This window comes from Quercus robur, chromosome 4, assembly GCF_932294415.1.
Source record: "Quercus robur chromosome 4, dhQueRobu3.1, whole genome shotgun sequence".
Classification (NCBI taxonomy): Eukaryota; Viridiplantae; Streptophyta; class Magnoliopsida; order Fagales; family Fagaceae; genus Quercus; species Quercus robur.
Window position 1 is genome coordinate 4,227,106 of NC_065537.1, and position 144,179 is coordinate 4,371,284.

Sequence of the window (144,179 nt, forward strand, 5' to 3'; positions counted from 1 at the left end):
GGCGGTGGAATCTTAGAGAAGAAGTAATGAAATATAACGAAGGTTTTGTGATAAATAAATGACATCTTATGACTTCTAGAATCTAGAGCATTCCTTCCTTTATGAGTTTATGTGAGATTTTATTTTGTTTGGGATGAAATCCTTTTTCACTTTAGATAAGCACTTAGGTTTAGGCTTGTTTGCCTTGCGTTTTCAAAAAAGGTACAGTGTGTTGGTTCATTTTAGATAGGCAAGCTTGTTTATCTATGAGTGATGCTATAGACATAATACTTTTAAAATATTTTTTATAACAGTAGAGTTGATAAATTTTTACCAATTTTTTTTAAGTCCACAATTAACACCAGTTTTTTCTTTTCACCTATCAATATCGATTTGTTCCATAGTTATGATTTATGATTTTTTTTGTGCCTCTAGACTTGTTGCTTTATAAAATTTGTAAAACATCATATACTATGCAATAAAAATGAAGTTATAGAAATCATGGTTATGTAAAGTGACTATGTTAAAAGTAGGGTTCTAGAAGCTATGGTTACACCAAGTAACTACCTTCTCTCTATTTGTGAGAGACCATGCTCTTGGCCCAAACCTTTTAGAGTAGGTTTTGGCATAACTCACATGAATGTGTAGAGTTATATTGGTGCCTCTCAAGAGTGAAGGTTCTACTGACATTTTCTACCCTCCTAGGTTAAGGGTTTTACAATGAAGTTGTCGCTTAATTAATTTGAAAAATAAGAAAATAAAAAGTTGAAAAGTGTATTTTCTTATTGATGAATTTAAATTACATCTCTTGATAATAACAAAAAAACTACAAATCTTTGGCCCTAGATACAATAAAAAACAAAAATACATAGCTTTGGTTCATCTAAATTCGGAGGTTCCAAGATTGGGAAAGTGTTAGACACTCAACTTGCTTGGTAAAACCAGTTTTTTAGATTTGAGTGACCAATGATCATATCACATCAAACAATTAGTTTATTTTATCCAAGAACATGTGATTGCATAGATTAAAACAACATTCATGAGTATGATGAAACCCTATTCTAGGCATGCAAAGGTAGATTGGAAGAATTGAAAGACATAGTGAATATGTGTGTGATCTGATAAACCCTAATCTATGAACATGATTTTTGAATAGAAAAACCCTAAAACATGCAAAGGCTAAAATGAACTTAGATTTAGGGGTGGCAATTTAAACCCGCACCCGTTGGTACCTGCCTCACCCACCCTTAATGGATAGGCTTTACCCGCCCCACATAACAAATGGGGCGGGGATGGGGGTTAATATTTTCCCCCACTCTTGCCCCGTTTATATTTAAATAATTAAAAAAATATTTTTATAGGTTTTTATAAGACATATATATATGTGTGTGTGTGTGTGTGTTTTTAGCTTTCTAATTTTAAATTTATGATGTTTTTTATATTGTATTATTGTATTATTGAATTTATACTTTTATGTTTTAATAATTACATTATTTATATTTTTTAATTATTGTATTGCTATGTTTGAATTATTTTTGTATTTCTTATTACTTGAATTGTTGTATTGTTATACTTTGATAAGGTTTTGTAATGTTAGATCTTTTTTATTTTTTATTTATTTATTTTAATGTTCTTTAGTTTTAATTTAATGCATTCAAAATAAAATTTTAATAAATTATATATATAAAATTTGAGTGTGGCGGGAAAGGTACCCATGAGCACCCGCGGGTACCTACTAGAATGAGGCAAGGGGGGGGGGGGGGGGTCGAGAAACCCGCCTTGAAGCGGAAGTGGAGTGGAGGTGGGGAATGGGAAACCCACCCCAAACTTGCCTGTTGCCATGACTACCTAGAATTAACATGCTAGTAACCAAGAACATATGAAGAACAACAAAAGTAAAGCATGCTTGAATCTAAAAGTTGAGCATAATCAAAAAGAGGAGGTTAGAAACATTACTTGCATGCATTGACACTCCTTAGCAGTCCAAGCAAAAAAAATTCATGAATAGGAAGTTGGTAGCTTAAGACCAGAAGGACCAAACTATCCTTTCTAGTGAATTGAGATTAGGAGGTCCAAGACACCAAATGAACCTTCCTACTATTAACTCTAGAGAGAGAGAGAGAGAGAGAGAGAGAGCAATTTTCATTTTTCTCTGAAATTTTGGGGTATGGATTTGAAATCTGGTGTGCTTTGGTTTGATATTGGATAGGGGTATTTATATTGAAGGCTAAGGGTTACCGATGAGTTTCTAGGAAGTGTGGGACTTAGGAAAATTAGATTTTTTGAATGAAAAATGTAGGTCTCAAAGTCAAACTGAGAGGGAGCAAGCCTGAGCAGAGAAGGAAGGAAATCTAGGAGATCTGGCCCAAGTGCTGATCGGATCTTGGTCCAAATCTTTCTCGTATATTTTCTTTTTTGGTTCGTCATCTTTTGTTTTAGTGGTGTTTTGATTTCCTCCAAATTTCTACAATTTTTTTTCCGGACTTTCTTGGTTCTCAAGTTCAGAATATTAATTCCAAATATATTCAATTAATTAATCAATTTTTACCAACTTAGCAAGGAATCAATTAATGCTTTGTCTCTAGATTAAATCAAAAGTTGGAATGGAGAAAATCAAAAGTTGGGCGGGAGTAGCACCATCGAGAATAAGGAGAAGACAAGAATGAAAAGACAAGAGGGGGGGTCAGAAGCACTAGCAGCAAGTTATCAGAGTAGATGAGACAGCTTAGAAAAGGTGGAGCACGTGAGGCATGAATTACTGAACAATATAGGAGCATGTGAGGGACAGATGCAAGATAGAGAAGGGTTAGCCAGGGAGTTATTCAAAAGTAACGGGGAAGTTGTAAGAGAAATGGGCCAGACCAAAAAGCTCAATAGTGAAGATCATGTAGTTACAAGCCCATTAAAGCCAAAAACAACAGATGAATGTAGAGGAAATGGAGAAGTGGTGTTTGGCCCAAACAAAGAAAATTTAGAGCCAGGAAAGGGTAAGTTAAAAAAGATTGAGAATGAGAGGCCAGTACAGAATAGAGAGGCCAGTACAGTCAAAGATGGTGTGATTTTTCAGGCCAAAGCTAATGAGAAAGGAAAACAGATTATGGGTAAAGGTAGCCTGAAAAAAGTTGCTCGTGTGAAAGGAAAAACAAGCGATGAACAAACTCTCGCCTAGATGAAGGAGATAGGAACAAAGCGCTTGAGAGGGAAAGAAGTTTCAGAGGAAGAGAATACTCGGACCCAAAAGCATCTCTGTGAAACAGTCCTTTCGGGTTTAGTTGACTCTGTTATAGAGTCGGTTTAATAGGCTGCACATTTCTGTGTTTATTTGGGATCCTTGGGCTTTTTCTATTTGTGGTTGTTGTGCACTTGAAAAGGGAGTTCAATAGGGTAGTACATAAGCTTTCTTAGCTGGCTGGTGCGTGTAGGGTAAATCTTTTTTTGGTTTGGGAGGGACTATCCTTGTTTGCTGTTCCTGCGCTGGCAGGTTTGTAGCTAGGTGTCTCTTTCCTTTGCTTTTGTCCTTCCTGTTGTACTTCAATTTCTTGTGGCAATGAATCTTTGTTCCCCATAAAAAAAAAAAAAAAACGGTGCATGCAACTTTACTGTAGAATCTATACTCAACCAAGAGCATTATGACATATCATGTAATTTAAATTAAACTAAAAATAGGTCTGTTAGAATTAAAAATTCATATCATGCAATGAAATTAGAAATCAAATGGTCTAAAATTAAAGTTTTTCCCTGTGATATGATATGCAATGTGGTGCATGATGCAATGCAAGTGAGGTAAAATGATAGTTGCAAAAATGGGTGTCTACACAACTACAAGCGACTCATTACATTCTCATTTATTTGTAAATTAGTTTATCTTATTTATTGTTATTATAGTTTAATATAATGAAAACTCTGTTACCTAAGTTTTAAGAAATAACTTTATTTACTCCAATTAAAATTATATTTATCTAATTAATTGTTAGGATAATTTAATTTAGCTAAGAATCTATTACTCAATTTTCAAAAAATTAAAATTCTATTCCAAAAAATTATAAGTTTTAAAATCTATTATTTAAAATTTTTTAAGAAATTTAAACTTCTATTCCGGCCAACTCAAATTATATATATTACAAATTTTTTTCGAGAAGTTCTAAATAAAAATTTTTATTTTAATAATTTATCATAATTTTGTATTTTTATATGCTTTCACACTACATATCGTCTTGGCGTGACTCAATATATGTATTTATGATGATAGTTAATTTAGAGTATCAAGTAGCTCATTAATTATTATCATATTTTCAATAATATTTGTAAAATATTATTTTATTTTTTAACAAAAATTTTAATTAATCAGCTCATTACACAAGCATATTACTTGTATAAAATAAAGTTAGAGTTACAACAAATGGTCATCACAATTTCACAATAACACTCAATTTGCTTAACATCTCACATATGAGCCATTGGTGGACTTTAAGAACATAATGAAAGAATCTTTGAATAGATTTTTCCTAATTTGTGTCACATTAGTTTGTAAGTTTTATGGAGTAAAATTTGTAGTATCCATAACAACACTTTAAATATAAAGTTTTAGATAGAGGTGTCAACAGGTCAGTAGAGGTGTTCACAGGTCAGTATGGGTTAGGTTTGTATTCAACCAACGCTTGACTAGATTTGATTAGGTGCATGGAAATCAACTCTTCGTTGACTTGGGAGGAGCAGCATATCGGGCAGTTTGGTCTCTTCATAGGTAGTGGGTGGTTCAATCAGGATCAACAATGGTGGAGAAAGGGAATGGACAAGCTTAATACATGGAAAATTTGGTGAGATCTTACTAGATCTAGCAGAGATCTTGTTAGATCTAGCAGATCTCCATTAGAGTTGATTGAGTTCTGAATTAGAGTTGGTGGATCTCGCCAAATTTTTTTTTCCATGGTTAGATTAGGTCAAGTTGGTTCTTGGAGAGGGAGACCCGCCATAAATCGGTTATAAAGGGGCATAGCCGTTTTTGACCATTGGATTAGGTGCGGGTCGAGTTTGTACTAGTTGGGTGGCTTAGGTTAGGTGGGTCAATAGACACCTATAGTTATAGTTATAGATTTTGGTAGGCCTTGGTGTGAGATGGTAGATGAATTAAGTGTCATGTAATTATTATGATGTTTAGTTGTAACCCTCGTCTTATTGAAAAATGTATGTATGTGTGCAAAATGAGTTGTGTGGGGATTAGATATAGGGTGGTAAATGAGATGAGCCTTGTTGTGTAGTGAATGTTCAAATTTGGCTTGACACCAAAAGTAACATGTTCAAGTTTGGCTTGAGCTTGAATCAAGCCCACAAATAATGTTCAAGTTTGAGCTCATCAAAAAGTCTAAATGCTTAAGCTTAGCTTGGCTTAGGTTAAATAATTTTTCAAGCCAAACTCGAGCTCTATATCAAGCTTAAACTTGAGCTTAATAATATCAAACATTTGAACTTGAGATCTAACACAAGTACATTATCAAGCACATATCAAATTTATTATCTAGCTTATCTGGTTTGGACGAATGGGTCCCAACTCCTAATTAATTAAAGTTTTAGAAAGATATGAGTTTATTTGTTAAGCTCATATCAAACTTATTACTAAGCCCATAAATGAGCCTAGGCTCAACTTATATTGTATTGAGCTCTAATGTTCATGAAAGTTTTTTTTTTTTTTTTTTTTTAATTATAATTTTTTTGCTTGGCTTGGTTTGTTTATTAAACAAGTCTAAAACTAAAACTCAAACTTGAATTTTTTATAAACAAACAAACATGAACGCTTTGTTTGTTTTGGCGATAACGTTTTCTAGAAAATGATTGAGTCATTTTCCAAAAAGTATTTTTTATAAAATGATTTCATTTTCCTATGTTTGGTAACAACCTAAAATAAGTTGAAAAAAAATCTCATAACTTCTCTTATTTAGCTTGTTGTGAGATGGAGTTGTTTTCCAAAAATATTTAGAGGAAAATAATCTCTAAAAATAAGCCATACTTTTTGTGTATACTTTTTTTGTTGACCAAAGTAGTTTTCCATTAACTCAGTTTTTCTGATTCTACCAAACGCTAGAAAACATAAAAAACTATTTTTATACAAAGTTTTCTATTGAAACAAACAGAGTAGAAGTTTTTATTGAGCTAAGGCCGAGTGATTTTGAATGGCTTGGATCATTTAGAGCCCTAGAATTACACTATAAACCAAGTGGTAAGGTTGTACCCCAAACAAAAAGTAAAGTGGTAAGAAACAAAATATATATGGATGAACAAAATTTGATTACAAACTTGGTTAGAGTTTTGGGCTTCAACCCATAATTGGAAGATGATATGTGTGTTTATCATGTGCAATACAATATTGCATATGATAGGGACACATATCATCTTTTATTGTGTGTTGTAGCCCAAGGTTGCAACTAAGCTTGTAGCCAAATTGTATATTTTTTTAAGAGATGTTCAATCTATGGCGTTTACTCCTGATAATAGCCAAACTGTATATAAAAAAAGAAGAAGATGGAGGGGCATGAAGATAAAAGAGGATTTGACATTTTTTTTTTCAATGAAAGGGTTTGACAAATTTATGATGGCTTGGTTGGATCAGTGCATGCATTCAACTAACAAAATTTTTGGGACTCTTCCGTGTAATTTATATTTGGACATATAAGGAAACAAATGAATGTGTTTTTGATTACGATCCTTCTATGATGCTTTCAAGTTTTTGAAGGTATGATGTCTATTTTGGAGTTAATGTTCATTGTTACATGTGTTAACATTGTCAATAACATTTGTCAACATGTTATTGTATTTTGGGAAAAAAAAATAATTTTAGAATATTCTTCCATTCCCTTGTTTGGGAGTTTTAATGGAGGAAATGGAAAGTCCATTCCCTCGTTTGGGAGTTTAAGTGGGAGGGAATGGAATGGGTTGGAGGGAACACTCATTCCTCTCTATTCCCTTAAAACCTCAAATTTTCATTCCCCTCGAAATTGGGAGGAATGAGAGGGAATTGAATTAGATTTAATGAATTTTTTACTAAAACTCCCAAAATACCCCTATATATTCAACCATTTATTTTAAAATAGGGGTCTAATTGTAATATTGTCATAAAATGATTCCATTCCATTCCCTCCATGTTACTCCCAAACAAGATTACTTACATTCCATTCATTTTCATTCATTTATTTTAAAACTTCCAATCAACGTTACTTAATTCCATTTCATTCCATTCTTTTCCATTCCTTTCCCTTACTTAAATACATTTCATTTCATTCCATTTCTTTCCATTCTCTTATGATCGTTCCATTCCATTCTATTCCATTCCCTTATGAACTCCCAAACGAAGCCTAAATGTCAAAAATGTTAAAAAAAAAAAGTAAAAAATGTTAAATTAAAAAAGAAAACATGGAATATAATGTTACATGTCAAAACTTAACTGGTAAAAAATCATTAAATAAAAACCAAAAAAGAAAAGAAAAGAAAAGAAAAGAAACTTAACTTTTTTTGGCAGTTGTGGATTTCTAGTCAGCTGGTAACCTAGTTTAACTGGTAAGTGGTAACACATCATTAACTAAAAACAAAAACAATATAAAAAGTAGCTTATTTGTTTATTTTGCTCATTAGATAATATAAAAAGACCATTTTTTGATTTCATTTTAAACAAATAAAACATTGAAAACTTAACTTAGACAAACCAAAAACTAGAATTTCCCTTGTGTTGGGAAAAACTTCTCAGACATACATTGGAAGTGTTGAGAAAAACATTCCATGTCTAGAGAAAAGTTGCAAGAGCTAAGAAAAACTTTCAAAGATACATCATACATAAAATGTTTTGTCAGTCTCAGGTCTTTTATAGTGAAACAATGCGTTTTATTTAACAATCCACAACATTTTTATGTCTTTCTATCTCTCTCTAAGGCCTTATCTGGTTAGTTATTACTATTAGTCTTTAATTATTACTTTTTCGCTTTTTAAAAAATATTAAAATGGTGGGTATGCTAAAAGACATGAAAAAGAGAGAAATGTGTGATGTAAGCTTAGGCAATTAATGAGAGACTAATGAGATAACAATAAAATAAGTTAATGTAAACTTTTGGGTAACAGTAAAAAAAACTTAATGAAAGAGGTAAAAAAAATGCTTTATGCAAAATTAGAGCATCACTTGACAAGACCTCACGCACTCCTGCATGAGATCTCTGCTTATATATATATTGATGATTATTCCTTTATAACTTTTAATCACTAATCAACATGAGTCTCAAAAAACTTTGTGATAGGACTTTATTATACGTACAAAATAAGTATAGATTTTTTTTTATCTTTATTTATTTTTAAAAGGATATTGCTATTGTGTTCATCCTCATAAGAATTTAAGCATAGATTAAATTTTCATAATTTTTGACAATTTTTCTTTGATTCATTTATAATTTATATATTGTGTTGGTTTAAATGCATTCTTTCTCAAGCTTTCAGAGGATGGACTTTAGATAAGATGTTCAACTTTTATACGCCAAGCATTGACTATAAGTCTTGTACATGGAACAAATAGAGATAAGAAATTAAGAATATGGTCCATTTTGTCGGCCTTAGCTTGATTTGTCTAGACATCAATTTTCTCTCTTGCCAAAAGTCCAACTTATTTTAGGTGGAAATTTCCTTGATTATTACTTGTATACAAAATTCCAGGATCATTAAATTGGAATGGGTCCCTTACTAACCTAACCAATTGGAATAGGATGAAATTTCTTTCCATGCACACTAAATGTTGTGTACACTCCAAATTTTTTCTGCATCTCATAATGATACGTTGTTGATAGGTGTCATCCAAGTCCAACATGATTGAGAGTTGTAATTGAGACTATGGCCTAGAAGCTTTCCTATTCAATACTTTGCGAGAAAAATTAAATACTCATTTGATGTTACAGGAGGCTATGGAATTTGACATTGTATACACTGGGGTTTGTTCTTGATGTTGTGAAATTGCTGTAGGTACTAAAAACTCTAGTTTGATTAGTTGGCAAGTCATGTTCTTTAATCGTGAAAAGTCTATAATGGAAAACTTTTGTGTTCCTATAATAAATGTTTTGGAGAGAAAATTGTTAGCCTCCTCATCCCATTGGGACCCCCCTATTTATACAAAGGAAAAAAGGGTCCAATATTCCTAAGTGTGACTTAGTTACATGGAATTTTTGTGCAAATGTGCCTAGATTTCTTTTAAAAATTTAATTATAATTTCAAACTCTAATTTGGTGATTTTTATATGATTTTTGTGGTTTGATTTTGATTCAGTAAAGACATATCAGCCAAAAAAAACAAAGGTAGAGCTATTAAAGAAATCTGTACTTTTAGATTAGCAATTACAGATGGCTAATGCTGCATTGTCATTTGTGGTTGTGGTATGAATAAGCAGTATGTTGTTTGGGCGACTAATTGAGGCAAAACAATTAACCATATTAAAAGGATTAGCAACTTTTTCTTTTTCCTTTACCATTTGTGGTATGTATATGCATTTTTCACATATGCTCAACTGAAGTATCCATTAGGATTTCCCTTAATTATGATAAACATATTTTTTTTTTAAAGAAGTTTTATATTTATTAAATGAGATATATATATGTCGAGGGCCATGTAACTGAATTGGAACCTCCCCATACACAAAATGTCTTCGGTTTAAGGGAGAAAATGTTCAAGTTGTGGGAGTTAGGGAAAAAAGGTTCAAGTTGCAGGGTTAGCAGTATAGTATAATTATTTCTAAATAAAAAAAAGAAAGATATAGAGATATATATTGTTTTCCTTGAGCTAAAGTATTTGCGATGGAAGTATGGAGTGGATGCTTTTTTTTTTTTTTAGTCCTTGAGTATTTTGGATTGTTTCAAATGAGTAATGGCTCCTCTTAGGCTCCTAAATTTTTTGGTTTATTTATTTTGCTATCTATAACTTTGATTCTTCTTTATGAAATAAAGTTTGGAATTTTCTGTAAGTAAATTTTTTCTTCAAGAAAATGAATAGAAATCTCCCTTCATGTTCATGCTCATGTTGATGTTCATATTTGTATCTTTTGCAATGCTCAATAAGTTGTTTACTCATTTTGTGAATTATCAATTGTATTTTTTTAAAAAAAGTATAAACACAATACTATTCAATTAAACTAATGTGAAAAATTAAATCTATTAGATTAAAAAAATGGACATGAAAATGAAAATTTCACAAAAAATTTCTTAAATAGAATTAAAATAATTTTTACTCAATATTGTTTATTAAGCAATCATGTACTAACTAACAACATTCCAATCATTATGTGTATAACGGGGTGATGAAATGGTTGTTTAGTTTATTTAAGAAATCTGATCTAGCTAATAGAAATTAAAAAAATACAATAACATTCATGCGTAGTCATGAATTATACCTTTGCGTATATCTTATGCATTTTATGAGTTTTATTTTATATAAATGTATTTCATAAAATTAACAAAACTTATCGTATTTTTTAAAATCACTACATAAAAATAAAAGAAGTTTTTTCCCAAAAAAATGTTCTCCAGTCATAATATTTACCAAAAAAGATCATACCAAAAAAAATCGTGCAACGCACAGGCCAATAACCAGTCTATATATATAATTAAAGCCAAAACTGAGAAAAATCCAATTAGATTTTAAATTAGATTCTAATTGTTGTCTAATTTTGTGTCATGTGTCCAATTTAAGGCTTAAAAAAAAAATTGATTCCAAATACTGATGGACTCACCATTCCAAATACATTGCAATATACTAACTTTTTATTAGATAGTTTTTTTGATGAGATAGTGGCTCCTAAAAAAGGGCCATATATGGGACTGTGATTTCATGAACAACATGTAATTTTAAAAAGACTGATGGTAGGTTGCTACACACACACACGCACACACACATATAGCCAAAACTGAGAGAAAATTTAACTAAATTCTAAATTGGAGTCTAATTTTGCACTACGTGTCTCATCTAATTTTTAAATGTGTGTGTCAAGTGAATTATTAAGTTCAAAAATCAAAGAGTCTAAATTCAATTAGATTCTAAATTGAATTTTAATTGGAGTTTAATTTTACGCCATGTATCCCATCTAATATTTTAATTTTTGTAGCAAGTGAATTATTTCGTACAAAAACCGAAGAGTCTAGATCAAATTAGATTCTAAATCATATATATATATATATATATATATATATATATAATTGTGATTATTTTTAAGTGTACATGTGCATATGCATAGGGTTACATACTACTTTTATTAAATGAATGTATCAATTTTTAAACACAAAATAGAAAAATAATTAGGAAATTGATTTCTTACCTTGTTGACATGACACTAATTATATTCATTACCATGTTAGTTTACAAGATTTTTATAATATAATTGGTAATAACTTTAATTTCTTAAAAAAATGATAATGTAAAAAATTGACATTTGGCTTTTGTTTTTTTTTTTAAATTTTCATTTTAAAATTAGGTAAATAGTATGTTTTTTAGATGATGGTCATGAGCACTTTAACTAAAAAGTCAAGACTTAGACCCCATTTGGTTACCGAGAAAGCAAAGGAAAAGAAAAGAAAAGAAATTTTCAATTTCTGCTAATAAAATGACATCTCATTTACTTATGGAGATGCAATTAATATATTTTCAAATATTTTATTTTATTTTCTAATTAAGGACACATGATAATTCAAAGGATAGCTTAGATGGCATAAAAATATTATTTTGATATTAATGTTAGATACATCAATTCTTTTCATGTACCGCTTAATAATAAAGATTATTTTGACACAATACCAAAAGTTTAGAAACAAAATTGACACGTTTAAGATGTTATAAACCATTTTGATACATAGTAAAAGTGTAAAAGACTAAAACGGTAATTAAACATGTTTTTTTACATATTTTTATTAAAGATTAAATTCTATAAGGATGTGGTTTAAAACCCAAGTTTTACACCCTCTAATTCTAACATGCCACATCATCTTATCACGTATTAAAGAATAAAAACAACCACACTCAATCAATTATAATGCTCATCTAAAAATTCAACCAAATTGGGAGTTTATTAAGATGTTATTAATTGTGGTATGATGTACTAAGTTTTAAGTAAAAAGTTGATGTAACATCTCTTATTGGATAGTGTAAAACATGAATTTTACACCCTATTCTTACCAAATTCAAACTCTTTTTATTAATATCCTCAAAACACTTTTTTTTATTAGCTGAATTTGGAAACTAATATCCTGTTTGGTTGTAAGGGAGATGAAAAGGAAAGAAGGGAGAAAAAAGTAAGGGAAGGGAAAGGGAAGAAGAGAGAGTTGTACATAGAATGATTGCATTAAACAATTTCTTCAAAAGAAAGGTCTTTTTTCAAAAAATAATGGGACTGTCTGAAGGATTGTGCTAAGAAAATTTCTAGAACACAAACTTTTCTCAAAATTATGGGTTGTGAGAAAAGTATGAAACTTCATCAAAAAAGAAAAAAATGTATGAAATATTGGTGAATCGATCAAATTGTGTATTCTCACTTTTTAGTAGAAAACTGAAAAGTGAAAATGCTTGGGACTATCACAGCACGTATTAATATAGAAAAACTTAATGAAAGAGGTAAAAAAAGGCTAAATGCAAAGTTAGAGCGTCACTTGACAAAACCTCATACACTCCCGCATAAGGTCTCTGCTATTATATATATATTGATTGGCTTCCACCGATTTCAAAGTCTCTTTAATAGTACATTGTGCATGAGTCACTTTCTACTTTATTTCTTCTCATCTTCAAAGAAATTGCTCGTTTGGCAGACTTCTTTGAAGACTGAATGCCATTCTTCGGAACAATATTTCACCTTTTAAACATTTTTAAATGGAAAATATTTATGAATTCTCTAAAAATATTGATTTTGGAAATATTTTTAAAACTTTGATTAATTTCTCTTTAATGTTTAAGATTAAAAAAAACTATGGGTTAATGTTCATCTAAACTAAACTCCTGTCATACGTGTTTAAAAGTAGTAACTCCTTTTTATTGAGGTTTATTTATTTATTTATTTTAGTTTTAATTCAATCCAATCTTAACGCCAATCAATTTTAGGTGAAACACAAATTCAATCATGTGAGAAGAAAAAAAAAAAACCAAATCTTACCGGTTCTCTAAATTTTGGTCATCTTCAAGTTTTAGGGGCAATTTGGTAATTTTAGTTATTGGGTCTTTTTTTTGAGAATAATTATTGGGTAATTTGGTGGGTTTGGGTTTACCCATAATAATTGGGTTGAGTTGGGTTTAAGTTAGAAGTAATTAGTTAAATTAGCTTGTAACCTATGCATATGCATGGATATACTTAAAAGATATACGTTAAAATGTATAATATAATTTTTAAATATATAAATTAAATATTATTGATAAACATTCTTATATATTTTTTAACTCTTTAAAAAGTCTTGTAAGAATATTATTAAATAGAAAATGTAATTTTTCCATTTAAAATTTTTTTTTTCTATTAACTAATTCTAGATTATTTGGTTTTTATACCCAATAACCCACTTAGATAGATATTTATGATGTGGTCTCATATTTGACTTCAAAATGCTAACATAGAAAATTAACCACTTTTTTCCTAGAAAATGGGAAATGTTTGATAGATACTTCATTATTTTAGTCCCACGTTTGAATACGAAATTACCCTTCCGTTTGACCAGTACATAGTGACTGGTGTAGTGCTTACAATGTTCATAGACTTATTTTAGGTTTCACACGGAAACTTGCATGATATTGAAATGAAAAATGCATCAATATGGTTCTTGAAAAATTCAAAGAGTAACTAGTCACACCCTAAGCAAGCTACCTTTTATTCATCCTCTTCCTAATTTGTCATTCACTTAATTTCTTGTCTTATATTTGCAACTCCTTCATAGTTTTCTTTCTCCTCCTTTCAGATCTTTACAACAATCTGCTCAAAAATCCTCCAATGGCTCTTGTGACTAGCAAAGGAGGCTTATCTTCATCTTCATCTTCCTCTTTCACCCACCAACTCAAGAACTTTGATGTCTTCTTGAATTTCAGAGGTGAAGATACCCGTCTTGGTTTTACAGGCCATTTGTATAATGCTTTGTGTCAACAGGGTATCAACACCTTTATTGATGATAACTTTCAAAGGGGAGAAGAAATTTCTGCAGGACTTCTCAAAATCATTGAAAGTTCAAGGATTTCAATAATTGTATTCTCTGAAAACTATGCGTCCTCCACATGGTGCTTGGATGAACTTATCAAGATTGTTGAGTGTAAGAAGAATGACCAATTAGTGCGACCAATTTTTTACAACATAGATCCATCAGAAGTTCGTAACCAAAAGGGAAAGTTTGGAGAAGCATTATCTAAACATGAAGAAAAAATAAAGGATAACAAGAAGCTGCACAGTTGGAGGGAAGCTTTACATGAAGCTGCCAATATATCTGGTTGGCATTACAAGCACGAGTATGTTCCTATACTTAATGACTACTTTTATGCCTTACAAGTTCTAATGATTTTTCTAATTAAAAAAAGGGTTCTAATGGTTTTTCTCGTAAAAAGAAAAGTTTTAATAGTTTTGTAATGACTAGTAGATGTTATTGTTAAACAACTACTACTATGTGATGGCTGTCCTTTTAAATTTATTTATTTATGTTTTTCAAATTATGGATATTTTTTGGGTCATATCTTCTATTAAGGCTGTTAGCTATGGCTCAATAGTAAAAATAAAATAACAAAATATTAGATTATCTTACCAAATAATTAAGATTTTTTCTAACATGTGGTTTTAAATTTATTTTAGAAGAAATTCTTATCAATTTTGTTCAAGTATTAAGTGGGTTTTCAATAATTTTGTGCCCCTCCTCTAATTGGATTTCCCATGCAATTTTTTTGCAAAAACCTAAAACTAATTTCCTAGAAAATGATAATTAGAAAAAATCCTAACCAAATTATAGTTCTTAGACCTATAAATTACATTAGGTATACTTTAAAAAATAAAAATCCTAATCAAACTAATTTTTTTCGTAATGCTCAAACTCTGAACATATTGAATTTATTTCAGGTTCATATTTCAATTTTATAGTCTAACTATTTACATGTCTTGTATTGAATGACAGCTATATTGAATTTGAATTTATCCAAGAAATCGTTGAAGAGATCTCAAATTATAAATTAAATCGGATGCCATTATTTGTTGCTAAATACCCAGTTGGAATAAATTCTCGCATAGAGGCCATAATATTGCAATTAGATATTGGGTCAAATGATGTTCGTATGTTAGGTATGTATGGCCTCAGTGGAGTGGGTAAAACAACCATTGCAAAAGCTGTTTATAACAAAATTTTTTACAATTTCGAAAGAAGCTTCTTTTTGGAAAATGTTAGAGAAAAGTCAAGGACATTTGATGGCATTATTCAACTACAAGAGATACTTCTTTGTGAGGCCCTAGGGAATAGACAACTGAAGGTGTGCAATGAATCAAAAAGAACCATTGCGATAGAGAACATACTTCGCAATAAAAGAATTCTTTTAATTCTTGATGATGTGGATAAATCAGACCAAATAGAAAGATTGATTGGAGGATGTGATTGGTTTGCTTCTGGAAGTCGAATCATTATAACAACAAGAGATAAACATTTGTTACATACTTTTAGAATTTGTCATTCATCTTACATGGTTAACGAATTAGGTGATCATGAAGCTCTTGAACTATTTAGTATGCACTCCTTTCAAAAAAACAAACCTGAGGAAGATTATTTAGAACTTACTAATCAAGTTATATGTTATGCCAAGGGCATTCCATTAGCTCTATCAATAATTGGTGCCAATTTGCATGGAAGAAGTGAAATGGAATGGAAAAGTGCATTAGACAAGTATGAAAGGATTCCTGACAAAGATATACAAAAAGTACTCCAAGTAAGTTATCAAGGATTGGATGATACGGAACAAAATATTTTTCTCGATCTTGCATGTTTCTTCAAGGGTCATTTCAAGGATTATGTTGTGGATATACTAAATTCTTGCGATCTATACCCAGTTATTGGTATTCAAAAACTTATTGATAAGTGTCTTATAAATGTTGATCGATTTAACAAATTATGGATGCATGACTTGCTACAGCAAATGGGTAGAGAGATTGTCCGACAGGAATCACCCCAAAAACCCGAACTACGTAGTAGATTATGGTATTATGAGGATGCTTTTGAAGTACTAATGGAAAATAAGGTATAACTTGGTCTCATTCACCTTTACACTTTTCTTATAGGGAAAATTTAATGGCTTTTTATTTTTGTTTATTTTTTTTTCCTTCATATAATTTTTTTCTTTAGTTATGGAAGAAAATTCAAGTCTGTCAACAAAGTTAAAATTTAATAGTTATTATATTTTTAGTGAGTTCTTTTGTATGATGTAATTCACTAAATGTTTTGTCTAATCAGGGATCAAATAACATTCGAGGCATGATGATAGTCCCGCCTGAACCAACGAAGTTGCAACTAGAAGCTAATTGTTTTGAAAAGATGAAAAATCTCAAGTTCCTTATGGTTGGTAATGTGGATATTTGCAGAGGTCTTGAATATCTCCCTAATGGATTAAGGGTGCTTGATTGGCTATGGTTTCCTTTATCCTCCTTACCATCCAATTTTCGTCCTCAAAACCTTGTTGCACTCAACTTGCCACAAAGTCGGATTATATTGGACAAGCTTTTCAAGGTATTGTCATTTTTATTTATTTATAAATTATTATAACTTCATTAATATGTATTTTAACATTTATTGAAGTTAAATTTTGATTTTTTTTCTTACAGAGGATGCAATGTAGAAGCTTGACACATATGAATTTTCATAACTGTCAATACATTAGGAGATTACCAGACTTATTGAGTGCCACCCCAAATGTAAAGAACTTGGATCTCAATGATTGTAGAAAATTAGTCAAGATTCATGACTCTATTGGATATCTTGATAAGCTTGAAAGCTGGGACCTTCGGGGTTGCTTTGAACTTCGTATTCTTCCAAGCTGCATTGTGATGAAATCTCTTAAATTTTTATTTCTTTTGGATTGCAAAAGGGTTAGGAGGTTCCCCGATATTCCACAAAGAATGGAAAATTTAAAGTATCTAAATCTAGCATACACTGCCATTACAGAGCTTCCTCCATCAATTGGAAATCTCCCTGGGCTTGAGATGTTAGAGATAGGTTCCCCTTTCTATTTGTGTCAGCTTCCAATTAGCATTTATGAATTGCAACATATTTCCCAACTCAATCTCTATGGTAATGTCCAATTTCCAAAGAGCGTGGGAATTGGCAGACAAGCCCCATTGAATTTTCTAAAAAAGTTAACTTCATGTTTCACCCATCTAGAGAAAACTAAAGATTTGAACCTCCGAGAATGTATTATCAGATTCAATAGGTTAAGAAGAATAGAAGCATATTCCTGCATTTTGTTGAATTCAGAATCATTAAGAAAATTAATCCTTCAGGTACGTCTCCCTCTCTTAAAGTAATAATTTTGGTTAACTTTGGAAATACATTTAGCAGATTTGCTAAACTTCAATTTCTTAAAATTCTGAATTGCATGTAGTTTGGAAGAAAATTAGGGCTTCCACAAGATATGAAATGTTCAGGAGTGAAGATTGATTTGCATTCACATCACAAATTATCGCATCAGATTGATTTCTCTTCCCGGGTGTCCATCTCTGAGCTCCGTGCACTTTTAATCAAGTCCTTTCCCAATATAGATGCGTATCTGGTGAGTGATTTAGCAGAAATATATAGTATTGGAGTACCAGGAAAGAAGATTCCAAAGTGGTTTAACCATCAAAGCGCAGAGAGTACCATATTATTTTGGGTTGGTCCTGAATTTCCTATAGTTGCTCTTTGTGTTGCTTTTCATCTAGTTCCGTTAAAGGACAGTTATGCTGATAATGATAGCTATGGTTTTGTTCGTGATGATATAATCAGTTGGGATTGTGATCTCATAATTTTCATCAATGGTCATAAGCGACCTTTTATTGAGAGAATGTTCTTTCGTTTTTTGAAGTGTGATCATATTTGGTTTTTGGGTATGCCTCACAGCCAATCACTGAGGAAATTTGGAGACTTGATGCAAGGTGATCGGAATCATGTTCAGATTTCATGTAAAATCTCTCATTGGACAAGTGAATTTAGAAAATTTGCTCCTATGGTTGCAGGGATGGGGGTACATGTGGAATGCATTTGTTCTCCTCTGAATTCCATTATCATCCAAGACAACTCTCAAAATGTTGATGACTCTGAAGACACTATGCTCACACCTTTACTACCTCCTTGCTCCACTTCTAATGGTTCACATACGAATCTTGGGTGTCTTAATGGACTCAAGACGTTGGAGACCCTGCTAACACTAAGTGACATTTGATTCAAGGCTTCCAATGGATATAGCAAGTTGGTTCCACTAAAATTTGGGTATTGACTTAGCCGATGGTAATGGGTTTGAGTTGGGGTCTTCTTCAATAGCCCGTCCCTTTCCAAAAAGAAATATTCCTAGGTATTATTTTTACATTGAAACTATTTTCCATTGTCTCATTTTTATTTGATTTTTTAATGTTGTTGAATGCTAGAGTATGTCTCACTATTTTACATTGTTTGATTTGCATCTTTGGGGGATTTTGACACATCCCATTCTCTTTCTCTAAATTAATGGGCTTTTTCATACAGGGTACTAATTTAGAGAAAGAGAATGGGAAGTGACAAAGACCCAAATGGGAAAGCAGGATCCATAGTCATATTTTTTTTGAATTTGGTACAATTTCAAAGTCTTTTGGTCAAACATTTTTACAAAGTGGTCTGGTATGCTGAATTTGGCATAACTAAGAATTTCACTAGGAGTGACTTAAAATCTCAGAAAATATTTTGCTCCCTTAAAAAAGGGGAAAATCATGGTTACTTATTTTATTTGAAAATTTATGATTTTAATTGTCTTCTACAAGGTCCAAGTTTTATCCTGCACAAGCTCTACAATACCGAATGGCCAAATTGGAGTACTTTTGGTCGACACAGGCCCTTTGTAGCAATTAGCTGCTCAAACCCGTTGCCAATGTTGTGAAAGAGGTGGGCTCCATGCATTCAGTGGGAGCATCTTCAGTGCATTCGAGCAATTCAGATAGTCTAATCAGGGATATGCCAGTCATTGCCGACTTGAAATATCACCAGTGTTTCTGAGATACAAGATAAACCAGAAAAACCCATTAAAAAGAAAAGAAAAGAAAAGAAAAGATACGCTAGAAAAACAACACCAATGTCACCCTCCAAAAACTATCCCAAACGCTATGGATGGTGGTGGATCATCCTTAGTCCCTCACGACACTGAGCTCCAGCATTTATTGCCTCCTATGCCAACTTCTTACGGTTTCAACAATGTCGAAGCTTTGGGGGCTTTCAATGGATGCGGCAAATGAGTCTGATTTTGGTTTGGGATATGACTTAACCGTTGGTCATGGGTTTAATTTGGGTTCTACTTCATTGGTCTATCCCTCTGTAAAATGATTTCGACTTCAATCCATATCCATGGTTGAAGAAAATGAAAACGTCTTAGTTCGATCAAATTTCGAAGAAACATGGCAAGGTACTGTCATCTTTGTTTGATTTCTTTTGAGTTGTTGAATGCCAGTGTATGTCTCAACACTGTTTTATGAAAAAGGGGGAAAATAATGTTCGTATTTTCTTTAACTATTTTATGATTTGAATTGTCTTAACATGCAGATTAATTGGATGATTGTGATTGTAATGGGTTTCAATTTTTCTTGCCTTAATGCTATGATCACCTGCCTAGACTTCTCAATGGTAGAGAGCCATTTTCCAATGCAGCAGTTCCTCAGCCTTCTCTAGTCCCTGATCACAGTTGGTGTCTTTCCTTGACATCTGATTCAAGGCTTCTAATGGATATACCAAATGGAACTATTATTACATTGAAACTATTTTCCTTTGCATCATCTTCATTTGATTATTTTAAGTTGTTGAATGCCAGAGTATGTCTCCCTTTTTTGCATTGTTTGATTTGCATATTTGGGGGTCTTTTTCACTTCCTATTCTCTTTCTCTAAATTAATGGGCTCTTTCATGTGGGATACTAATTCAATTTGAAAGGACATTTATGCAAAGAAAAAGCAGAATTGGTGATCATTTTATTTGTTTTTGAATTTCATTTCTTGTAAATTTGTAATGGCAAAAGAGCCTTAAAAATTATTTGGGAAAAAAGCATTAAATTGTCTAGTTAATTCTTTGAGGCTATTGCTATCCAAGGCATGCATACCTAAATATCTTTTGATTAATATGAAGAAAGTATCCTTAATTTGAGGTTTAAATTCAAATCTACAAAGTCTGACCCTGTGGTAACAAGAAAATTATTATATAAAATGTAGCCATGTTGAAGCGTTCGGAAATTTGGCAAGAACAGAAAGTTTATATTTTGATTCTCAAAACCCTCCCCCTTGCCCTACCGAAGACCCAAAACAGAGAAACTATGGCTGTTCATAGAGTCAGAATATTTTCAGTCTTCATATTTCCCCATTGTTTATGATTTGTATCAGTATGTATAGCTTATGAATTGTTTTGAATACATGGGTTGCTGTTGTTATTGCAGTTAGTTGTTTCATGGCACATGAAAGCTGCTACCATGTGTGAATTTTCCAAGCTGGAGTTTATAGGTGGTCTACAAGGGCTAGGGTAAGTATATAAATAGTTATTTATGCTATACTTATTCTCAAGTTTAATGATATCAATTAAGAGTTTGGAACTGCCGTGATTAAGGCTATATATTCTGATGGCAGGATAGACTCTTTGGAGAAGTTCTGTGAAAAGATACCATTTATGCGCATGGAGCTGAAAGATGATCGTATGTGCTAGTGTTCATGAATTATGCTTTTTTCTAAAATTTAGTTTTAATATTGTAATTCATGTTGCTTTTAGGCGAAAACACTCACCCAATGGTCACGAACTCTTGAGCGCACTCTCCACCTTGCTTTTACAAGGCAGGAGGTACCATTTAAACTAAAGCTCATTGGTTGGTTTGATTAGCATTTCTAAGCTAGAGATACAATTGTTGTGCTTTTGTTGCTGAAAATGATTTTTGCTTGTATTTGTCCAGGAAAAGGTACTCTTTTCTCTGCGTGAATGCTTGGATTCGTACATACTCTTGACCTATGGATATTTATTTTCACTGCAGAAAATGAAGACTTTTTAATAGTTTTCAACTTTTCACTTTTCTCAGTTAGTCTTTTAGGTAGGTATAGTACTTGTTATTGCTATTTTTTTTTTCCCTGAATAATTCCTTTTATTAGAAAAATCAGCATCCTAAGGTGATATCACTTATTTAACCTTTAGATGGAGTGTATGCATGATAAGCTTGTCTTTTTACTCTGAACTCAGAATGAGGTGTGCTCTGAGTGTGCTGGAGTTACTTTATGCCCTTCTGTTATTGTTAAAAATCAACTTGATTAATTCCTGCATGCAATCCTGCCATTAATTTTGAGTGGAAATGTCTAGACTTAGGTGCATTTTGATATGGATGTTAGATTCATGAACTCAGATGTTCTCCAGGCTTCAAATTTGGTTTATTTTATTTTTTAATATCTATATCAAATTCAGTGATGTATAAGTGAACTAGGAATTGATTTCTTCTTGAGGGCATACAGGATGTAGACGTAACATTAACATAGAATATCCAAAACAGTAAATTTTGAATTATTCATGAAACTGAAAAACAGTTTGAGAAAGAATGATTGAAGGTGTCTAAGTACGTTGATACCTGTGTTCATTTCATGTTGTGTGGCACTGGCTGCTCATAGATTTAGGTACTAAAACTCAAACCAGGGATGTACAGTTTCTTGCATTAGTTCTTAAATTATACAGTGACCTGTTCTTTTGGATTTTATTATTGTCCTGTTGTGCTAAGATATATAGTGTCCTTGTATGTGCATAATAGCATCAAAAAGTCACTACTGCATGTATATAGCAGGAATCGGAGCTTTTGACAACTACGCTAAATGACTGAATCTTTGATGTATAGGTGCCTCTTAAAGCTTGTATTACTATTATCCCTAGAACAATGGCGGGGGGTTTAGATGTTTAAGTTTCATTTATACAGTGTTTCCTCCTCATTTTTTGTTGGAATAAACATGGATAGATGAATTTTGATAGGCAGAGATGGCAAAGCTAAATGCATTTTTCCAGTTCCCTATGGATGATAATTTCCAGCAATTTTACAATATGGAGAGACGTGCTGACATTACTGAGCTAATTGAAACATAGCAAAGAGACAATGAGCCACTTGCTGAATTTTTTGCGTAGTGTTATGGCTGTCTAGGTGGATATGAACCTTGATGGGTGTGAAATTTCATTTAGCTTAAAAGGCTGTACATTCAAAAGCGTGGGGATGCATGTCTGTATTCATGCACACATGATTACAAACAGATTTTTCCTTCAGCTTCTATGTCAGCTCTGTGCTACATTTTATATACTTTAATAAAAGTTATATATAACAACTAAAAATTCAATTATGTATGTGTCTTTTTTATACAATGTCATCGTCACCCAAATTCTGGTTACATATGCAGGTAGCTGATTTTTCGTAGTATTTCAGGGTCAGAAATCTTTAGCATTGGATACAACTATTGGAATGTGGCAATTACTGTTTGCCAAAAAGCAGCGGCCATTGGTTGAACACTGGAGCCAGTTCTTACAGGTAGCTTACTATCCATATTTTGATCTAATGAGAATAAGTAGTGAATTCTTGTGACCTATGGTGAAAAGAATTATATAGCTGGCAACATGTTGGGATTAAGGCACTGTTAAGTGAGCTGCAATAGGAAGTGAGAATATATTGCTAATTATGTTTATTATTAATTCAACCTTGATGCTCTATGGGGATCTATCTTCAGGTCTCTGTGATGTTAGAAACGGAACATAGGCATCTATGCTATTGTTAGATTTTTTTTTCTGTGTGTGTTTTTGTTTTGTTTTCATCTTCTTTCTTTCTTCCCTGACCCCCCAAAAGGATTCACTCATTGTGAGACAAAATGCCTGGCGGTTTTGGCAAGAATCTTACCAACCACCATGCCAACATTATTGGTAACTGCTGTTGTCGGTCGATTTGGTGAAGTTTTGTCAGTGGCGGGATGTGATGGTTGGTGGATGAACATCTCTACACCTAGTCTCATTAACTAATTTGCCCTCATAAATTATTTAATCCAAAAAATAGCTTGGTGGCTGGTTTTGTGACTGGACTTTTTGCGATTCTTGGTTTAGTTAGGCACCAGTGGTTACTGCATATGACCAATCTAAGCACATGATAATAGATATACCATTAGGTGTAGACTTTGTTTTTCATATTGATTCCCTTGTGAAATTTTCTGTGGATAGATGAATTTTCTTTTCTAGGGTAACTTTTCAAAGAATAAAATAAAATATTTTCTAGGATATTGGATTTGTGTCCCCTTTTTTAAACGATATTTAAAATTAAATAAATTCATGGATGTGTGTTGAGTTATAAAGGATTGATTGGGTTGATGTTATGAACTCCATCAGCTTTCTTCTGTATCTTTTATGAGAGGATTAATTAATATTTTTTCCTTTGGCTTCTCTTTTCTGTTTTGATGTTGATGCTCAGGGTCGGCATAACAAAGCAATATCTAGGGACACGTGGTCTCAACTATTGGAGTTTGCAAGGGTAAGATATAAAATGGATTATTACACACTGCATCATTATTTCAAGATTAAATGCCTACGTTTCATTTACACCTGCATATGCAATCAGTACCCTTTTCAACTGCATTTTTATCTCCTCAAACTCATGAAGTATGATATGCATTGTGCTGCCTCCCCTTCCTCCACCTTTTAATTTTTTTTTTTTTTTTTTTAAATATTATTTTAAAAGTAGCTATCTTAGTATGTAGAGTTATGTTTCCAGGACAGGTGAGAGGGATAATCTTAGCTTGACTTCATTCTTTTTCTTTGTTTCCTTTTTTTTTTTTTTTTTTTTTTTTTTTGTTTTTTTGTTTTTTGTTTTTTTGTCTCTCCACAGACTGAACAATCTTATTCATACCTTCATTTCTATTTTGGTATTCTTACCTCCCACACAACAAAGATGCAGCACTAATGGCAATTCTGATTATTCCATCTCTTTCTTTGTGTAGTTGAAAACAAGGTCAAGGTTTTTGCTTTCCTAATCAATTTTTACCTTGTTGAAGTTTATTAAACAATCACCAGCATTTTAATTTTTGATCTTCTGAATAAATTACTAGGTATCGTGATATTCATTGCCTTTAGAGAGTGATTGATTTATCTCTTATGAATAAAATTGTTTTTACTTTTTGAAAAAAATATTCATAGCCGTTGAAGACTTGAATCTTCTTTAATAAGAAAGGAAACAAAATGAAACATTGATATCGTCCTTTCATGAGCATTATGTATATTGAGGCGTCTTGCTGGTTTCGATGCTGGTCATGGCGCTACTAAATTTTCATGCTTTGTATATCCAGACGGTGGACCCTGCATTAACAAATTATGATGCGGAAGGTGCATGGCCCTATCTTATTGATGAATTTGTTGAATATTTGAATGAAAATGGCATCATCCAAAATGTCCAGTTGAATGATTTGAGCCAAAAACGATGACGAGGTGCTGGAGTAGTGATTTATCATCTTTCTTTAGTGTGGTTAAATTGCGATGTTCTGTGATATTATTGGTTTATCACTAAAAGGTAAAATACCCCCAAAAAGGAATGAGAAGACATGAGTTCCAATTCAACCTTGTTTTCCACTGACGATTCATTTGCAACCTTTGTAGTTAATGGGACTGCTGATGTGGTATATGCATTTTCCTGTAAAATAAGTTATGAGAATCGAGAACCTACTTGTACTACTAAGCACTAGTAGTAATAGTAGGTTAAAAAGGAATTTTCTTTTGTTTGGATAAAATATTTCCTCCATACGATAGTATGGACTTTGGTACTTGAAATATGTCTCCTCATGAATGAATCCAATATTATGGACCGGGCAAACACGGTTTAGTGTACATGATAACTTGATAACTCTAGCTAATGGACCGGCAAACATGGTTTAGAGTTGACATTGTAAACCTAGCTATCAAGCCCTGGATTCAAAATGAGAGAAGGCTGGAACATATGGGTGTAGTCACCTAGCATGTATCAATTCCATGGAGTGGTTCATTCATGCAGTTGTGGGCTACACATGCTGTGAGACGAGTGGGAATGCCTCAAGCTGGAGTGACCAGGGAAGCTAGACAACGTTCTTTCTTTATTATATTTTCTTAACAAAGAAATTAAGATGAAATGTGAGAACCTCTTTAGGGGTATAAAGTACAAACTACTACAAACTAACGCATTTGCCTTGAGCTAGACTATTTCATTCTAGGGCTTAGCATGATCATTGAGTTTTTATCCTAGCTGATTTGACAATTTCTTCTAGGGATTAGTAGGATTATTGAGTTTTAGTCCGAGCTAATTCCACCCCTATGGGGATTCACTAATCCTATGATATTTTATTTAAAAAAAAAAAAAAAAGTGCCATATACCCATCCAAGATCTAACCCTGCGTGCGAAATGGGCCTTGAAACATTTAGTGATTCTTGGGCTTAAAACTATGTCTAGAATATATTCCATCGCGGCGATTTTGGCCCATTAGCATTTATTTTTAAAATATTTAGGCCCGAAACACTGTTTGGGAAATAAATAGGTAAATACCACTTTTGGTAGTACTCGAGCTTGGAGAGCTCGAGTACCCCATTTTTCTGTTCCAACGTGGCAAATGACGTTGGCATCTGAATTTAAAAAATAAAGTTGATACCCGAGCTCATGAAGCTCGAGTACTGCTCAGCGATCTCTCCCTATTACCCCACACTTAAACCATCTGTTACCCACAATACCCAACCAAGAACAGAGCAAAACATACCCTTACCAGAACACAGTCTCACTCTCACTCTCACCTAAACGTTCAAACCCCAAACGTTGAAACCCTCACACCATCGGCGGCAGAAATTAAAAACGTCGTTGTGATCGCTTTCGCGTATCGATGATGGCCGGGGGAGTGGAATCGTGGTCTTCGTCGCCGTCGCGCCTGAGGGAATAGGAGAAGGGAAAGTGGTGGTTGTTGGAGGAGCGATGGTAATGGCCTTTTCTGTTGGGTGACAGTGGTGCGACGTCGTCTTCGTCCTCATCTTCTTCTTCGCCCTTTCTTCTCCCTGTCTCCGACCAATTAGGGTTTTCAATTTCATTTCACAGAGTCGCCACGCGGACCATTTCCCCTTCAATGGCGCTTTGTAAGCTCTCTCTCTCCGAAAAATTTGAGTTCTTTTTCTCTTAATTTTCACTAATCCAACTGGTTTTGGCGCTGCAATTCCATGTCTTGGTTTTTGTTTTAAATTTTCAAGAAATTTCATACTTTTTTGAATTTTGGTGCATAATGTGTTGTGAAGAACTTAGCATGTTGATTTTTTTGAAAGAAGTTCTAATTTTTTTATCTGGGTTTTAGTTTTTGGTGAATAATGTGTTGTGAAGAACTTAGCTAGTTTGATTGTGTGGGTGCTGTGAGGTTGTGTTGGTGAATTTGGAAGTTAGTGTGTTTGAATGAAAAATTGGAAGCACTGAAGGCTGAAGGTATAAATCTTGGACTTTTATAGCTTTTTTTTTTTTTTTTTTTACAGAAGTGATAGAAGACTTTTATAGCTTTAAATTGCACTAATAATGTAAACTTACGTTATAGACAAACAAATCCACATTATTAAACCCCCAGCATTCATTGTAAATGAAAAGAGATACTACTACAAATCTATCATTTAACAAAATGGCGATTTCCACTAAAAAAAGAAAGAAAGAAGGGGGGCATTGTTAGTACGGACCAAATTAAGATAAGATGGACCACATAATTGTCTTTGGGGTGACACAAGAATTGTGTTTCCTGCATGTGCTTCATGATTCTCTTAATGTATAAATTCAGTTTAGGATTCTATTATTGAAAAGGAGATCATTACTAGAATAAGTCCACCTCACAGCAAAAAAAAGGTTAGTCCATAATTAAGGTTGTGGGGTGTGTATTCTCTGGGAAAAAGAAAAAGGTTTTGAGGGTGCGCATCCCCTGCCCATCTCACCCTAAAATCCATATTTTTCATGTTTCCTGTCTTGTTTGTCCTCATATGTCCAAGCTGACCACATGCCCCACAAACAAAACTCTCTCTTGCAGATTTCTTGTCCTTAAAAACCTTGACTTTATCTCCCGATATTTTGATTTTCTTACTGACTAGACCAACACTTGTGATATCATTCTTTTTCGTTAAAGCTTTCACCTAAAGCTTTCCATACTTGCCTTTTTTCGCAATAACATTTTCTACCTCCTTCATGTCTTTATTAAATATCTCTTTGGAAGAATAGGACCCATCAGGTTGGGCAGTACTGACAATTTGCTTGATCCGATTTGTGTTCTCAAAACCAAAACTTGGTTGCAAGCCCAAAGCCAGCCCTGTTTCCTCCCTCACAACTTTAGTCTTTTTCTTCTTCCTCCTCTCAGCCTCATCATCTTCCATGAGTAACCTGCATAATTCGGCAGCTTCAACGGCTTCATCTTCATTTTCCTCTTCTGCCTGAGCTATGGATGGGCGCCTTCTCATTTTGAGCCCCTTAACACCATCTGCTTTGTCATGCTTTGACTCATAGTTACCTACTTCTTCCTCACATTCCTCTGCATCAAGAAGATTCTCTAAATCCCCAGCAAATGAATCAAGATCACTATTTCCTTCAGAGTCACTCTCATTTTCACGATCTAAGGCAGAAAGACTCTGAACTTGTCGTTCCCAAATCTCCTGACACTTCTCCCTTGTCTGCTGTTGCAGTTGAAGAAATGACATCTGCTGGCCACGCGCATACTTGCTGATAGTTGTGGGATCAATCTGTATCCCCGATGCAGCTTGCTCACTTGAAAGTTTGCGTATCATAGCAATACGGTGCCACTTAGTCAGTTTCGCAATCTCCTCCTCACAAACATCCAACTTCAGAAGAACCTCCCGTGCTTTGCAGTATTTGATAATTCAACTATTCTTTTAGTCTTCCGGAACTCAAAACTAGGACTTCCATCCTGACTGACCTGGTCTAGGTCAATAATTTCTTTGGGCTGTTTGATTATGATTTTCTTCTGAGGCTGTTCTCTATCTGTTTCTGTAGGTGGATAAGACTGTTTTCTTTTCTTGCATGAGGGTCAGTGATAATGGGAATGGGTTAGAATTCATTGAATTTGTGGTTCCCACTAAGTTTTTTATTTGGGTTTTAGTTTTTGGTGAATAATGTGTTGTGAAGAACTTAACTAGTTTGATTGTGTGGGTGCTGTGACTTGTGAGGTTGTGTTGGTGATTTTGGAACTTAGTGTAGGTAAGTTTAATTGAAGTTTCTCCTTTCTAAGGTGAGAAGATATTGAAAGAGGGAGAGAGAAATAGATCATAGAGAAAGGGGATTTGGTTCCATTTTTGGTATTTTCAGCTAACACACTATAGGTAAATGCTCTCTCTCTCTAATATTTCCACTTTGAAGTTTCACTGATCATAATTTGGTTCCATTTTTGCCTAATCCCATGTCATTCTCTCTATTTTTTAACAACGGGAAAAAATGGACTGATGATATAGACCTATACAACTGAGAGAGAGTCTGAGTTTGTAAGGTAGAGATTGAAATCTGTGGGTTGCCTCCACTGTCAGCACGGACTGATGGTTCTTTTGTTCTTTATTTTTTATTTTTTGGTATTTGGGTTATATTGGGTTTTGCCTAAAGAAATTGGATTAGAATTGTTTTTGTTTTTGTCTATTTGGGTTGCATTCGTTTTGGGTATCTGTTTAAAATCAACATGCATGCCTTTTTATTTATGTTTTTATTTTTTTTATTGGTATTTATTTCATTCCTTCTTCCTATGTTCTTGTTTCTAATGTTCTCTTTGTTCGTTTTTGTCAAGTTATTTGAATGCTTTTTATTAAAAAAATTAAAATCAAATTTAATTTTTTCCTTGTAGTTGCGATACATAGGTTACAGCGTTCACAGATTATAGTGATTACGTCATTGCATTAGAACGAGCACCAAAAATTTTGAAAGGTAAGTTTTTATGAATTTCCCCCTTAATTGTCCCATTCTTAATTTAATCTTTTGTTAATAAACGGTTGATTAATTTGTGCTATATGTTCAAATTCCAACAAGATTTGGTTTTTGAGATTAATTTATGATTAGTTTTGGAGTTAGTTTACAAAAGAAACACAGTTGACAAAAATCTACATAAATAATTAGTTACATGTAAAACTATAGCTGTTGAACAATTATTGATTATGATGTGAGGGGGTGAATTCTATTGAATTTTGAGTCAATGTTATTTTTTTTTAAGTTCAATGTAGCCAAATAGATGCATTGAGAATCGAAAAGAGTTTTAGTTTCAGCATTCAAATTTAGTTAGTTGGTTGGTAAATATTTGTTTTTAAGGCATTGAAATTGGAAAGATATGTTATCTATTTGTTTATTATTTTGACTCAACCTATTAACTGAGGATAGAACACAAAAATCATTTACTTTTTGTTTGTGGGTCTAGGTTGATACTCTTCAAACTTTGTATTACATGCATGTGTATGTATGTTTTGTTTGAAATGTGATTTTACAATTAGCTTTTGTTTAGATAGTTTCCCTCACCACATGTTTGATGTGGAGCAACTTAAATGTTGTAGCCTAACTATGTTCATATTTATTTTTGTATTGTAGACAGTTTAGCCTCAGTATATGCACTTTATCTTTGCATCTTATAAGCCTTCAAAGAGATGAATGACAATATCTTCTTTGGTCTTGAAATATTTCTGGTATGTCCATACCATTCTCATCCTGCTTAATCATATTTAACTGAGTTATATTTTAGATCAAGTTACATTTTCAACAACAAATAATGACATAGGAATTATATGTGTAGCCATTTGTAATTTCTTGTGGCTGGATTCTTTTAAAATAGAGTTCTAAACATGTTTATATCTATAATTACTTATAGCTAGGAATTGATTTTCTCATGCCCAACCTTTACCACTCCGATGCAAAGAATTATTGCAATTCTTAGCCTGTATGGATCATATCATTTGAGTTTTGTGTTTGCCTTTGTCTTTGTTCTTCTGCTTGCAATATCCCCACTAAATCTGGACATTTTTTCCACTGTATTATTGTAGTTCTTAGCCTATATGGGTCATTCATCTTTAGTTGGTTTATAATCATTTAATCCTTTCATAATTTTCTGCACACTTTGTGTTGGCATCATTAGAGATGCTTTGGTGAGAAAGCATATAAAGTCTTTGGAGGTTATTTTCCTTTCTTTCAAAAGAACAATGTTAGTCAAAAATGCCTATCAGTTTTTTGATAAATGTATTGCGAGAGAGTAGGAGATCAGTGGCACTAAATTGAGTGACCATATTATATTTTATGAATATGACTTCCATTCTTTCACCACTTTATTTTCACACATCATAGTTTGCTGATTTGAAGCTTTGGATCTTTATTTTCTCACATCATATTGGGGGCTCAATTGAGTTATTGTTTGCATTTGCTACATTTTTTAATTGGTTGCTTAAGCAGTAAATATTTTACTATGGGTTGGTAGTTTGAACAGTCAAGAAAGAAACCTGAGAAATCATAAAATAATTTTATAGAGATGCTAAATGTTATTATCTGCGCCATTCTAACTTGCGCCTTAGTTATTGTTAACTATGCTTTCTTCCTTTGAAAATTTGTTTGAACAATTTGGTGGGTTATTCTTATGAAAAGCATGCCAACTATAAAGTTTCCAGTTACTCATTATAGAACCCATAACCAACAAATTTGCCACTACCCATAAAGGTTTTTTTTTTTTTTTTGGTTAATATATATGATATAGGTTTGGGTATTTTGGCTGGATTGGTTTTGATTTTGGTATTTGGGTTAGATTTGGTTTTGATTAAGTTATTTGGTAGACTTTTTGATATTAAATGATCACATAAGAACTTTTGAAGTGGAATATATACTCCACAAGTTTATGTGCTCAGTGCTCTTTACCTTAAGTGTCCAAATAGTGGGGTCACCTTAGTAGAAATAAATTTGAAGCAAAAAATAGTGTATTTTGTGGAAGCATAACAAATTATAAAATAAGTTAAGTTGGAACTTTTAGTGTTTAATGAGTGGATTGGGTTTCTCAAAAAAAAAAAAAAAAAAAAAAAAGCTTTAGGGATTTTTAAAGAATGTGAGTGAAAGGTTTATGCATTTGGGATCAAATGTGGTCTGGACACTAGGAGTAGATGATGGCCTAGGTGTTTACTATTTACCCTCCCTAAAAAATCACTAACATAAGCACTCTACCTTAGATACAGTAGAAAGAGAGACACTCTTGGTCCTTCACTAGTCACTAAATTATGGTCATCAATAAAATTGGTTTCATTTTCAGGTACTACTCCATGTCTTGTACAACTAATGGGATTATTCTTCGTTCCAGAGTCTCTCCTAGATGGCTGGTGGGTCCAAATATCTTGATGGGAATGTAATTTATATGTTGTTTTAATTTTGTGACTAAAAAGAAGACGATTTAGAAGTATTAGTGAAGAAGAGAAAGATCAATTTTTATGACATGTAACAATATTCTTTCATTATTTCATGACTATATATATATGTGTCTGAATTGGACTTTATTGTAGATGTGGGATTTATATTATGGGTGAAAGCTTACTATGTTGGTATTGGCTAGCACGTGCAGCCCAAAGTAATTCTGAAAAAAATAGGACTGGGTACCATGTTGACAATTTTGCAAGTTGGCAGGTTGGTACCCGAGCTTGGTGGACTCGGGTACTTTGTGAAGTACCCGAGTCCAGCAAGCTCGGGTACCAACCTGCCAATTTGCAAAATCGTCAACATTGGTTACCCAGTCCTATTTTGAAAATTGGCAGGTTAGTACTCGAGATTGGTGAACTCGGGTACCTTGTGAAGTACCCGAGTCCACCAAGCTCGGGTACCAACCTGCCAATTTTCAAAATTGTCAACATTGTGTACCCAGTCGTATTTTGTTCATTTGCAGGTTGGTACCCGAGCTTGCTAGACTCGGGTACTTCACAAGGTACTCGAGTCCAGAAAGCTCGGGTACCAACCTGCCAATTTTCAAAATTGTCAACGCGGTACCCAGGCCTATTTTGAAAATTGGCAGGTTGGTACCCGAGCTTCCTGGACTCGGGTACCTCACAAGGTACCCGAGTTCATCAAGCTCGGGTACCAACCTGCCCATTTCCAGAACTTACTTGGGACAACTGGAAAAAACTAGGCAGATTATTAGTACCCGAGTTCACCAAGCTCGGGTACCAATCTGCCTACTCCGGAATTACCAAATTTCAGAACAGAAAAAAAATGACTGTCAGATTAGTACCTGAGTCCACCAAGCTCAGTGCATGGGTAATTCTCTTTTTTTTTTTTGAATTGGCGAGACTTAATTAGAATGGTTTCGTATCTTCTTTCATTTTTTCTTTTTGTGTCTTTCAGTATTTCAGTATTTATCCGTCATGTGATGATTTACTTTAAAGTTGTAAATCATGAATCAGACCAATAGGAAAGCAATGAAAAGCTTTAGCTGCCCTGATTATCATCAAGAATGTGACCGAAATTATTATCATCATCAAAGCCTGATTCAAGAAGCGATAAAAATGGAGAAAAATATCAAATAGAAATCTACCATTGATCAGTCTTGAAGAGCAATCATATTATTTCTTGTATCAAACTTGAGATCCTGGCTTAGTTTGACATTACGCAACATGTACAGCAACATAAAATCATGTCTTTGGTAGTACTAAAAAGGATATAAATCTAAGCACCCATAAAAGCATTTCAAGCCTTTCAAGATGAGAGTAGTATGATAACAAAAAGGAGATCAAAGGCAAGGCCCACTAATAATGATAGCCATGCCATAAAAGGAAACTATAACAATATTAGTAGTTAGATGAGCAGTTGGTAGCACTTCCAACTCTTGGCATGCCGACATTTTCCCTCTTCGACTCTTCATCCACGGTGAAAGTTACACCACACACCTGACCAGAAATTTCCATCCTTGGCACAGGCTTCACCTCATTAAGGGGGTGTTCATAACTCCTCAAGCCTCCAGATGATGTGAAGAAGCATCCTTTGGAAAACAACAGAAACAGATAAATCAGCAACCTAGTAGACATGCTCATGATGTAATATCAAACAAATAGACTATAGTATTAGTATCTGGAAGTTCATTCTAATAATTACACAAAATCAAAACAAGTCCTACTTTTTTGAACTTTTTTTAACAATGTGGTAGATAAATGACAGCACTTGATAAATGGGAAAATGAGTTGATTAGAATACCATCAATTGTTGAAATATTTTGCAAAAATAGGGACTTCAGCATGCTGAATTTGAATACTTATCACTTCATTCACATCATATCCTATTTTTTGTTTCAATCCAATGGATGATACGATTGAAAAACACTTGTAAGAAATGGGCATTAGCATTTTACACATAATGATCCAACACATACAAAATCAACACTAGAAATAATGCAGTCATCAACACCAAGCATAAGAAGAGAAAGTCTTGATAAGTAAGAAAGATATATAATTAAGAATGTTTATTCACTCCAAAGTGAATTGTAAGTACAAAAACTACATGCCAAAGCGGTTCCCACTTGTAAGACACGATACCTGATTTGGCCGCAGTGAAGTAAACGACACACGATAGGCACGTAGGACGTGCATCGAATGTTCAGTTGTTATCTTAGCCCCTTTCCATCTAGCAAACAACACAGACATAACCTTCATATTAGTTACTTACATAATTCTCATGCGAACAAAGTTAATGAGGAAATGTAAAACGATAACTATCTAAGATGCTACATACCTGACAGCAAGTGGACCTGGAGGCAGTGCCTGGTGTGGATGCCTCATCACAGGACATATGTGGGGAAACCTTGCCCACGCCCACAACTGCACCAATAGTAGTGCACCCCCAATCTGCTTGGCTGTCTTCTCTGATGCCTTACAGAGGTGTCTATAGAGCCAACTTAGTGCTGCACTACCCCAACTATACTTCTTTCCGTTGCTGATTGGATCGAAATATTGCAAATACCTAACTGAGATCCGTTCTCCAGACTTATCCATAAATAGCGTACCACCTAACAACTCCAATATGTAAAAACGAGCATACTTCTGCACAAGCGCCTCAGGGGCGTCAACCGGGAGAGGGTCGCGAAACTGATCCTCAAGCCATTTGGCTTTTATGCTCGCCCCTTCCAGCACTCCAGTGTTCTTTCTGTTGTTTCTAAGTTCTCTATTTGGCGGTATACGCCCTAGCAATCTTCTGTAGACGTCACGCCAACTGCCCGTCGAGGGTATAGATTCCACCAACGGCAAGCCATCTACAGGTACCCCATTATAGCCTCCATATCTTGTAGTGTGATGGTCATCTCACCGTGGGGCAAGTGAAATGAGTGCGTCTCCGGCCGCCATCTCTCCACCAACGCTGTGATCAATGCGTGGTCAATGTCCATATGTGGGACCCGAAGCAGCCCATCTAACCCCGCATCAGTGATATAAGCGAGAATTCGTAGATCTAACCCATCTACCCCTCCTTCAAGCAGACCTTTGTCTCGGTGACGACAAGTCAATACACCTGGCACTTCCTGCAAATAGAGCAGCGTAGTATTAATAATAATTACAGTACCACATAATAAGTACGCTTCAAAGTTAAATTCCGCCCATCTTTCGACTACATATATTGAACAAGTGCATACCTCGCCTTCCAAATGAGCATCCAAAAGCAAACTTGAACGATGCTTATCCTGCCTCGTGCACAAAGTCTGTATAGCTCCATGTGGGTCCATATCTGGCATTTGGAAACAACATCAAGACAGTCTTATTTATTTATTTTTAATTATAAACAAATTTTTCTGAAAATGGCAACATTATTCATCTAATACAGTCTTTCACTGATTTAATAAATTATTTTAGAAAAGTTAGTTATCAAAGCATGTGTTTCGACAATTGATTCATTTAACAAATTAACATTTCTTTTGATAAATTAACATAGTATCAAAGCATGTGTTTCTACAATTGAAACTTATCTCTACACTACTAAAATAAATTATAAATAACATAAAAACGTGTTAAAATAATAATTAAATTCACTATTTTTTAACATGAGACAGAACTTTTTATCGTGCAATGTGTGCATGTGTGTGAGTGCGTGAAAAGATTTGTGCAGCTCATGGGTCCGGGATACAATTATAATTTTCCGAGTAACATTGGAAAGATATACATTTGGACCACAATACCAAGTTCCCGTTCACATTGGCAATCGGTATTCTCAAAACCATATCAGTTTCCTTAAAGAATAAGAGATTGCAGTCATTAATAAATTTTAATTGATTTAATTAGTACAAAATCTTGAAATAAATTTTGATGCTGTCACTTTTCGCCATTTGGGTTATTTACATACCAATCACACCCAAAAAATGCCAAAAATGTAAGCACATCATGGGTAGTTCAATTTTCTTCTCAAATATAGAGTTTTAATGGCTTATTGACTTGAATAAAATGAATTACAAAAAAAAAATTGAGTACGCGATTGTGTGGTGCAATAACATTCTTCACAATACAAATTGCATAAATTCTCTTTTTAATAAATCTAAAATATTCAAATAAACTTGCATATTCATATTTGCATTAACCTAGTATGCTGAAAAAATTATTGGAGACAAAAGCCACTGCCATTCTTGAACAGAAAGAAGCAGCAGAAAGAATGAAAGAAAACAAAATCAAACAGAAAATGAAGAAACAATAAAATTCCAGCAATTATGAAATAATAGCACCACAAGTATGGACTGAGGTGTGAGCCATGTCTTCCTTAACTATATTTAGCATAAAGAATAACATCTTCCATGATATGCGTATTGAACAATGTTGGAAAGATCAATACATGGGGAGGGAAACTAAAAAGTACAAATCATGGAGTATCATACAAGAGCAAAACGATCACAAATGTTGCTTCTTATTTTTATAAGTGCAAATTCAACCAACAAGTTACAAGCTTTCCTCTTCACATGGTTAACTTGCTGCTTTAGACTTGAAAAGAATGAGACTTGAGAGTATTAACTCTAAAGTTTTAAGGATTATTAGAAGTTCACCGTTGTATAAAGAAGAGAATAACAGATTTCCATATGTTAGTTTGAAAAAGAAAGAAAAACCTATGAGATTCTTCCAACTTGAAATTTGAGCTCTAGTTGTATATATTGTCTGGCTGTGAGTCTATGACATCAAATGGTGGACTAAGATCTCAACAGAAGGGGAACAAAAACAAAGACAAAAACAAACTAAGTACATGCATGTATGACTTCAATACTATGTTAATTGTTTGAGTATCTATTTCTAATTTAAGAACAAAACTATACCTTAAGGTAATCCTAAAAGGTGGAGTCACAAAAAGAGAGAGATTAAAATAAAAAATAAGATCATATGTTAAAAGATGATATGTTGAAGTGACAAAATTTGGTAATATCACCTCAAGCAGAACTTTTAATTTGATGTTAGGGGATGACCAGAGCAATACACCAATTTATGCCAGTAATCCTTGTACTAAATGAAATTTTCTTTTCCTTTAAGCAGAGGATGGTGGATAAATTAAGAAGAGTTATGAATGTACCTAATGTGAGAGGAAAAAAGAAAAAAGAAAAGAAAAAGGAAAGCAATGCCCTATGCCTAGTAATCAGGAAAAGGGAGGACAAAGTAGGGGAATGCATGAGATACATAGTTATGAAACTCACTTGAGGAATAGTAAGTGAAAAGTTATATACTTCAAAAGTTTTTTGATGAAGTTATACCAAAAGAGTTTGAGTTAGTTCAATAACCTAGAGGATAAAGGCCTAGAGAATAATTTGAGGTACATAATTTGGAACTCACTTAGAGAATAATAAGTGAATAGTTATTTGGTTGAAAAAGGTTTTAGACAAATAAAGTTATACAAAAAAGATTTGAGTTAGGTTAATAGGCTAATGGGTTGATGACATGGGAAGACTTGGTCTCACTTTGTAAATCACCTAGGTAAATCATTATAGTGAAAAAGTAGACCATTTGCTTCTTCATTGCAAAGTTGCTCCTAAGTTAAGGGCTCTCATTTTTTTTCCCCTATGTACAGAGAACAATGGTGACTGGTGATGCCAAAGAGAGTGATAGATGATTTATTTGGTTTTTATAGCTGGTCTAGCAAACATAGAAGCTCTCTTACTTATAATGGCACCACCTTTGTTTAATGTGGACCATATGGAGGGAGAAGGAAGTGAATGTTTAATGAAAAGGAGTCAACAGTTCTAGAGATAAAATCTGGCTTCTTAAGATCATTGTTCGAGTGGTCCCGATCATAGGAAATAATGAGTAAATTTCTATTCTTAGATTTCATTGATTCACTCTCTATTCATAGGCAATGATTAGTGTTTTCATTTTTTATGAGTATCTTCTACACACATCCAGTGTGCGTAGAGTATCTCCCCTTTCACAACTATTGCAGGTGGAAAATGGGGTTGAGGAGGAGGTCATGTAGATGGTCCAAGTGAAGATGCAAAGTTTTCAAACGATTTTGATCTGGTTTATATTGGAAGTAGCTGCTCTCTTTTGGTTATAGACAAAGGAAACTAGGCAATTCGAGAAATCCAACTTAATGATGACTACTGTTCTTACGACTATGATGGTAGTTTCCACCTAGGTATAACGAAAAAAATCAACACTTCCCTATGTCATTTTTATTTCAAGATCACAAAGGTGTGTAAGATGTGTTTTGATATTGCAGGGATAGCAGTGCTTGTTGCAGCTGCATTTTTTGGCTACATGCTAGCGTTGCTGCAGCAAAGGGTGCGAGCAATGTTTTCTTCCAAAGATGTAAGTTATCCTAGGATATGTGTTTTCAATCACTAGTTACTCCCTAAAGAATTAAAAAAAAAAGGGTCGTACCTAGTGCACAACAAAGTCAGCCTTACTATAATGGATGGGATGGTGATAATCGTCAAGTTCAACAACAGCAGCAACATATTCAGCAACAGCCACAACAACAACAGCAGCATCATTACAGGCACTTCTCATCTAGCCCTCAAACTTACTATGAGAAGAGCTGCGAAACAAATGAAATAGTCTTCGGAGCAGTTCAAGAACAGGATGGACGTCGTGAATTTTATTAGAGGGCACTACAATATGGAGTTCCTAGCTATAATCACTACAATATTCGGCCTCGATTGAATTACATGGGTTATTCTCAAGCCTATTGATCATCCTACAGCTACATTTTATTAGAGGGCAACAAAAGAAGCTTGTAAACTTTTAGTATGTGAGATATGAAGATGGGATGGTTAAAAGCGGATGTGAAAGGCAGGCATGACTGTTTCAGGGTTATCGTTTTTTTTTTTCTCATAGGTAACGTCTTCCAAAATTTCCTTAGTAAAAGAAGTACATATATGTAATATATACATCTGTTGGATGTGTATTTTATTTTAACTAGAAATTAAGAGGACCAAATCAAAGCTAGTCTTTTAGCCTCTTTGAAATATCTTTTAGCTTCTTGAAAATTGTCTGATGACAGCATAAGACCTGTTAAGCACTAAGATTGTGCGGAATTTACTAAAGCATCTTGCCATCTTCTACATGCAAGGCTGAAGGTATAAGTAAAATGTTAGCATTTATTTGCTCCTATATGTGTATGTAAGAACAGTGTGTGTCCATAACCATTCAAATAGCATTTGATAGAACTTAAATGCATTCATTGTAGTTAAATGTTTATATCAACTAACCATGAACTGTTAACTATGATTTTTCATAGTTGTAAAGTTTAATTAGAAAATAAAAATTAGAAAATGTTTATAGCACTTACTGCACTGCAATTCTCATCTCCCCTAAACTCATTTTACCTAATAATTAGAAAATAAAAAACCCAAAAGACAAGCACAACCAGACCAACATTCTAGTAATCACCGACAAATATATATTAACTAACTAACCAAATTGATCAAAACCCAGAATCAAATTAATTTCGGATCAAAACCCAGAATCAAACTATGCATAAAAATAACAAATTTACAAACAAAAATACCCACAAGCTGAACATGCAAGCTGAGTGAGACATACCTTGTGAGAGGGAGACCGAGAGCGAGACGGAGACGGAGAATGAAGCAGATCGCGAGATTGAGAGGGAGAATGAGAGTATTTGCGAGATTGAGAGGGAGAATGAGAGTATTTGCGAGATTGAGAGGCAGAATGAGAGTATTTGTGTGGAAATAGCTTTAGATTGAGAGGGAGATAGCGAGATTGAGAGAGGGAGATAGCGAGATTGAGAGGTTTGGTTTGTGGGTATGTTTTGCTCTGGGTAACAGATGGTAGCTCTGGGAACATATGGTTTAACTGTGGGGAAATAGGGAGACAACGTGGGTGAGCAGTACTCGAGCCTCCTGAGCTCGGGTACCAAGTTTATTTTTAAAATTTTTCTGTTCCAACGTGGGTTCCAACGTCAGGCGCCACGTTGGAACAGAAAAATGGGGTACTCGAGCTCTCCAAGCTCGAGTACTACCAAAAGTGGTATTTACCTATTTATTTCCCAAACAGTGTTTCGGGCCTAAATATTTTAAAAATAAATGCTAATGGGCCAAAATCGCCTTCCATCGCCATATATCAGATTTATGTTACAAGTTTCATTTTGTTTTTGGGCAAACAAGTATTGTTTTCAAAGTTTGGTCCATTTTTCAATTCCGTTTCTAGAAATTCAAAAGTAGAAATCAAATCTTCAAAGTGTGTAAAAAAGACTTTTAGAGTTTGGTCCATTTTTCTTCCTTTTAATGTCGCTAAGTATTTTCTAATGGCAAGATAATAAGTTGCAAAATGCATGATATAGTGCATGACTATGCCCAATTTATGACAAAAAATGAATCTTTCGAAATTGATGGTGATAGGAAGTTGGAGAGAGATTGTGAAAGTGCTTGTCATTTACATTTAAAATTTTTTTAAAAATGCAATGTCTTGAATCCATCTATCATGCAAAAAATCTATGCACTCTCATTCTTCTTTCGCATGAAAGGGATTATGAGTTTGAGATGCTCCTATCCAACTCATTCCGTCATTTTAGATGTTTACGAACATTAATTTTGGATTGTCCAATTTAGAAACTTCTGGATGCAATGGAAAAGTTAATACATTTAAGGTGTCTTCATATGTCTAAGAATGTTAAAATATTAGAATTGCCTGAAAGTATGTGCAATCTCTATAATTTAATTTGTAGAGAGTGGGCTTAAAAGCTAGGCTTTAATGGATCAAACAAAACGGATTGTGAATCAAAGATAGTAAGAAAGAAAAGAAAAACAAGCTTTGTGCAAAGAAAACCTTCCTTTTCAAAATCCGAGGAGAGTGGTCCTTATGTATATTTCTTTTAAACTGGGATGCAATTTCAGTTCTTGTTGCTACAGTGTTTTCTTTACAGATTTTCTGATCCTCTTTTCCTGTAGGGTCTCTTACATTATATATCTCCCTTTAGATGATCTTGGCCCTCTATTTGTTGATCGTCCAAGCCACTACTTGAGTGCTTATCCCATTAGACACATTCCCAAACCCCTTGTGAGTTGCGACATCCAAGACAGTACTGTTCAGGGGTCTTCTCCACATAAATGCAGTCAGGAGGTTTGGTGGGATGCATTAAATGTGGTGGCAGCCACCATCCCTTCAGTCATGTTAGGGCTAATCCTTTCTTCGAAGCTCCTTCTCTACCGTATGATCTCTTCTGGTAATGTGCCACTGACGTGGCCTTACTGTCCAAGGGTGTGACCTCCTCAGCACGATGATGGCTCCCTTGGCCATGGGTATGACACATGGTGCAATTACCTTATTTAAATTCCTATACCCCACAATTAAATTTTGGACAAAATTTCCCTCAAAACGGATTTGTATAAATGTCTTCTAACCCATTACATTACAATCAAATGTTCATGCATGTATATTTTAGTTGCATGACTTATTAAGTAATTTAAGCAAGTAAGATATCTTGAAATAGACCATGCAATTCAAATTATACATGGATTAATATTATAAATGTCATGGTTTTTTTTATTTTTTATAAATTAGTTTAAAGGAAAACTATGTAATTAAAATAGTTGAAGACAATGTAACTTTATATGCAACTAGTATGTAACCCGTGTGAATGATGAATTGTAGTGGTGCTATTGATGCTAGCTTGAGTTATAAAACATATAGATATTAGTTCGACCAGACATACAAAATATTTGAATAGAAACAATATAAAAAATATACTCATTAGTTCAGAGAAAAAATAAAAGCAAAAATCTAAACAATTTAATTTGTATGGAAAGCTAACAAAAGCAAAATTCAATTTTGATTATAATTTAAATTTCTCTAAGCATTGGTTATATATATATTTAACTCATTGTTTTTTACATTGAATTAAATCACTTGGCACAAAAATTAAAAAAATTACATTAGATAAGACACGTGGCGCAAAATTAAACTTTAATTGAATTCCAATTTTTTCACTGAATTAACTAGCCAACTTGGCGCAAAAATTTTAAAATTTAGATTAGATGGAACACGTGGTGCAAAGTTAGACTCTAATTGAATTCCAATTTGAATTCTAATTAGATTTTCTCTTAGACTCTAATTGAATTCCAATTTGAATTCTAATTACAATTTCAAATCCTTAACTATTTTCACGATCTATATGGGGGAAATTATTGTGTTTCCCAAGGTACCATAAATGTATACTCCCTCATCTCACATAAATGGTGGGTCTTACCATGAATTTATGATGGGAAATTATTATGTATTCCTGAAGTATCATAAATGCGTACTCCCTCCTCTTATATAAATGGTGGGTCCCATTAATTAAATTCATGGTGGGACCCGCCATTCATGTGAGAGGAGGGAGTATGTATTTATGGTACTCCGGAAGTACCTAATAATTTTCCAATTTATGATACTTTGGGAGTACTTAATAATTTTCCTCTATATGGAGCCTACAACTTGTCTAGAAAATAAAGAAAACACCCCTGAACTTCCATTTGGATATTGAAAAGAAAGACTAGGGAAAATAAAATTACTATTTTGCATTTATTTGAGTAGAAGTATTAATAAACTATGCCCAATGTATTATGCTCGCATTTGTAGGCTGCCCACCATATCATCTTGTTTATATTCCACCATTAATGGCATTTATGAACTGAACCAAGTAATACTTGTGGTTGGTCTCATTTCTTTTATTTTGTTGAAAACAATGAAGAGGACCATTCATTAGGAAGGTCAGTAACATCAACCAATAATAAGTGGGACATAACTTTCTCAACAAAAAAAGAAAAAAAAAAGAAAAAAAAATGGGACATAAGATCTTATGGTGGATGTGCAATTCATCTTGATTTTTTATATAAGATTTAATTGTTCTCATTTATTACTATACAGAATTGAGATGAAATTTTTTTGTATACACATTGTAGACAAAATTGACGCACATACTCCATACAAAATCGGTTAATTGTAAATTATAAATCTTTACAATCAATTCCTTAATTAATCTTCTCAAAAAGAAAAAAAAAAAAAAAACTCCTTAATTAAGATTACTTAGTGCCAATTTGGTATTAAAAAAAAAATTACTTAGGGTCTGTTTGGATACTGACATACTCCTTATTACTGAAAATTGAAAACTGAAAACACTATAACAAAATAATTTTTAAATGTGTGAATAGTGTCGTAAGACCCAATTTTAAAATTGTTTTTACTGAAAAAAGTACTTGCGGGTCTCATAAATAGTGCACGGATCCACACAAAAAAATGCAAACACGTTGTCTGCCGCTATCCAAACCCAGCCTTAGTGCCAACAAAAATTTCAAGTTTACTTTATAATATTCATCTTAGCATTTAAAATTATTAATATAATCAACAAATTTGTAAACTAATAGGAGTGAACATATTGCTTCTTCTTCTTTTTTGATTTGTTTTTTATTATATAGAAGTAGTCTCTTAACTTTTGGTCACCCCCTAAATCTATTAAACGAATGAGCACTTCTCATACAAGCCATATCTCTTGGTAAAGAGGAAAATATATACTGCATCTGTCTTAAGGCGCTCATTTCTCACCAACATAGTCCATTTGGATTGAACTTATTTTTGCTGAAACTAAAAACTGAAAATACTGTAACAAAATAATTTTTAAATGTGTGAATAATACCATAAGACTTATTTTTAATATTTTTAAATACATAAACAGTGTATGTACAATACTTAATTTTTGTCTTTAAAAATCAGCGGCTTGAAAAATTAAAAAAAAATAGCAAAACGCCAGATGCGGATGCGCAAATCCAAACAACACCATAGCACATATGTTCGTAAAGAGACGCGATCCAAAATACGGACGCACAAAACACTGTTCCGTAAAGAGATCTTGATGTCGGTACCAAACAAGATATATATATATATATATATATAGTTTTTTTTTTTATGTCGGTACCAAACAAGCTTTTTGTTTTGTTTTTTGTTTTATACCGATAACCATTACTATTTTTATTATTAATATTATACTTTATTAGATACAAAGGTGGTACTTTCTCCCAAAAAAAAAAACAATAAAGTTGTAAGCTTCTCCAAAAAAAAAATTTAAAACATAATTTTATAATAATCAGGTACACTCTGACAGTACAAGTACTTGCCAATTCGAGTAAAAAAAAAAAGTACTTGCCATCATTACCTACTTTGCCTACTTTGGAGTACGTTTTCTAATTCTTTTTATATTTACTTATTATTGAGTACGTATTAGAGGAATAGCAAATTAAAATTTAGAGACAGTCCGTACCAAATCTGATATAAAGTCTAGGCCTTTTTTTACTTTCTAAAAGTGTTGACGACTGGTTTCAAAAAAAACAAAAAAAACAGAAATGTTGTCTTAGTTAGCACCATTATTCCTAGTACTATGAGATATTATTACATGACAAGACGTGTGAGTGGAGTGAGAGATGAAGATGATAGAACTTAGAAGAAGACACATGAACACAGAGGGACAAAGACAAAGCAAAAATAAGAACACAGAGAGATATGGAGGGTACGGATCTGAAAACGCCGATTCTGGGGCCGAGTAGAAGTGGTGGAAGAGGGAGGAGAATGAGTCGGAGGTACTCGGTGAACTCGCTGAGGAGCGAGTTCGTGTCAAGGTTGCCTGATAAGCTTCGCTCTGGTATTGACCCTGAGTCTGATGATATATTCGACCTTGACCTTTCCAAAGCCTCCGGCTTAACCAAAGGTCTCTGTCTCTGTCTCTGTCTCTGTGTTTGATTTATCAGAAAAAAATACAGGAAAATAAATGGGTTCATATAATATATACAGGCAAGTACATAGGATAGAACAAACTTAACTCATTGCTTTTGACTTGAAAACGTGAGAATATGTCTTCGTTTTGTTAGTCTTTTACACTTTTACACAACATTTCACATTTTTTTTCTCTCTCTCAACTTGCTGAGGTGTATGCTGTGATTGGTGTCAATGTTAGGCCTATTTGAATGTGAAAAAAAGGTGATGTTTTGGATCAATCATAGCTTGTTAACTCAATCAATTGTGTATATATAAGGATCAAGTTACCCAACTCAATAACTTTTCATTTAAGTAACATTTTAAAAAAATTCATCCTTTAGATTATCTGTTTTCATTCGTGTGTAACAAATTTTGCGTTGTTATTTGCTATTCCTTTATAAACTCATCATTTATGCATAATTTTAAAATATAAAAATTTGGAAATTTAAACCATGTTATAGATGAGATATATTTTCATTCATATGTTTTTAAATTCGCAGACATACACACACACATATATATATATATATATATATATATATGTATTGTACTGTAGGCCTAAGAAGTAGCTAGGAGAAGAATTTAAAGTTTCATTTAAATTGGGGAACAAGAAGAAATGAGATTATGAATATAAAGTCATGAGTGAAATTAAAAATTTCTTCCTTTTCTTACAATGAATGAATGCATTGTCTTCAGGAGAAAGGGAGTACTATGAAAGACAAATTAATACCATGAATTCCTTTGAAGAAGTCGATTTGTTGGTGACATCTAACGGTATTGATGAGGATGGACAGGCTAAAGAAGATGTTCGACAGGAAAGAGCAATGATGATATCTAATTATGCAAATATAATACTTCTGGCATTTAAGGTGATGTAGATATATAACTTTTTTATTTTCATGGTCTACCAGACTCCAAGAAGGTGTCTCTGACCTGGATGGTGTGTTTTAAAACTTTGAGGCATATATAAATAAGACGGGCTTTCATTTTTGTTCATGTTTTACAGGATATATGTTTTCAGTTGAGTTTGATAAAGAAAAAACCCCTATTTTTTTAAAAAACTGTTAAAAGCTCTGGGAAATCCAACTTTTATTTCTGATAAAGCTCAAAGGTGGAACTTGTAAAATAATGTAATCTAACCAAACAATATTCTGGAAGAATATATATACTTCGAGTTAAAAAGCACTTAAAATAATTCATTTTATATGACAAAAGTATTAAATTGATTAACATGTATCCAGACACCCCTGAATCACCATTTTATATAATATCTTACTGGCTAGAGGCAAGTCCAAAGGGATCTTCTTTAGTAAGGTTCCCTATGTTATCAATATATATATAACCCATTGCTCATTTACAAACTCCCAGAATAACAATATGCATTACAATGTGCAGGTCTATGCCACAATAAAGAGTGGATCTTTGGCCATTGCCGCATCAACACTAGATTCTTTACTTGATCTCATGGCCGGTGGCATTCTTTGGTTCACTCACCTGGCAATGAAGAACATAAATATCTACAAATATCCTATTGGAAAGTTGAGGGTGCAGCCAGTAGGCATAATTATCTTTGCTGCTGTCATGGCTACACTTGGTATGTTGCAGTACCTTCACCTGCCTTAGGTTTCCATTGGTTTTCTGTCATGTCATTGTTGACTACCTTTTTTATGGTGAACTTGTTTGTTAATTGAACCTATCCAATTATCAAATTACATTTCATTGAAGACATATAAAGCAAAGTAAATGCAATGTAATTGATTTTTAACAATTGGCTTTTCTTGTTGATAGTTTAAAAATATAGGAACTTGATTGTATGTTATATAAATGATCAAAAGTGTTTACAAATACTCCTAATTTATTGAAATATTGTATACAAAGTAAAAGAAAAAACAGGGAACTAGTTTTCATATTCTTCTAATGAATGGTTTCTGGATAGTTGGACCAGATCACATCAACTTTCTAGCATAGGCCACATAATCGATGTTTAATAATTGGCTTTTCCTGTTAAGAATAAAGAAATAGGAACTTGAAATATTGTACTCCTAATTGGTAAAATATAAAAAATGTTTACGAATACATTGGTGAAATATTGTACACAAAAGTAAAAGAAAATACAGGGATTTTTTTTGGTATTCTTCTAATGAATGGTTTCTGGATAGTTAATTAGAATACATAAAGCTTTCTAAAGCAACCCGTATCAGTAATTACTGCTGTGGTTGATATAAGAAACTGTCTTCTTTCTTGTCACAACAATATTGAAATACCTAAACAGTTAGAAACCAAATACATTATTTAATACTAGCAAGTTTGTTGATACATTTTTGAGTACATGTGAAGCATGATTTAGATAAGGACTTATGAAAGACACATTAGGAACTTATTCCTGAAAAGTGTGGCTTACTCATACCTTAGTGATTGATTAAGAATAAGAGCTTCCTCGTGCAGTTTAAACATGCATAAAACATACAATGATCACTTGAAGTTTGAGGTAGGCAGAGTGCTTTTAAAATGTTCTGATATTTGTTCTTGTTTGGACACATGATCTGACATGATGTTGTAATTTACATCTAAGTGCCTGGGGATATAATGGCTGAGCAATTAGGCATCCAGAAAAGGTTATTTTGGTCATTCTTGTCATTTTTCTGGAGACTGCTTGGGGCTTGAGCTTGATATAATTCCAGATGGGTTTAACTAGAACTTTCATATAGTTAGTGGATGTACCTGTCACATTTCCCTGCTGCTTATGAAGAAGCTCTGTGAATTGCTATGTTTAAGGACAGCACCTGCTTCAAGTTTCAGTGGGTAACTGCTCTTAAGCAAAAGATAATTTAGAAGTTCCCTTCTCATAATAAAGGAATGAGAGACCATTGCTTTATGACCCATACATTATATCGTGTTGGTAAAAGCGCCAAGTGCACAGGCCTCTCTGAAACTAAGGGTAAAGCGCAAAGCTCAGGCGCAGGCTAGATTGAAGTGCTCGTCTATCATATACAATACATAATAATCTCTAATAACAAGATTTATAACATATAGATTTTTTATTGGCTTTCCACTTCATTAATAAATCTGTGCACCTTTTTACTGCTTTTTATTATTACTGTCTTTAGATTTGGTGATTGATTATTGTGGCTGAATTGCATGTTGGATTATCTGTTGGGAATACACTTAACTTGTTGAACTAATCAGATTAATACATTGTAGAAGTGTTTGGGGTTGAAATCAGAATTTTTTATTTTTTTCTCCTATTGGTATCAGACCTTTTAGAACACATAAGGGTCTAAATCAGATTTTTCAAAGAATAATTAATTGCAACTACTACGCTCTATTGATTAATTACTTGCTAGACTACGTAGTATCAAGAAGAATTATGTATTCAGTTGTGTTCATAACCTCAGAATATTGCTTAATTTCTTTGCAGAAGATAATCTGACCTTGGGGTTTCTCACAGGCTTCTTCTTACATTCAACAATTGTAACTTGGAAAAGATTTGCATCTAATGTCATAATATTCTGTCTCAACTTATTCAAAAATCTTGATGCTTTTCAAAAAAAACACCCTGATGAAACTATTAGGGGTTTTCTTCTCTGAATATGGAATAGATTCCTTTTGATAAGGTTGGGATTGTTACACTCTTCCATTTTTCTTACAGGCTTTCAGGTGTTGCTTCTGGCTGCAGAAGAACTAATTGAAGATGATCCTACTGAAAAACTGTCCAAAAGTGAATTGATATGGACGTGCACAATCATGATATCTGCTACTGTAGTAAAACTTGCCCTCTGGATATACTGTAAAAGCTCAAAAAATGATATCGTCCGTGCATATGCAAAGGTTTCCTATCTCTACCTTTATATTCTTAAGCTTCTGTCATATGTATTATCCTTCTAGCTATCAGCTGCATAACTTCTTGAAATGATGCCAATGTGCAGGATCACTTTTTCGATGTGGTAACTAATGTGGTTGGATTAGCTGCAGCTCTTCTTGCCGATAAATTTTTCTGGTGGATTGACCCCACTGGTGCCATCATCCTTGCATTGTACACAATGATAAATTGGTCTCAAACTGTATTTGAAAATGCAGGCACTCCTTCAACCTCATTTTCATTCTGTTTGATCTCACAATCTTTTGCATGATTCTGACAAACAAACAACAAGAATAAAAAGGAAGTTCATCTCTAAAATCATTTAAGTTTTCTGTCAAAGTTTTACTTCTGTGTCCGCTACTATTCACCCACCACTTCCTTTCATATTATCCTTACAAGATTAAAGGTTATGCTTCCTTTGGATGTTTGTTCTTTTAAAGAATTTCTCACTATTCATCACAATAGTTGTTGAAGTTGGAGGCTTTTTAAATTCCAGTGCTTTCAGAGATTGCTATTTGGGCTCTTTATGTTGATTGATTTCTGTTAATTTTATTTTTATCTGTGCTTTCTTTATATATTAGTTTGGTTGAAAAAGGATATTCTTTTATCTGAATCATTTATGCTTCAAAAGGTTTTAGTTTTACCTCCCAGAAAAATGAAGAAACGAAGAGAAGAATATCAAAATAAATTCTGGTTTCATATTTAATTTATCAAGGACGTAGCATTCAGGATACTGGTTGGTACCAGAACTAAACAATAAATGTTTGGAAAAGGAGGAAAAATATCTATTTTCTGCAGAAATTGAAGTTATAAATACAGTGCCTACTTCCTTATCCCAATGCATGCGTCCTACAAAATTTACTATTGATAAATTCTAATTTGTGCTTGGCTACGCTTTATGTACTTTACATGGCTGTAATATTCATATTTAGAACTATTTTAAGCTGCATATCTTGATGCAGTTTCTCTCGTGGGACAGTCTGCACCTCCTGAAGTCTTGCAGAAACTAACATATCTTGTCATAAGGCACCCTCAAGTCAAGCGTATTGACACTGTCCGTGCCTACACCTTTGGTGTTCTCTATTTTGTTGAGGTGAGTCATGTAAACTTCTGAGTAAAAATAAATAGTGGCGAGCTTTCGATCACAACTTCAATCTTTTATTTCATTTTAAAAAAAAAGTTTTTGAGTCTACAATAAGACATCAAAACTGTGGTCCTCCCTTCCCTTTGAGATGCCATTGAAGAAATTGCAAATTAAATATTTTGTGGGAGATTTTCTTTTAAATTTTATTATGCTATGCAGATGAAATTTTTGCAGAGTTACATTAGACTCTTCTAAGTATCCTAGTTTTGAATATCTAGCAAAGTAATGATCTTTATTCTATTGTTGAAACAGGTTGACATTGAACTCCCAGAAGAGCTACCCCTAAAAGAAGCACATTCCATCGGAGAGACCTTGCAGGAGAAGCTAGAGAAACTTCCGGAAGTTGAGCGGGCATTTGTTCACCTTGATTATGAATGTGATCACAAGCCAGAGCACTCTGTACTCAACAGACTACCCAACAATTTGACTTGAATTTTGAATAGCTCAGACAACTCTGACATGGAAGATGTGTTATAATCTTTTGACATTGTGGAGTTAAATCGTTCACCTTGATTATTTTTAGTTTATTTTATTTTATGAGTGAGTTTGGCCCCTAAGGCAAGGGAGGGTCATGATTCATGAGATGTGGTCCAGCTGAATTGTGTTAGCCCTCGAGAAAATAGTTGTCTCTTCACCTAAGCAGCTCACTTTTCTTGCTCATTCCCTATCAATAATGCTTTAATAGTTCCCCTTGTGACATGCTAGTGCAATTATGATTTATGGTCTCCATTGGGTTTCAAATGCTTTTTCTTTATGTTGAAGCACAGAGGCAATTATTATGTAAGAAGCTCTTTTTGTCGTTCACAATTAAAATGTGAAAAAACTTAATTTAGACTCTAATAACTTAAGCTACCGATAAATTAATTAACTGTTACTATTTTTTTTTTTTATATATTAATTGTAGTGTTAGCAAATTGTTAGATTGCATAATCACAGTTAATATCACCAAAATCTAAAAGCAATGAAAAACACAATCTAATTTGATGACGAAGTGGAAAATCTTTGGTGAACTCCTTGGAGGAAAATCTACTCCAGGTATCCAACCCTATAGGAAATTCATTATAGAAGAAAAAGTTACAACATTCAGAACTTATCAAACTTTTATAACCTAGACTCCCTATGCAATCTCAACAAACGATGTGTTTGCTTCCCATTATAGTGACTTCTAAAACTTTGGAATCCTTCTATAGAACTCCATTCACAAATAAACTTGTCCACAACCACTGAAATTCTAGTGCTCCAAAGAACTTTCTGGAGAGATTCACAAGTGTTCTCACTTATAACAGTTTAACAATTTTTGTGGTTTGAATGAGAAGTTTGGAAAGAACTCAGAAGTCCATATAACATGCTAGATAACTAAATAAGTTTGACATGATGTTTTTTACTTAAATATTTCCAAAATTCATGCTGTTTGGCAAAAAATGCCATATATATATACATATATGGGAAATGCCATATATGTCACTACTTAAGCAAAACTTATTGCAGGCTCAAGAGAGAATGAATGTTCAGGCAGATAAGCATAGAGTTGAGAGGAGTTTTTCAGAGGGTGATTGGGTGTATTTGAGACTGCAGCCTTTTAGGCAAAGGTCCTTGAAGCCTAATGTTCTTGGTAAAGCTCTCTCCCAAGTTCTATGGCCCCTTCCAAGTGTTGCAAAGGGTTGGAGAAGTGGCTTATAAACTGGCTTTACCATCTGATTCCTTGATTCATCCTGTTTTTCATGTCTCTTGTCTCAAGGCTAAGTTGGGGCAGCAGGTTACTCCAATCTCAGCAGGTTTCCTCACCTTGTGAGCAAGGTGCTTTGAGGAGGAAAGTATTGATACAAGGCTAAAATGCTGAGGCACCTGTTAAGGCAGCTGGTGTGTTGTGTGATGTACAGCTGTGTGCACTGAGGTGTGCACTGGGGTGCGTTATGGGTAGTTACATTGGATTAGGGAGTTATGGGTAGTTAATTAGTTACTCACTTACTGTTTAGGCATTGATTAATGTGATGTAATCATGGATTAGGGAGTTGATTAGTTACATTGGATTCTGTACATAAGAGGTGGGAGTGTATTGATGAGGCATAAGAAATAACAGACTTGTCTGTTTTCCCTTATTCCTTTATTGCTCTGTTTCTCTGCTTTCTCTCTTTCTCGTTCCATCTCTACTTTCCACCATTCTTGGAGGTTGGCTGTCCTTGAAATCAGCTAATTCTTGTCAAATTCTTAATCAATTGCCAAAAGAAAAAAAATTGCCAAAAGCTGCCCAAAAATCTGAAAAGCTGTCAAAAATTGTGTTGTTAACGGGCACCTTATGGTGCCCGTGAACATAACCCTATATATATATATATATATATATATATTGTCGTACAAAATCTGTTTATAGTTAGGCCTCTTTTACTTTCTAGAACTGTTGTCCAACTTAGATACTTATTATATTTGTTTTGTGTATATATGGTAAGACATGGGAGTGAGAGATAGAACTTAGAAGACACATGAACAAAGAGACACAGAAACAGCAAAAATTAGAACAGAGAGACACAGACATAGATAGAGAGATAGAGAGAGACACAGAGACAGAGACAGAGACAGAGAGAGAAAGATCGAGGATACGGATCTGAAAACGCCGATTCTGGGGGCGAGTCAAAACGGTAGAGGAGGTGGGAGGCTGAGTCGGAGGTCGTACTCGGTGAAGTCATTGAAGAAAGAGTTCGTGTTAAGGTTGCCTGATAAGCTTCGCTCTGCTGGTGATCTCGACCCTGAGTCTGAAACCTTCGGCCTTGATCATTCCACAATCTCCGGCTTAACCAAAGGTCTGTGTGTGTGTGTGTGTGTGTGTGTGTGTGTGTGTGTGTGTGTGTGTGTGTGTGTGTGTGTGTGTTTGGTTTATCAACAAAATGCAAGAAAAGAATATGGTGTATGCATGTATGTATATAATTTGTACATTGCACAGAAACGTACATACGACAGAAGAAACTTCACTCATTGCTATTTAGGAAAACGTGTGAATTTGTTTTGTTTGTCTTTTACACTTTTACATAACATTTCACATATTTCTCAAAAAAAAAAAAAAAAAAAACATAACATTTCACATTTTTTTTTCTCGACTTGCTGAGGTGCATGCATGCTGTGATTGGTGTCAATGGGAATACCTACTTGAACGTGAAAAATGTTTTGGACCAATCGTTTGTTTGTCAACGCAATCTATTGTGTGTGTGTATATACAAGGATCAAGTTACACAACTCAATTTTTTTTTCATTTAATTAATATTTTAAAAACTCAACCTTTAGATTAGATTAATTATATGTTTTCATTCTTCTTAACATCTGCATCAAATTTTGTGTTAATCATATGTTATTTACTTTTTATTTATTTTTTATTTTATTTTTTTATACAAACTCATCTTTTATGCATACTTTTAAAATTTTGAACATGTTATAGATGAGACATATTTATATGATCATCGTAAAATTTTACAGACACGAAGGGTAGAAGAATAAAATATAGTTCAATCTTGAAATTTTCAAAAATACACACTGAATAAAAATTTATTGAGTTTCTAAAAAAATAAAAAAACTTAACTACAAAGGAGAAACATAAAACTACTCACATTTAGCCAAAAAAAAACCCCCTAATCATAACATGTAAAACCCATTACACATAGTAGGGATTATGCCAAAAATGAAGAAAAAAAAAAACTATTTTTCCTTAAAATGCCCTTTCTGTTTTTGTATTTCCAATACACTTGCTTTTTAGGTTACATAGTGATAGTGTAATTTGGAGAGCACAAAAAAAAAAAAAAAAAAAAAAATCCTTGAATGAGATTAAAGACGCTCATCATCTGTTTTTATGAAAAATACTGAGGATACATGGGTTTTCAATAGAATTGGAGGAAGTATTATCTGTGTATTGGAATCACCTAAAGAAAGTATTCCTTGCACACCATAAGGTTATAGGAGTTTATACTTTATATTGCTTTAAAGTTGGAGCTTCATCACGATTATACCCTATTATTTGTATTATCTATTTGTACTTTATGTATAATATATGTTTCAAGAATTCATGGGTTGTGCCTTTTGAATTAATTTTTAGGCCTTCTAACGCTAAACATGATGGATTATTTACAAAGAGTTAATTATGTCATCTAACATTGTGGAGGCAGCATTTAAATTTCTTTACCTGTATTACCGATAATATGGTATACTTTTTTACTATGTAGACTAATTTTATATTTAATCATATTGTTATGCTTTACTTTAATAATAGCGAGGGAAAACATCCAATTCAAAATAATAGTAAGAAATAATTACTCCTAGCCTAATTCTAGATTCAAAAATTGGTTATATATATTCAAAATAATAGTACGTAAGATTCTTCTCAAAAATTAATAATAATAATAGTAAGGAAAATAACAAATAGTAGCTGCACATGCTACGTGTAGAGCTTTGTGTTTTGTTTCTCAAATAAATTATATATTTTATAACTTCATGAACAAAACCGTACAACATATATATGAGACTTTAACTAGTTATAACTAAAAAAATATTTAGGGAAACAAATGGGAGAAAATGATAAGATTCAAGATTTCCCTTTTTTTTTTGGAGTAAAATAAAGCTTCTTTGGCTGTAAAAATCTCCTTTTATCTCGTTACATGAGAGTTCTTAAAATCATCAACGTGTATTAAATCATATACTCATTAAATCATTTAAACAAATCATATGATTATTAAATATGTAATCTGATTAAAAATTCATTTGAGTTCCCATTTAATGGATTCAAAAGAAAAAGTAGTGAAAAATGCTCATACATCCCTTGAACTTTTAACCATTGGCCATCAAAACATGCTTGAACTTTTATTTTGGTCAATTTTCTCCATAAATTATACACATTTGCCAAATCAATACATCTGTTTGTTTTCCTTAAAAAAAAAATCTGTTAGTTTGGTATTAAAAAAACTAAGAGAATAGATGAGACGACTGTGTTCCTTAAAAACTAACTAAAACACAAAGATAGAAAGAAAACAACACACGGTAGAAAGAAGAGAGAGGGGAGAGACTAGAGGTCTGACCGGCAGAGAAGAGAGAGAGAGAGAGAGAGGCGGTAGAACCAGAGCCACCGCAGAGCGTCTCTCTGTTATCTCGCTGGCCTAGTACCGGTGCCTTGGTGGTTCCACCGTGCTGTTCACCACCCACCACCTGGTATTTTTTCCCACTTTCTTACGTAGTTATCGTTTCTCTCTGCTCAGACTGTGCGGTACGTAGTACGTACTGATCCTCATATCCTGGCCGCTTTTAAGAACAGTTGTTAAAGCTATCATTTTACCACTATAATAACGTCAAGAAACTGTGTTCGAGGCTTTAATTATTAAACTGTGTTTTGGAAGCAACACTTGCCAGTGACGCAGTAGTACGAGGATGATTGCAATAAACAAATACTAATGGTTGTAAAAAGCTTAACTTATTCTCCTGGACTTGGAGTAATTTTAGTGCCATGCTTGATGGTATAGCTAGGATCGATATATGGGCGGATTTGGGTTAAGGGATTATAGGGTCCACCTGAAAGCAAATTGCTATTTAGATCCATAAACAACCTTTTTTTTTTATTATTTTTAATTTCCATGTGTGAATTTCTCTAGTAGAAATACTTGGTTTGGTCTAATTTTTGGGTTAGGTCTATATGTGGTTTAGTTAGTTTTTAAGGAACACGTGCATCTCACATATTTTGTTAGTTTTTTGACACCAAACTAACAGATGTATTGATTTGGCAATTGTGTATAATTTATGGAGTAACTTGGCCAAAATAAAAGTTCAGAGGGTGTTTTGGTCAATGGTTGGAAGTTCAAGGGGGTGTATGACTAATAATAATTTTCACAATAGTTGAGTTGACAAGTTTTTATTAGGTTTTATCTTAATCCACCGTGATCATTTTTCATTAATAACTTCTTATTTTTTTACTTTTGAGATTCCTATTCTATTAATAACCTGTCACATAAGTCATTGTGAAATATTTTATGAAATTTTTATGGTTCTAGATTTTTTTTTTTTTTTTAAATATCCAAACCGATTCAAAAAAATTCTGTCCTTTTTTCTTAATATCACTTCTAATAATAAGTTTTTATAATTGGGGGTTAGAATTGTGTTGAGAAATTTTAAAGTACTCGCAAGTACAAGAACTGTACCAAAGTATAGTTTGACAAGAATGAGGTTGAACCCACAGGGACTTGCATGAACATAGGAAAAATTAATTAAACCTTAACCAAATTAATCCTAATCTAGTTTAATAAAAATTGGTAGTTTTGAAATTAAATAAACTAAGCAAATAATTAAACTAAGCAAAGATATAACATAAAGCATTTAAAAGATGTAAACAATCGAGAGAAAAGAATTAAGGTTTTAGAATCCACCATGTAAGTCATATTAGCATATATTTATCATCATTAATTTTTCCACTGCATGATAATCTAAAAAAATCTTACTATCATGGAAAATATTCTCATTAAAATCCATATTTTAAAAATCTAAAACATGAACTTCTTCGCTTCCTAGGTATAAAATCAAATAATTATCCATTGACAAACAAATCACAAGAGATATCCAATTTTAAAATCAAGCAATAATAGACCAAGCATTCAATTAATTAAGATAAGTCCAAAATCATGAGAAAAACATGATTGAACTGATATTAAGAATCCTATCTTAGTTAATTGTAATGAAGCAAGAACAATTTAAATCATTAAAGAACAACTATTGTGGGAAAAATCAAATCACATAAATAATAATAATAATCTTTAACAAGGTTTCGTCCTCAAACTTAATTGAAAATTTAGCTACTCATAGTAATTGAAATAAAATACACAAAATAAATATTGAACATTAAACTAGACAATTAAACTGCTAACTAGAATGAAAGAGAAAAGGTGAAGAAAAAGCCATATGCAGCACTACCTATTTCTCCTGTTTTCTGTCTTGCGTTTCAGCTCTCTTCTAGCTAGTCGCCCCCCATTATTTTCTGTTTCCCTCTATTTATACTTTACATGCACACATGCGGCTGAGACCTAAAGGCTTATTATTAAAACCAACGTGGCCCAAAAGTAAGTACTCCTAGGTAGATGTTTAGGTGAAGAAATCAAGAGGCCCACGTCAAACTTTCAAAGCCCATCTGTACATCTCCCACGCAAACAAGATTTTATTTTCTTCTGTCTACTTTTATTCCCCACGTTGGATGTTAACATTGGCCTCACTCTTTATTTTTCCTTTTTCTTTTCTTCACACCTTGTTGGATTTGCCAGCCTGTGCTTGTGTAAGTCATTCTCTTGGACTGCTTTTATTCTTTTCTTTTATTTTTGCTTGCTTCACTTCACGCCTGGGTTGGATCTCTCAAATTGGTTTGACTTAATTGACCATTATTCTGCCTCAAATAAAGCCTATTAGCATGTAAACCCTTTATTACCTCTAAGACAAAAATAATAGATAATCAGTTACAAAATAATAGGAAAGCAATGCTAAAGATGCAAATATGAGAGTAATTTATTGTATATATTTCATGCACATCAAATTGGAGTCACCCTTCGACCTTAACCCCACATGGACCTCCCTCAAAAAAAAAAAAAAAAAAACCCCATGGACCACATCCCTTATTATTTTCAATCATTTTCAAACAGAGTTAAAAAAATATTGTTGTTTTCAATCAACATATCGTGTGGTGCACTTGCAATAATGTTGCTAAATTGACTAAAAGTTAATTTAGCAACCAATAACCTTAAAAGTAGTCCTACAGCAAAGAAGGGAAATGTAAAAATATATAAGTATGAGCTATGGTGAGTTGCTATATGTAGACCCTAATTGGATTAAAAAAAACTACAGCGAGCTACTATATGTAGACCCTTGGCAAAGTTTTGGTTTAACACCAATTTCCATGTTGCTGCTAAGATGACACCCTTTAAGGCTTTATATGGTTACCCTCCTCCTCGGGTTCTAGATTATGTAGCTGGGACTACAAGGGTTGGGGTGGTGGACTTGTTGCTTAAAGGCAGACGACGACTTTTGTCCTTGCTTAAGCAGAATTTGTGTGTTGCTCAAGAGAGGATGAGGTGGTTTGCAGAAAAAAAGAGGGTAAAGAGGTCCTTTGAAGTAGGGGATTGGGTGTATATAAGGTTGCAGCCATATAATCAGTCCTCAGTGCATCATAAGAAACTTGGGAAGCTGGCTCCAAGGTACTATGGGCCATTTCAGGTCATCCAAAAGATTGGGGAAGTGTCTTATAAATTGGACTTGCCTTTTGGTTCCCTCATTCATCTTGTGTTCCATGTTTCCTACCTCAAAGCTAAGTTGGGAGACAAGGTGGTGCCTAGGCCTACATTGCTTGCTGTAAATGCAGATTTGGTGCTTACCCTAGAACTTGTGCTAATCTTGGACAAAAAATCTATTTAGTTAAGAAGCAGAACTGTGACCCAGGTTCTAGTACTGTGGCAAGGTGAGTGCAAGGAAGATGTTACCTGGGAAATCCTATATGATTTGCAAGCCAAATTTCCTCTCCTTGTGGGCAAGGTGCTCTAAGGGAGGGGGTCTTGTTAGGATCACTTTTATAATGCCACTGTAACCACCGTTGTATTGGTTGTTGTACAAATTGATGCTATTGGTTGTATTAGTTGGTTATACTTGTTAACTAGGGCTTAACTATGGTTAATAGTGAGTCAGGGTTAGTACTTGTAACTGTTGTTAGTGAGGATGAGAGGGTTAGTTGGTTAGGGTACAGAGAAGAGGCAATTATGCAGTCAAACAGGGCAATACTCTTGTATAAAAGGCTACGATGGTCATTAATAACATTTCAAGCAAATTGTCACTAATTCAATCTACTTCCTATCTCAATTCTCTAATTCTCCATTCTTTCTCTATTCTGGAGGTAGAGTTGTCCTTGAACTCAGCTACAATCAAATACAATCACCATTAATTTTCTTTACAATTAGTTCACTATCCTTGCATGAAATGCCTTAGGAAGACTTCTATTTATAGGAGTTTGGAGGTGGATGAGTGACACGTGGCAGAGTTTGATTGGTGACACGTCACAACCTAGTTGGAGGAGCTTTAAGACTTTTTCTCCAAGACACATGACATCATTTGATTTGCCAAACTATCTTGATTTCCAAGCTGACACATGTTAGCATCCGATTGGACTGCTTATGTCATTGCTTACATGCGCCGATGTGTGATTGGCTTTTTGCATGCTTTTTATGTTTTTATTTCAATGACAGTTGGCAAATCTTTGTTGGTTTTTGAATGGTAATAGTAGAAACTAGTAGCAGAACATGACTACATGGCATTTTGTAATTGGTCATACGTTGTGGACTTAGTAGTATGATGTGTCAGCTTGTGATAGGTCGGAGATTTTCCTTCTCTACAATTTGATTTACTTGGTTATTAGTAAACTTTATATTTTACAAACATAGATCAATCATATATAATTTTGTGAAAGAAAGCACATTTTGAATGATATTAATTAGTTTAAACTATGATTTATATTATATATTTTTTGGACAATTTGACTATACTCTGAATCTCTGATACCTAACCAACATTCATTGGTTCCAAAACTAGTTTCATCTAGAGCATCACAAGATTATCATGTTTCTAGACCCAATTAAGGGGAGATATACATTGGCATGAAACTAATTTCATTTGAATCTGATGCCTAGTCATTGGGATATAGCAAAACCATAATTATATAAAATTGTTAAAAATATGATTTTTTTTGAATATTTGAATTGCTTTACATCCCTAAGAGAATTTCTTATGTTTTTATTTGAGCCCTTTGTAAATTATAACTTTGATATGTGTAAAATATTTGATATTATATGCAATGTACTATTTTGCTGATCTATATGCTTGATCCGACTAATTAGGATTTTGGTTATTTATTGAGACATTTTGTTGGTTTTGATGCTGATCATGGCACTATTTTTTATTTTATTTTTTATATATTTATAAATAAGGGTGTCTAGACTTCTTCGAATATTTGACTATTCCCTCAGGTGTGTCCATTCCCCCTTCCCATGGGAGTAGTCCCAAGATGCTGGCAAGCATTACTAACTTGTCATGCTTTGTATATCCAGACGGAGGACCTAGCATTATTGAACTATGATGCTGAAGGTGCATGGTCCTATCTTATTGATATATTCGTTGAATACTTGAATGAGAATGGCATCGTCCAAAATGTCCAGTTGATTGATTTGAGCCATAAACGATGACGACGTGCGTGGTCCTTTCTTTAGTGTGGTCAAATTGCGATGTTCTGTGATAGCATATTGGTTTATCTCTAAAAGGTAAAATCCCCCAAAAAGGAATAGGAAGATATGAGTTGCAATTCTACCTTGTTTTCCACTAACGATGGTAGGTCCAACGGAGTAGGTGTTGGCAACCGATGACAACAAAGATTGAGTTTTGTTGAAATTTTAATGTAAATTAATAAGTTTCGAGACAAAAGCCCAAGATTTGCTGAAAAAAACTGAGTTTCTGTCGGTTTGACTGCTGGCTTGACACCTTTCTTAACCGATTGAGATTAGTTTGACTCGAATTCGATTGCAAATTCGACCAATTGAGAATCGCAAATTTAATTTTTTCATATATGACGTGATTTATTAAGTTTGCTGTACAGGTGGGATTTTGTAACCCTAATGAAGAGTCTATATAAAGGCCAATTAAGCAAGACTTATTAAGAGGTTAGAAAGACGGAAATCCTAAGCTTTTTAGAGAATAAATTTGAGTCTCCACCTATTCAACCTGTGAGAATTCAAGAACATACAGAGAAAAATCAACATGGTGTTGCAGCTGTCATAGTGCAGATCTTGTATGAAGCCATAGAACAATCCAATCTACAACAATTGGTGGTCTAAACCTTTAAGTTGATTTCTTGGAGTTACAAACAGGAAAGTTTGTGTGTAGTCAGTTAACCATAGTTGCTAATTAAAATCTTTTAAGAGTGGATCTTAGAGTCATAAGCATGGGAGTTTGTATGAAATAGAGCATTATAGAAGAGTTTGTGGATTCAAAACTACGTATGGTCACGCCAATAAGTATTACATGAGGTAATAGTAGATTTAGGGTTGAGTTTATTGTACAAACTTCAATTCTATTAATGGTATGTTACCTTGAGGATTGTTTAGGTTAAATCCTCTCCAATGTGAAACCATAGTTTCACAAGTTTTCTTGGGTCACCACTATATTGTTGTCTTCTGTAACTCCCGTTGGATTTATTGTACGTTGTTAGGGTTTTAGACCCCAATTGTCTCAGATTCATTCAACTTTTAACCAAATAATTAATTAGATTAATGCTGATCTTGATTAAAATGATTAACATATCAAACAAGCATAGATCACATGAACACCAAGAATGATGACCCAATAAAACTTTTGAAACTGTGGTTCCAAAGTAAAAAACGTAGGAAAGATTTAACCTAAACAATTTTCAAGGAAACATTTCACTAATAGAATTGAAATTTATACAATAAACTTAACCCTAAATATACTATTACCTCAAGTAGTACTTATTGATCATGAACACACGTAGCTCCGAATTCACATACTCTTCTATTGTGAAATTGTTGCACAAAAACACTCTAATTTGTGACTTTGAGATCTCCACTCTAAGATTTAGATTTGCAACTGTGGTTGACTAAATGCAGCAACTTTGCTTTATAATTGGATTTGTTGTTTGCACAAGGTTTCCAACTATAGTTCTAAAAGGATATGGAAAATCTCTAGATCTGTGTACGGAACATTGCCCTCTTGAATTAATAAAAATGTGTTCTAGGGTTTGTATTTATATATACTTAACATCCATCAAAACCCTAGATCAAATGGTTGAGAAGAAAAATCAGATCTGCAATATGCACGAAACTTGATTGGATGAGATGTGCATCTCTATCAATCGAGATAAGTGAATCTTATCTACAGTTCAATTTTTCTGATTTCTTGAGTCTTCATCTGTTTTAAACTTCATTTGTCTTGTTTAACTAAATATTTCAACACTAAACAACTAGACAAACTAAGTTTTAAAAGGTTAAATTTGTTCATGGTTGCCAATCTAAAAATATAGACTTTACAATTGTTTTATTGCATTATTGGTGATATATTTGATCTATGACAATTAACTTGAAATCAATCTAAATTCATAACTGGTTAATTATTTGAAATTGATTAATTCCATCTAAAATCAACCAAGGGGTCTAAAAACCCTAACGGACAATTTATTTGCAACTTTTGTTGTTAATGGGACTGCTGATGTGCCATATGCATTTTCCTGTAAAATAAGATGTATATATATATATATATACACACACTACTAAGCGCAAGGGTTGGAATTTTCTTTTGTTTGGATAAAATATTTCCTCTATCCCATAGTATGGACTTTGGTACTTGAAATGTCTTTAGCTTCACGGATGAATCCAATATTATGGACCAGGCAAACATGGTTTAGTCTACATGATAAGTCCAGCTAATGGACTGGCAATCACGGTTTATAGTTGACATTGTAAACCTTGCTATCAAACCCTGGATTCAAAATGAGAGAAGGCTGGAAACATATGGGTAAAGTCACCTAGCATGTATCAACTCCATGGAGTGGTTCATTCATGCAGTTGTGTGCTTCACATGCTGTGAGATGGGTGGGACTGACTCGTGCTGGAGTGACCAGGGAAGCTTTTATTATATTTCTTAACATAAAAATTAAGATGAAATGTGACAACCTTTAAGAGGTACCAAGTAAAAACTACTAAAGAGCAACATATTTTCCTTAAGCTTGACATTTCATTCTAGGGCTTAGCAGGATGATTGAGTTTTTATACTAGCTAACCGAGTATTTCATTCTCGGGCTTAGCAGGATTATTGAGTTTTAATTTGAGCTAATTCCACCCCTATCGAGATTCACTAATCCCATGTTGAAGTATGATACATTAAAAAAAAAAAAGGAAAAAGAACCAAAAAAAAGTGCCAAAGGCCCACCCAACCCTTGGTGTGAAATGGGCCTTGAGACATTTGGTAATTTTTGGGCTTAAAAATACGTTACAAGTTTCATTTTGTTTAGCAAACAAGTATTGTCCTCAAAGTTTGGTCCATTTTTCAATTTGGTTTCTAGAAATTCGAAAGTTGTAATCAAATCTTCAAAGTGTGTAAAATGATTTAGAGTTTGGTCCTTTTTCTTTATTTTTATTTTTTTATGTCGCTGTATTTTTTCAATATTTTCTAATCAAGAAAACTAGAATAGAAAATTGCTTAGCAAATTCAAGTCTAGAAGGTTAAATTTTTTTTTTCATGTGAATTGCATGTGGTAATAGCTTGCATGTGATTTTTATGCAACATTAACCTTTTTTTATTTTTAATTAGGGCAAACACAAAACATATTCCTTAAAGTTTGTCTCAATTACCTATTTTGCGTCTAGAGTTTTGAAAGTAGTGATTGAAACCTTTATTTCTTTACAAAGATCTAATTTGATCTTTACTCCACTTTAGACTAAAATCGTCACGTTCTCATCCCACTTGCCACTATAATTCCACGTAGCTCAGTAATTCTGCATAGTTATTTTTCCTATTGGTGTCATTTAGTACGAATTGAACTATGCCTTAACCATTTATGAGTTAAGTGCTTTAGGGGGTGTTTGGTAAAGAAGTTTAAGTAATGTTGTTTGGGTGTTTTTGATATACATGTGGGTGAAAAAGTGTATGAAAATGTGTGTAAATGTGTTTAAAATGCTCAAAATGTTGCTTAAAATGGGTTACCAAACGGGCCTTTAACCATTTAGTCATGGGTGCTTAGTAGAGATCTCCTCTACATTATATCCATTCTCACGTGTGCCAGTTAGATTATTATTTTATAAACTTCAAGAATTTGTTCTATCAGGATCAAATTGAAGAATGGGGTAAAGTAAAGGAAAGACAAATGTTGTGTTTTCCAATTTTTCTTTTCAAAAACCTTATGGGTTCATTGATAAAGAGGTTTCAAACAGTTATATATAAAATTTTAAACTTCACCCGTTACAGCTACACCTACAGTAATTTAAAAGAAAAATAAAAATTTTTGGATCAAAGTCAAAGTCAAACAACTATATTTTTTGAAAACTTAAAAATAAAATATTAAACTGTACAGTCTGTACCAAATGGGTGCGAAGTTACGGGAAATAATTATTTTAATTCGTATAATTTACATGCCTCAATTTGATGAAACTTCACCCCTTAATGAAATTTGTGTTTTAGCATTTAAAAAAAATAAAAATTCAATTCAAACAAACAAAAGAAGAGGGGTAAAAAAAAAAAACAAAAAACAGAGCTAGCAGCTTAATTAACACAATAGAAGCCCTACCAGTATCGATTAATTAATCACCCATTGTGTACATACTTTAAGGAGAGTGCATGGACACATGAACCCATTACCCAATGCACCTCTATTAAAACACAACAGGACCTTCTAAATATATCCATGCATGTGACATGCAGGGTTCAGAAGTAACTTGCAAGAACCCTATAATACTAAGTTGGACCATTACAGTGATACCGATGCTTCGCTCCATTACAAAGGCAAACGAAATCACCATGGCTGTTAGTTGCACAGACTCCATGGGTGCTTTCACATGATTCACATACATCATTAGGTGTCCTTGTCAACTCGAAATTCTTGCCACAGTCAATAGTAGTGCAATTGGTTGCGGCGTTGCTAGCTTGTACAGAAGTGGAAATGGTAAGGGTGAAGATGAGGGAGATAAAGATGAGAAAACGAAGAAGCCGATCCATGGAGTCGAGATTCTGGAAGTGGGTTTTGAGTTCTGCACCTATCGATGGAAAAAAAAAAAGGTATGTTAGTGATAAAAATCTTACAGTTCTAACAAATCAAGAATAGCTTATGTTCTGGTATTTGCTCTTGCAAGAGAAAGACCTATCCATACAAAGTTAATTTCATAGAGAGCAAATATTGCTCTTGCGAGTTGCGACCCTTATATTGAAAGCAAATATTATCAACTTCAATTTCAGAGAGAGAGAGAGAGAGAGATGCAGAGTCAGCAGAGAGATACGACCCATATATATAAAATATATAATTCGTGTTCATTTCCAAGGAATCCCAATGAAATATTGTAAGCATCCAAACAAATCCAAGAGAAAGATAGAGATGAGTAACCTGGAAGCATCTTCTCTAATAAAAGTGCACACACTCACATAATGTCTCTCTAGAACGTTACTACTATTTATACTATAGAAAGTCACTGTTTTTTAGACAACCATCATGCAAACAAAATGCACTATAGGTGAGTGTGCTTATCCGTTGATACACTTCTCTCCCTTTTTATTTTTTAATTGCTTTTGAAATCAAATAGAATTTTGAACTCTTACCATTCCTCTCTCTTTTTTTTTATTTTTATTTTATTATTATTTTTTTTTAATTCAATAGTTATAATGGGATAAGAGGATTTTAATACTAGACATTTTCGTTAAAAATATTAAAAAGTATACCAACAAATTAAGTTATAAGACCCTTGGCTAACTTTTTTTTAGCTACTTATAAGTTAGCTTTTCCTTCTTTATAAGTTAACTTTGACACTTGGCATAGCCTTAACTAGTACTATATATTTTCTTTTTATTTGTTGCCAAATTAGGAGAGGGGTGGTTGTGTGTGCAATTTGAGAAATGAGAAAGTTGATTCCATAATCCTTATATAATATATATAAACATGCAAATGTTAGGTTTTGCCACTGTAATTGCAGGATATTTTGGTAAATATGACAAAGTAATTAAATAGTTTTCTTAAGCATTATTGGCGGTGGAATCTTAGAGAAGAAGTAATGAAATAAAATGAAGGTTTTGTGATAAATAAATGACATCTTATGACTTCTAGAGCATTCCTTCCTTTATGAGTTTATGTGAGATTTTATTTTGTTTGGGATGAAATCCTTGTTTGCCTTGCGTTTTCAAAAAAGGTACAGTGTATTGGTTCATTTTAGATAGGCAAGCTTGTTTATCTAAGAGTGATGTTATAGACATAATACTTTTAAAATATTTTTTCATAATAGTAGAGTTGATAAATTTTTACCAATTTTTTTTAAGTCCACAATTAACATCAGTTTTTTCTTTTCACCTATCAATATCGATTTGTTCCATAGTTATGATTTATGATTTTTTTTTTGTGCCTCTAGACTTGTTGCTTTATAAAATTTGTAAAACATCATATACTATGCAATAAAAATGAAGTTATAGAAATCATGGTTACGTAAAGTGACTATGTTAAAAGTAGGGTTGTAGAAGCTATGGTTACATCAAGTAACTACCTTCTCTCTATTTGTGAGAGATCGTGCTCCTGGCCCAAACCTTTTAGAGTAAGTTTTGGCATAACTCACATGAATGAGTAGAGTTGTATTGGTGCCTCTCAAGAGTGAAGGTTCTACTGACATTTTCTACCCTCCTAGATTAAGGGTTTTATAATGAAGTCGTTGCTTAATTAATTTGAAAAATAAGAAAATAAAAAATTGAAAAGTGTATTTTCTTATTGATGAATTTAATTTGTACATCTCTTGATAATAACAAAAAGACTACAAATCTTTGGCCCTAGATACAATAAAAAGCAAAAATACATAGCTTTGCTTCATCTAAATTCGGAGGTTACAAGATTGGGAAAGTGTTAGACACTTAATTTGCCTAGTAAAACCAGTTTTTTAGATTTGAGTGACCAATGATCATATCACATCATACAATTAGTATCCAAGAACATGTGATTGCAAAGATTAAAACAACATTCATGAGCATGATGAAATCCTATTCTAGGCATGCAAAGGTAGATTAGAAGAATTGAAAGACATAATGAATATGTGTGTGATCTGATAAACCCTAATCTATGAGCATATGAACATGATTTTTGAATTGAAAAACCCTAAAACATGCAAAGGCTAAAAACAACTTAGATTTACGGGTGGCAATTTAAACCCGCACTCATCGGTACCCACCTCACCCACCCTTAATGGATGGGCTTTACCCGCTCTGCATAACAAATGGGGTGGGGATGGGGGTTAATATTTTCCCACACTCTTGCCTCGTTTATATTTAAATAATCAAAAAATATTTTTATAGGTTTTTAGAAGACATATATGTGGTTTTAGCCTTCTAATTTTAAAATTATGATGTTTTTTTATATTGTATTATTGAATTTATACTTTTATGTTTTAATAATTATGTTATTTATATTTTTTAATTATTGTATTGCTATGTTTGAATTATTTTTGTATTTCTTATTACTTGAATTGTTGTATTGTTATACTTTGAAAAGGTTTTGTAATGTTAGATCTTGTTTTTTTATTTTATTTTATTTTATTTTTTTATTTTTTAATGTTCATGAGTTTTAATTTAATGCGTTCAAAATAAAATTTTAATAAATTATATATATAAAAAATTTGAGTGTGGCAGGAGAGGTACTTGTGAGCACCCACGGGTACCTACTAGAACGAGGTGGGGGGAAAAAAAACCCACCCCGAAGCGGAAGTGGAGTGGAGGTGGGGAATGGGAAACCCACCCCAAACCTAGAGCATAATTAAAAAGAGGAGGCTAGAAACATTATCTGCATGCATTTGTACTCCTGAGCAATCCAAACAAAAAAAATTCATGAATAGGAAGTTGGTAGCTTAAGACCAGAAGGACCAAGCTATCATTTCTAGTGAATTGAGATTAGGAGGTCCAAGACACCAAATGAACCTTCCTACTATTAACGAGAGAGAGAGAGAGAGAGAGAGAGAGAGAGAGAGAGAGAGAGAGAGAGAGAGAGAGAGAGAGAGAGAGAGAGAGAGAGAGAGAGAGAGAGAGAGAGAGAGAGAGAGAGAGAGAGAGAGAGAGAGAGAGAGAGAGAGAGAGAAATTTTCATATTTCTCTGAAATTCTGGGGTATGGATTTGAAATTTGGTGTGCTTTAGTTTGATACTGGATAGGGGTATTTATACGCGTAAGGCTGAGGGTTACTGATGAGTTTCTAGGAAATGTGGGACTCAGGAAAATTAGATTTTTTGAATGAAAAATTTAGGTCTTAAAGTCAAATTGAGAGGGTAGCAAACCTAAGCAAAAAAGGAAGGAAATCTAGGAGATCTGGTCCTAGTGTTGATCCAATCTTGGTTCAAATCTTTCCTGTATATTTTCTTTTTTGGTTCGTCATCTTTTGTTTTAGTGGTGTTTTGATTTCCTCCTAATTTCTACAAAATTTTTTCGGACTTTCTTGGTTCTCAAGTTCAGAAAATTAATTCCAAATATATTCAATTAATTAATTAATTTTTACCAACTTGGCAAGGAATCAATTAATGCTTTGACTCTGGATTAAATTAGGTGCATGCAACCTTCCCGTAGAATATATACTCAACCAATAGCATTATGACATATCATGCAATTTAAATTAAACTAAAAATAGGCCTATTATAATTAAAAATTCATAACCACGTATGGTTGGGACTTAATTTGTAAGTGCATTTTATTATTAAAACTTTATATATATATATATATATATATATATTTCAATTTGATTATCCAATTAAGGCTCATGAATTGTTGTCTTGATCGTTACGACTTCAAAATTCATATCATGCAATGAAATTAGAAATCAAACGGTCAAAAATTAAAGTTTTTCCCTGTGATATGATATGTAATGTGGTGCATGATGCAATGCAAGTGAGGTTAAATGAAAGTTGCAAAAATGGGTGTCTACACTACTACAAGTGACTCACTACATTCTCATTTATTTTTAAATTAATTTATCTTATTTATTGTTATTATAGTTTAATATAATGAAAATTCTATTACCTAAGTTTTAAGAAATAACATTATTTACTCCAATTAAAATTATATTTATCTTATTAATTATTAGGATAATTTAATTTAGCTAAGAATCTATTACTCAATTTTCAAAAAATTAAAATTCTATTCCAAAAAATTATAAGTTTTAAAATCTATTATTTAAAATTTTTTAAGAAATTTAAACTTCTATTCCGGCCAACTCAAATTATATATATTACAAAATTTTTACGAGAAGTTCTTAAAAAAAATTTTTATTTTAATAATTTATCATAATTTTGTATTTATATATGCTTTTACACTACATATCGTCTCGGCATGACTCAATATATGTATTTATCATGATAGTTAATTTAGAATTTCAAGTAGCTCGTTAATTATTATCATATTTTCAATAATATTTGTAAAATATTATTATATTTTTTAACAAATTTTTAATTAATTAGCTCATTACACAAGCATATTACTTGTATAAAATAAAGTTAGAGTTACAACAAATGGTCATCACAATATCACAATAACACTCAATTTGCTTAACATCTCACATATGAGCCATTGGTGGACTTTAACAACATAATGAATGAATCTTTGAATAGTTTTTCCTAATTTGTGTCACATCAGTTTGTAAGTTTTATGGAGTAAAAATTGTAGTATCTGATAGTGGTCGAAATCAGTAAGGTAGAATGGCCTGGCTTCGGTGGGCTGTTCAAGCGGTTGATGGCCTGCAAGGAAGAGAATGCTATCAAAAGAGGAGACCGGAGAAGACCGGTCGAACCCCCTCCGATGGAGAAGTTAGATTTGTAGGAGAATAAGTTCCAAGTGTTTTGGAAATGTGTCTGAGAGAAAAGACTTACCTCTGTCGGGTCCAGACCGGTCTCTTTTATAGGGAGCCAGGGGCGGTTATTTGTTCGATAACCTCCCCAGGTTTTGTGGAATCCAACAACTCCGGAGTAACCTCCCTCAACGGATATAAAATGGTAACTACTAAATGGAGGTTAACTTATTCGAAGGGTTTGTCGAGATAGTTGAGGGTTGCTGAAAGTCTAAGTGTTGAGGTTTCGTCCGTCTGGTGTAGGGTGGTTTAGTCGTCCAAGGATATTTGAAGACTTCTCATGGACGAACCTCATGGACGATCTTTTCGTCCATGGGAGACTTAAACTTATGGAGTGGTGCTATTATTTAATGGACGTCTCTCCTTCTTCTGGGTTGACTCTTGGATCAATCTGCGCTGTAGGCTCTGGACGAACCCTTTGGACGAGCTGGAGATGGATTATTTTCCGCTTCTCTATCAGTTGCCCCTTTGTTCAAAGGGTCGTCCAGGACATCGTTGTGATTTTGGCTAAATTTCACTTTTTCGTACGCCACGTGTCGCGAGACTGTTGGTTGGCCAGTCCTGTCGATCTCGTTTCCCAAAAGAATCGCCACGTGTCTGTCTCTGAGTGGCGAACGTCGTTTCGTTGACCTTGTTGCTGGGGCCTATAAATAGTACATTCTCTTTCATGCCCCTCACTTTTTTCCTCATTCTCTCTTCTGCCAATTCGTCCAAGATTCTCGTCTAGCTCTCGTCCTAGTTTCATCAGGTATTTCTTCTTTTTTTTTTTTTTTTTAGGCTCTCATTTTAAGTCTTCTACATTCCAAACATGTCTTCATCGTCTAGTTTAGAGAGAGAAATAGACGACTACCTGGACGGCTCTGAGAGTGAGGGTAGTATAGGTAGTTCGTCCTGTAGTGATTCCTCAGACGAGCATTACTCGTCTGGGGTTCCTGGCATTCCTTTAGAGGAATTTCAGGAGCAACGACGTAGGGCAGCTTCTGGATCTAAGGCTAGCTCGTCCAGAGAGCCATCTAGTCCTCCTCAAGACGAGGAGGAGGACGAAGAGGATGTAATCTATAGTTGTGCCCCAGAGGTAGCATCCACCTTAGACGGCGCTAAGTTAAAAACTCTTGTAGATAGATACCAAATCCCTAAAGAGCTTAACCCTCGTCTACCCCAGCCTGGTGAATGGTGTTGTTCCCCTTCCTCTGGCTTAGGGGTATATACTTCTTACCTATTAGCTGGCCTTAGGTTTCCCTTAAACTCTTTCTGCAGAGAACTCCTCCAAAGGTTGGGTATTGGGCCAAACCAGCTCAACCCCAATGGCTGGAGGACGATTGTTGCCATGCAAGTATTATGGCGTGAGGCATTGGAAGGGAACCGTCCAATTACAGTGGACGAGTTCCTTTACTGCTATAAGCCCTCAGAGATCAAAAAATCTGCTGGGTTCTACCAGTTTTCGTCCAGAGGTACATATTACAGTTTAATAACGGGCCGTAGTTCGTCTGACCGGCTTTGGAAAAAAGAATTTTTTATTATTTCTGGAAATTGGGCTGGGGACCCAGCTGATGTGGGTATTCCCCTCTTCCCACCTTTTACCAGCCCTCTAGGTCGTCTTCGTCCTGAGGGTATGTCTTTCTTTCCATTTTACCCTGTTTGTCCCTTAAAATTTCTTATCTGTTACTCGTCTAACCATTTATCTTGGTGATGCAGCTGTTGTTCGTCCACGCTTGGACAAGTTTTCCTTGGACCGGATAGACGTGGTTCGCACCTTTCCAGGAAGGACTTTCCACGACTTAGTTACTCTTAGTCGTCTAGCAACTTGGGGACTTGGTCCACTTCCTACGGCTGAGAACCTAAGTCACGAGGAGGTCACTCGTCGAAGTAAGTGTCGTCCATTATATTCTATTATTTCAGCTCTTTTTTCTTTTTTTTTTTAATTTTTCTGATTAATTTTTCTCGTCATAGGGATAAGCACAATGAGGGAAAACAAGGAAAAAACAGTGGCTAGCGGGGACGAGGATGTTGCTACTCCAACTCCCAAAGTGGCTTCCGTCCAGGCTGGGAAGAGGAAGTCCAAGGGTATTTCAAGCAATGTGGACCTGGACGACCTTCCCAGTCGTCGTGGCCACAAGAAGCAAAAACCAAATAAGACTTCCCTTCCCAAGGTTCCAAAGTTCGTACCACCAACAGTGAACTTGGACGAGCCTGTGGACGTGGAGCCCGTCCAAATAGTTCATCCTGTCCAGTCTGATCCTCCCCCTGCTCCCAAAACTTCTTACAAGCCTAGCCCGTCTGAGCCCTCTGATCGTCCCTCTAATTTGGTTCTGGACGAGGGTTATGCATGGAGGACGTTCAAAGGGATCGTCACTGATCATGAAGTTAACGAATGTTACAACATGTCAGTGAAGGAGTTTGAGCGTTCTGGCATCCATGACCTTTTCAAGGTAAGTTTCTTCCTCGTCCTTGTGTGTAAACATTTAACTTTGAATGAAATGTCTAACTCCTTTTCGTCCAAATGCAGGCTATGTCAAAGTTTTATACAGCGACTTGCCAGGCCAAGGAGCTTGCTACAGAGGCCAAGACTGCCAAGGATAAGGCTAAGGAGCTAAGCCATGAGGTCTTATCCAAGAAGGGGGAGGTCATTAGGTTGACCGAGGACTTTAATCGTCTGCTGGGAAGCGAGACGAAGCTGAAGAACGATGTTGAGGAACTCAAAGCTGACAACTTAGAGAAGGATACCCGCATCGTCCATCTAGAAGGACAAGTTGCAGAGCTTACCTCGTCCTTGGAGAAGGCACGTGAAGAAGCAATTGCTGCTTTTAAGAAGTCTGACGAGTATAAGAATCGTCTAGACAGTCATTATGCAGCTGGTTATGAAGACTTCCGTGCTGATGCCAAAGACGTGTATCCTGATTTAGACTTTAACTCGTTCAAGCTTCCTCTTGCTACAGAGAGTTCTGTGTTGCAGACGAGTTCCGAGGACGTCAACATCATGGATGATGCTAACACTGAAGTTACTCAGGACGAACCCAAGTGAAGTCTATTTCCTTAGAGAATTTGTTTTTATTTGCTTTTCATGGAAGTGCCCGTTGTTTTGGGCTTTTTACTTCTTTTTTTTTTTATTTTTTTATTTTAAAGCCCATGCAAGTACAATCATCTCGTCCAGGATTGTGGACGAGCTTTATATACATATTCAAAACTAAATGGGTTTTTGGACGTTGGTCGTCCACCCTTTAAATGAAAGAAATGAATAATTCTATTTTCACTTCCATTGTTGTTTGAATATATATGTTTTCAGCTTTATGTATGAACTTTTTATTATCATATCAGCAATGTGATTCGTCCATCTAGGAATTCAGTTCACCTCGTCTTGGTCATGGGGGTGAATTTTATTACATCACCAAGATAAAGTATGTTGATTCCTTTGGCTAGATTTTCCATCATTCCGAAATTATGGACGATCATTTTGTCGTCCTGGATGATTAGACTTTTAGCGTTTCTCGTCCAAGGTAATGGATTGTTAAGCTAATTTTGAAGTCTTGGCTCGTCTGCGTTTCGGACGAATACTTTTGGGAATTCATCTCGTCTTGGGGTCTAGACGAGTATGCCCTTTTCATCTCGTCCCATGTTCTGGACGGATGAATCATGCTTTATTTTTCGCTTGGGTTTCATCTCGTCCTGTGTTTTGGACGGATGGACCTCTGTATTTGGGTTTCATCTCGTCCTATGTTCTGGACGGATGAAACTTGCTTTGTATTTAGCTTGGGTTTCATCTTCGTCCTATGTTCTAGACGGATGAACCTCCGTATTTTAGCTTGGGTTTCATCTCGTCCTATGTTCTGGACGGATGAAACTTAGTTTCATTTTCAGGTTAGGTTTCACCTCGTCCCATGTTCTGGACGGATGTACCTTTTCATCTTTCCTTTGGAGAAAGTTTTATGGACGATATATCCTTGCGTCCAAGGATTTCATTCGTCCATGCTTACTTTCTTTTTGCGGATCAATCTGAATGAACATATAAGGATTCCAATAATATATTTGAAAACAATATATATATATATATTTGAAAACCCAAACTTATGTAATCATTCGTCCACAGGCACGGCACATGCTTATTAGCTAGTGCCTTATTGAATTTAAAAATACAAACCAATTCGTCCATGAATAGCACAAAAGTGAAAACACTAATGTACTTTCTAGGGGATTATTAAAATACTTAAAAACACTTAACAGTAGTAAAATACTTCTTCTCGTCCATATATCTCGTCCAAGGACATCGGTGAAGAGTCAGCACTTATTGATGGTACTTCCTGAGGTGCTCAACATTCCAAGGGTGTTCCAGCCTCCGCCCATCCAAAGCTTCCAAATAGTAGGATCCTTGCCTTTTGCAGTTGACAACCCTATAAGGTCCTTCCCAATTTGGGCCAAGTTTCCCGTAGGCTGGGTTTCTTGTTGCCAAGGTAACCCTCTTCAAGACGAGATCTCCAATGTTGAAACGCCTAGGCTTTACCATAGCATCATATTGTCTTGCCATGAGATTCTTGTACCTTGCTGTCCTTTGTTCTGCATCCATCCTGACCTCGTCCATAAGGTCAAGGTTAAGACGGAGCTGTTCGTCGTTTTCTTCAGTTTGGTACTTTCTGACCCTGTGGCTCGTCATGTGTACTTCTGCTGGTATAACTGCCTCGCTTCCGTAGGCTAGCTTAAAAGGAGTTTCTCCTGTTGGAGTTCTCGCTGTCGTTCTATAAGCCCATAAAACACCTGGTAATTCATCCGGCCATATCCCCTTTGCCCCTTCGAGCCGAGTCTTGATGATCTTCAGCAAGGATCGGTTCGCTACTTCTGCCTGGCCATTGGCCTGTGGGTGGGAGGGTGAGGAGTAATGGTTCTTCATTCCCAGTTGTTCACAAAAATCCCTGAAGGGTGTGTTGTCAAACTGTCGTCCATTGTCAGACACTAGTACTCTAGGTACTCCGAATCTGCATACAATGTTCTTCCAGACGAAGTTCTTGACATTCTGCTGTGTAATTTTGGCTAAGGGTTCGGCTTCCACCCATTTTGTGAAGTAATCTATTCCCACCACCAGAAACTTCATTTGCCGAGTTCCAGTCGGAAAGGGCCCCAAAATATCTAGTCCCCATTGTGCGAAAGGCCAAGGGGCCATCATTGGCGTGAGATATTCTGCTGGCTGTCTGGGAATGTTGCTAAAGCGTTGGCATTGATCACAGACTTTGACATATGCTTTAGCGTCAGCTTGGATGGTTGGCCAATAGAATCCACTTCGGATGACTTTATGGACGAGTGATCTGGCTCCCGAATGGTTCCCGCATGCTCCTTCGTGAACCTCCCTCAACATGTAATTCGCCTCGTCCGGAGCCAAACATCTTAAGAGAGGCTGAGAAAAACCTCTCTTATATAACACCTCGTCCATAAGCACATACCCGGCTGATTTGACCCTGAGCTTCCTAGCTTCGTCCTTCTCTTCTGGAAGCCTTCCGTCCTTTAAGTATGACACTATCGAGGTCATCCAATTTCCTTCTCCCTCTATCTGCATCAGTTCTGGAAGGTCTATGCTTGGCATGTAGTGTACATCATTCATCTCGTCCAAAGCCTCATTCGCAGATGCTTCCTTCGCCAGAGTATCTGCCTCCACATTCTCTTCCCTTGGGATTTGGATAAAATTTGCTTTTTTGAATTTCTTCACAAGGCGTACTACCTTTCTTAGATATTTCTTCATTCTGTCTTCCTTGGCTTCACATGTCCCATTGACTTGGCCTATGACCAGTTGAGAATCTCCCAGGACAAGTATTGAGTCTGCTTCTACGGACTTGGCCAGTTCCAACCCCTTTAAAAGGGCTTCATACTCCGCTTCATTGTTAGTAGTCTGGTATTGCAGACGGGCCTTGTATTTCAATTTGTCCCCTTCTGGCGACTGCAAAACAACTCCTATTCCTCCAGCATATAATGTAGACGATCCATCAACATGGACGACCCATTTGTTGTTGTACTCGCCTTCCCCCAGGTCTTCATAACATGGAGTGAACTCCGCAATGAAATCTGCCAAGGCTTGAGCCTTTATTGCATTTCTCGGTTGATACCGAATGTCGAATTCACTAAGTTCAACTGCCCATTGAACAAGTCGTCCTGCGGCTTCCAGCTTGTTCATTGCCTTCTTAAGCGGATGGTCCGTCATGACATTAATGATATGAACTTGGAAGTAATGTCTTAACTTCCTAGAAGCCGTTATTAGTGCGAAAGCCAATTTCTCCATTAACGGATATCTTCCCTCTGCTCCTCTGAGTGCCCGGCTAGTGTAGTACACCGGCTTTTGTATTTTCCCTTCTTCTCTGATTAAAGCTGAACTTACGGCATGTGGGGACACCGCTAAGTATAGGTACAGTTCTTCTCCTTGCACAGATGGACTTAATAGTGGGGCCGTTGTAAGATAATCTTTCAGGTCTTGGAAGGCCCTTTGGCATTCGTCCGTCCACTCAAATGCCTTCCTGAGGACTTTAAAGAAAGGTAAACATTTATCTGTGGCTTTCGAAACAAACCTGTTCAAAGCGGCAACTCGTCCTGTGAGGGACTGGACTTCCTTGATACTCTTCGGTGGCTCCATGTTCAATATAGCCTGGATCTTATCCGGATTTGCTTCAATTCCCCTTTGCGAGACCATGAACCCCAGAAACTTTCCCGACGACACTCCGAATGCACACTTGCTTGGGTTCAACTTCATCTTATATCGCCGAAGTGTTTCAAAGGTTTCCTGTAGGTCATCTAGATGGCTTCCTTCGTCTATGCTCTTCACAAGCATGTCGTCGACATAAACCTCCACATTCCGTCCTATTTGTGGACGAAACATGTGATTCACTAACCTCTGATAAGTTGCCCCTGCGTTCTTCAAGCCGAAGGGCATTACTTTGTAGCAAAACAAGCCTTGGCTGGTAATGAAGGAAGTTTTCTCCTGATCAGCTTCATCCATCTTGATTTGATTGTATCCTGAGAAGGCATCCATAAAACTCAGCAACTGATGGCCAGCAGTAGAGTCCACCAATTGATCAATGCGTGGTAGAGGATAACTATCCTTGGGACATGCTTTGTTCAAGTCCGTGAAGTCTACGCACATTCTCCACTTTCCATTAGCTTTCTTCACCATCACCACATTGGCTAACCAATCCGGGTAATAGACTTCCTTGATGAACTTTGCTGTGGTCAGTTTTTGAACCTCTTCCTTGATTGCTTTGTCCCTCTCGGGAGCGAATACCCTCTTCTTCTGACGGATGGGCTTAAAAAAGGGGTATACATTCAACCGATGAGTGATCACACTTGGGTCAATTCCTGGCATGTCGTCATGACTCCATGCAAAAACGTCAATACTTTTTCTCAGGAACTGGATGAGGTCTTCTCTTGCCTTCTCCTTCATACATGTTCCAATTCTGGTAAATTTCTCTGGATCATCCTCTTGCAAGATAACATCTTCCAACACTTCCGTGGGCTCTGCAATAACTCTTCTTTCTTCGATGCTCATTGTCTGCACCTGTTCGTCCAAAGCCATCATGGCTAAGTAGCATTCTCTAGCTGCCAACTGATCTCCTTGTGCTTGTCCTATCCCGTACTCCGTAGGGAATTTGACTGATAGATGGTAGGTCGAAATTACCGCCTTCCAACTATTAAGAGTGGGCCTTCCAATAATGGCGTTGTATGAAGATGCACAATCTACCACAAGGAAATTGACTTCCTTGGTTATCTGCTGCGGGTACGACCCTACCACAACTGGTAATGTAATGGTACCCACAGGCTGCACCTTCATTCCTCCAAATCCTATCAGTGGCGAGCATACTGGACGAAGTTGATCTCGTCCAAGCCTCATCTGTTGGAAGGCGGGGTAATACAATATGTCTGCTGAACTTCCGTTGTCAACTAACACTCTCCTGGTTGTATAGTCTGCAATGAGCAGTGTAATGACGATCGCATCATCATGCGGGTGATGGATCCTCTCAGCATCTTCGTCGGTGAAGGAAATGGTTGGTTCGTCCATTGATCTCGTCCTTGGTGATCGTCCAGAGAGCTGGACGCTTTGTACTGCTTTGAGATACGTCTTCTTTGACTTGGAAGATTGCCCCGTCGAGTTCCCTCCAACGATAATCCTTATTTCTCCTAGTGGGGGCCGGGATGATTCCTCCATTTTGCCTTTCAGCTTCTCATCTGTACGATCCCTTCCAACAAAGTGCTTCAACTTTCCTTGTCTGATAAGGTTCTCTATTTGCTGTTTTAGGTCATAACACTCATCCGTGTCATGCCCATGGTCCCTGTGAAAGCGACAATATTTGTTCTTATTGCGCTTGTTGGGATCCCCTTTCATCTTCTCTGGCCATTTTAAAGCAGGATCGTCTTTGATTTGCATGAGCACCTGATTAAGTGGAGCATTCAGGGGCGTATAGTTCTGGCTTCTTCCCGAGGGACCTGTCTTCCTGCTATCTCGTTCCTTCCTATCTTCCGTCCGTCCCTTCTTTGGACGAGGGGCTTGTTCTGAGTGTCGAGCTGGGTGTGCTTCCATCCTTTCAGCTCTTTTCCTCTTCTTGGCTATGATTGCATCTTCTGCATTCATGAAGTTCTGAGCCGAATGGACGAGCTCGGCCATGGTTTGAGGCTCCTTCTCATATAACTTGTGGATAAATAAATCCGAATTAATCCCGTTATGGAAGGCTGCCAGTAGAAGCTTGTCGTCCACCTCGTCCACACTAAGGGCTTCTCTGTTGAAGCGAGTGATGAATGACCGCAGGCTTTCGTTCTCCCCTTGTTCTATGGTCAGTAAGCTGGACGAAGAGCGCTTGTGCCTCTGTCCCCCGATGAAATTGTTAACAAACAATTTGTTTAACTCTTCAAAAGAACTTACGGAACTTGGGGGGATTTTACTGAACCAAACTCGTGCCGGGCCTTTAAGGGTAGTAGGGAAGGCTCGACACATGATTTCATCAGGGACCCCTTGAAGGTGCATTGTTGTCTTGAATGTTGCAATGTGATCGAAGGGGTCACGCGTCCCATCATACGAGTCCAGGGAAGGTAGTTTGAACTTTGATGGTAGAGGGTGGCCATTGATGGAAGCCGTAAAAGGAGAGTCAGTCCTGTGGACCAAATCCTCTATTGGATTCGTTTTCCTCATGTTCTCCTTCATCTCCTCCATGACTTTTTTCATCTGGTCCATCTCCTCTTTCAAGTGGGGCACTGTCCGTGAAGTGGTGCCTCTAAACTGACTTCCAATCTCAGTATTCTGTGTGTCACCATGGCCTTGCGTCTGCCCTGCATGTTCCTCACGTGTCTGTCTCCTGTGAGTGATCTCCATCCTTAACTCCTGGTTTTGGCGAGTCAATTCCACCATTGCAGCCGCCATGGATTGCATATTCTGAACGGATGACGTCTGCATGACTGGTGTAGATTGGCGATCACGCTGAGGATCACTTGAAGCGCCTCTGCTTCCCTGACGGCCAGGACTAGTAGCCCTCGACCTGGTCCTGACCATCCTAACTCTTTTGTCGCGGAAAAGAAAGTCGCAAAACAACCTTCGCCTTCCCACAGACGGCGCCAACTGATAGTGGTCGAAATCAGTAAGGTAGAATGGCCTGGCTTCGGTGGGCTGTTCAAGCGGTTGATGGCCTGCAAGGAAGAGAATGCTATCAAAAGAGGAGACCGGAGAAGACCGGTCGAACCCCCTCCGATGGAGAAGTTAGATTTGTAGGAGAATAAGTTCCAAGTGTTTTGGAAATGTGTCTGAGAGAAAAGACTTACCTCTGTCGGGTCCAGACCGGTCTCTTATATAGGGAGCCAGGGGCGGTTATTTGTTCGATAACCTTCCCAGGTTTTGTGGAATCCAACAACTCCGGAGTAACCTCCCTCAACGGATATAAAATGGTAACTGCTAAATGGAGGTTAACTTATTCGAAGGGTTTGTCGAGATAGTTGAGGGTTGCTGAAAGTCTAAGTGTTGAGGTTTCGTCCGTCTGGTGTAGGGTGGTTTAGTCGTCCAAGGATATTTGAAGACTTCTCATGGACGAACCTCATGGACGATCTTTTCGTCCATGGGAGACTTAAACTTATGGAGTGGTGCTATTATTTAATGGACGTCTCTCCTTCTTCTGGGTTGACTCTTGGATCAATCTGCGCTGTAGGCTCTGGACGAACCCTTTGGACGAGCTGGAGATGGATTATTTTCCGCTTCTCTATCAGTATCTATAACAACACTTTAAAAATAAAGTATTAGATAGAGGTGTCCACAAGTCAGTACGAGTCAGGTTTGTATTCAACCAACACTTGACTTGATTTGATCAGGTGGACGGAAATCAACTCTTCATTGACTTGAGAGAAGCAGCATATCAGGTAGTTCGGTATCTTCATAGGTAGCAAGTGGTTCAATTAGGATAAGCAATGGTGGAGAAAGGGAAAGGACAAGCTTAATACATGGAAAATTTGGTGAGATCTCACTAGATCTAGCAGAGATCTTGTTAGATCTAGCAAATCTCCCAAAGTTGACTGAGTTCTGCATTAGAGTTGGTGGATCTTGCCAAATTTTTGGTTTTCATGGTTAGATCAGGTCAAGTCGGTTCTTGGAGAGAGGGAGACTCACCATAAATCGGTTATAAAGGGGCACAGTCGTTGTTGACCATTGGATCAGGTGCAGGTTGAGTCGGTTCTAGTTGGGTGGCTCAGGTTAGGTGGGTCAATAGACACCTATAGTTATAGTTATAGATTTTGGTAGGCCTTTGTGTGAGATGATAGATGAATTAAGAGTCATGTAATTATTATGATGTTTAGTTGTAACCCTAGTCTTATTGAAAAATGTATGTATGTGTGCAAAATGAGTTGTGTGGGGATTAACGAGACGAGTCTTGTCATGTAGTGAATGTTCAAATTTGGCTTGACACCAAAAGTAACATGTTCAAGTTTGGCTTAAGCTTGAATCAAGCCCACAAATAATGTTCAAGTTTGAGCTCATCAAAAAGTTTAAATGCTTAAGCTCAACTTGGCTCAGCTTAAATCATTTTTCAAGCCAAACTCAAGCTCTATATCACGCTTAAACTCGAGCTTAATAATATCAAACATTTGAACTTGAGATCTAACACAAGTACATTATTAAGTACATATCAAATTTATTATCTAGCTTACCTGGTTTGGATGAGTGGGTTCCAACTCCTAAGTAATTAAAGTCTTAGAAATATATGAGTTTATTTGTTAAGCTCATATCAAACTTATTACCAAGCCCATAAATGAGCCCAAGCCTAACTTATATTGTATTGAGCTCTAATGTTCATGATTTTTTCTTTTTGTTAAACAAGTCTAAAACTAAAACTCAAACTTGGCTTTTTTATAAACAAACAAACATGAATGCTCTGTTTGTTTTGTCGATAACATTTTCTAGAAAATGATTGAGTCATTTTTCAAAAAGTATTTTTTATAAAGCGATTTCATTTTCCTATATTTGGTAGCAACCTAAAATAAGTTGAAAAACAATCTCATAACTTCTCTTATTTAGCTTGTTGTGAGATGGAGTTGTTTTCCAAAAATATTTGGAAGAAAATAATCTCTAAAAATAAGCTATACTTTTTTTGTTGATTAAAGATAGTTTTCTATTAACTCAGTATTTCTGATGCTACCAAATGTTAGAAAATACAAAAAAATATCTTTATGCAAAGTTTTCCATTGAAACAAATAGATCGGAAGTTTTTATTGAACCAAGGCCGAGTGATTTTGAACGGCTTGGATCATTTAGAGCCCTAGGATTACACTATAAACCAAGTAAAGTGGTAAACTTGTACACCAAACAAAAAGTAAAGTGCTAAGAAACAAAATATATATGGATGAACAAAATTTGGTAACAAACTCAGTTAGAGTTTTAGGCTTCAACCCATAATAGGAAGATGATATGTGTGTTTATCATGTGCAATACAATATTGCATATGATAGGGACACATATCATCTTTTATTGTGTGTTGTAGCCCAAGGTTGCAATTAAGCTTGTAGCCAAATTGATTATATATATATATATATATTTAGAGAGTATGCCCAGCCTTTCCACAAAAATGACAAATCCACAAAGGTCTATCATGCTTCTTTTCCTTAGGGAGGTTGGGAATCTTGGGCTTAGACTCTTTAATATCAATCCTAATCTTCCTAAGAGTTGGAACAACTTCTATAGGTTTAACAACCTCTATCTTTGATGGCTTAGAAGAAGGAACAAAATTTGTAGAATGTTTTTCAGACACAGAGATGCTATCAACAAAACCTAGACCCGTTTTGTCTAAGGGAGACTTCTGAACACTCAACATGTGATCAAATTTAGAACTAGCAGACCTATTTATTTGTTCTCTAGCAACAAATAATTCTAGTTCTAGGTTCTTAATCTCATCAAACAACATCATATTTTCAGTCTTCATCTTATTAACCAGTTCATTAGCATCAAGCAAATTCAACAACAAGTTTTTCTTTTCAAGTTCAAGAGTGGCAATCTTCTTTAGCCTTAAGTCTACACTCATTACATCCTTTGCGGCAACCTTGCATAGCTTATTATAAGCTTTTTGCAAGTCAGCACACTTAGAGAGTTTCCCATTAGAAAGGTTCTCTTCAACCAAAATATTTTCATCAACTACAGCAGTAGCTGTGAAGGCAAAAAAGTTTCCATTTTCATCACTTCCAGATTCGTGATCAGAAACTTCACCATCACTAAGAGTTATAACCATAGCTTTACTCTTTGATTTCAAGAATGTTGGACATTCAGATTTCACATGACCATACCATTGACAACCAAAACATTGTTGACCTAAAGAATTATTAGAAGATTGGCCAACTTTTTCTTTTGATTTTTCAACATTATTGATTTTAGTTGGTTCATTTTTCTTAAAATTCTTAGGTTTATCATTGTTTCTACCTCTTGCCCTTCTGTTGTTATTTCTAAGAAAGTTTCTAAAGTTCTTGGCAAGATATGTAATCTTTGTAGAAGAGAGTTCATCATCAAATTCATTATCATCAACATCATCAACTGACTTAAGAGCCATTAATTTGGATTTGTTTGTTTTGGGTAGGTCTAACTCACAGGACTGAAGAGATCCTACAAACTCATCAACATGGATGGAGTCCACATCCTTACTTTCAGTAATGGTAGTTACTTTGGGTCTAAAGTCCTCAGTTAAGGATCTAAGTATCTTCCTAACAATCTTAGATTGATCGTAAATTTCACCCAAATTATATGCATAATTAACAATATCATTAAGTTTAGCATAAAATTCATCAAAACTTTCATCATCAGACATCCTAATGCTTTCAAATCTAGCAGTTAACTGCTGTAACTTGTTTATTTTAACTACCTTTGTGCTTTCATGCACAGTTTGGAGAATTTTCCAAGCAGTATGAGCAACCTGAACATTTTAGATTCTCCTAAACTCCTCCATAGAAATAGCATTAAAAATAGCGTTCATGACTTTGCTATTAAAAGTAGTTGTTTCTTTTTGGGACGTTGACCACTCACTAACAGGAGTAGTCGGTTTCTCCCATCTGTATTCAACGGAATTCTACACTCTCTCATCTATAGATTCAGGAAGGCTTTCGCCCTTACTTTCCAATAAGCATAGTTATTCCCATCAAAGTGAAGAGGGATCACAAAAGAGTGACCGTGTTCCATGACAACAGGGCTTAAGGATCAACTCTTAGATCAAGAGATCTAACACAAGAGCTAACCTGCTCTGATACCACTTGTTAAGTTTTTAGACCCCTTAACACAATATATTTAACCTAATATTAAGCCAAGTTGATTAACAAGTTTGTTAATTAAATCTAGGTTAAACCAATATGTGTAAAACAGATATAATGCGGAAAATAAAGAACACACAGATCTAATGACCCAGGAAAACCTAACCGGTAAAAAACCTGGGGAGGATTTAATTTAACTATCCTCAAGGTAAAATTAGATCCATTATGAAAGAATTGAAGTTTGTACAATAAGACTTAAACCACTAACATCCTATTACTATCTCATGTAGAAAACTTACCACCACGACCACATGACAGCTCCGAATCCATGGATTACTTCTTTTCTTAATCTCCAGCAACCACAAGTTTTCCTACTTGTGACTTTGAGATTCCACTCAAAGGTTTTAGATGTTCTTGAAAGTTCTTTATGCAGCAACTGAAGCAATCGTCAAGTTCTTGACGTGAATCTTGATTTTGATAACTCTATGTGTGTGTATGAAGGTAAACATCTCTCATATCTCACAAAAGATTCAACACATAACTCAACAAAGATTTCTAAAACGTAGCTAGGGTTTTTCCTTTTATACTTGGAGTGAAACACTTAACCCTACACGTCATATGGGCTTGGGCTAGTTTAATAATTCTACAGAAAATTATTGATGCATGTGTTTCGATCAATTGAGTCTAACTTTCGATCGATCGAGCCTTGCAGATTTTGAATAGTAATTCCTGTAATTACTCAATTTCAACTTTACATCAAACCAAACTTTGAGCAAGTCTAAACCTAGACTCTATGTTTTGATCATGGTTTGCCAACAAATACAAAGTGAAGTTCTAATACATTAGTTCCTAAAGTCTTAGAACCTAACATTTTTCAATGAAAGGGTTTGACAAACTTATGATGGCTTGGTTGGATCAGTGCATGCATGCATTCAACTAAAAAAATTTATGGGACTCTTCCGTGTAATTTATGGACATATAAGGAAACATATGAACGTGTTTTTGATTACGATCCTTCTATGATGCTTTGAAGTTTTTGAAGGTATGATGTCTATTTTGGAGTTAATGTTCATTGTTACATGTGTTAACATTGTCATTAACATTTGTCAACAAGTTATTGTATTTTGGAAAAAAAAAAAATGTTATTGTATAACCTAAATGTCAAAAATGTTAAATTAAAAAAGAAAACATAGAATATAATGTGACATGTCAAAACTTAGCTGGTAAAAAATCATTAAATAAAAACCAAAAAAAAGAAAAGAAAACAAACTTAACTTTTTTTTGGCAGTTGTGGATTCTAGTCAGCTGGTAACCTAGTTTAACTGGTAAGTGGTAAACACATCATTAACTAAAAACAAAATAAAAAGTAGCTTATTTGTTTATTTTGCTCATTAAATAATATATTAAGACCATTTTTTGATTTCGTTTTAAACAAATAAAATACCGAAAACTTAACTTAGACAAACCAAAAACTAGAATTTCCCTTGTGTTGGGAAAAACTTCTCAGACATACATTGGAAGTGCAGAGAAAAACATTCCATGTCCAGAGAAAAGTTGCAAGAGCTGAGAAAAACTTTCAGAGATACATCATACATAATGCATGCAAGTGTTTTTAGTACATGTTTTGCTAAAGCTCATTCTACGTTATATACACCCCAAGACTATTTCGACAGTAGAATATTCCCATTGTTAAGGAACATTTTGATAAATTAAACATGACATAAAAAATTGGCTTTCTGATCTTTTTCTTTTCATACTTTTTTAGTCATATTTCCTTTATCTTTTCTCTTATTTTATACCCACCCTTTTTTATCTCCTTCTCTTTTGTTTTTCTTCTTTTGTCTCTCTGCTTTATCTTTTTTCTTCTTTTTTGTCAGCCTCCTCATTCTTCTGTCTTTATTCCTTTAAAAAAAAAAAATTTATAATATATTCTTTCTCATTCTCTTTTTTCCTTTTTCTTTATCTCCCTCTCTCTTTCCTTTTTATCTTTTCTGTCCTTTTATTTATTTTATAATTTTACAGCCGCCTCCCTTTTGTCTCCTTCTCTCTTCTTTTTTAAAAAAAAAAAAAAAAAAATTTCTTTTCCTCCTCTTTCTTATCATAATTATTAATTAGTCATCTTTTTTTTTTTTTTAATGGTTCTCTTTTTTCTTACTTTTTTTTTCTCTCTACCACTACTTTTCTTTTAAGTGGAATCTACTTTTTACTTTGCTTCTTTCTATTTTTTAATCAATCTCCCTTCTCTTTTATTTTTCCTTTTTCTTCGATCACTCCTTTCCTCATCTTTTCTCTCTTATGAAAACTACTTTTTTTTCTTTTCTTTTTAAATGGAAAAAAAATTATAAGATACTTCTAGATTAAGATGATGCAGTGCTCCCTTTTTCATGGTAGATATCACCATAAATTTAATTAATGAAACCTACCATAAATGTTAGAGGATAGAGCGTTACATTACTGCACTTTGGGAGTATTTAATAATCACTTTTTTAACCTAATATTTTGCTCTCTTTCCTTCTTATTTACTTTAAATTACATTTTACAGTCTTCAAGTTTAAGTTATTTGTTATTTGATCCCGAAAGATTAATGCTTTTCAATTTCATCCTCTTCAAATCATATTCAATCTAACACTTCCATTCATTTCTATTACTTGAATTGCCGTTAGCCCTGCCAAATGATACCACCCTTACTAATTTCACAAAATAAATTTCCATCACTCTTAAATCTCTTCCACGAACAAACTCGTCCACAACAACCTACAAAATGATCAAACAAGTAGGGCCAACAAATTCTGTGTTTGAATAAAACACTGCTTGGAGAAATTCTAGGAGCAAACCTCAAGGAGAAAACACTCAACGGTTAGGTTTTTTGAAGTTCAGGCTCAAGAAACTTTGGTTCTTGCGAGGGTAGTGATACGGCTGCCTCTCACCTAATAAAAATGAGTGCAACAAGGGCGGCATTTATGTATGAGAAAGATAGGTTAAAAATGTGGTTCAACAAAGTATATATACTATTTTCAATAATCTTGCTTGAGCGAGGTCAAACAAACTTTCTATCTTGATTGTTCGAGCGAGTCTTCTGAAACTTGAATTCCTTAAGCAACTTCTTAACTCGACACATTATATAAAAAAAATTAACTATTGTGAATGCTATCCTCTTAGCTTAAGGCAAAGTCTAATCCTTATTAAAGAGGTAATGCATTCCTAGTCCAAGAGGGAATAGGAAAAAAGTCTTATAAATAGCAATGCTACAAAGAATTTGATGGCTTTTGGTCTAAGGGTCCTCCATATGGGGGGAGAGGGAAAATAGAGCATGAAATCAATAGAGAGAGAGAAAAAAAGGATTTTTGCTTGGGAGGAATGCAAGAGGAAAGTGAGAGCAAAATGTTGCCACCTTCGATGAGACAGCCAAAAGAGGAGAGAGTAAAGAGTTGCCGCTTTCGATGAGATTGCTAAGGAGGACAGAGCAAAGTGTTGCTACCTTCAAGACACAGAGAGTGTGTGAGAGTAAAGAAAAATAAAAGAGATTTTTCTTTAGCCGTGAGACATACACAAGAATTATTGTAATTGATTTGATAAATAGTGAAATTATTCGGAGTTTTTCCCGTGGTTTTTCCCTTCAAAGAGAAAGGGTTTTCCACGTAAATTTTGTGTTCTTGTGTGTGATTGTTGTTTTGGATTGCTAATATTATTTGGAACCAACAAGTGGTATCAAAGCTAAGGTTAGAGTAGAACTAGTGGCTGGAGAAGAAGGCAAGGCTTTAGGGATTGAAAAGTTTGCTGGAACAGACTTCAGATATTGGATTAACTCTATCAAGATTAGTTGCACACAATGTTGTGAAAGAAAAGACCACAGTGGTATCAGAGCTTGGTTGATTTAGTGGACGACTCTTTCTGTGAATTAAGATGGAAGAGAAGGAATTGCTTTGATTAAGGTGGAGCTATTCCAAGAGGAAACGAGGACTACTTGATTAAGGTGGAGCAATCCCAAAAGGAAAGAAGATAGTTGAGGAAAATTGATAGAATTTGAGGCAAGGTGGAGATTGTTGGGAAATTGCCTCAAATTCCATTTGTGACTTGGAAAGTCAATAAGGTTTCCTAGTTGAAGAAGGAAAAATTAATTTGGGCTTCCTTGTTGTAGAAAGAAAGACTATTCCTCGGTGTTTGATTGACATTACAAGCGCGAGTATGTTCCTATATTTAATGACTACATTTATGCCTTACAAGTTCTAATGGTTTTTCTCATAAAAAAAAAATTATAATGGCTTTTCTCATAAAAAGAAAAGATTTAATAGTTTTGTAATGACCAGTAGATTTTATTGTTAAACAACTGCTACCATGTGATGTCTGTCCTTTTTTATTTGTTATTTTTATGTTTTTCCAAATTATGGATATTTTTTCGTCATATCTTCTACTAAGGCAGTTAGCTATGGCTCAATACCAAAAATAAAATAACAAAATATTAGATTATTTTACCAAATAATTATGAGTTTTTCTAACATGTGGTTTAAAATTTTATTTAGAAGAAATTCATAATAATTTTGTTCAAGTATTAAGCGGGGTTTCTATAAGTTTGTGCCCCTCATCTAACTAGATTTTCCATGCAATTTTTTTGCAAAAACCTAAAACTAGTTTTCTAGAAAACAATAATTAGAAAAAAAAAAAAAAAATCCTAATCAAATTGTAGTTCTTAGACCTATAAATTACATTAGGCTTACTTTAAAAAAAAAAAAAAAAAAAAAAAAAACTTTAGCTGTAATGCTTAAACTAAACATCTTGAATTTAGTTCAGGCTCATATTTCAATTTCATAGTCTAATTATTTACATGTCTTGTATGCTTTGTGAATGACAGTTGTATGGAATTTGAATTTATCTAAGAAATTGTTGAAGAGATCTCAAATTCTAAATTAAATCGGATACCATTATTTGTTACTAAATACTCAGTTGGAATAAATTCTCGCGTAGAGGCCATAATATTGCAATTAGATATTGGGTCAAATGATGTTTGTATGTTAGGTATGTATGGCCCCATTGGAGTGGGAAAAACAACCCTCGTAAAAGCTGTTTATAACAAAAAATTTTACTGTTTTGAAAGAAGTTACTTTTTGGAAAATGTTAGAGAAAAGTCAAGGACATTTGATGGCATTATCCAAATACAAGACATGCTTCTTTGTGAGACCCTAGGGAATAGACAACTGAAGGTGTGTAGTGAATTGAAAGGAACCGTTGCGATAGAGAACAACTTCACAATAAAAGAATTCTTTTAATCCTTGATGATGTGGATAAATCAAACCAAATAGAAAGATTGATTGGAGGATGTGATTGGTCTGCTTTTGAAAGTTGAATCATTATAACAACAAGAAATAAACATTTGTTACATACTTTAAGAATATGTCATTCTACTTACATGGTTAACAAATTAGGTGATTATGAAGCTCTTGAACTATTTGGTATGCATGCCTTTCAAAAAAAAAAAAACCTGGGGAACATTATTCAGAACTTACTAATCAAGTTATATGTTATGCCAAGGGCATTCCATTAGCTCTATCAATAATTGGCGCCAATTTGCATGAAAGAAATGAAATGAAATGGAAAAGCACATTAGATAAGTATGAAAGGATTCCTGACAAAGATATTCAAAAAGTGCTCCAAGTAAGTTATCAAGGATTGGATGACACAGAACAAAATATTTTTCTTGATCTTGCATGTTTCTTCAAGGGTCATTTCAAGGATTATGTTGTGGATATACTAAATTCTTACGATCTATACCCAGTTATTGGTATTCAAAAACTTATTGATAAGTGTCTTATAAATGTTGATTGATTTAACAAATTATGGATGCATGACTTGCTACAACAAATGGGTAGAGAGATTGTCCGATAGGAATCACCACAAAAACCCGAACTATGTAGTAGACTTTGGTATTATGAGGAATCTTTTGAAGTACTAACGGAAAATAAAGTATAACTTGGTCTCATTCACCTTTTCCCTTTTCTTTATAGGGAAAATTTAATGGCTATTTTATTTTTGGTTTTTCCTTGATATAATTTCTTTCTTTACTTATGGAAGAAAATTCAAGTCTATTAACAAGGTTATAATTTAATAGGCATTATATTTTTAGTGAATTCTTTTTATGATGTAATTCACTAAATGTTTTGTCTAATCAGGGATCAAACAACATTCAAGGCATGATGATAGTCTTACCTGAACCAACAAAGTTGCAACTAGAAGCTAATTGTTTTGAAAAGATGAAAAATCTAAAGTTCCTTATGGTTGGTAATGTAGATATTTGCAGAGGTCTTGAATATCTCCCTAATGGATTAAGGGTGCTTAATTGGCTAGGGTTTTCTTTGTCCTCCTTACCATCCAATTTTCGTCCTCAAAAACTCATTGCACTCAACATGCCACAAAGTTAGATTATATTGGACAAGCTTTTCAAGGTATAGTAATTTGTTATTTATTTATAAATTATTATAACTTCATTAATCTGTATTTTAACATTTATTGAAGTTAAATTTTTTATTTTTTTTTCTACAAAGGTTAAAAAGTAGAAGCTTGACACATGAATTTTCATAATTGTCAACACATTAGGAAATTACCAGAATTTTCTATTTGTGTCAACTTCCAATTAGCATTTATGAATTGCAACGTCTTTGCCAAATCTTGCTTTATGGTAATGTCCAATTTTCAAAGGGCATGGGGATTGGTAGACATGCACCGTGCAATTCTTCAAAATATTGTTATCCAATGTTGAATTTTCTAAAAAAGTTCACTTCTTGTTTCACCCACTCAGAGAAAAGTAAAGATTTGAACCTACGAGAAAGCATTATCAGATTCAATAGATTGCGTTGGCTTCTAATTAGGGATTCCAAGTTCCTTAAAAAAATTCCAAAGCTTTTAGAAGGTATTAGAAGAATAGATGCAAAAAGTTGCATTTTGTTGAATTCAAATCATTAAGAAAATTAATCCTTCAGATACGTCTCCTTTTCTTAAAGTAATATAATAGAAACAATTTTGGTTACCTTTGTAAATACATTTAGTAGATTTGCTAAACTTCAATTTCTCAAAATTTCGAATTGCATGCATTTTGGAAGAAAGTTAGGACTTCCACAAGATATGAAATGTTCAAGTGTGAAAGGGAACGTATTAATGCATTTTCATTCACATTACAAATTATTGCATCAGATTGATTTCTCTTCCTGGGTCTCCAAGTTTGACATAATTAAGGATGAGTTCGTTCCCACTCTAGATGCGTAACTAATGATTGATTTTGGAGAGAGATATGACATTAGAGTACTAGGAAAGAAGATTCCAAAGTGGTTTAACCATCAAAGCATAGGGAGTTCCATATTATTCTGGGTTGGTCCTAAATTTCCCACATTTGCTCTTTGTGTTGTTTCTCATCTAGTTTCGTTGAAAGACAGTTATGCTAATAATGATAGCTACGGTTCTATTTGTGATGATATAATTGATTTGATTTGTGATCTCAGAATTTTCATCAATGGTCATAAGCGACCTTTCATTAAATCGGCGTTCTTTCAGTATTTGAAGTGTGATCATCTGTGGTTTTATGGTGAGCCTCATAGCTAGTTACAGAGGACATTTGGAGACTGGATGCAAGGTGATCAGAATCATGTGGAAATTTTAAGTAAAATTTCTCATTGGACAAGTAAATTTGGAAAATTTGCTCCTAAGATTGCGAGGATGGGGGGTGCATGTGGAATGCATTTGTTCTCCTCAGAATTCCGTTATCATCCAAGACAACTCTCAAAATGTTGATGACTCCAAAGACACTATGCTCACACCTTTACTACCTCCTTTCTCCACTTCTAGTGGTTCACATACGAATCTTGGGTGTTTCAGCAGACTTAGACTTAGACACAAGTTGGTTTGACTAAAATTTGGGTATTGACTCAGCAGATGGTAATGGGTTTGAGTTGGTTTCTTCTTCAGTATTCCATCTCTTTCTAAAAAGAAATATTTCTAGGTATTATTTTTACATTGCAACTATTTTCCATTGCGTCATCTTTATTTGATTTTTTAATGTTGTTGAATGCCAGAGTATGTCTCACTGTATTGCATTATTTGATTTGCATCTTTGGGGGACTTTGACAGTTCCCATTCTCTTTCTCTAAATTAATGAGGTTTTTCATATAGGGTAATAATTTAGAGAAAAAAAATGGGAAGTGACAAAGACCCCCAATTAGAAAGCAGGATTGATGGTCATATTGTTGTTGAATTCTATATCTTGTAATGTTAAAAGAGATTTCAATCTTATCCAAGAGAAAAGCATTTAATTTATCTAGTTAGTGGACAAGTAAAGTCCAAAGGCCTATACTTTTTTAGACTCACAAAGATCAACATCTTATTAGCCATTGTCAAGAGATTACTTGTAATGATTAGAATTATTGGTTTTATTAGTTGAGCACATTAGTTATGGGGTTTGGAGGGGCTCAGTGGTATTAGTTCTGAAAAAGATAGCTTGAGTGAATGTTGGTGCGAAGTAAAAGTTTAATTGATGGAATGGTCACGGTTCCATTGATTATATGGTCCACCCATAAAGTCATTGTCTTGTTAAATTTGGTACAATTTCAAAGTCTTTTAAGGGTTAAACATTTTTCTAAAGTGGTATGGTATGCAGGATTTGGCAGAACTAAGAATTTCACTAGGAGTGACTTAAAATCTTAGGAATCTATTTTTCTCCCTTCAAAATGGTGAAAATCATGGTTCTTATTTTATTTGAATATTTATGATTTTAATGGTTTTAAACGCAGTTGAATAAGAACCGTATTTTCTACAAGGTCAAAGTTTTATACTGCATAAACCGTACAATACCGAGTGCCCAAGTTGGAGTAACTTTGTATCGACATAGGCCCTTAGTAGCAAATAGCTGCTCATGTTTGTGTGGAGCTCAAACCCGTTGCCAATGTTTAAAGGAGGTGGGCTCCATGCATTCAGTGGGTGCATCTTCAATGCAGTCAAGCAATTTAGACAGTTTAATGAGGGACAAGCCAGTTATTGCTGACTTGAACATCACTAGTGTTTCAGAGATACAAGATACACCAAAAAAAAAGCCCAATGTCACCCTCCAAAAACGCAGTGCATAATGACTCATATTTAACAGAACGTCAACCTCCTCTAGTCCATAATGACATTGAGCACCTTTCTTTGCCATCCGATTCAGGGGTTCCAATGGATGTGACAAATGGGTCTGATTTTGGTTTGGAGTTGGACTTAACCGTTGGTCATGGGTTTAACTTGGGTTCTTCTTCATTGGTCTATCCATCTGTAAACGATGATTTTGACTTTAATCCATATCCACAGTTGAAGAAAATGAAAGCATCTTAGTTTGATCAAATTCCTGAGAAACATGGCAAGGTACTGTTATTACATTGAAACTGATTTCTTTTGAGATGTTGAATGCTAGTGTATGTCTCCCTCTTTAGTTGTATTGTTTGATTTGCGTTTTTGTCACCTCTCACTCTCTTTCACTAAATTAACACACTCATTAATAAATAGGTACAACTTGAAGGATATAATAATGCAAAAAAAGAACAGAACCAATGAAAGAAATTAGCAATTTGATCTGTTGCTTTTAATGGCCAATAAGTTTCCAAAATGCTTCTAGAAAAAAGCAATAAGTTGTGCAACTTAATGGACAAGTGAGGATAAAATGAATATGATATTTTATATTGATGATGATCAACATCTACTTGGTCATACACAAGAGATTACTTGTATTGAGTTGGATTTATTGGCATAATTAGTTAAGCATATTTTCTATGGGATTTTGAAGGGGGCAGAGTGGTGCTTGTTTGGCAACTGAGGCTTGCCAAATTTGGTAGAAGTGAGCATTTAACTAGGGATAACTTAAAATTTTAGGAATATATTTTTCTCCCTTCAAAAATGGAGGAAAATAATGGTTCTTATTTTCTGACTATTTTATGATTTGAATTGTCTTAACATGCAGATGAATTGGATGATTGTGATTGTAATGGGTTTCAATTTTTCTTGCCTTAAGGCTATGATCACCTGCCTAGACTTCTGCATGGTAGAGAGCCATTTTCCAATGTAGCAGTTCCTTGACATCTGATTCAAGACTTCTAATGGATATACCAAATTGAACTATTATTACATTGAAACTATTTCCTTTGCATCATCTTCATTTGATTTATTATGCCAGAGAATGTCTCCCTTTTTTGCATTGTTTGATTTGCATATTTGGGGGTCTTTTTCACTTCCTATTCTCATTCGCTAAATTAATGGGCTCTTTCATGTGGGAACTAATTCAGTTTGAAAGGACATTTATGCAAAGAAAAAGTAGAATTGATGGTCATTTTATTTGTTTTTGAATTTAGTTTCTTGTAAATTTGTAATGGCAAAGGAACCTTCAAAATTATTTGAGAAAAAGCATTAAATTGTCTAGTTAATGGACCAGAAAGTCAGAAGGCCTATGCTTTTTCAGACTCACAAAGATACACATCTAATTGGCCATTGCGAAGAGATTACTTGTAATGATTAGAATTGTTGGTTTTAATTAGTTTAGCATATTCTTATGGTGTTTTGAAAGGGCTGTGGTATTAGTTCTGAAATAAATAACACAAGTGAATGTTGCTTGAAATTTAAGTTTTGATGAATGGAATTCTCATGGTGCCATAAATTTTCAGCTAGAAGACTCAGTTAAACCACAATGCATTGTGTATTATGGAGAATATATAACATATAGATTCAACCAACCGAAAAGAAAAATTTAGAAGTCGGAGCAAGAGTGAATGCTTGAGCTTAAATTTTTGGTTTCTATATTCAACTGATAAAGTCATTGCTTGTTAAATTTGGTGCAATTTTAAAGTCGTTTGAGAGCAAAACAATTTTACAAAGTGTTCAGGTTTGGCGGATTTGGCAGAACTAAATATTTAACTAGGAGTGATTTAAACTTAGGAATAGATTTAACTAGAATACAATTTCACTTTATATACAATATGCAGGAACATCTTGAAGAATATGTTAGACCTAACACAAGAAGAGCAATCTTGTATCAAGTAAGAAATGTTAAAGCTTATCACTTCTCAATTGCGTTCCTTTAACTATTTGTTGTAATTTTTTTGAAAACATCACATAGAAGTATTGAGGTTAAACATAGAATTGGATTTTCTATTAACAGAAAATCATTCTCGATTAATTGTTCATAGACTTTACATTAAGATGTCCCTAACTTGACCTACAACCTGTGGGCTATAGGAATATGTAAAAGGTATATTAGCAACCGGAATGCAGTCTAACTATGGTTTTGAGGTTCAACTTGATGCTTGTTGGACCCATAAAATGACACGAACAAAAATTGAACTGATCCGTTTGGCAATTTCTTGTTTCAGTCATTCATGGCAGGGGTGCAGGCATATATTCTTGTATTAGTGAAATAGTGCTTGGTCACAAAATCTTTTTTCACCTCTTTTTCTTATTGCAATTGAGCATAGTTGTTATGTTCTGTGATATGTATCAAGATAATATTCTTTTGGAACACCCCCAGAAAAAAACCCCTTATTTTATTTTACAGATTTTCTTGCCCTGCCTAACTTAGGCTTCTAGGAAGGGGTGCCCTATCTCAGATCCAATTTTTTTCATCCTGATTTATTCCCTTTTATATGTTCTTGTTATGAGGCTTTAATTATTTTTATTTGAAAATGAATTTGTAATCATGTTAGCAAGTTAGTGATAAGGAAGGTGGTGGAGCTCTGTCTTAGATCCATTTGTAATCTTGCATTAGGTTAACATGCAGTTGTATCCGCTTCTATTAACTATTTGTACCCAAAACAAATCTTTGTTCTTTTGCAATAGCTATGTGATATCCTCTTCATTCCTATTTCTTGTAGTTCAATATTAGGCTAGACATGATCATAATTAGAATATCTTTTTTGTGTGCTAATTACCTTTGATTCTGTGCCCAAATCGAGTGCATCTTTTTTTGCATTAAATTATATTTGGGTTTTAAGTAGTTCTCAATATAATGCTATTTTTGCAACGTCAAGATTCTTATTTCAATTCAGATCTGGCAAGGATTATTAGCACATGATTTACCAAATTTTTTTAAAAGGCTTATTTGCTTAGAAGGATATTATTAGAGTTGCACACAATATTCTTGTACTTTTGTCATTCTGGTGTAACTAAGAATGAAACACAGCTTCTGTGACATTAAGTGCACAAATATAGACATTTATTTCATTTATTTCTTAATATATGTGTAGGGTTAAGATAGCTTGACCCCGGTTAATTATTCAATTACCCAAATTGATTAATTAGATTCAATTTGCATGCAAAATGTGAAGGCACCAACAAACACCAAAATACTAAGTGCATCGGAAAATAAATTAAACACGGTGATTTGTTGACAAATGGGGAAAACCTTGCAAAGCAAAAACTCCATTGGGTGATTTTAAGGTTACCGTTTCCAAGAATCCACCAAACAGTAATCAAGCGGTTACAAGTATAAGGAATCTTACTAACTACTCTTAGCCTATCTTGAAATACCAACTTACAATTGAACCTTTACTCCAATATCCAATTGGACTTGATCTTGTAGTAGCCTTCTTTCCCTTAATGCACAAATCTCTGATTTATGACTAACCCTTTTGCACGGATTCCAAGTACATGACTAACTCTAGCAACTTGATCAACGATGAAGAACTGGAAGCACTCGGTTACAAAATCCTAAGGCGTACAAATGCAATAGTTTCACATAGAGAAAATAAGTCTCTTGGTCTCTATATCTATGTGTGATAGCCTTTAAAATAAGCCTTATATATGTTTAGGGTTGTGAGAAAAGAAACCCCAAACAAATATGAAAGGTTGGGCCAAATTTCAGATCTGGAAATTCTGAAATTATAATTCTCAATAGATCGAGCTGCTGTCAAGTTATCTATTGAGCTTCACATTAAGTCTCAATAGTAGGCATCTATCGAGCTATCTGTCAAAACTTAATGAACAACTTTTCTTCACTTGTTTCTTGGACCAATCTTCATGTTATTGATACTTGACTTGAACAATATGTTTCTTGAAGTACTTAACCCATCTTAGATCTACCCAATTACACTCAAAGGATTAGACAATTACACAAAATATGACCTTAACAATATGGTATTTGAGCAAAGATAGATAACACTTATTTGAAGACATTGCGAAATTATTTTAAACTATTGGGGAAATTTTTTAGCTTTATCAAATTGTATGGTGTGGCTTTAGAGGAGGAGGGGTTGGGGTTCAAGATAGAGGAGGAGAAAGTAGCACAAAGTTTGAGTCATTGAACCAACTTGTATATATTGGTGGGGTTATTGTAGGTTAAGAGGATGACCTCCGCTGCCAATAGTGAGCTTGATGAAAGAGTATACGACCATCTTGGATCTCCTTAATTAGTCAGCATTTGGCTCCAAATTAAAAAACCAACTTATTTTACTATTCAACTTATTTTTGTTACTATCATTGCCCTATTTCAGCTAACTTTTACCTTTATCTACAGTACTTTTAGTAAAAAGTTTTTAATTTCAGCTACATAAGCGAATCCCAAACAAACCCTTAGAATGGCTTAGCTTGGGATGAAATTCACAAAACAGCGGCAGCTAATGTTGAGCTTTGGGAAGCTAATATCAAGGTGCCATTCTATCTCATTTATAATGTTGCTAGGATAATGGGGTCTCCCCTTTCATTTCCTCTTGTTATCATTAAAGAGCACCCCTAAGCATGGTGCATGTATAGTTGTATTTTCTCCCCCTTTGATGAAATGGCATTACTACTTTCTTCATCAAGTAAATTGAGTGTTTTTGGGTAACATGGAGTGAAGCACGATCATATAAATTCTATAATAATCAATGAATTGGATAACTTTGAGTAGCTTTCATTCATTTAAAAGTGACATTTTGCAGGATCATTCGGATGCAATTGCATACAAAGATTGGATCTCATATTTGTGATTTATGCTTGATTAATGTTAATGAAAGTTAGAATATAGGTCAGCAATTCTGATGGGATCAATGATAACTTGGGATATGCAATATCCAACTAGGGAGTTTGAAATATCTTATTAGAGGAAAAAACAAAAAGTTTGTAACTTCTCAAGCCTTAGCATGTTCTCAAAAAGTTCAGAGAACATCTAGGAAGAGATACAAGAAGCAGTTGACGAAAAGCCATGAGTAGTCAAAATTGAAGTGGGTACCGAGAAGGACAAAGACTACAATTCAATAGAATGTATTGTCACAACACTTTAATTTGTTCTTGAGATAGATAAGAAGGTCTTTTTGGAGGCTTGTGAAATTTTAGAAGATGAGAGAATGACCAAGGAATTTGCAGTGAGGAAATGCTTATTGAGAAAGCTTTGACGGTGCATATATATATATATATTTCTTTTTTGTCAATTTGGAATTTAATTTAGGTGAGGTCCCAAAGTTTTGTCAATGAAAATTTATTTTATGAATACAAAGTGCTGAAGGTTTTGTTGGAAGTCAAGTTGATTTTGTTGGGAGCACATGCATGGTGATGCTTACTGTCTTTCTCTATTCTTGAAAAAAGTGACCAAAATTTTATATTAGCTATCACAAACCTTTTCTAGGCTTGGGAGTTGAGATAACCCTAAAAGACATAAGTTATTGAACATACTTTCAATTACACTTATAGTGATTTACTTTTATAGCATCTTGTATATATATATTTTAAAAATAAAAATTAGTTGCATGTCTTTCCGGGTTAAAATCACATTTTTTTAGTGGTTTGGGCTTATGCTTAAAAAGTTAACTATCAAGATATAAGTTACCTATTCTTCTTTTCTTACACACCATCTCATAAGTGGGTTTGGGCTTATGTTTGTAAATTTCATCTACTCATCTCCTTTATTATAAGCAAAATTCCTGCTTAAATGGCAAAGAGGGTGTTGTTTTCCCCCCAATACATATATTTGGCATTTCTGCCGTTTAGATTAGGGCCAAGAAATAACAAGCCAATCAATTTATCCTTGTGGCCTAATATAGTAATATGTCACAAGTTACCTTATTAGTTAAACGGTATATTGTTTGTTATCAAGGATGTAAGAAAGGACAAAATTTAGCTACAATATTAGTTTTAGCCTAAAACTACAATCTTACTTAATATATATATATATATATATATATATATATATTTTGTATTAGAGGTGAATTTTGACAATCTACCATTGAATTATATTTTCTTCTTAAATTCTCTATACTTGCAAATTTTCTAAAAAATTAAAAATCAATAGCTATGTCATAAATAAGTTATTTAAATTGCAAGTTTCTATAGTTTAAAATTATACATAAAATATAATTTTATAAATCATATAGTAAATAATATCTGATTGACACAAAATTTGACGTGTATTAAGAGGGTAAAGAACATGCAATCTAACGGTTACATTTTTGAAATATATAATAATGTTAATGATATTACATAATGTTATAGCCTTATGCTACAACTAATTTTGTAGCTAAATTTTGTCCCATAAAAAATTAGAGCTAAGTTCAATAAACATTATGATATATGTAGTGTATACTCGAGGAGTAGACATGATGACTATGGATTGGATGCTAGAACCTACAAGTACAAATAAGGGCATTAGCATTGCACTAGTCAGTCGACTTTGGATTGGATATGGACTTGGTAGTAGCTGGTCATGGCCTTGAGGGTGTGGGTAGCGGCATGGGCAAAGTTCTGCGGTGCAGTGTGGCATAGTGGGGTTGACGTGCATTGGCAAAGACAAAGTGAGAGAAAAATGTAAAGAGAAAGAGTAAAAAAAGAAAAAAAATAAAAAAGAAAAAAGAAAGAAACCAAGAAAATAATATTTTGATAGATGGAGAAAAGAAATATTGAGTCTAGCGAAAGGATATATTTGAAAATGAGTTGTTAAATGCAAAAAGTGGAGCCTAATTGGATGCATTTAGTAAATATTAATTATTTTGCATAAAACTGACGTTAAACTATTCACAGTACCCTTAGTCCTTATTTGAAAATTTTGATGGGGATAAAGAGGAGACAGACGAAAGATTCATTGAGTAAAGTGGAGCACTATGTGTAAACCGGAAGGGGAGGGAGGCATGGGATTCAAAGACTTGGCTATGTTCAATGATGCTTTTCTAGCTAAACAGGCTTGACAACTACTTCACAATGATAATTCACTCTTCTATCGGGTTTTCAAAGCGAAGTTCTTTCTGGATTGCTCTATTTTGTAGGCCCCAAATTCTGCCAAAGGGTCATATGTTTGGTGTAACATATTGAAGGGTAGGGAGGTTTTGAAAAAAGGAGGGCAATGGGGAAGGATATCAACATTTGGAGTGATGCTTGGCTGCCTTCTATATCTACACCTAAGGTCAGTAATCCGATGGGGATTGAATTTCCAGAAGTGAAGGTTAATTCTTGATCAATGCCCACATGCGAAGCTGGGATGTGGACTTGCTACAAGCTTTGTTCAAGCCTGAAGAGGTTCAGTTGATTTGGGGTATTTCACTAGGTGGTGCTTCAGCCCATGATAGAGTGGTCTGGCCTCACACACAATCAAGTTCCTATACGGTGAAATTAGGATATTATTTTTTGTCAAAGGGGAAGGAACAATCAGATCTTCATACCTATACTCCTGCCCCACCACAGAAGATTTGGAAGATTATTTGGAATCTTTCGGTCCCACCAAAAGTCCGAAACTTTACGTGGAGGGCTGCCAAAAATGCCGTTCCTGTTAAAACTAATTTAGTAAAACAGCAAGTGCTTTAGGAAGCCAATTGTTTTCACTGCCAGTCACATTCAGAAGACGTGTTACATGCTTTGTGGCTGTGTCCGTGTTTGACCGAGGTATGGGAATTTGATATAGTTTGGAGTTTCAGAAACACAGAACGTTAGGTTGATTTTCAAAAGCTCATATTACATGTTGAAGAAGTGGGGCTCGATTTGGAATTGTTCTCCATGATTGTCTGGCTTTTGTGGCAGCGGAGAAACCAGATCAGAGTAGGTACTTCAGCCACTTCGTTCGGTCAGATTGCTACCCAAGCTCGGCAACAGTTGCAAGATTACAACCGGGTGCAACCAGTGAAGCCAACGACTGAAAATGCCAATCTCCACACAGCAGTAACCTGATCCCCTCCACAAGCTCCTTTCCTGAAGATTAATTACGACAAGGCCGTTTTCCAGGATTCTAATAGTGCAGGCATGGGAGCTGTGATCCAAGACAGTGAGGGTGGAGTGCTTGCCTCCCTAGCAGAAAAAATTCCCCTTCCTCAGACTCTGGCAGATGTGGAGGCAGCAGCTGCGAGAGGAGCCATCCTGTTTGCCAAAGATCTTAATCTTAGCTCTATTATATTAGAGGGAGATTCGGAGATCATCACTTGAGCAGTCCAAACAGAGGAGTAGTCCCTAACTTCCTATGGTAATCTCATTGAAGAGATTAAATTCAATGCAGACTCTTTTCTCAATTTTAGAGTTTCTCATGTTAAAAGAAAAGGGAATTTTGTAGCTTATAACTTGGCTAGACATGCTAGACATGTTAGCGGTTTAGTGGTTTGGATGGAGGAGGTTCCCTCCCATATTTTACCTGTACTTTTAGCTGATGTTGGCTAATTTTTCATTTAATAATAGTTGATTCAGTTTGATTCTCAAAAAAAAAAAAAAAAAAAAAAAAAGTACATCTTGGCTCTTAAAATTCATAATTGTTTTCATATTAGTTCTTTACTATTCAAACCTTTAATTTGGGCTTCCATGTTTGATTCCATTTTTATATGGGCCCTTTACATTTCAAAATTTCATTTTGACTCTTTCATATTTGATTCAATTTTATGTTTGGCCTTTTATGTTTTAAATTTTTATTTTCACCTTATATTTTAGCTCTTCATGTGGCTTTAACAAAATCTTTCAAACACTACAAGCATAATGTTCCAAAAAGTCCCATGGAACAATGTTTTTGAATTTGGCAACTCTCGCAGAAATGACAAAATTTAGCTACAAAACCAGTTGTAGCCTAAAGCTACAAACTACTCTAATAAACTAACATGTGCAAAAAATGGCATGTGCATTGCACATGATTTCTTAAGTAAACTTGACCCAACTAACCCTAGTTAACTACACCACTTATTAAAAAAATAAAAACTAAAAACCTAAAAAACCAAAATGTATAATCTCTCTCGCTCTCTCTCATCGAAGAAACCCATCTCCCACCAGTCCCAAACCCTCCTGTCTCCACCGCCGGCCAACCTCAAATCCAGTACTATCTCCACCTCCGGTCCACCCATTGCCGGCCCACCTCAAATCCTCCCAGTGCTGCTATATTGTGGTTTTGCCTTCCTGTACTATGGTTTTAGCGTTGTTTTTGTGATGCTATATTTAGTTGCGTTTGGTGTACATTTTTCAAGCAGAGACAATGTTTGTGCTACATTTGATTTGAAGGAGAGCTAATTTGGTGGATTCAACAAAATAGGTGCCATTGAATTTTTGATAAATGAAAAACTCAAGCTTGTAGTGAGAAGATAATGAGAATATGTGGAGTCGTTTCTTGTGGCTTTAACTTCTTCAAGAATTTGGATAAGGTTTCTGATATTTGACAAGAATATGCTTTTGTTTATTTGGAAGGTTATTTTTTGTTGGTCCCATTGTCATCGTCATCAACTATTGCAGATGAATCTTTTTACATATTTCATAAATTGTGGTGCTCTTGTTTGGACAAAAGCCCTTCTATGATTGGAATTTTAATTTTCCTCATCATTAAATGCATCTCAAATTCTGCTTCATCATCTTTTTCTTTTCTTTTGCAAGTAAATTTGCTTCATCCTTGACATCACATTGCAACACGAACAAATTGTTGCTGGCTAGCTGCCTATGTACAAGAGTGAAACAATAAATTTAGGCCATACAAGGGTAGAGGTGACGGCCAATGATATTATAGGTACTCTCTATGGAGGTTGGCCGGCGGTGGAGATAGAGGGTTTGGGTTGGCCGGTCGGCGGTGGAGACAGGAGGGTTTAGGACCAGTGGGAGATGGGTTTCTTCGATGAGAGAGAGAGAGAGAGAGAGAGAGAGAGAGAGAGAGAGAGAGATATTATACGTTTTGGTTTTTTAGTTTTTATTTTTTATTTTTTTAATAGGTAGTGTAGTTAAGTAGGGTTGGGTTAAGTTTACTTAAGAAATCATGTGCAATGCACATGTCATTTCTTACACATGTTAGTTTATTAGAGCAGTTTGTAGCCTTAGGCTACAGCTGGTTTTGTAGCTATATTTTTTTAGACAATCCATCGTGTCTATGCAGGAGCTCACAAACCAAACAATATTGTGAAATTGTGGGGCAATGCATCCACACCCCCACATCAAAAGGAAAGAATACACCAAAATCCTAAATAAACTAATTTACTTATTGAAAATAAAAAGTACTTTACTTATTTCCTAAATTATATTTCCCTATTTATCTATTTTTTTAAAAGCTAAGAGGGCGTTTGGATTGCGCTGAAAGTGGCTGAAATACAATGTTGCGTTTTCCAGTTTTTTTTTTTTTTTTTTTTTTTTTTTTTTAATTTTTAGCCGCACTATTTGACTAAGTCAACTGTAAACAGTGCATTTATGCACTGTTTACGGACTCATAAATTCTACTTTTCAACAACTTTTTCATTAAAAATGGGTCCCACGATACTATTCACACATTTAAAAATTATTTTGCTACAGTGTTTTCAATTTCAGTTTTCAGTTTCAGCAAAAATAAACTCAATCCAACGGACCCTAAATGAAACTAGGCACATAGGATACTTGTACGATTAAAGCTGATTGATTGTTTTATAGGATACTTGTACGATTAAAGTCCGGCTGACTATTGTATGATTCATCTGTTTATATTTAGCTTTTTAATAAGCTTCATTTTTTAGAGTATGTTAAAAGATAGAAATACAAAGCTTCATTTAGTGGATATATATGTTAAAAAAAAAAAAAAAAGAACCTAAAAAACCCCAAAAATATGTGTATACATCTTGTGCATGGGTGTAACTGTGTAAAGCCCAAAGAGAATGTTGGACAGGCCCAAAATTGTCAAAGCATTTAGTCGAAAAAAACAAGAGAGAGAGAGAGAGAGAGAGCTACTTGACAAAACCAAGTAACCAACCACACAAGATACCACCAAATTCACCACCTTGCTCCAAATCCCACTTGACGTTGGGATTCTGTGCCGACTAATAGAGTAATAGCTAACAATTTTTTTTTAAAAAAAATTTAAAAGAATAAATTTTTTTTTGGGGAGAAATTTGTAAAAGAGATGTTAATAACACTTAAATATACAAAACTTAACAATTTTGCTTCTCAAGAACAAGAAGGAAAATTTTTAAAACCCCCCAAAAAAAATTATAATATAAAATGTTAAAAAATATTATTTAATTACTATTTAAATATTTTAAAAAATTAACTTAATCATTTTGTGATTATCAAAACTGAACTCAACTTTCTTTTAAACTATAAAAAAAATCTATTAATCTGTATTAAATGTTGAGCGATTCTCCTTTCAAAATCAAACAAACTCTATCATCAAAAAAAAAAAAAAATTGTTGCGAAGCCAAATTTTGAAAATGTTTATTATTAACAACATTTATTTTAAGGAAATTACACTTTTTTCACCCTAAACTATAGCCATTTTATGTACATTTACCACTATGAACTTTTAGAATGCATGATTATCACCCTAGATAAAATTATTTAACAAATTTAACCATTATTTTAAAGGATTGAAGATGGGCAATTTGGTCTTTTCATGTGGTGCCATGCATGCAGAGTTCATGTGAAATATTTTTATTTTTTATTTTTTATACAAGATAGAAATTCGACTCTAACTTAATCTAAGTGTATATGTGTGTAAATTTCTTTCTTGGAAACTTGAACCTCGATCCTTGCCCCCCACACCTTACATCCCACAAACACTTATACTTGTGGAGTGACCAACGCACCAAGGATGTACGGTGGTTCATGTGAAAATTAACAGCTCAATTGATGATAGGGTGTAAAGTGAGACACGAGTTCTAATTTAGGGTGGAAATTGTGCATTTTGAAAGTTCAAGATAGTTGTATAAAAAAAAAGAATAAGAAAAAAAAAGTTCAAGATAGTAAATGTAAATGGGGTTATAATTTAGGGTAATAAAGTGTAATTTTCTTTTTATTCCTAAAGGAAATACTACTTACCATGAAAATTGAAAGTCTTATGTATTATCATTTTTTTTTTTTTGAGAGGAAACGATAGTAGACTTTATTAATTGAGAAATATGTTATACACTAGAGAAGGGAAAGAGGGACATATGACCCTTTTTTCTCTTTTGCAACACTAGCATTCACTAGAGTAGCACGATTACATCGTAAAAAAAGAAAAGAAACAAAGAAAAAACTTCAAAATCCCAACTACTGTAAAAAAAGTGAATCTTCACTTGAATGCCCAGAAAACCTCCGTTATTGTAGAAAATTAGTCAAGATTCATGACTCTATTGGATATCATGATAAGCTTGAAAGCTGGGACCTCTAGGGTTGCTTTGAACTTCAAATTCTTCCAAGCTGCATCGTGATAAAATCTCTTAAATTTTTAAATCTTTTTCAATGCAAAAGGGTTAAGAGGTTCCCCGATATTCCACAAAAATTGGAAAATTTAAAGTTTCTAAGTGTGGGATACACTACCATTACAGAGCTTCCTCCATCAATTGGGAATCTCATTGGGCTTGAGCAATTAGAGATAGGTTCCTTTTTCTATTTGTGTCAGCTTCCAAGTAGCATTTTTGAATTGCAAGATCTTTGCCAACTCTTGCTTTATGGCAATGTCCAATTTCCAAAGGGTGTGGGAATTGCCAAAGAAGCCAATTCGTCAAGATATTGTTTTTCGTGGTTAAATTTTCTAAAAAAGTTGATTTCTTGTTTGACCCACTCCGAGAAAAGTAAAGATTTGAACCTCCAAGAAAGCATTAGTAGATTCGATAGATTACATAGGCTTTTAATTAGTGATTCCAAGTTCCTTAAAAAAATTCCAAAGCTTCCAGAAGGTATAAGAAGAATAGATGCAAATAATTGCATTTCATTGAATTCAGAATCATTAAGAAAATTAATCCTTCAGGTACCTCTCCCTCTCTTAAAGTATATTTACAAATACATTTAGTAGATTTGCTAAACTTCAATTTCTCAAAATTTTGAATTGCATGCAGTTTGGAAGAAAGTTAGGACTTCCACAAGATATGAAATGTTTAGGTGTGAAAGGGAACGTATTAATGGATTTGCATTCACATTGCAAATTATCGCATTAGATTGATTTATCTTCTTGGGTCTCCCTCTCCAAGTTTGATGAAATTATATATAAGTCCTTTCCCACTCTAGATGCGTATTTGACGATTGATTTAGCAGAGAAATATGATATTAGAGTACTAGGAAAGAAGATGCCAAAGCGGTTTAACCATCAAAGCACAGAGAGTTCCATATTATTTTGGGTTGGTCCTAAATTTCCCACATTTGCCTTTTGTGTTGCTTTTCATCTAGTTCCGTTGAAGGACAGTTATGCTAATAGTGATAGCTATGGTTCTGTTCGTGATGATAAAATTGATTGGGTTTGTGATCTCAGAATTTTCATCAATGATCATAAGCAACCTTTCATTGAGAGAGCGTTCTTTCATTTTCTGAAGTGTGATCATATGTGGTTTTTGGGAATGCCTCACAGCCAATTACAGAGGAAATTTGGAGACTTGATGCAAGGTGATCGAAATCATGTTGAGATTTTATGTAAAATCTCTCATTGGACTAGTAAATTCGGAAAATCTGCTCCCATGGTTGCAAGGATGGGGGTACATGTGGAATGCATTTGTTCTCCTCAGAATTCCGTTATCATCCAAGAGGACCAAGACAACTCTCAAAATGTTGATGATTCTGAAGACACTATGCTCACACCTTTTCTACCTCCTTGCTCCATTTCTAATGGGCTTGATTTGGCTTCTTCTTCAATAGCCCGTCCCTTTCTAAAAAGAAATATTCCCAAGTATTATTTTTACATTGAAACTATTTTCCATTGCATAATCTTTATTTGATTTTTTAATGTTGTAGAATGGCAGAGTATGTCCCACTGTTTTGCGTTGTTTGATTTGCATCTTTGGGGGACTTTGACACTTCCCATTCTCTTTCTCTAAACTAATGGGCTTTTTCATACAGGGTAATAATTCAAAGAAAGAGAACGGGAAGTGACAAAGACCCCCAATGAGAAAGCAAGATCAATAGTCATATTTTTTTTGAATTCTATTTCTTGTAATGGTAAAAGATATTTCAATCTTATCCAAGAGAAAAACATTTAATTTATCTAGTTAATGGACAAGTCCAAAGGCTTATACCTTTTTAGACTCACAAAGATCAAAATCTTATTGGCCATTGTCAAGAGATTATTTGTAATGATTAGAATTATTGGTTATATTAGTTGAGCATATTAGTTATGGGGTTTTGGAGGGGCTTAGTGGTATTAGTTTTGAAAAAGATAGCTTGAGTAAAAGTTGCTGGGAATTAAAAGTTTAATTGATGGAACGGTCATGGTTCCATTGATTATATGGTCCACTCATAAAGTCATTGCCCTATTAAATTTGGTACAATTTCAAATTCGTTTGAGGGTTAAACATTTTTGCAAAGTGGCCTGGTATGCAGGATTTGGCAGAACTATGAATTTCACTAGGAGTGACCTAATATCTAAGGAATATATTTTGCTCCTTCAAAAAGGAGAAAATCATGGTTCTTATTTTATTTGAATATTTATGATTTTAATTGTTTTAAACGCAGTTGAATGGGAACCATATCTTCTACAAGCTCCAAGTTTTATCCCGCATAAGCTGTACAATACCGAGTGGCCAAGTTGGAGTACTATTCATCGACATTGGCCCTTAGTAGCAACTAGCTGCTCATGTTTGTGTGGAGCTCAAACACATTGCTGATTTCCCAATGCTGCCTAGACTTTCCCTCATTACATGAGCTCAAACACGTTGCTGATTTCTCCATGCATTCAGTGGGAGCATCTTCAGTGCACTCGAGCCATTTCCCAATGTTGCCTAGACTTTGGCATGGTAGAAAGCCATGTCCCAATACTGATTTCCCTCCAGGTGTTTGTGTGAAGTTGATTAGTAGATATTTTTATCTAGGTTGTACTTTTTGAAGTACAACTTGCTGGGACATAATAATTTTATATCATCATCTTTGTTTGAGGAAAATCCTATATCATTATCTGTTAGATGAATTATGTTCTTGCATTTACATGATAAATATTTAAATAACTGTGTAATAATGTTTCTACACAGTGAGACATCTTATGCATGGATTGGTCATTTGGTATTTGGACATGGACATGTTTTTACTACATTTCTGCTTAAGATGTTTGCCTTAGAACTCATGGCTGCACCCTTTCATTATATTCAAAATTTTCAGTCTCCGAGCCAGCTATTTTTTCTAGCACATGTTTAAGACTTGATTTGATGATTGAGTGAAGTAGTATGATAGTTGCATACTGGTGTTTGTGGAGGGGTTTTATGGAGTGGGTAAGGCCGTATTTGGGGGAGCCATTCAATTCTAGGTAGGTTAATTGTAATTCTTTTTGGATCCTGATTTGTTAAGGACAGATTAGAGTCCATCACCTTACATGAATTCTAACAAATTTTTGATTAAGATTGTTAGTTATTTTGTTGGAGGTTGGCTTTTGGAATTTCTAGGCTCCGAGATTTGTTAGACCCATATTTTGCTATCCGCGTTGCATGTCCTTTTTATTTTGTGGGTAGTGGTAATATGGTTGAGAAGAGTTCTCATTGATATTTGTGGTAGCTTGGATCTCAATTGGAATATAATTTTGATTGGAGATGTATGATTTCGTAATTTGCAATTCTTGTTCTTGTTTATAGAGCTCCAATAAGTGTTTGAATAGTTTTTAGTATTTATTGTTTTACATTCCATGGATAGATTATATATGTTGAAGGAAGAAAATTGTTCTAGAGAACTTTCACACGAGTGTGTAATCCTTGATGGAAAGAAAATGCCTTCGAGAAATTTCTTACAAATAAGAGATTCAAGCTTAGGTGCTGTATGGCAGCATAATTGTCCCTTTTAATTTGTAATACCAACTAGTGTTTGGAATGCATTTGGAATGGATGTAAATATAGAAAAGTTGTTTCGGTGACTGAGGTGAGTAAAGTGACCTTTTCTAGTTTTTCTAGAAAATTCTTTCAGGTAGTATTTTAGGGTCTTATTTTGGGAATAAAATACGTGAGGAGGAGCCTCTCACACTGGTTGCCTCCCTCTTTCTATTTTTTGCTTACCAAAAAAAGAAAAAGAAAAATATGGGCTTCTTGGGAAGAGTGATGCAGTGATACTAGAGATACATGCATTTTGATTTGGATTTGGAATCTGGATATCCTCTTTTGTTTTTTTGTTTCATGCGTAGGGGCATGACATGGTGTACATTTATTTGTATTTGTTTCAGATTTGGCTGGTCAAATTGGACTTCTGCTTGTGTCTCCACTGTCACATTCTTAGATCCTGTTAACAGATTCCAACAGACTTCTTCAGCATTATACAGATTTCCAATAGGGATCTTGTAGCCTTTCCCTTCAACTTTTTGGTTGTGAGGATGCTGACAGAATGATTGCAAGAACGGCAAGAGGCATTCTTATAATGTTTCAGGTGGGAAAGTGAATCAAGGTTTCACCTTCATTATATATGATCCCATCATCCTCTATTGGAGATGTACTACTGAGCTAAGCTATCTAGTTTTCTGATTCTTTGCTTTGAGAGATTTCCGAATTAAACATGAATATGGGTTCAAGTTAATTGGTTTGAGCAGATGTTGAATCAGCAGGTGTTCTAGGCTGTAAGGCGGGTTCTCTTCCCATGCCATATTAAGTTTATGGTTGCTGCCGTTAAGGTTTGAAGAAATTGTACTTGTCAGCAGGGGATAGGATTGCTTTTTAAGGAGTACTATTTGGAGTTTAATAACCTATTGCTTTTTAAGGAGTACAATTTTTTTTTTTTTTTTGAGTAGTAAGTAGTACGATTTGGAGTTTAATAACCTACTGGAGTTTATCTTACGTTATTGGAGTTTAATAACGTAAGATAAATTGAAGGAAGGAAAAACTACACTATGAAACTTAAGATCAATTTTTAAGAAATTCCTTTCATTAAAAACACTAACAATAGTGAACTAAAAAGTTGAGAATGCCCATTGCATTGCCTGAATTTGAGCATTACTATATTAGAAAGCAACCTGCTGCCAAGCAATTGGGTATGTATCCTCTGTACATGACAGGAAAAAAAAAATTTGATGAGCATGATAGTTTCCACTGTACATGACAGCACCAAAAGGTGTATAAGTGGAACATTATGCAGTACGGCCTGTTTTATATTGGTGACTTTCTTTAGTTTAGTGGGAGTTCCAATTCTGAAGCTGTGCGTACATTATAAGGTCCAATTCAATTTGCTTTAGAGTTCAGATAATGAGGTTGAAGACGTACTTGGCTTAGACCTAAATGTTTTATATTTCAAGCAACCAATTGGGTATGTATCATGTGGTCCACACAAACCACAACAAAGGAAAAGACAATATTCTTAAATGCTTTTGTTCTGTTTTTGGGGGGACAAAACAATGGAAAGGGAATGTAGAAAAAGGCACAAAACAAATAATATTAGACAAACCCAGGTGCAGCCCTTTTGAACAATGTAAAGAAAAAACACAAAACCCAGCATTGCAGAAAAAAAGTTTGTAACCTGCAGAAACCCAGATTCGAACAAATTTTTTTTTTTTTTTTAAACCCTATGTTTCAAAAATCTACCTAGAATCAGATAAATAGAGCATATTAAAGTAAAAGAAAACCAAACTCGAAGCTCTCAAATGTTAGGAACTCACCAAAAATAAGGAGATGGATCGATACCCACAAATCAAAAATACTATTTGATGGAGATGAAATCAGACTCTGCCTTGTTCTTCCTCGGTGTAGTTGTACAATCAAACCCCAACTGGGTCTTGGTCCAATCTCTTAAGAAAGATGAATTGTAGCCTCTAGATTATCGTCTGGTGAGCACTGTAGGCGTGGGAGTGTGTTTTTTTGAGAAAGGCATGTTTGATCTTTCGTGGGTTGTGTTTTTGATAAGAAACTTGTTAGAGTAACGGCAGAATATGAGGTGGGTAATGGAATGGTAACGGATTGAAGCAGATGTGAGTAAAGTGTCATAAATTAAATCACAGATGGGTAAGTTAAATTTGGAACAAACCACGGGTAAGTAAAATGTAATTCTCTCAACATTTTAATAGATTTTCTTGTCCTGCCGAACTTTTTCTTCTAGGAAGGGGTGCCCTGTCTCATATCCAATTTTTTTTTTCATCCTGATCTATTCCCTTTAATTATTTTTATTTGCAAATAGTTTTATAATCATGTTAGCAAGTCAGTGATAAGGAAGGAGGTGGAGCCCTGCCTTAGATCCATTTGTAATCTTGCATTAAGTTAACATGTAGTTGTATCCGCTTCTATTAACTGTATTGTACCCAAAACAGATCGTTGTTCTTTTGCAATAGCTATGTGATATCCTCTTCTATATCTTCATTCCTATTTCTTGTAGGTCAATATTAGGCTAGACATGATCATAATTAAAAGATATTTTTTGTGTGCTAATTACCTTCGATTTTGTACTCTAAACTGATTGCATCTATTTTTGCATTAAGTTATATTTGGGTTTTAAGTAGTTCTCAATATAATGGTATTTTTTTTAAAAGGCTTATTTGCTTAGGAGGATATTATCAGAGTTCCGCACAATATTCTTGTCCTTTTGTCGTTCTGGTGTCACTAAGAATGAAACACAGCTTTTGTGACATTAATAGGTGCACAAATAAAGGCATTTATTTCATTTGTTTCTTAATATATGGTATTTGAGCAAAGATAGATAGCACTTATTTGAAGACTTTGCGAAATCATTTTAAACCGTGGGGGAAATTTATTTAGCTTTATCAGATTACATGGTGTGGTTGTAGAGGAGGAGGGGGGTGGGGTTCAAGATAGAGGAGGAGATAGCTGGATGAAAGAGCATACAGACATCATGGATCTCCTCAATTAGAATGGCTTAGCTTGGGATGAAATCTGCAAAACAGTGGCAGCTGATATTGAGCTTTGGGAAGTTAATATCAAGGTGCCATTCTATCTCATTAGGAATGTTGCTGAGATAATGGGGTCTCCCCTTTCATTTGCTCTTGTTATCATTAAAGAGCACCCCAAAGCATGGGGCATGTACAGTTGTATTTTTCCCCCTTCGATGAAATGACATTACTACTTTCTTCATCAAGTAAACTGAGTGTTTTTGGGTAACATGGAATTAAGCTTGATCATATAAATTCTATAATAATCAATGAATTGGATAATTTTGAGTAGCTTTCATTCATTTAAAAGTGACATTTTGCAGGATCATCCAGATGCAACTGCATACAAAGATAGGATCTCATATGTGTGATTTGTGCTTGATTAAGGTTAATGAAAGTTAGAATAAAAGATCAAGTTGTTTGGACATGAAAATGGAGGTAAACAATAATGCCCTCTGATGGCATCAATGATAACTTGGGATATGCGATATCCAATTAGGGAGTTTGAAATATCTTCTTAGAGGAAAAAACAGAAAGTTTGTAACTTCTTAAGCCTCAGCATGTTCTTGAAAAGTTCAAAGAACATCTAGGAAGAGATACAAGAAGCAGTTGACGAAAAGCCAGGACTAGTCAAAATTGATGTGGGTACCGAGGACAAAGACAACAATCCTATAGAATGTATTGTCACAACACTTTAAATTGTTCCTGAGATGGATGAGAAGTTCTTTTTGGAGGCTTGTGAACTTTTAGAAGATGAGAGAATGGCCAAGGAATTTGCAGTGAGTAAATGGTTATTGAATGTACTTTCAATTACACATAGTGGGTTTAATCAGTACAATTACACATAGTGATTTACTTTTAGAGAATCTTTTTTTTTTTTTTTTTTGATAAAAAACATGAACATTCATATGAAAGAGATACATCAGTGAAAGCCAACAAAACAACTGGGAGAAAACAAACAAACTATGCACCCCCCTCCCCCATGAACACAAGAGCCCATCTAAATTCTTGTGCTTGCATATTACAATTTTGGAGCTTCTTTCCTTGGGCTCTAGCAACCCCTTTTAAAGGGGTATTGGTGGGCTCATAACAGGGAGAGGGAGTACTTATGGGTAAATGGCAGGGAGATTTTTGGGCTTCAGAGGGAAACAAAAGTAAGCCCAAAACCGAAGCTTTGACTTCTGCACGGAGGACCCTTGGGAAACACGAGAGAGCACGTCTGAAGAGGGCGCTGGGCTCAAGGGGCGGACCAGACAACACACCTGACCTGCTGCCTTGCCGCTAGTTCATGTTGTTGGAGCTTGTGTGATTTGACAAAGCAACTGAGTGCCTCGCTCGCTTCGTACCCCTACTCGCTAGACTCACCAGACTCCGTACACCGGTGCCATCATCCTTTCCTTCCTCCACCGGTCCACTTCTGCTAGCAACTCCATGTTTCACAAAAACCCTCACACAACCACAATATTCTCTGATCCAATCCCCAAAAAGCCAAAGACAGCCGGACTTACCTTGGAACCCCAAACGATGCTTCTCACCAAGACCCACAAAAACACAGATAAAGCAAAAGAAGGGAAGCCATTTCATATGAACACAAGATCTGAACATAAATTGGAGGACCTTTATTCCCCTATCTACAGGTTTTAGATTTGAACCTATCCTCCAGACAAACGGACTTACCTTGATGAGAAACGGACAAACCATAGATTCGAAACCCAGGTCCGGTCGCAAGGTTGAAACGGCGACTTCGTCTTCCTTATTTGTAAGTTGAAAATGCTGAAAGCCCTCAGTGATTACAAGGTTCATGATGCTAAGGAGTTTTAATCAGACCTTGTGGGCTACAAAGACTCAGAGAAGGAACCCGTATAGATGGAGGGAGAGAACTTGTACTAAAACCAAGAGAATAGAACTCCTAAAGAGGGAGAGAGAAAACTTTCTCTCTCCTACAAGCTGTAGGAGAGAGAAAGGTCTAGTAGAGTAAGCTAAAGTAAAACTCACCAGAAAGTTTTTCACGTGGGAAATATGGGTATTGTTAAGGAGTAAAAAATTCACTTTTAGAGAATCTTGCGTCTATATATTTTAAAAATAAAAATTAGTTGCGTGTCTTTTCCCGTCAAAATCACATTTTTTAGTTGTTTGGGCTTATGCTTATAAACTTTAACTATCAAGATATAAGCTACCTATTCTTCTTTTCTTACACACTGTATCATAGGTGGGTTTGGGCTTATGTTTGTAAATTTCATCTACTCATCTCCTTTATTATAAGCAAAATTCATGCTAAAATGGCAAAAAGGGTGTTGTTTGCATTTAGCATTTCTGCCGTTTAGATTAGGGCTAAGAAACAACAACCCAATCAATTTATCCTTGCCCTATTTGTTATACGGTATATTGTTTGTTATCAAGGATGTAAAAAATTAGATCTAAGTTTAATAAACATTATGATATTTGCAGTGTAAACTCAAGTAGTTGACGTGATGACCATGGAAAATTACACTTAAAAAAAAATTGTTGCGAAGCCTAATTTTGAAAATTTTAAGTATTGACAACATTTATTTTAAGAAAATTACACTTTTTCACCCTAAATTATAGCCATTTTACATACACTTGCCACCATGAACTTTTAGAATGCACAATTATCACCCTAGATGGAATTATTTAACAAATTTAACCATTATTTTAAATGATTGAAAATGGACAATTTGGTCTTTTCATGTAGTGTCACGTATACAAAGTTCTTGGGAGTAGCACATGAAATTATTATTTTTTGTATATATTAATAGCCCAATTGACGATAGGGTGTAAACTGTAAAGTCAAGTTCTAATTTATGGTGGAAATCATGTGTTTTGAAAGTTCATGGTAGTAAGTGTAAATGAGGTTATAGTTTAGGATAATAAATTGTAATTTCTCCTTTATTCTATAAAGGAAATACTATGAACCATGAAAATTGAAAGTCATATGTATTATCATTAAACAAGCATGTAACTCTATGCAAATGTATGGATGCATTTAAAATTAAAAAAAATTTTATTATAAAAATATAAATAATTAGTCAAATTAATTTTTTTAAAAGCATGTAACACATGCATTCATGCATATATACATATAGAGATATTTAAAATTAAACACAATTTTTATCATAAAATATAGATTATTAGTCAAATTATATTTTTAAAGTAAACGTGATTAGTCACATATTAAAATTCTTACCTAAATTTAATATTACTTATTATCAATTTTTTTTTTCTAATTTTTAATAAGATAGAACGTGTAGTGATTTTTGTTATGTAGTAATTTTTATTTTATTGATTTTTTGAGAAACATGTGGTGATTATTATTGAGTATATGTGAGTTTTATTTATTTATTTTATAGTTCATTAATATTAGATTCTTAGTATTTTGCACTCATTAACTCACTTGACACAAAAATTGAAAAACTTAAGTAGACACATGGCACAAATTTAAGTGGATAATTATGGTGTAGTTCTCATATAAATTTGGACACGTGATGTAAAATTGGATTATAATTTCAAATTCTAATTCAATTTTCTCTAAGTTTTACCTATTAATATATATATATATATATATATATATAGATGATTTATAAATTTGAATTTTTTTTTAGTTATATGATTATGCTTTTTATGGTTTATTATATTGCACTCATCATTTTCTACACTAAATTAACTAATTTCGCACAAAAAATTAAAAATTTAAATTAGACGGGACACGTGGTGCAAAACTAAATTCTAATTGAAATTCAATTTTTACACTAAATTAACTCACTTGGCATAAAATTCTAAAATTTAGATTAGATAAGACACATGGCACAAAATTAGACTCTAATTAAATTCTAATTTGAAATTTAATTGAATTTTCTCTTTGTTTTACCTATTATTATATATATAGATGACCAACATTCTTCAAATCAAAAACTAATTAATGTTACCAAGTTAAAACAAAAAACAAAAATAAAAATCCAAAACATACAAAAAAAAAAGGAAAAATAAAAATAAAAAGCATCCAAATAATTTTTAGATCAAGTCAGACAGCGCATTATCACTCAAAATTCAAAATCCAAATTGCCAAACTTTTAATTGGGATCCCATAATATCAAACCAATAAATTATAATTCCAAACACATAATTCTTTAAGCCAATTTTCAATTTAATGTCTTGGTACAAAATTTCAGTTTGTACCGGATTGTACCAACAATTCTAGCTATATTACGACCATTTAGGCAAATTACGGCAATTTTAGCAAAATTCTAGTTTGTACTCTTATTTATGAGATTTTAATATTTGATTTGTATTTTTTTCAATGTTTTAAATCTTTTTATTTATGGTGGTTAATGAGATGATGTGATTATGAATTTATGATAAAATTCTATATATATATATAGAATTTGAAGGGTTTGTTTCAAGGAGACCTTTTATTTCCTTTGTGTGCTTCATATGTGAGCTAGTTTGAAATGGATTAATTTCATGGTTGAAGTTAAATATCTGCATTATAAATTTAAAAATGCATGTATCTTTTGTCATGTAATTTAAAATTATAAATGATGTAACACCATGTACACTATTGAATACAATATTTAAAATCTTAATTGTTTTTTGATAAGGAAAAAAAAAATCTTATTTGTAAAATAAACTTTCACTGGTTTGCTTGAAATAAAGTAAGTCTTATTTTGACTTTTGTAGATTAAGTGGTAGAAAAACACCAGATTGCATTACGATTTGAGTAGGTAATTACAAGGTTTTCAGCCACGGACCGTTCATTGAACCGTAAAAGGGAGAGGTTCAAGATTTTTGAGGTCGAACCGTGACGACGTCATAATTAATTTAATAATTAATTAAAGCCTAAATATAGATATTAAATTTATAAAACTAGCAAAATTGACTAATATATCTATATATGTGAGGGAAATTTAATGATTTTCAAACATATATTTAATAATTAAATAATAAAGTTAATAAAATAAAATAATAACCATGAAACATTAAAATTTATGATTAATTTTTGAAGTAAAGTTGAATATCTTTGAAGGATTTTAATTATAATTTTTTTTTTAATTTCTTGTAAGAGATGGATAGTTTAATTAAATAGAATAAAATTGTTTTAAGTTGTTTTTATTTTTTTTTTAAAAAATATTGCTAAGGGGTTGGACCGCATGGTTCTTGACACCGGTTAGTGCGGTCCAACTCCAGTTTAGGGGTTCACGGAATTAACTAAAAATCGATTTTCATCCCGATTCCCGGTTTTCATGGTCCGACCTTCCGGTCCGGTCCGGTTCTGAAAACTAAGAGTAATCATTGAAAATTTTGCTTAAAAGAAAGTGGTGTTTAAGCCTTTGGTTGAACTATTTTACTTTTAGTCCATGAGACACTCCATAATTAATCTTATGGGCCAATAGTGTGGTAGATTGAAAGTGAAATACTTGGATTTAAGTTATATCTCAGGCCAATGAATCCACTATTTGGATACCCCTATGGGGGGTGCTTAAAGGGATCAATTTTCAAGCACGTATAATATTTCTGTACACAATAAAATGGTGGCAACAATTAATTCATGTGAAAAATGGTGTTTTTTTTATACAAGATAGAATTTTACTCTAATTTAATCTAAGTGTATATGTGTGTGAATTTCCTCATGGAGACTTGAACTCCGGCTATTGCCCCTCACACCCCATAAATACTTATACTTGTGGAGTGACCACCACACCAAGGGTGTGCGGTGGTATGTGAAAAATGGTGTTATTTCATTTATAATTTATAAAAGCATTACATTATTTTTATCATTGATTAATCAAAAATTATGAACTATGCTTTGTCTGGTATATATACTTATTGTTTGCTAAAAGTTTGCTTTATTTTAGCCAAAAAAAAGCTAATAGTTTGGTTTTGGTGACGTGCGTCTTTGCCTCCTTGGTGGACTTCTAGTGCAAAGTTGATTCAAATATTGAGCTCTCTGATTCTTTAATTTATGATATTGTCGAGTCTTTGATCAAGCTTATGGTTTACATTTTGTTGAATGATAAGATAAGTGATGAGGAAAGGATACAACTCAAACAAGAATTTACTAGGAAAATCAGCCTCTTTAGAATGACAGTGCGTGGACAAAAAACGACAAAGAAATTTTTTTTTTTTAATTACATTTTTCAAAACAGTCTTTACAACATGCATATTCTCTTTTTGAATACAATGATACCTTAGCAACGTGGGAGTCAATTTCATACCAGCAACCATTTTAATTTGATCAAAGAAACTATATATTTCGGTATTTGTCAATATCGATGTACCATTTTAAAATTACTGTATATAAACTAAATATTATTTGTTAAAAAAAAAATACAAACCGATATGACAATTAATGTGATTGGTAAATATCAATTAAAAACTTAATAAATAAAATTAAAATCAATTTATATTAGTGATGCTTTAATTTTAACAGTTATATAGTAAAATTTGTAATTATTTTAACATCAATTATTTTTAGATGTACTATGTTCACAATATTTTCTCAACACTTTTACAAAAAATCATATGTGGTTATTTGTTATTGGTTCTAATTTGAACCTACTACTAAAATTACTTTTTCGTTCTATCAATAAAAACACGTAACAACATAAAACTTAAGATTTGTTATTGAAATACTGTAAAAATGTTGTGAATATAACATTTTTATTTCTATTTTAGTATATGTATCTCAATTTTCAACTACCATCTGCCAACAAAATTTTTTTAATATATAACTCACTCTTTTTTTTCACCTCCACTCATTCTCTTTTACTTTTACAATTTATCTTAATTTTTATCTTGATTTTATCTCCCCCACATGTTTACCTCCACATAGTCTTATCTCATTTCAAATTTCAAAAAGCAAGTCTTATCTCCTTACCTTTCAAAAAGCAAGTCTTACCTTTGGTCAGTCATCACGTGGGCACCCAAAGAAAAACTCAAAATCTTTTAGAAATGGTAAAGACATTAAATAAAAACAAAAACAAAAACAAAAAAAAAAACAAAAAAAAAAAAAAACAAAAACAAAACAAAGAAGAAGAAGATTAGAGGAACACAGACGTTGTAGAGACCACGAAGAAAAATGGAAAGTTAAGCAGAAAAGAAACCGAGATACGAGAGAGATGCTTTAGATTGTGAAATTTGTTGAGAAATTATTTTAGGTGTGATAGGCCAAAAATGTATTGACCTCTTTGGAAATTAATCAATTAATTAGTCAAGTGAAATTAATTAGATTCAATTTCATGCAATAAGCGTGGTAGCACAAACAAATCACCAACTAAGTTAAATGTAACGGAAAATAAATTTGACATAGGTGATTTGTTTATGAATGGGGAAAACTACCGAGACAAAACTTCACCGGGTGAATTTAAGGTCACCACTCCCGAGAATCCACTATTATCAAAACAAGCGATTACAAGTAAAAGGAATCCCAGTACCTCATACCAACTTATAGTTGAATCCTTACCTCAATACCCAATTATACTTGTATTGTAGCAGTAATCTTTCCATTCAATGCACGAATCCCAGTACGTAACTAATCAATGATGCACAGATCCCAGTACGTGACTAACTCCACAGCAACCCTTTGATTGTTGTAGTTGATTTGCAGCAGCTTCACATAGAAATACCAATAAGATCTTCAATGTTGGTGTAAGAGACTTTACTTGATTACAGAACCCAAAGACGTACAAAAAATGCAGTAAGAACTCTTTCTTTTGTAGAAGGAGGCTAGGGTTTCAAAAAGAAAACCTTATGAAGCTCTCTAGGGTTAGGTTTTCTTTTTCCACCTCCTTTAAATAGGAGCTTAATGGGCTCTCTTATTCCAAATAGGTTTACACAAATCTTGGGCTTTCCTAGTCCAATAAAAATTATACAAACCCACAAATCTTGGGTATTCCTAGTCCCATAAAAATTATACAAACCCATAAACAAATAGCTTTTTAGAATAAAAACATTGCAAGCTATAGTCTGAATCCCGTAAGCTCGATACATTAAGACATGTGTCGAGCTTTAATGAATTTCGACAAATCGAGCTTCTGTTGAGGAGGTATCGAGACCTGTAGATTGCACTTTTCTTGAGCAGTTCTTGAGTAATCTTCATGTTTTCAATGTAACCACTTGTAATGACCATCTTGAACCTACTTAGATTTACCCAAATACAAGTAAAGTGCATTTTGTTAAAGGATATGTTAATTATATAAAAATAAGTCCTTAAAAAGGTGAGTGAAAAACTACAAAAAAAAATCTGTGTTTTTGTTTCAAGCTGGTATCCATTTTCCGGCCGAAATCCAGTATATTTGCCTAAACAGTCGAAACACTCCTGATATTTAAACCATTACGAAATGACAATGTTTCTATACCGTTTCAGGAACTGGTGTAGAAAATATCAGCCATACTAGCCATACCAGCCGGTACGATATGAAACTGACTACCTTGCTTGGCACTAATATTTTAAGAGTCCAATTAACTAGAGTTGAAAAAGTAATATAATATTCAGTTAAATAAATATTTATTTATTAGTTTTTGTTACTAGAAGTGCAATGAGATATGTTTTATTCATCCTTAATAAATGCATTTTCGAGATTCGACAACCATTAACAAAAGTTAGTCTTGATTAAGTTGCTCTTGCAACAGTACCACACGCGAACTACTAGGAAGGTGACCTTTACTTCATACACAATGTGCACCACCCTTATTTCTATACTTGCTATTTTCTGCTTATTGGGGTTTCAAAAAAAAATTGTGGAGGTGGTTTATGGCTCAAGCAAGAGGAATATAGAAATTTAGATTGTGTTTTTACCATTTGTGAGCAGTGATGGGAGAGAAAATTTAGGGATGATTTTTAACACGTTTTGCCCTTCATATACACTATGCAGTTGAAGCATATAAATCTATAAACATGGATCTTTCTTAAAATTTCTTGGTCAATAAGATGATCATATGTTACTTAAAAAAGAGAACTTTTTTAGATGGGCAAAACCTAGATACAATACTTTATATACTATTCCTTAGGTTCCTCACATATATTTTAGCCATTTATCATAGTTAAAAACTTCAACAAACAACGTTAAAATTTTTCTCTTTGTGTTAATATTACTAGTTTTTCCCCTCTCACCTACAGTAAAACATCCCTTCATCTTCGCATCTCTCAAACTTCAAGTTGGACAGTATAGAATGGCTAGATTTTTCAAAATTTTATTAATACTATATCCTATATCTGTATCATCATCATCCTCAAAAACCATTAAAAAAAAAAAAAAGCTAGTTCTTTTCTCTCTCTCCCATGAACTCCCTGGAAATCCAAATGTCCAAAATCAAAACCAATAAAAAATAAATGCAATCTAAACCCAGCGAAACCAAAACTGATTTCCCTAGTTTTCATGCTTTGTTCTTTGTTTTTTGATTTTTTTGGTTTTAGTAGCTTGTGGGTTTTGGTCTTGGCCACCAGAAAGGAGCTTGTACCAATGGCTTGGGGTTTAGAGTGAAATCCTAGTTGTGGGACTAGGTTGGCGGTGGTAGGTTTTTATGGTGGCAATTTTCATTCCTTACCTTCTTCTTCTTACCCCTGGCCTTTCGTATTCTTTGTTTGACTTTACTAAAGCCAAATTGGTTCTTTTCAGTTCTAGATTGAGAAAGTTGGAGAGATAAAAGGCTGATGTTTATTGATGACTAGTAAAGATAAAATAAAGGAAAAAAAAAAAAAAGAAAAAAAAAAGAAAAGAAAGAGAGGTCTTTAATGCCGTTTGTTGAAGTTTTTAATTATGATAGGTGGCTAAAATATAAATGGGGAACCTAAGTAATTGTATGTAAGATATTGTATCTAAGTGTTGCTATTTTTGGATATGTAACTATTAGTTTATGAAAATCTCCCTTTTTTATGTTTTGCTTGTGGATAAGTTGGACATACTATATATTATAACAAACAGGTTTGCTCAAGGTCTCAGTTGCTTGAACGTGGAAAAACATAGAGCCATGAACGCAGTACGTAGAAAAAGAACCTAAACAACCATCAAATGAAACCTATGGGGAGGAGTGGATGATGGTTACTAAAGACAAACATTTACGTAACAATCTATCTCCTGAGAAGAATGTGTCAAACCAGAAATTCATTACCGTAAATGGAATCACCAATCCGTGATACATGCAAATCAATTCAAGCCCAAGATTACACATCAAAACGAATTCACCCATTAAATAACCTAAAAGGACCATCCATAGAGGATACCAGTATGCCACTAATCACTCAGATTACTTTCACTGCAAAACCACTTATAATCACCATTAACCCTGAAGAAATTTGAGACCTTTTCCTCACCTCAGTGATGCAAGGGTATGATTCAACAACAAGTACAAGTACAATTACAGACTGAAGCAAGAAATTTAGAACAGAGATTAAGAGTATGATTGAAAGAAAAACAAAGAATGAAATTGAGAGAAACAGAGAAGTTTTTGGAAATCTAGGGGCTCTTGCATAAAATGAATTTGTACAAGGGAAAGAGTTTATATACTGTACAATCCAATTTATTAGCCTCTAAAACAGACCTATATATCTATGTTAGTTAGCCTAGATAGGAACTAGTAAAAATTTTCCACAACAATAATTTGTAAAAATGTTTGTGTATGTAGCATTGCTCAAATCAAATCTAACTAATTCTAATAAGTTTCTAACAAACTCTAACAGACTGATCAATCGCCATTCTCAACAGCTTCTAACAAACTTTCAGAATCCAACAGTTTCATCCGGAGTGGAGTTCTCTTGGTAAACTCAAATACTCTTGATTTTGTTCTAATGGCTACAATATACTTATTCTAAGTTTCAACGTCAGTTAAGGTTGTGGGATCATCTTAGACAATTTAGGTATTGGAAAATTATTGAATATTTTGGGAGTATAATAATGGATCCTCTCTCTTCTCTTATGTGAATAGTGAGTTATACTAAATAAATTTAGGAAAAATTACACTACCTCTTATGGGGTTTTCTATATTATTACAGTGTAAAACCTAATGGTCTTGGAAATCCCCTTGATTGTGTTGCGTGTATAAAATAAAAATCCACAACTGAATATATGTCTTTATAAATTTATTTTGATGGAAACTACACATGTTTATTGATATTGAATTGAAGTACATCATCGAACTAAAAAAAAAAAAAATTATATAGCTTCAGTCCTAGATAAAATCTAAGAAAATATAAAAATTACATCTCTTTTTATCCTATTACAATTTACAACATAAAACTACACATTGCTTTGATTCTTTTTAGGAACTTGGTGGTTTCTAATGTAGATGGATGGAAATTATATGAAAAAGGATGTGAAATGCATGAGTTTTTTTTAACTAAATTCAAGATAAACACCCCTTGAAGAATTATTAAAAGAGAAAGACATAGAGAGAGAGATAAATGCACTAAGTAACGAATTGGTATTACCTATAACTATGCATACAATTCTATGCCTACTAATTTAATTTAACATGTGCTGTAATTAATTAGCCCATGCAATAATCAAAGTTCTCAGACTTGGACCGGTTTATACGATCTAACCTGGTTAACCATGAGCCTCTCTCCATTGCAGTACTTATAACCCTAAAAACATTTCTATGCTAAAAAGCATGAAACTACTCGAACCGTGTTCGGACTATATGGTTTTAAAATAGGCCAGTATTGAAATATTTTGTTCTAGTGGACAATGGTATTGATAGATTGACACCTTGTTACCATGCAACAAATACATTTGATATTTCTTATTTGCCTTGTGAAAGTTATGATATGAAAAATACATTTGAAAGATGGATCTTTATATATTAAGAGGATACCTAGAATTAGTTATCACATTTTTTACTCCCTAATATACCCTTAATATTCCTTGTTTCATAAACAAAGAAACAATGGTATAAAAGTAACTGACAAAAATTTTGAGTAAACGCCACAAACTCAAGTAAAGCAGCACAAGAATAAAAATCCAAAAAGAAAAGTTCTCAACTCAAGTACAACTCCTAAATTTGTATTGAATAATATGTATTGCAATTGTATCAGACTAATGACTGTTGAATGCAAACTATAGCATATCATGAAATACATTATGTGTCGAGTAATATGTTTATAAATCTTTTCTTCTTCTTTTTTTCAGTCAAACATTTACTACAAGTTGAAGAATTATAATTATGCCAGAGGTCTTCTACTATCTTATTTTCTACGTTGAATGGTGTTTCTTTATGATTTTCTTATATTTTGTGGATTCTAACCATTCTTTGTATTATTTCATTTGTTTATTTGTTCTTTAATGTGGGTCCATTCTTTGTTTTTAAGAGAGTTCTAGGACTCCCTCATATCCTATCAAATTGTGATTTATGAATAATTATGAAACGAAACTCTTACAAAAAAAAGAGCCTCATCACACGTGCAGAGCGCATGTGATGAGGCTAGTGTGTGTGTATATTTATTGATAATAATAGATTTTTATATTTAATTGGACTATTTTAGTTCATTTTTCTATTTACACTAATTTAATATATTTATTTATATTTTAAGTAATTATTATATTAATTATGATGTCATCATGGTTCGACTTCGATCTAATCTCAAAAACCTTGAATCACTCTCTTTTATGGTTCATTAAGAGGTTTGAGTTTGAAAGCCATGGTGATAATTTGTTATATGTATTAAACTATAACTAATTATCATGGGTGTAACTCTAACTAACTTAATCCTATCTATTCTACTTGGATATAGTTGGGTTAACATGTGTATATAACTCTAACTAATTTAATCCTATCTATTCTACTTAGATACAATGGGGTTTTTAACTGAAAGCTCTAAAATGTGTGAAAACACAACAGCAATTTAGACCCCTAAATTAAAATTACGGCTCGATAAATTTTACTCTAACTTTTACTAAGTGCGGAAAAGAGTAAATGTGAGCGTATAAACAAACAAGCTACTCTAACCCATATTCATAATAACACAGCAGTAAAATGAAAGGTAAAAGAGTAGGGAAGAAAGATGCAAACACAAAGACAACACAGCGATGTGTTATCGAACAAGAAACCGAAGTCATCGGCATAAAACCTCTCCACTGCCCTCTAAGCGATCAATAATCCACTAGAGAATAAAGTTGGGATACATGAATAGCAGAGGACCCTCCAAGCCTAATCTACCCAATGTACCTAAGCCCTTCAAGCTTCTTGCTCCAACGAGGTTACGCCAAACTTTTGTCTTCTCTAGCTTACCAAATCCCACTATAGCCTATAGCATCAACCAAGCCTCACTGGCTTCTTTTGGCAATTCCTCAAAGCTAACCAAGCTTAAAAACACTCTCTAAACTCTGAATAGGTGTGAGTTGTGTTTGGGTACAAATTTTCTCTCAAGGTATGACAATGGGAGAAGGATGGAGAAGAGGCTACAATGATTTCTCACTAAGGATGAGTAGCTCCCTCTTAAAAAGATCGGTGTGTGTTGTAGAAAACCTATCTAGGGTTTTTCTCTATATGGCTTCTTTTACATTTGTGGGTAATGAGGGTATATATAGTATAGGTGAAGGGTAAAAAAGTCACTCTTAAAAATCCTCCAGGCAGAATATTTAGTGACTACCTTGCGAGAAGGCCTTACCCGCGAGATACTCGTGAAATTGATAACCTAGCACAACTCTTCAGTTTTTAGTCATGTGCTTCTCACATGCCCTTTTCGCAGGAACCCTTCTTGCGAGCTAGTCGCGAAATGCACTAATCTTCAATTAAGCTTGAGTCTTCACCAACTTAATACTAACCCAATACAATAAAATCCCACAAAATACAAGGAACAAAATTAAAGTAATTACAACACTTTTTATCATGGAATAAAGCCAACAAAAAACATAGTTGTAACATTTCTCCTTCAAAGAAAATTGTCTGCAATGTGTTGATGTAGTTGACAACTTCGTAAGGGTGACCGACCACTAAACTAATACTCCAAGGTATCTTGACCATTGAATAAATCAACTAATCCCAAGCATTTAATCATATTCCTTAGGTTGAGCAAGCAAGTTTCAACTCACTAGAACTTGGGCACACAACTTTGGGCCTACCAACTATCTGGATAGCCTTCAATTGTGTATGATTTCCACAAATTGGATAACCCTCAATTGGATGAAATTCACCAGAAGAATGTGTTACATTGTTAGGTGCACTACTTCCCAGTTTCCCTTGGTTTGATATATGATGATTGTAGGGCTCTTCACCCTTTTAGGCTAAGGCCTTCTGCTAAGGGTAAGAGATTTGGGTCTAGTTCTTTCCGTAGGGTTCTTCCAAAACTAGTTTGTGCACAAGACAAGACACTCCAAAAAGAAACATGATATATATATTTTTGTGTGTGTGTGTGTGTAGAGCAACAAAAATAAATGTCAATCTAAATAAACATTCATTTATAAATGCAGTCTAAATAAAGGCGTTTAGACATGATTAGAGTGGCAAATATGATAAAATAAGAGAGGAATCTCCGTAGAAAGTAGGCTAAAAAGAGCCTAAACTCCAACTTATGCAATCTTATTATCCCTTTTAGGCCATAAAGTTGCACACTTTTGAGGATAGGCCAGAGTAGCTACTTTGTCTAGTAAGATTACAAAGAGTGAGTTTGCTACGTGAGGAAGGGAAAAGAGTTACCTATTGATGCATGCTATTTCTATTGTAATCACCCCTCTCTTTTATCCAAGTTTCACTTCATATTTCCTTTTTCTCTCTTTTTTCACTTTCAATTTCCTATTCAGGCTACCTAGCTTACTATTGTTGTTCTCCTTATGGGTACTATTCCTATTTATATGCTACATCAAGCTTGTGAGATTTCTCCCTTTTACCCTTGTTTCTCACCAAACACTTTTTTTTTTCCAACATACACTTACTAGGTCAAGGGAGTGCCACTGCTCATCTCATGACATATTCCGTTTTGGGTAAAATACCTTCTGTTGTGAATACCTCTCTCTCTTCCCGAATAGTAATACCTCATGTCCCTCTTCGTCTTTTCCCTTTAGCATGCATCATATGGTCTCAGCCAGCTTGTTATTGGTTATGGCAAAGATGCCTTCCCAATAGAGCATCTCCCAAAAGAGGTCCTTACAGAATACCATAACTAGGCTCTTTCCCCTCTCCACCAAATGACACACTCTGTAATCTCTTCAGTCGTAAGCCCACCTTCCTTGGATTGGATGAGTTATAGGTCGGTGGTGCTCTAGTCAGTACATTGTTGTTTTCTTCCATCTGTTTTGTCTTTTCTTTTATATTCATTTTTTGCCGCTACTGCTTGGTTTGTCTTGTTTCTTCTTTCTCTTGTTGAGTTTGGAGTTTTCTCACTCATATCCATTTTGTATAAAGATGATGTGGACTCATTAGGCGTGCTACATTTCATTTGGGATGAGCCCAATGCCTCTTAATATCCTCCTTTCTTACTTCCCATAGGTTTCTACCATGTGAGCCTGTTGGACCTTTACCCTATTCTTTCTTTCTTAAACCTTTTCAATGCCCATTCTTATTCTTTAAGGAGAGCCATCCCACTGTGATCGTCTCCCATACACTGCCCATACCCTAAAGTGGGCCAATGGGCTCTATCTCTTATCCTTCATGGGTATTTTTTCTCTTTGGGCCATGCTTGCTTACTTTCCAAGTTTTTGAAGCACAGCCTAATCGCCTTTCTTTTTGACTTCTTAGTCCCTTCTTTGGGCTGGTTTGGGCTTTCTTTTCCATTGGGCCTTTGGGTCCATATTAGCAAAAATGGGTATCAACAATGATCAGTTCCAATACAAAGATTTGGACAGAAAGTATGTGCTCCACGAACAACGGTTAACAGATAAGGCTGAAGTGCTAGATAGTCAAGGGGTGATCTCAAAATAATCATTGTCCATACTTGCTAATGCATCATGAATTCTACTTGCTGCATACCATGTTGGGCCAAGAAAATCCAAGTCATCTCAATATTAAAATGTACAAGACCTTTATTGATAGGATCATAACCCGTTGATAGAAACAATGCTGAATCTCAAATTCAAGTGCTCCATGTTGCAAAATATGCGTAATGGGCCTAAACAGTAATCGGGCTTTTCCTTACGTTGGGTTTGTAGGATTTTTGCAAATATAACCATCAACCCATAATTTTCTTATTCTTATCTGTTCAATTTATTTTAGATTTTTCCAAATGCATGAATATTAAAGAGAGAGAGAGAAAGGGGACATAATATATGTTCAATTTATTCAAGATTTTTTCAAATATATGAATATCTCAAACATTAATGACAATCTTCCACTTGTTTGTCATGCATTTAAAAATAGATAACATCCAAGCGAATGACTAGTAAGGACATAAGTTTAAAATGAATAGGAACATTCAACAAGCATCAAGTTTTTGACACAATACCCCCCTCAAAAAAAAAAAAAAAAAAAAAAAAAAAAGGTTTTTAACACTATAAATGTACAATTGGACTTGATATATATAGTCAGTAGAAAGTATAAGGATTTGAATAGAACAACACAGCAAAAGTTTACTCATGGAGAGAAAGTACTTTGAGCTCATGTTCTTGCTCTTCCTTCTCTTGGCTTCTCGTAAGTCTCTCTTTCCCTGTTCTTTTTACATTTTTAGTTTATTAGTATGATTTGTAGACTCAGACCATTCAATAAACTGTAAAAGGAAGAGATAGAAAGTTTTTGAGGTCAAAACGAATTCAAACCATAATGATGTCATAATTAATATAATAATTATTTAAAGTATAAATAAATATATAATATTAGTACAATTAAAAAAAAAATAACGAAAAAAGTCCAATTAAATATAGAAATCTATTCTTCTTAAATATATATGGCCACCTATTAGATTTATTTGTATATGTGCTCATATTTAATTATTAAAATATATATATAAAATAGTATTTGTGTTGCATGGTCACAACGTGGCATCTATGAAATTATGAATACATTAATTTAAACAAAGAAGTGATGATATTTGTAGTGCATGGCCACAACGTGGCACACTAGGAAGGATTCACTGATTTTATTTTAAAAAAAAAAAAAAAAAAAAAAACAAAATAGAAAAACTCTAACCACTAGTAATGCAAAACGTGGCATCTCCATTAATAATCTCACGTACCCCACATACTACACCACTTAATCATTTCTCTTTCTTTTCTTTTGTCCGCTGAAGCCATATTTCATTAGTCCTTCTCATTTTTGTTCCCCTTAACTCTCTGTCTCTCTTTGCAGCAGATCCGAAGATTGAGTTTCTCTTTGCTTCAGATTGAAGTTTATGAATTAATGAAGCTAAAGTACTTCAAAAAATTATCGGATCCTTGTTCCTTCAATTTTTCTTTTTCTTTTTTCACTTCTAGATCTGTTCATAACTTCCTACCAATGTATTAGCCGAATTTCACCAAAACAAATGAAACAAAAAGAAACCATATGAACTGCTAGAACCATTCACAGTTCTCGGAACCGGGCGGTTGGACCCCGGTTTATACAGGTCTCTACTTTTTTTCCATAAGATGATTCTTGATGTTAAACAGACACTAAAAGTAAACGGTTTTAAGTTTTTTCGGTCGGACCATATAGTCCAGTCCGAGTTTCAAAACCAAGTTTACTAGGTCTAATACTTAAAATCTCCATAGGCCGAAAGGTCTCAAGTAAATTGTATAATAGAGACCCATAATCTTATGGACCTCATATATATATATATATATATGTGTGTGTTACGGTTTTTCTCAGTTTTCTGCCTTGTTGTAGTTGGTAGTTGCAAGCTTCCTTCCTAGCAGCTAAATGTATTTTTACTTATGTTAAGTATTCAAAATTTTGTTACAACTTAAAAAAAAAATTAATTTGTTAATAAATTAAGTTATGATTAGAGTGATATTACTTCCCATTCTCTATTAATATTGCTATATAAATCAATTAAAACAACTCACACTTCATTTATTTTGAAAAACATTGTGTCACTAATTGTTTTACAAAATCTATCAACAATTTCTTTCACCAGTAAAAAAAACAACTAAAGAATTGCCAAAAGTTTACCAAACAGGCCAAATTTCTCCCTTCATTTTCAAAAGAAAAATTACCCTCACATTCTCCCTCGGTTATAGAGTTACAGTTATATATAGCTAGTGATTGATACAAAATCTTTAACTGCGTCTATAAACTACTACCTCATGTACTTGATTCTTATCATTACAGAAGAGACACCGATGCAAACCGATGCAAGAAGTGAACCATGTCAAGGCTGGAGCAAAACATTCCATAATCCATGCTACAACTATCATGCCTGTACAATAGCTTGCAAAACGGAGGGTTACCTTTATGGCCAATGTAATTATGAGAATCGTCCCCCTAAATGCATGTGCAAAAATCCTTGTTCATTATTGTAAAAGATCTAGGTTTTCTTTGCCTGTTCATCGTGGTAGTAGCTTTTTGTTAATAAAGATGAATCAGTTTTCTATATGGGTGTATTTGAACTCTTCTTTAGCCATTCAAGTTTCTATTATGAGCTTAGTTATTACTATTACTAGTGTTTAATTCCGTGCATATGCACGGGTACATTTAAAAACAATATATATATATATATATATATATATATATATATAAAATCTAATTAAATTTAAACTCTTCGGTTTTTACACCTAATAATTCATTGCCACAAAAACTAAAAACTTAGATAGGACACATGGTACAAATTTGAACTTACAAAACAATTTAGAATCTAATTGAATTTAGACTCTTTAATTGTTACACATAATAATTTACTTGATACACAAATTTAAAAATTAGATGAAATATGTGATGCAAAATTAGACTTCAATTTAGAATTTAATTGGATTTTCTTTCAATTTTATCTATTAATATATATATATATATATATATATATATATATATATATTTCTTTTTCTAAAGATGGTTCTAGTTACCTCAACTGGAAAATTCTCTGATGGTTAAATAAGAAATCTGGAGTTCAATTCTCCCGTACACCAAAAACCGATTGATGTCTTAACTTGATGATATAGAGTTATTATCAGGAATAGACGTTATAGGTTGAAACTTTCTATAAAAATAAAAATAAAAAAAATAAAAAACTTTTCTAAACACATGAATATTATTTTCAAACATTTATGATAGACATGCAAGTAAATGACTAAAATGGACATAAATTTAAAATGCAGTATAACATTCAACAAGCGTTGAGTTTTAACTTTTATCACTACAAATGTACCATTTGTATATGGTCTATAGATAGAATACGATTTGAATAATAAAACACAGCAATTATTTACTTATGGAGACGGAGGAGAGAATTTCGCACTCACATTCCGTATCTGATATTTATGAGAGAAATGGTGAAGAGAGGTTGGTAGAAGGTTCTTTTCTGGGAAAAGGCTTTCTCTTTCTCTACAAGGTTGAATTGGATGAAATGGGCTCTCTCAAGGTCTATATACCCGTATCACACTCCCTAGCCCTATCAAACATGCGCATGGTGTGAGTCTTGGCATACATGATAAAGATAGAAAAGCATATTAGGAAAAAGAATAATGTTAGAGATACAAACTATTTTACAAAAAGTTTTACAAACTGTTGATATAGTGAGTGATTATTGGTAAATGAAAAAACAATATTAGTGGTAGGCCTAGATGAAAATTAATAAGAGATTAATCACATTAACATTTTATAAAAACATTGTAATATAATTTGTGACTGTAGTATTACTCAAAAAAAAAAAAAAAAAAAATCTTATTTGCATGCCAGTCACAACCAGCCGACTAGGCAAGTTGTGAAGAGGTAGCGACGGGCCTTCTCAGACAGCTCTCATTCTTATCTGCCATGTGTCATCTCGCATGCTAGCAGTTTGCATAAGACCGTTTCGACCACAATTTTTTGTTGAAGTATGTAAACCGATATTGTAAAACCCTCATTTCGGCTTTGTACAAATTTCGGCTTTTACTGGATTGTACGAACAATTCCAGCCATATTACGTCCATTTAGGCTAATTACGGCCATTTTAGTAAAATTCTAGTTTGTACTCTTATTTATGAGATTTTAATATTTGATTTGTATTTTCTTAATGTTTTATTTATTTATAGTGGTTAATGAGATGATATGATTAGTTATAAATTTATGATAAAGTTAATTATATATATCCAAGTTAATTAATTCAATTATCCAAGTTATTTAATTAAGTTAAATTGCATGAGTGGAGTTGTGGTGTGCCTTTGTTAGAACTCATTTCCCTCTTTCTTGTGTGTGTGTGTTTGTTTCTCAAAAAAAAAAAAAAAAAAGTTAAATTGCATGCAAATTGTGAAGGTACCAACAAATTATCAATCAATATATATATATATATATATATATATATACACATATATATAATAGGTGAACCTGAGAGAAACTCAAATTAAAATTCCAAATTAAAGTTTCAATTTTGCGCCATGTGTCCTAAATTATTTATTTTTAAAAAGTTTATTTCTTAATTTTAGAATAAAATATGGACCACATCATAAATATTCATCCAAGTGAGTTATTAAGTACAAAACCAAAGAGTCTAGAATAAATGAATCGTATATATAAAAAAAAAAGTGCATCACAATAAATATTTTTTTTTTAAATGGAAAATTTACATTTTATACCTAATAATATCCTTACAATTTTTTTTAAAGAGTTAAAAAAATATATAAATGACTATCAATAACAATCAAGCTGTTACAAGTATAAAAAATCATATCAATTGTGGACACAAGGGGTCTTTGGAGTCGCCACCTAGTATGGTCTAGGAACCATGAATATAGCATCCTTTCGAGGAATGCCCTTTGATCTTACTACCAGCGTATGAGTTTGGAGTTTAAGTACATTCTTGGGAAGGTGTTAGACATCCAAGATTACCCAACCCTAAGGTTGGCCTCTCATCATTATGTCTTACATCTTAACCTTATTAAAAACATGTTCAACACTTGCATCTATACTCACACAAACTATCATACATCTAAACATACAACATGACATCTTTTATCCCAAACAAAACATACTTATCTATCCACCCAAACAAAAAAGAGCCAAACATATCAAAGAAACCCTATCATTCTCCTATAATGTGAAAACCTATCATGCATCTACAACATATTATGCATATCATAAACCAAGTATTAACAAACTAACCCTAATTATAGATCTAAGCATATTTCATCATATCACAAGACCAAGGCACAAATGCATGGACATTGCTAATGCATGACTTACCCTTTGCTTACCTCTCAGTAGCACAATACCTATGGCATCAATGTATGGGCATGTGAATGAATGGCATAGCATTAAAACTAAGAAACAAAGGATAAACCCTAATCTAAACATGTTGAAGACAAACAAAGAAAATAAACATGTGAAACATAGGCATTGAAAGCATCAAAGCAATGAAAAAGAGGCTAAACAAACAAACATGTGAAAGCAGAAAAATAAAAAAAAAATTATAGTTTTTGGGCAACGTCATCACCAACAGGTTTGTGTATGCAAATCCTTGCCCAAAAAACCTAAAAACACAAAAACAGAGCAAAACTTTAAAACAACAATTTTAATAACCTAACATCAAGGTTTTCAAAACCGGACTGGACCGAGAGGTCGGATCGTGAAAACCGACAATCGGGATGCAAATTGGTTTTTTAAGCCTAAAGAACCGGATTTTTTGTTAATTCCGTGAACCCCTAAAATCGGGGTTGGACCGCACGAACCGGTGAGAACCGTGCGATCTAACCCCTTTGCAATTTTTTATTTAAAAAAAATAAATAAATAAATAAAAAACAACAATAACAACAACAACTTAACACAATTTTATTCTACTTAATTAAATTATCCATCTCTTACAAGGAATAAAAAAGAAATTATAATTAAAATCCTTCAAAGATATTCAACTTTACTTCAAAAATTAATCATAAATTTTAATGTCTATTATTTTATTTTATTAACTTTCTTATGTAATTATTAAATATATGCTTGAAAATCATTAAATTTCTCTCACATATATAGATATATTGTCAATTTTGCAAGTTTTATAAATTTAATATCTATATTAAGGTTTTAATTAATTATGACATCATCACAGTTCGACCCCGGTTTGACCTCAGTTTGACCTCAAAAACCTTGAACCTCTCCCTTTTACGGTTTAATGAATGGTCCAAGTTTGAAAACCTCGTCTAATATGCATTTTAAGCATACAAAAAACTAAACCTAACCTAGAAAGGCATATTAAGACATATTCTAACAAGCAAAAATGCAAACAAAAGGATTTAGAGGCAAAAATAAAAGAAAAGGAAAAACAAAGGCTTAGACTAAATACCTCACAAAAAAGCTTTCAAAGCTTGATTTTGACCATTCACCTCAGTGAAATATATTCACAAACCAATAAGAAAGTGATTAACAATGCTAAACTAAAAAATTGGGGTCAGAAAAGGTCCCAAACAAATAAAATTGACTTGAGGGTGTTTTGTGAAAAACTCCCTTTTGATTCACTATTTTCTAATGAATCTTAGGTTTTTCCTTTGAGATTTTTGTGTGTTTGGAAAATGTACCATGTAAGGCTTTTTATAGTTAAAAAAAATAGGGTTTGGAATGGCTCTCGGACGATGCGGAATTCATTCCAAACCTCAACCATTATTGCAGAAAACTTGCATTTTCCATGCATTTGAAACCCTAGCTGCGTACACAAGAATATGTCTGTCTACGCATGCTTTGACCAGCGAATACAAGCTATTGCCCACGCATGTGGGCCGAGGGCCACTTTGATCATTTTATTTTCAAAAATAGATTTTTGTGCATTTAAAAGTGATATTTTCCATTTTAACACTCCTTAAGTCAATTTTAATAACAAGTCTACGTTCGCAGATCCTTGCCTAAAAAACCTAAAAATGCAAAACAAAGCAGAACTTTAAAACAACAATTCTAATAACCTAACATGCATTTTAAGCATACAAAAACCTAAACCTAACCTAGAAAGGCATATTAAAACATATTCTAACAAACAATAAAGCAAGCAAAAGGATTTGAAGGCAAAAATAAAAGAAAAGGAAAAAGAAAGGTTTAGACTAGATACCTCACAAAAAAGCTTTCCAAGCTTGATTTTGAACATTCACCTCAGTCAAATATATTCACAAACCAATAAGAAAATGATTAATAACGTTAAACTAAAAAAATTGGGGCCAGAAAAGGTCCCAATTAAATAAAATTGACTTGACGGTGTTTTTGTAAAACACTCCCTTTTGATTCACTATTTTCTAGTGAATCTTAGGTTTTTCCTATGAGATTTCTATTTGTTTTGAAAGTGTACCATGTAAGACTTTTTATAGTTAAAAAAAATAGGGTTTGGAATGGCTCCCAAACGATACGGGATTCATTCCAAATCTCAGCCATTATTGCATAAAACTTGCATTTTCCATGCATTTGAAACCCTAGCTGCATACGCAGGAATATGCCTGCGTATGCTTGCTTTGACCCACGTACGCAGGCCGTTGCCCATGTATGTGGGTTAAGGGCCACTTTGGCCATTTTATTTTCAAAAATAGATTTTTGTGCATTTAAAAGTGATATTTTCCATTTTAACACTCCTTAAGTTAATTTGATATCTGATTGGGCTCTATACTGGCCTTGGGCCTTAGATTTCGAGCATCATTGGGGAACGGGGACCTGAATCGTAAGGGTACAAAATGCGGTGTCTACACCATTAGCCTAGCCTATCCTGAAATACCAACCTACAGTTGAACCTTTACTTCAATACCCAATTGAAATTAATCTTATAGTAGTCTTCTTTCCCTTGATGCACAAATCTCCAATTTGTGACTAACCCTTTTGCATGGATTCTAGTACGTGTTTAACTCCAGCAACTTGAACAGATATTGTTGGCTGCAAAGTTCTTCACTTCATCAACAATGAAGATCAGGAAGCACTTGGCTATAAAACCCTATGACGTACAAACGCAGTAGCTTCTCACAGAGAAAATAAAGCTTTTGGTCTTTGTATCCGTGTTTGATGGCTCTTAAAATAAGCCTTATATATGTTTAGAGTTGTGAGGAAAGAAACCCTAAACAAATACATAAGATTGGGCCGAATTTCAGATTTGGAAAACTGAAAAACGTAATTCTCGATAGATCGAGCTTCTATCAAGCCATCTGTCGAGACTTAATGAAGCAACTTTTTTTCACTTGTTTCTTGGATCAATCTTCATGTCTTTAATACGAACGCTTGATATGCTTGAACAACATACTTTTTGATGTATTAATTAAACCCAACTTAAATCTACCCAATTGCAAGTAATGAGCATTTTGTCAACGGATTAGCCAATTACATAAAATTATGACCCTAACACATAGTGTACTTCAAATGTGAGGTAATTTGAAATGGATCAATTTCATGGATCGGGTTAAATATCTACATTACAAATTTAAAAATGCATGTATCTTCTATCATATAATTTAAAATTATAGATAATATAATACCATGTACACTGTTGGATAAAATATTCAAAATATGAATTGTTTTTTCATAAGGAAAAAAATCTTATTTGTAAAATAAACTTTCACTAGTTCACTCAAAATAAATGTAGTCCTATCTTGACTTTTGAAGATTAAGTGGTAGAAAAACACCAAGATTGCATTATGATTTGAGTAAGTAATCATTGAAAAATTTGCTTAAAAGAAAGTGGTGTTTAAGGGTGTGTTTGGCAACATGTAAAATAATTTTCAAGTGTAAAATATTTTCAATTGAAAATATTTTACAGAAAGGAAAACATTTTCATATTTTTGATTGTGTTCTGAAAAATATGCCGAAAAGTATTTCTAGTGTTTGGTTTTGTATGTAAAACATTTTCCGTAAAACATTTTCCAAAAAATAACTATCAATCCATAATTTTCTTATTCTTATCTGTTCAATTTATTTTAGATTTTTCCAAATGCTTGAATATCAAAGAGAGAGAGAGAGGGCATAATATCTGTTCAATATTTTCTAGATTTTTTTAAATATATGAATATCTCAAACATTAATGACAACCTTCATGCATTCAAAAATAGATAACATCCAATCGAATGACTAATAAGGACATAAATTTAAAATGAATTGAATAAGAACATTCAACAAGCATCAAGTTTTTAACACTATAAATGTACAATTAGACTTAATATATTTAGTCAGTAGATGGTATAAGGATTTGAATAGCACAACACAGGCAAAAGTTTACTCATGGGGAGAAAGCACTTTGAGCTCATGTTCTTGCTCTTCGTTCTCTTGGCTTCTCGTAAGCCTCACTTTCTCTATTCCTTTTACAATTTTAGTTTATTAGGTCTATTAATTAAAATCTCCATAGGCCGAAAGGTCTCAAGTAACTTATCTAATAGCGACCCATAAGCTTATGGACTTCAAATAGAATATATATTACAGTTTTTCTTAGTTTTCTGCATCGTTGTAGTTATTAATAAATTAGATTATGATTGGAACAACATTACTTCCAATTCTCTATCAATACTGCTAGTATACATCAATTAAAACAAGCCACACTTCATTGATTATGAAAAAAAAAAAAATTGTGTCACTAATTGTTTTACAAAAGCTATCAACAATTGCTTTCACTAGTAGAAAAAAACAGCTAAAGAATTGCCAAAAGTTTACCAAACGGGCCAAATTTCTCCCTTCATTTTCAAAAGAAAAATTAACCTCACATTCTCCCTCGGTTATAGAGTTACTTTTATAGCTAGTGATTGATGCAAAGTCTTTAAGTTCTTCTTTATGTTATGTTTGGATGTTGGGGGAAGGAGGGGGAGTAGAGTAGAGGGAGGAAGAGTTATTTAAATACCTTGCTTGGATGTTTTTTAAGGAAGGAGGGGGAGGGATTTGGAGGGATTTGAACTACTTCCAACCCCTCATTTTTAATTCCCCCAAATTGGAGAGATTTGGAGGGAGAGTGGAGCATAAAAATGTTTAACTAAATGAATTATCAAATTTACCCTTACCATATTAACAAAATTACAAATGAAAAGACTAATTATTCTCTTCCCCTTAATTTTAAAAATATCCAAATAAGGTGGAGGATAATCATTCCCCTCTACTCTCCTCTCCACTACTCTCCTTCCCTCTACTCCCCTCTACTCTCCTCTCTCTCAAAACTTCCAAACATAGGGTTAAACTACTAACTCATGTACTTGATTCTTGTCATTACAGAAGAGACACTGATGCAAACTGAAGCAAGAAGTGAACCATGTAAAGGCTGGATCAAAACATTCCATAATCCATGCCTGAACAATTTTGAATGTACAATAGCTTGCAAAACGGAGGGTTACCTTTGGGGGCAATGTATTTTTGAGAATCGTCCCCCTAAATGCTTGTGCAAAAATCATTGTTCTTTAATGTAAAAGATTTAGGTTTTCTTTGCCGGTTCATTTTGGTGGTAGCTTTTTATTAATGGAGATGAATAAATTTTCTATCTATGGGTGTATTTGAGCTCTTCTTTAGCCATTCAAGTTTTTCTTATGAGCTTAGTTATTATTATTATTATTATTATTATTATTATTATTATTTTAATAATTCACTAGTTACAACTTACAAAACAGGTGGGGAATTTGAAACTTGGATAACTCCATTATTAAAATCATTAAAAAGTATTAATTACTTGTGGTACAAAGCTTTTAACGAACTTAGTTATTCAATCTACCAAAACTTATTGCTTAGTTATGAACTAAAGTTTTAATATCAACATATATCAATGACTTATAAATTTTTAAATATTTTAATTTTATATTGAAAGGGGAATAAAACACATTAATATAATCGCATCTGATTAATTTCTTGGTGAGAATCGTGACATACATAATTAAAAAGGTTATTTAAAATTTCACTTTTTTATGATATATACACATTACGCAGAACCAATCAATTTCTGGCTTTATTACATTTTAATGTAAATTTTCAAGATAGATTATTGTTTAGACATATTGATTCTTAATTCTAAAATTTTTCATTACTAATTAATTATATAATCTTATAACTTGTTGAATTATTTTTCTTTTCCTAGGATTATGCTACGCATTCTATATATATGATTAATACCAAAGTGGAATTATAGGTTGTAATTAATATTCTCACAAAATGCGATTTGAGGCTCTCAATTTTCATTTTAATTAATTTTTTCCCATTTCATTCAATAAAACTAGAACACTTAGGTCAATAGGTGAAAGTATGTGTGTTTCTCTGTTGCTAGCGAAAGCTAGGGTTTTCCTAAGCTTCTCCTGGGCAGTAGAATTTTCTCGTCCCTTCTTCTTGAAGGCTTGTTTTGTCCCTGTAGTAGACTCCTGTCTACTATAGGCTTGTGGTTTTTTTTCTTCGTGGGGGTTGGGAAACACTTTTTCTTATCTCACCACAATGGATGAGATTACCGAAGACTGGAGTAGATTATCTCTACAAGGGCTGGAGGGAGATGGTTTTAAACTTCGCTTTGAGATGGGGTCTGAGGAATTTGTTTTGGTCGCAAAATTTTTTACGAAAAGAATCCTTAATACAGATGCCATTGCGAGAAATTTCTCTCAACTTTGGCGCTCTCGGAACGGTTTTAAGATCAAGGACCTGGGAAATCATATTGTTCTTTTCATCTTTGATAACAAACTTGATGCAGATAGAGTTCTAGTGAGCCAACCTTGGGAGCTTCGATAAATTTCTGGTGGCCATTCAATGGTATGAAAAAAGTACACCTGCATGTGATTTAGTTTTGACAGAGTTCCCTTTTGGGTGCAAGTATATGACATTCTCTTTCAGTTCGCAAATAAGGCGGTGGTTGAAGGGATATGTTCTGGTATTGGAGAAGTCTGCCCATCAAATTTCTTGGAGGGTGGTGATTTTTTGAGAGTGCGAGTCATTCTTGATATTTCAAAGCCCCTCAGTCGTGGACGTAAGATTACTCTTGATGATGGTTCAGTGGGTTGGGTGTCCTTCAAATATGAAAGACTACCTAATATTTGCTATTGGTGTGGGTGTATTACTCACGGTGATAAAGATTGCGATCTTTGGATCGACAGCGAAGGCACTCTGCCTGTTGAAGCTCGTCAATATGGAGTGTCGTTACGAGCACCTCTGTTTAATCCAATCCGAAAATCCACAGTGGTTGTTCTGAGGTTTTACAAGCAGAAAAAAGAGAATTTACGCCCAACCACTATTGGTGGTCCAGCACCCTCGTCTAAGCCGCAAAATCCACTGATGTCACGATCTGCTCCGGCAGCTCATACACAGAAGGTAACTACTGAATCTCTGCCCCCCCATTATTACTAATCCTATTTTGAATAATGATTCGAGGATTTCTGAGGATTTTCCTCCAGGTTTTGAGAGTCAAAATTTCAAAAAAGGAAACTTCACACAGCAATTACAAGAGATTGATGAGGAGTTGACAAAATTTGATGGTATAGAGGGAATTGACATTAATGCAGAATCTTTACCTAATCAAACTCTAATACTTTACTCAGCCCTGTTTCTTCGGAGATTCACGTACCACAAATTCCCATACTTCCAGTAAATGGGTTTTTCTCTTCCCAAACTTTAGAGTCCACGTCAGTCATATCTCCTTTGCGAGATATTTCAAACTCACAGGGAACTCACCAACAAGGCACTCATCTACCTGGACCAAAGTGGACACATGTTGCACGGACTGCCCCAGGAGTTTCTGAAATTTTGGATGTGCACGCAGGGGATAAAAGAGTTTTGCATTCAGCTCTCAATCATCGTGGGTTACAAAAGAAGTTAAAATCGGTTTCCCAAGATGATAAAGAAAATAATCTGCTATTGGCGGTGGCTGGTCTCTAGCCCTATCAGAGGCCATGAGTCTGTTGTGTTGGAACTGTTTGGGGCTTGGGAACCGGCCGACAGTTCAGGAACTTGGTAATTTCATCCGAGCACAAGATCCCTTAGTGGTATTTTTGGTCGAAATGCTACTGGATGAAGCAAGGCTTGGTAGTATTCGTGATTCTCTTCAATTTGGTTATCATCATAGGGTTTTAAAAATTTCCCATGGTGGTGGTCTAGCTCTCTTCTGGAAAAAGGATTTTCATTTGTCAATCAAATCCTTTTCCCAAAACCACATTAATGTAGTGATAAACAAGGGTAAGGATAATGATTGGCGTTTCACAGGAATTTATGGAGCGCCTGAAACTCACCTTAAAATGGAAACTTGGAATCTGATACGTGAGTTACAAAGTTAGTTCTCACTGCCTTGGCTGTGCGGCGGTGATTTTAATGAGCTTCTTAAATCCCATGAGAAGCATGGTGGTCGTCTACGACCTTATGGACAGATGGAAAAATTCAGGGAGGTATTGGATGAATGCAACTTTTTAGATTTGGGATACATGGGTAATAAGTTCACTTGGTCTAAGAATTTTCCTAATGGTGGGATGGTGTGGGAGAGACTGGATAGGGCCGTGAGCATGGCGGATTGGATTGATCTCTTCCCTGCCGTGAAGGTGCAAACCTTATCTTGTGTGTCCTTTGATCACAATATGATCTTGATTTTGCCGGACGGTTTTGGTGTAAAATCACAATGGCCTTGGCGCTTTTAGCAAATGTGGCTCGAAAATAGGGGTTGTCATGATACAATGGTGGAGGTATGGGATAGGGCAGTATCGGGTTCACCCATGGCAGCAGTGGTATCCAAACTTGAAGCTTGTCAACGTAAACTAACACAATGGAGTAAGCACTCCTTCTACAACATCTCTGTAGAGCTAAAGGAGAAAAGGAAATTGCTTCAGGTTGCCGAAAGGGAAGCAGCTCAAGGGAAGAACGTTGAAGTTCTCATGTAACTTAAATCTAAAGTCAGTGATTTACTAAGACTAGAGGAGAAAATGTGGTAGCTAAGGAGTCATGTACATTGGATGGTATCTGGGGATAGAAATTCAAAATATTTTCACAACCGGGCTTCTCAACGATTTTGGCAGAATAACATTTCAGAGCTTCGTAACTCTGAGGGTGAGCTAGTTTTAGGTGAAGAGAATATTTCGGCCATAGTGACAAATTGTTACTCAAGCCTATTCACCTCATCAGGTCCGGTTGGAATTGAAGATGTAATGCAGTTCACAAAACCGATGGTGACAGTAGAGATGAATAGCAATCTGATTGGGTCTTTTTCTAGGGAGGAAGTGGAACTTGCTTTAAAGCAAATGGCACCCCTTAAGGCTCCCGGACCCGATGGCATGCCCCTTATATTTTTCCAAAAATTTTGGAACACTATTGGAGATGACATGGTTGAAGCAGTTCTCTCATGTTTGAATTACGGAACTATTTTGCAAGGTTTGAATCACACCTTTATATCTCTTATTCCTAAAGTTAAAAGCCTTGAGTATGTCATTGAATTTCGGCCTATCGCTCTTTGTAATATTTTGTATAAGCTTGTGTCAAAAGTGCTTGCTAACAGACTGAAAAAGGTTTTGCCCCATATTATATCAAACTTTCAAAGTGCTTTTCAATCGGACAAGGCAATATCCGATAACATTGTTGTGGCTTTTGAATTACTTCATCACATGAAAAGGAGGAAATTTGGGAAAATAGGGCACATGGCTTTGAAGTTGGATATGAGCAAGGCGTACGATAGGCTGGAGTGGATTAAGTCAGTCACTTACTCGGTATTGATAAATGGTGAGCCAAAAGGTCACATTGTCCTAATGAGAGGTATTCGCCAAGGGGATCCCCTTTCACCTTACCTCTTTCTTTTATGCTCAGAAGGTTTGAATAGTGTCATTGAGCAAGCGATGAATGAAAGACACATTGAGGGGCTTTCTCTTTGCGAGTATGGCCCAAAAATATCTAATTTATTCTTTGTGGATGATAGCCTCCTTTTTTGTCGAGCACGGGTGGAAGATGTGTTAAAAATACAAGAAATATTGAGGAAGTATGAAGTTGCCTCGGGTCAAAAAATAAATTCAAAAAAAACTACCATCTTTTTTAGCAAGAATGTTCCTATGTTTGCAAAGGAACAAGTGAAGAATTTGCTGGGGGTCCTAGAAATAAGAGAATATGAAAAATATTTAGGTTTGCTAGTAGTGGTGGGGCAAAATAAAAGGGCTAGCCTAAATTATATCAAAGACAGAGTTTGGGGCAAACTTCAAGGTTGGAAGGAAAAATTATTACCACAGGTGGCTAAGGAAGTTTTATTGAAAACAGTAGTTCAAGCCATTCCGACTTTTGCTATGAGTTGCTTTTGATTACCGGTTGGCCTTTGTCAAGATATTGAGATGCTCATTCGTAAGTTTTGGTGGGGTCAGAAGGGAGATAGGAGAAAGATTCATTGGAGTAAATGGGAGGTGTTGTGTAGAACAAAAATGGAAGGGGGGTTAGGTTTTAAGGACCTATGTAAGTTCAATGAAGCTATGTTAGGAAAACAAGTGTGGAGATTGCTGCATGACATGGACTCTCTATTTTACAAAGTGTTCAAAATGAAATACTTCCCAAATTGTTCTCTATTTGAAGCAAAATCCTCCTCCGGCTTTTTTGCTTGGAAGAGTATTTTGTGGGCAAGACACTTGATAGAGAAGGGGGCACGGTGGAGGGTGGGTGATGGGCAATCCTTTAGGATTTTCCAGGATGCTTGGTTACCAATTGAAAGTGGTAAAATCTCTTCTCATTAATCTGATTTTGGTCCGGATGCAACTGTAGCTATACTTATAAACTCGGCCTCGGGTTGGTGGAACACTCACCTCATTGACCGACACTTTTATCCACCAGATGCAAAGCTTATAAAATTTCTCCCTTTGTGTTCAATCCCACAGCCAGATTTGCTGATCTGGCCAAAGGAAAAAACAGGAATTTATTCTATTAAATCGGGGTACAAGCTTCTGTGTGAGTGCCAAAATGAGGAGCTGAATCAACCACAGATTCCTGACACTGAAAAGTGTTTTTGGAGTAGTATCTGGAAGATAAAAGTCCGGTGAAGATAAAGCATTTCCTTTGGAAAGCATGTTCCAATTCGTTGCCGACAAAGGAGAATTTGATGAAGCAAAGAATCCTACAAGATTCTGTGTGTTAGCGCTGTTTGAATGGTTCAGAGGACGTGGTACACTAATTGTGGACCTGTGATGGTTTGAGGGAGGTTTGGAATGTGGAGTTTGGCTGGGTGCATGGTTCAGGAGTGCAATGGACCTCTTTCTCTGAGCTTTTGAAGCTCATTCAGACAAAACCACACACAGTTGCTCTGTTTGCAGCTACGGCGTGGTCTATCTGGTATCACAGGAATAAGCTTCGCCTAAATGAACCTTCTAGACCATTGGAATAGATTAGGAGATTTGCTCGGGATTACATTCGTGATTTTCAAAATCTGACTTGTATTCCTTCTTGCTCAATTCGTATAGCCCCTCGGAGATGGTGTCCACCTGTAGATGATGTGTGGAAGGTAAACTTCGATGGCGCAATGTTTGGTGAGTCCGATAAAGCTGGAATAGGTGTGGTTATTTGAGATTCCAGGGGTGAAGTGAAGGCTACTTTGTCCGAAAAGATCAAGAAGCCACCTACCGTGGATGTGTTGGAGTTGTTTGCTACCAAGCAAGCGATGACTTTCTCACTTGAAATCGATACTACTTGGGTAGTGGTTGATGGAGATTCTGCTACAGTGATCAAGGCAATCCAATTCGGTGGTTGGGAGTTAGCTCAGGGGGGTCACCTTATTCATGATATCTCTACTTTAAAAAACTCTTTTCAGAGTATTTCTATCTCTCATGTTATACGGCAAGGTAATGCAGTTGCACATGCCTTAGCCCAGAGAGCTAGACATTCTTTTCCTTTATCTGTCTGGGTGGAGTATGTTCCACAAGACATTGTTTCTTTCTTTTTGCATGATCTTCATTTTTCTTAATAAGAAGCAGCAACACGGGTTTTCCTTCCCATAAAATAAAAAAAAATAAAAAAAGAACACTTAGGACATGTTTGGTAGATTGTAATAGACACTGTAATGTAATAGGTTATAGTTATTCCTATGGATTAGCTATTCAATAGTTTGGTTACGTTTTTATTACAATGAATAGTCATTCTTTATGAATAGTTATTCTTTAAAATGAAGAATAAATATTCCTCCCTAAAAGGGTTGTAATTACTATTACTTAATAGATGTAATAATTTCTAATATTAATATATTTCCAAATAAAAAAACTTTTCATATCCATCTAACAATTATGAAAATAAAAAATCATCAAAAAATAACTAATCTCTCTAAAATTTAAAATATATCATTTTTTAGAGAAATATAATTGTATGAATAAGATATTTCCTAAAATAGATCTTAAGCTTTATTCTAATGTTATAACTCACAACTAAAATAATTAATAAATTTAGTTATTCTATTGCAACACATTTTATTCCCAGTAATAAAGAT

General features: G+C 34.2%; 4 protein-coding genes and 1 long non-coding RNA gene across 7 annotated transcripts; 3 read left to right on the plus strand and 2 right to left on the minus strand.

The window, feature by feature from the left end:
* The first annotated feature begins 13,741 nt into the window (after window positions 1–13,741).
* On the plus strand, window positions 13,742–94,264 carry LOC126720390 (disease resistance protein RPV1-like). Of its 3 annotated transcripts, XM_050422820.1 has the most exons (8): window positions 13,742–14,454; window positions 15,108–16,215; window positions 16,428–16,700; window positions 16,796–17,470; window positions 17,572–18,516; window positions 18,959–19,593; window positions 92,684–93,752; window positions 93,952–94,264. In XM_050422820.1, exons 1-5 carry the CDS (start codon window positions 13,949–13,951, stop codon window positions 18,385–18,387), a joined length of 3,378 nt encoding a protein of 1,125 aa, XP_050278777.1. In that variant the 5' UTR covers window positions 13,742–13,948; the 3' UTR covers window positions 18,388–18,516; window positions 18,959–19,593; window positions 92,684–93,752; window positions 93,952–94,264. The 3 variants fall into 3 exon arrangements, with proteins under 3 accessions (XP_050278777.1, XP_050278776.1, XP_050278775.1); XM_050422819.1 differs by having other exon boundaries at window positions 92,684–94,264; XM_050422818.1 differs by lacking the exons at window positions 92,684–93,752; window positions 93,952–94,264 and adding an exon at window positions 19,731–20,643.
* LOC126720393 (uncharacterized) lies at window positions 20,608–24,982 on the plus strand. Its single transcript, XM_050422823.1, has 6 exons — window positions 20,608–20,692; window positions 20,797–20,861; window positions 20,936–21,004; window positions 22,608–22,709; window positions 23,634–23,693; window positions 24,505–24,982. Exons 2-6 carry the CDS (start codon window positions 20,856–20,858, stop codon window positions 24,637–24,639), a joined length of 372 nt encoding a protein of 123 aa, XP_050278780.1. The 5' UTR covers window positions 20,608–20,692; window positions 20,797–20,855; the 3' UTR covers window positions 24,640–24,982.
* On the minus strand, window positions 34,397–39,422 carry LOC126720394 (serine/threonine-protein phosphatase 7 long form homolog). The gene is made up of 3 exons (XM_050422824.1): window positions 39,179–39,422; window positions 34,807–34,898; window positions 34,397–34,695 (listed from the first exon to the last, which is right to left on the minus strand). The coding sequence occupies exons 2-3, from the start codon at window positions 34,894–34,896 to the stop codon at window positions 34,432–34,434; spliced, it is 354 nt and encodes a 117-aa protein (XP_050278781.1). The 5' UTR covers window positions 34,897–34,898; window positions 39,179–39,422; the 3' UTR covers window positions 34,397–34,431.
* LOC126720391 (metal tolerance protein 4-like) lies at window positions 43,933–50,124 on the plus strand. Its single transcript, XM_050422821.1, has 7 exons — window positions 43,933–44,333; window positions 45,077–45,249; window positions 45,776–45,974; window positions 48,030–48,208; window positions 48,307–48,457; window positions 49,202–49,332; window positions 49,636–50,124. The coding sequence occupies exons 1-7, from the start codon at window positions 44,129–44,131 to the stop codon at window positions 49,813–49,815; spliced, it is 1,218 nt and encodes a 405-aa protein (XP_050278778.1). The 5' UTR covers window positions 43,933–44,128; the 3' UTR covers window positions 49,816–50,124.
* Window positions 63,695–64,555, minus strand: LOC126720395 (uncharacterized). The gene is made up of 2 exons (XR_007653364.1): window positions 64,526–64,555; window positions 63,695–64,181 (listed from the first exon to the last, which is right to left on the minus strand). It is a non-coding gene; the product is annotated as an uncharacterized LOC126720395 (long non-coding RNA).
* Window positions 94,265–144,179: the final 49,915 nt, after the last annotated feature.

Coding starts and splice junctions, on each gene's coding strand:
- LOC126720390 (XM_050422819.1), top strand. CDS start 13,949: ATGGCTCTTGTGACTAGCAAAGGAGGCTTATCTTCATCTTCATCTTCC. Junction 16,216..16,427: donor AAGTACTAATGGAAAATAAG/GTATAACTTGGT, acceptor TTGTCTAATCAG/GGATCAAATAACATTCGAGG. Junction 16,701..16,795: donor TATTGGACAAGCTTTTCAAG/GTATTGTCATTT, acceptor TTTTTCTTACAG/AGGATGCAATGTAGAAGCTT.
- LOC126720393 (XM_050422823.1), top strand. Junction 21,005..22,607: donor TTGCTTTTACAAGGCAGGAG/GTACCATTTAAA, acceptor GTAGTATTTCAG/GGTCAGAAATCTTTAGCATT. Junction 23,694..24,504: donor AACTATTGGAGTTTGCAAGG/GTAAGATATAAA, acceptor TTGTATATCCAG/ACGGTGGACCCTGCATTAAC.
- LOC126720394 (XM_050422824.1), bottom strand. CDS start 34,896: ATGGACCCACATGGAGCTATACAGACTTTGTGCACGAGGCAGGATAAG. Junction 34,696..34,806: donor ATGCTCATTTGGAAGGCGAG/GTATGCACTTGT, acceptor CTCTATTTGCAG/GAAGTGCCAGGTGTATTGAC.
- LOC126720391 (XM_050422821.1), top strand. CDS start 44,129: ATGGAGGGTACGGATCTGAAAACGCCGATTCTGGGGCCGAGTAGAAGT. Junction 45,975..48,029: donor TGCTGTCATGGCTACACTTG/GTATGTTGCAGT, acceptor TTTTTCTTACAG/GCTTTCAGGTGTTGCTTCTG. Junction 48,458..49,201: donor AACTGTATTTGAAAATGCAG/GCACTCCTTCAA, acceptor ATCTTGATGCAG/TTTCTCTCGTGGGACAGTCT.